The sequence below is a fragment of the Procambarus clarkii genome, chromosome 14 (genome assembly GCF_040958095.1).
Source record: "Procambarus clarkii isolate CNS0578487 chromosome 14, FALCON_Pclarkii_2.0, whole genome shotgun sequence".
Taxonomy (NCBI): domain Eukaryota; kingdom Metazoa; phylum Arthropoda; class Malacostraca; order Decapoda; family Cambaridae; genus Procambarus; species Procambarus clarkii.
In genome coordinates this window covers 7,689,600-7,833,778 of record NC_091163.1, presented here as the reverse complement: position 1 = coordinate 7,833,778, position 144,179 = coordinate 7,689,600, and the positions used below count along the sequence as shown (strand labels likewise).

Sequence of the window (144,179 nt, the reverse complement as noted above, 5' to 3'; positions counted from 1 at the left end):
AGGCGGAGGAAATAGGAGACCAGACAGTGGATACTGAATGGGAGATGAAATCCTTCACAAATATGTTAAGAATTGCATATCGTGGTTGCCCAGAGCAGGGAGAATTACGCACAACAAGGGTTTATAACTTGGAGATTGATAGATTGATGAAGATTAAGCTACCCAAGATGTGGCACGGGCATGAATAACCCGTAAGTGGTAGATATTGGACTGAATGTGATCTTTGGTCGTGAATAACAGACTGGATGTACGATACTTATACACCCAATCCTCAGGAGCGTACGGTACAAACACTCTTCTCTTCTCTTCTTCTATTGTTTCCTTTCGGCAAAATAAGTGATTCATTGTTGGTTGAATTCTTGCACTAAAAAGCTTCGGCTTACACGATTGGGGTTCGCGGTTCGAGGCTCCTAGAACCCAGATGAATGGGATTGTTGCATGCACCTGCAGGTCCTGGCGTGCTGGGAAAGGAACACACCCATTGTTGACAATTGTGTGATTACGGAGAGGATGCCACCCTGTGACTCTACACAAGCATTACTAATGTTTTACCGTGAAATATTTTAACATTCAAATCAGGTTTATGTGTAACTGATCACATAAATAAAGTTCTTGAACTTGCGTATTCACCTCAGCACTGCTCACCATCACGTGCACCTCAGTGCTCACTCATCATTCAGAGAGCGCACTCACACACAACTCATTATCTGGTGACTCCTGTAACATCCACGTCAGGAACATCACAATCTCTATTGTTATCCTGCTATTCATACTGGTGTTCCGGACCTGCATGGGAGGCGCCCAGTGTTCTCGCTGATCCCAGCTCTGGTTTGTTCGAGCAGGTGATTCATGCCTCGGGTGTACAGGCTCCTTGTAGATTGATGTTGACCAGACCACACACGAGAAGGTGAAGGGATGACGACGTTTCGGTCCGTCCTGGACCATTCTTAAGTCGATTGTGTACATACTTTAACCACGTTATTGTGACTCATCGCCAGCACAGGCTCCTTGTAGCTCTATCATACATTTTGGCCATTTACGTCGTTACAATATTGTGAGAACATCGTTGATTAGGCAGAGAGTGCCAACTATGTCATTTAGAAAGCTAAAGCTAATCTTCAGAGTTCATTAATGTCATAACTATTTCCTTACACCGCGATATATTAACAATTCTCATATTTTCTTATAGTTACAGTTTTAGTGAGGGAGCTATAGTTTTGAATAATTATACTTTCTTACAAGCAACTTTTCAAGTTGCTTGACTATCTCAGTTGCCAGATTGTTGCCTCACAAACTTTCTGCCTGTTGTTGTTGTTTAAGATTCGCTACCTGGAACAAAAAAGTTCCAAGCAGCACGGGCTATGGTGAGCCCGTAGTGGACTTTCTGGCGTTTCTGTCAACACAAACCATGATTTGTTTTATGTCATAAAATATTTTTGTTTTCAATCTAGATATTGTGATAAGGCATAATAGAATAAAGTTGAAACTTTGTTTTTGTCTTTCAATTGTAACATCCACTACGATCAACATAATTGATTTTGAGTTTTTTGAATTTGAGTTTACTAGTGCAGGCTAGTAGACTACTAGCCTCGCATCTCATGCTCTCTCCAGATTCCATATATGACTAACCATCCTGTGAGATGGGGATATTAGATGAACTCATAGCTAGCCCTGGATCTATAAGCTATAATCCTTCATATATAATAGGGTAGCAGCACACTGATGTGTACACTGATTTTTGTGTGTTAAATATGGTTTAATTATGAATTAGGCTATCACCTGCTTCTGTAGACGGCTCAGTAGGTGGGATGTATATACCCCACATATACAGGCAACTATATTTTTTTTACCAAGGGTATTTGTCAGATAGCCTATAACACTAAATTCGTGTTATAAGAACAAATCCACAAGGGCCGTGACGAGGATTCGAACCTGCGTTCGAGAGCATCCCATATAATGCATTTATCAAAAGAAGGTAATTAATGTATACCATTTTTTCATCTTTGCATCAACTCTTTCAGTATGATAATCAGAATGAAACGAATCACTCCTGCCTTACGAATAAAGTCTAAATAAGTGAAGACCTTAAACTTTCCTGAGAGAATGTCGTTTTCCTAACTAGTTAACACTACTACTTACTAGGTCATCCAAGGACCCTCTGACCTCCGGTGATGAAACTGGCGAGACGTGAACTCTGACCAAACTCCAACCCGTCCTCGACTCAAGTCCATTCCATCCAGCGCTCGACCCCACAGACGCAGTCATAAATTTTAACATGCTGTTCATTCAAAACGTTAATTTTTTCAAATATAAATAAATATTATAATATATTATCATATTGTGCATATATTGGCATAGGTTAGGTTAGGTGTTTAGGTTCTGTTGGCGATTATTTGTATTTGTAGTACGTGGGTGAAGCATTTACAGCGTTGTGGTTCGAACAAAATTCGTCAGGTGAAGCACTTGTTCCGGAAGTGTTCGAACGAAATCAGTTGTGAGTCGTGTGTAAACCGTTTTTCATTCATAAACAGTTGGGGGGGTTGGCGGGTGGATGGAATTACTTTTGGATCTTTTGTTTGGAGGACGGGCTGTTACACACGACTGGTGATCCGAAGTTTGAGTCAGTGGTTCGAACCTTCGAAGTGTGCCGCGCCTAGACTTAGACACATAACATATTAAACAAAATAGAGGCAATTTAACCCGCTAAATCAGGGATATTAAACGCATTGGCTATTGAGTGCCAGATTTCGTATGGTTCTAAATGACGCAGACCTTGGCAAGCAAGATCCTCTCTCCAGGGGGCAAGAGTGAAGTTCTAGTTTAAAAAAAAAGAAAGAAAAATAATACTATTATTTATTTCCATGTATTACTACATTCTGATGCAATAATACAAGGCGATGATATAAGGGAACAATTGACTAAGCTGTAGCTGCGGTGCCATAGGCACACTCAGAGAACACTGTATAAACATCAGAGGTCCACGGTTGTTCAACACCCTCCCAGCAAGCATAAGAAATATTGCCGGAACAACCGTGGACATCTTCAAGAGGAAACTAGATTTATTCCTCCAAGGAGTGCCGGATCAGCCGGGCTGTGGTGGGTATGTGGGCCTGCGGGCCGCTCCAAGCAACAGCCTGGTGGACCAAACTCTCACAAGTCAAGCCTGGCCTCGGGCTGGGCTTGGGGAGTAGAAGAACTCCCAGAACCCCATCAACCAGGTATCAACCAGTTATCTAGCAGCAGCCTTGAGAATAGGCTTCAGGTGTGCATCAGTATGCTAAGAGCCAAGCCCAGAGTATGTAATGTTAGTTACACAATTGAAATGTTAAGACGTGTTTCCAAACGTGGACATAATCTTTAAGGCAAAGCACTTAATCCTGAGATAACCTGATGCCACCTTGATAAAATGTCTCAACCTTATTCCATGATTTGGAGATCTTACTGTAACTTTTCTGTGTGGGAGTCAGAGTAATACTCAGATGTGTACACAGGAATCCCATTATCGTGATGTATCAATGAACAAATCCACAGGAGCCGTCATGAGGGTTCGAACCTATGCGGTGGGTGTTCCCAGACGCGCTCTAGTCAACTGTACCACGACATGGTCAAAAGAACTGCAACCTGGAGTGCTTCTGCTCCCACAACTAGAGTGCGTCTTGGGAACCCCCAGTGCATAAGTTCGAACCCTCATCAAGGCTGCTGTGCATTTGTACTAACATGTGTCCTGTAGCAGCTTGCATGACTCGCCTGCAAGTTGCAATTAAAAGAAATTTGGAGTTTCATCTCTAAGGCTTAAATGGAGTTCAAATCATTTAAGTAAATTATTGTATCTGTGAGTTCAGACAATTTAGGCGTCCTGGGATAATCAGTATTAAAGCCAGATTTTGAACGCTTTCATTATCTTTCAGTTCATAAGTCTGCATAAGACTTGGTGCTTGTGTAAAGTCTGCTGTCTTTAAGACGTCTCCCACGACAGTATCAAATGTTAATGTTTTACTGTACAACATTTCTAAGCATAATGGAAATTGAGAAGTTTATGTTGTCGTTCACAATTTAATAGTTCTCCGTCCAAGTGGTTGGGCACCATTCCTTCCCCCCCGTCCCAGCCCTAATCCTTATCCTGACCCCTTCCAAGTGCTATATAGTCGTAATGGCTTGGTGCTTTCCCCCTGATAGTTCCCTAGTTCCCTCAATCTAGAACCCACACCAGCTTTTCTGCTCAAGATATTCATCAAGATATTTCTACTCATCATTCGCGGCTCTTCATTGTAGCCAGACTCACTTGCAAACGCCCAACTTGACAATCATTTCTACCAAACTCATCAAGTATTCATCATAATTATTTTAGTAATATAAATTCCACAATCTCTTCTGTTTCCTTCACTTTCATCAACCTGTCTAAAAATTGCAAGCTGTGCAACATTACTTCCATTAATTGCAATAGAAAATACAGTAAAGGTCTTTGCTTAGCAACAATTGTCGTAATAAAATTTCCACATAACCAGAGTTTTCTCAAAGGTTCCGGTTAACGCAAGATAACGAGGAGATAAAGCATGAAAGTTATGCTCGACTGACGCAAAATCAACGTTATCACCGTTGATCCATTATTGCAATAATGAATCAGCTCTCCTAATCAATGATTGAACCAGCCCTCCTAATCAATGAATGAATCAACTCTCCTAATCAGTGAATGAACCAACTCTTCCCCCCCCCCTCCCCAGATGCCCCCTGGGGAGGAGAGAGAGAGAGAGAGAGAGAGAGAGAGAGAGAGAGAGAGAGAGAGAGAGAGAGAGAGAGAGAGAGTGTGTAAATGTTGTCATAAGTGGAACAGGAAAATCTAGAGGTCATTCTTAGTGGAAGTGGAGGAAAATGCATGATGGGGGTCATATAGATGAAGTTACTATACGCCTTAAGTTGTGTTTATTCTGCAAAATTCTATGTCGTTATAACATGGTTTCAAATAACTAGTTTCACAAGGTTGTTATTTGCTTAGCTACATGAATTATGGGGTTCTGTTGCTGAGTCTATTGTGTGCATGTGTAACCCCTTTCCACCGCCGCCCATGGGGGTGGGTATAGGGTGTATAATAAATGACTAAAGTAAGTAGTGTGGAAGTAATTAGCGGTACAATTGCTCTGCGCGTCCAGCACGTTCATGTTGGACTCGTGGATTAACAATGAGCAATAACTATGATGTTGTTATAGATTCAGCTACTCGGAACAAGTTCCAAGTAGCACGGACTATGGTGATCCCGTACTGGACTTACCTGGCGCAGGAGCGGGGCTGTGTGGGTGCAATAACCAATCAGTATTCCATTCAAATATCTCGTATGATCGTAATTCTCTCCAAGTAGCATTTCTGACATCACCAACAGCCTCGGAGATGAGGAGCTTGTAATGTTCCTTATGATTGTCTAAGCAGGGGGGAATTTTTCAGGAGGCGCTAGTTCTTGGGTTCCGCCTGGCCACGAAGATTCCTCCAGGTCCAGTAGGTGTTGAGGTGTTGACCCGTCCTCCTTGGATTCTGGTTATCTTAATAACCAGATATATAGTCAACTGTAAACCACGTCTGGCCGTACACTTCATGCTCACCTTGGGCCAAATTCATCTTTTCTCAATCTTTGACGGCTTTGTTTACAATTATTAAACAGTCAATGAGCTCCGAAGCACCAGGAGGCTGTTTATTACAATAACAACAGTTGATTGGCAAGTTTTCATGCTTGTAAACTGTTTAATAACTGTAGCCAAAGTTGTCAAAAATTGAGGAAAGATGTACACGTTCGTAAGTACTTGCGTAACTGCTTCGTGAATCTGGCCCCAGGTTCGTAAGTGCTTGCTTCGTGAATCTGGCCCCACTGTATCCTTCATACTTGCGACATCGACGTACTGGCACTATTAAAAATTCTTTGCGGATTATTCTTCTAAAAAATCACCAACGTCGACGGCCATCGCATCGAATGGAATGTCGCAGATGTGACCGTTCTCTCGAATTGTCACTTTGTAAACAACACAACTGGATTTCCTAACCAGAGACGTTCGAACTCACGTAACCTCTGGAGGTCAATATATGTGAAACGTCTATATTACGGCGTACTGGTTTCTAGCATCACGTTGCAATTTTCACGAATTGGTCGATTATGTAAACAAATGCGGCGCGTTAGGTCGGACAACGGGTCCTACCGCAAGAAGAGTGACACGTCGGCATGAATCCAACTCTGCTATCCTCCTCCTCCTCTGCCATCACACTACTCATGGGGCCCCGCCTCAACTTGCCACAAACATTATTTATCACGTTTCCTTCCCCCCCCCCCCATCCTTTTTTTTTTGTTGTTCACGCGATATCCCGCTAGGTTTCCATGAGTTTTGATTGGACGGGAACAATTTGTTATTGTCCCATTGGATCGCACGCGTCGGTTCCCGCCTCACACGTCACAGGGTTGTTGATTGAACCAATTGCCGCGTAACGTGGTGGAGGTGGGGTCCCTCGATTGTTTCAAGCGTGGTTTGGACATGTATATGAGTGGGATTGGGTGGTTATAAATAGGAGCTGCCTCGTATTGGCCAACAGGCCTTCTGCAGTTACCTTTGTTCTTATGTCACTCAGGGCACAGACAGCTTTCTCCAGTCGCTGCCCTTCATGCTAACAACAACGACATCTCACTCATCTTACTTGTCCATTGTCGTCACACTCTTGCCATGAATTGTTAATGACATTTCGTGTCACTAAGGTTGGTGCAGGTCGGCGTTCAATCCCCGACCGTCCAAGGGGTTGGGGATTGTCGTCCCTTCACCTTCTAGTGTGTGGTGTGGTCAACATAATATAGCCACGTTATTGTGACTCATCACCTGCAGTTGGGCACTATTCCTTTCCCACCGTCCCATCCCAAATCCTTATCCTGACCCCTTCCATGGGCTATATAGTCCTAATGGCTTGGCGCTTTCCCCCTGATTGTTCCTTCCCTCTCTCCTGGAAGTAGGTTATCGTGAGATGATTTCGGGGTTTAGCGCCCCGCGGCCCGGTCCTTGACCAGGCCTTCTTTTTGTTACACACTCTCAGGAAGCAGTCCGTAGCAGCTGTCTAACTCCCAGGTACCTAATTACTGCTAGGTAAACAGGGGCATCAGGGTGAAAGAAACTCTGCCCATTTGTTTCCGCCTCCACCGGGGATCGAACCCGGAACCTCGGGATTACGAATCCGAAGCGCTGTTCGCCCCCCAGCTGTCAGGGGGACAGCTGACAACTTTAACATCGTATCGGATGTGAACACAAGCCTATTGATATCTGGTGATGTCACAAACTGTTTCATACCCATTGATATCTGGTGATGTCACAAACTGTTTCATACCCATTGATATCTGGTGATGTCACAAGCCGTCTCATACCTATTAATAACTGGTAACTTTCGTCACAGACCCTCTAATACCTACTGGTATCTGATGCATTAAATATCTTGTTTTATATTCTAGTTCACTATTTCCTCCTGCCACTGTCGATGGAGGTGGCTTCCACAACTTCATCTTTCAGTCCACGCGTTGACCTCTCCACATACAAGTATATGTTGTCAAAGAATGTGCCTCTGTGAGTGTTTAGCCTCATCAAAATGTTTTTTTTATGGAGAATTAACTTAATCGTTTGGGGGGTCCACTTTTAACTATTACTCAATGTTGCTTGTGCAATATTTACATCTGAGGCCCACTTGCTATACCCCTTAGACTTCAGAGGTTCCTTCTGATATATCTCTCTGGCTCTGTTGTGAAGTCTGTCCCACTCCTTGTGAGGCCCTCAATCTGGCCCCCACCTCTTCTGCGGCTTTCATTGTAGTCTCAGTATGACCCCTCGTCCCACCACTTGAGCGAATTTCATATTGGTCTCTGCCCGTTGTCCTGGCCCCACCTGCTTCTTTGACCCTCATCCTGGTCCCACCCCCTTCGGTGGCCCCCCTTCATCTTGGGCCCAGCTATCGTCCTCATCCCACCCACTTGGATGACCAGCCCATCCCACCACCTCCTCACGGACATGCTTAGTTGGAAGAGGAAAAAAACCCTAGGCTGCTCCCTTTCCGTTCGGGTTAAATTGTAAGTGTTGCTCCTGAGGCTCGCCATGTAACTTTCTTACATGGTTCAAGGGGTGGCCCGCCCTGTTCTGGGACGATGTGGGAGTGGCTTGCGTGGGCTGAAGGGTTGAACGGGTCAAAGGGAGGCATCTAGGATATGAATTAGAGGCTGGATAAAGCCATATGGGAACCTAGTACTGCTCGTCCGTGTCTGAAACATCAGTGAAATATTGGGGAGATTTACTTTTACTTGGGAGGAAAGGGGATTAAGCTTCTGGAGGAGTTGTTGTTGCTGTTTTAGATTCAGCTTCTCTGAACAAAAAGTTCCAAGTAGCACCGGCTATGGTGAGCCCGTCGTATTCACCTGGCACAGATGTGCCGGTTGGGAAGGGTTGTTGTTGTTGTTGTTTTAGATTTAGCTACTCAGAACGAAATGTCCATGTAGCACGGGTTATGGTGAGCCCGTAATTGAGTTCGGTTATTCGCGATAATCTTGTTACTGTGATATTTGGGTCAAAGTATTAAATGGAGGTGGGGTTTCCTCCTTTTTCCCTGTTTCTTTTTCGCTTGTTTTAGTGCACTGTTGGGAGGAGAGTTTGGTGTTGTTATCTAGAACGAGGTGAAGGGAAGGGGATGGGAAGGACATGATGGATAATGATGGGAGGGAGGAAGAATAGGGAGAAGGTGCGCCCGTATAGCCTAGTGCCAAGTGTGAGGGAAGGGAGTGTCTTCTATACTCTTTAGGAGTAGATTAGTTCAGGCGTCTTGCCTTCGGGCCAGCAATATTTATCAATAAACTGCAACTCAGTATAAACTGATTAAGTGTTAGTTCAACGAATCCCTCAAGGGAGAGCAAAATCCTGTATTCTGAAATATCAAAAACAAACTGGCCGTAGGAAACACACAAGCTGTAACGTTCCCAGCAGTTCTTTTCCTGCAGGTAAGTATTGGCGGGTGCTGGCGGTGCTGCTATGATGGCAAGGTTAAGGACAGGATAGGAGCTGGGATGGGAGGACGTAGTGAAGGAATTGAAATTGAAATTGAAATAAGTTTATTGAGGTAAAATACACACAAAGGGATAGAGTAGCTTAGGCTATTTCTACCCTCCTTTCCTCGGTACCAATTATGTTAACTCCTGGTGGGACAGCTTATACTTAATCATTTGAGGCGTGAGTTGGAGATCATTTTCACATCATGTGAGACAATTGTGAGGCCCAGATTATATTCGTGATCAAATCCACAAGGACCGTGACGAGGATTCGAACCTGCGTCCGGGATTTTGGACGCAGATTTATATTCGTGATTTTGGATTTTCATAAGGCCCTCCAGGTCGAAATCTGAGGCGCCGCCTAAACAGCTGTCATCAAACAACTAGATATTGAGCGGAAATGACAGATTTTAGTGATTATATTAAAAATTAGGAATCCCAAAAACCAGAGACATAGGGGATAACCTATTGGACATCTTCACATGAGTTTATATAATATTCATCAAAGAAAAGTCTTGATTCGATGACAGCATGATTTTATAAATGAATGAATTGGAGAGAGAAAAAAAAACATGAACAGTTTGGAGTCCAGCCTCCAAGAAGAGGGAAGGAATTATCAGGGGGGAAAGCGCCAAGCCATTACGACTATATAGCACTTGGAAGGGGTCAGGATAAGGATTTGGGATGGGACAAGGGGACGAAATGGTACCCAACCACTTGTGGACGGTCGGGGATTGAACGCCGACCTGCATGAAGCGTGACCGTCGCTGCATGCAATATCTAGTTTAACCAGAGTCTTCCTGCATCAACAGTGAACAAGTACATGTCAGTTGCACAAATTTCTTGACACGAACGTGGGCAGATCCAGTCTCCACATTAATCCTCTGGCATGTTCTCCACTTCCTGCCTGGCTATTTTTATCACAGCTTTGGTAATGGAGTATTGAAGGCAGTTGCCAACAGTGACAGGGCTGAGTCCTCAAATAACAATTTTGCTGAACAGCAAAACCTAATAGACAGGATCATTTTGTGATCGTTATAAGCTGTCCTCAACAGGAAACTTGTTCCTAGTCATTGTTCTTCAGCCATATTCACACACCAATTAAGAATTTGCGAATCAATACATATTGCACATTTGAAAAGGTAATGAAGACAAGTAATTTTCTAACACTTTTCCATTAGCTTAGACCATTCATTAAAGTATACTGGCATATTAACTTGAAGAATATGATGATTTTATATTAGTTTTATTATAGTGTTAATATCAGACATCACCTGGCAGGACAAGGTGACAAACAACAACGTCTTGGGGAGAGCAAGAATCACCAGCATGTACACAATGCTGAAACAGAGACGAATGCGCTGGCTCGGGCACGTTGTGCGAATGGGCGACGGCAGGATCCCCAAGGATCTCCTGTACGGAGAGCTGATGCAGGGAAAGCGTCCAGCAGGCAAGCCCCAGCTACGGTATAAAGACGTATGCAAGAGGGACCTGAAAGCCATGGACGTCGATCTTGCTATATGGGAGACACTGGCTGCAGACCGTTCAGCCTGGAGGCAGTCTGTTCAACGAGGTCTCTCCAAGTTCGAGGAGTCACTTGCCAAGAAATCGGAGGCAAAGAGACAGAGAAGGAAAGCCGGTAGCCATGAAGACAGACCAGAATCGGACTTCGTTTGTGCTCGGTGTGGGATGGACTGCCACTCTCGGATTGGCTTCATCAGTCACACCAGACGCTGCACCAGGATTGACAACTAGGGCGCAACTCCGTAGTCTCCCGAGACTGAAGGATGCCTACTATACTAGTGTTAATGAATATCATTTGCGATATGGGAACATAAACCCGCAGAGGCAGAGGTGTGTGAGGTCGAGGCGGGTCCTGTTGGAGGAGGAGGTATTGCTAGAGGGGAGGTCCTGTTGATGGGGGAGGTCCTGCCGGAGGAGGAGGTCCTGCTGGAGGAGGAGGTCCTATAAGGACTGGTGAATACATTACCAGGAATTAACCCCACACCTCGGCAGTTCCTGTAGCCTCATGCTATAGGAACTGCCATGGCGACCAGTGATATATGCTTTATTACGAAATCAACGTTCGTCACTGCTTTTAATTGCCTGGAAGTTCCCAGAGCAGCGCTTACCATGTAAGTCTACTTAACAGAGGCCAATTTGTAATACCAACCTTACATTAATTTATCTTAGAAATCCTAAAAATATTACGTTACGAAATTAAAATATTAGACTTGGTTAAGCTGTAATAGGCTACATCAATTTGGGTTAGGCTAAGTTGGTATGACACCCAATTTATACCTTTGGTATTGATAAGATCAAGGTATAAATTCGGACGATGATAAGATAATGGACAAAGGCTCTCGGACGATGATAAGATAATTTATCAGTAAGGCAATTCTGAATTTGTAGAAAAATGTCTCGCAAAGTACTTTCCGGTTTTGCAATGTGAAATGTGACAATGGCGCACATTGCTTAGCATTAGAGCGTGTCTGAGCAGCGCTCTCTTCTGTAGAGCGCTCTTGTGCACAGTTCAAGTACAATGAACAGATCCACAAGGACCGTGACGAGGGTTCGAACCTACGTCCGAGAGCATCCCAGACGCTGCCTTGATCAACTGAGCTACGACATGGTCAAAAGAATTGAGTCGATTAAGGCAGCGTCTGGGATGCTCTCGGACGTAGGTTCGAATCCTCGTCACGGCCCTTGTGGATTTGTTCACTTGATGCATCACGCTATTGTGATTTCTGTGTGTAATTCAAGTACAAGTACGTTTATTGAGACAATAATGAGCTCCTCTACGATTGAGCTCCTCTATTCCATCTCAAAGGAATAGAGGAGCTTAACAATTGGCAGCACTGTGATGTTTGAGCACCCCCCCCCCTTTCTCTTAACCACCACCACCACAGCAAATCCATAAACCATTCCACCCATTCCGGCAGTTCAACAAACTGGTTATGTTAATCGTGAATTAAATCCACCGGGTATATCAATGGTATACAACTCCCACGAATCTCATATTACCAAACACACTAAAGAGATGCCTAGGCACACACGAGCCCCACCTGGCGGACAATGCTGCTGATTGGGGGAAGTTGCGTGCGTTTTACCTGTAATTTCTCCTCGCTTGCGTGTACCGGGAGGTGATTAGGCTTTTCCCAGTCTTAGGCAAGTCTCGCCGGTTGAGAGGCGGGATCATAGAGCCGAGAATCAACCCCTAGCACAACTAGGCGAGTCCTCGCTGGTCGTTTATGTGATGTAGTGTGTGGTTTATTGTCTGTCTGTCTGTCTCTCTCTCTGTAGTTGTTTTCTAAAGAACACTCGCAATGTTAGCTATGGCGTCTCATGGACTGGCAATATTTACAGAAGGAAGTTGCACTTTCAAATGCTTTTACACATCCTGATGTTATACTAAGAACTGTGTGTGTGTACTCACCTATTTGTACTCACCTATTTGTGCTTGCGGGGGTTGAGCTCTGGCTCTTTGGTCCCGCCTCTCAACTGTCAATCAACTGGTGTACAGGTTCCTGAGCCTACTGGGCTCTATCATATCTACATTTGAAACTGTGTATGGAGTCAGCCTCCATCACATCACTGCCTAATGCATTCCATCCGTTAACTACTCTGACACTGAAAAAGTTCCTTCTAACGTCTCTGTGGCTCATGTGGGTACTCAGTTTCCACCTGTGTCCCCTTGTTCGCGTCCCACCAGTGTTGAATAGTTTATCCTTGTTTACCCGGTCGATTCCTCTGAGGATTTTGTAGGTTGTGATTATGTCTCCCCTCACTCTTCTGTCTTCCAGTGTCGTAAGGTGCATTTCCCGCAGCCTTTCCTCGTAACTCATGCCTCTTAGTTCTGGGACTAGTCTAGTGGCATACCTTTGGACTTTTTCCAGCTTCGTCTTGTGCTTGACAAGATGTGTGTCTGTCTCTCTCTCTCTCTGTAGTTGTTTCCTAAAGACGACTTACAATGTTAGCTATGGCGTCTCATGGACTGGCAATATTTACAGAGGGAAGTTGCACTTTCAAATATCCTGATGTCGTTATACTAAGAACTGTGAGGTGTGTGTGTGTGTGTGTATTCACCTAGTTGTGTTTGCGGGGGGTTGAGCTTTGCTCTTTCGGCCCGCCTCTCAACTGTTTACTAACTACACTAATTACTATTTTTTCACACCACACACACCCCAGGAAGCAGCCTGTGACAGCTGACTAACTCCCAGGTACCTATTTACTGCTAGGTAACAGGGGCATTCAGGGTGAAAGAAACTTTGCCCATTTGTTTCTGCCTCGTGCGGGAATCGAACCCGCGCCACAGAATTACGAGTCCTGCGCGCTATCCACCAGGCTACGAGGCCCCTTTTCGTGTGTGTGTGTGTGGACTAACCTGGTAACCTAGTGGCCACGGTGGCTGAACTTCAGCTCCCGGGCTACGACGCTGTGTGGGTTCAGTATAACATAGCGGCTTGTTCAGACCTTCCCCCATGCCCAGTGAAGCAGCTTGACCCGTCGTAATAACTCGTACAATTTGCCCCAAGTATTTTGTTCTCCAACTAACGTTTTGGGTAAGGTCCATTGTGAATTGTAGGTAAATGGTTTCCTCTCCCCCTTCCCCATCCTATAGGTCGAAGTACTGGCCTTAAACAATAAATCCACAAGGGCCGTAACGAGGATTCGAACCCAAGTCCGAGATCATCCCAGACACTGCCTTAATCGATTGAGCTACGACATGGTCAAAAGAGTTGCAATCTGTTCATTGATGCATCACGTTATTGTGATTTCTGTGTGTACTGGCCTTACCTATGGGGCAACTCCCACAACAGTTGGCTAACTCCGCCAGAAGACTCAGGAGAATACTCATGTGGTGAGAGATATGTGCTCATGGAGGTACTCTCGCGGCATTAGAGTACTTGATCCTGTGACTTAAGGTGATCTCTGCAGAGTTACAGACAGCACCGCTCCTGTGCCAGGTAAGTCCACTACGGGCTCACCATAGCCCGTGCTACTTGCCCCGCTCCTGTGCCAGGTAAGTCCACAACGGGCTCACCATAACCCATGCTACTTGCCCCGCTCCTGTGCCAAGTAAGTCCACTACGGGCTCACTATAGCCGGTGCTACTTGCCCCGCTCCTGTGCCAGGTAAGTCCACTACGGGCTCACCATAGCCCGTGCTACTTGGAACGTTTTGTTCCCAGTAGCTGAATCTTATAAAACAACAAACGGTGATCTCTGGTGGTTCCACTCCAGGTGACAGATAAGCGTGTTGGGAGGATGGGGAGGAGGGGTTGATAAGATAATGGGTTGGGGGGCATGAATGGTGTTTAAGGGAGAGGGGGAGGGGGGGTAAGGGGTCCGAAGGTATAGCATCCAGGAGGCCTGGTGGAGGACCGGGCCGCGGGGACGCTAAGTCCCGAAATCATCGTAAGGTAAGGTTTGGGTAGAACTTTCACAGTGAATTATTAAGTGAGAGTACTTACCTATCTGTATGGGGACGTGAGATTACACAATTATTATTAATTAATATTAATTAATATTAAACAATAAATATTATTTAATATTACACAATATTAATTAATATTACACAATTAATACTAATATTGCTTAGTGTAAATAAATAATGTATTTAACATTTTGTCAACTAAGACAAAAAATACTAATATATATATATATATATATATATATATATATATATATATATATATATATAATAACGAATTATTTGAATCTAATTGATGTTAAAAATTTAGCAATGTGACGTCACCATTGGACGCCTGCATCTGTCATCATTATTGCCGTGACGTCACTACTTGAATTGGAAGCTCGTGATGTCAGTGGTTCGTGCCGGTCAGAGCTCATGAACTCACCCGACGGCTTCTTGCAGGCGGTCCCGGGTAAAATGGAGAGGCTTCGTGGAGCACGCGTTAGATCACCTATCAATGTGTTGAGTATATTTAGTATATTTCTGTAAGTTAATCCTGTGAGGGGTTACTGTGTATATGAATGCAGATCAAGTGTCCTCTTCGTTTGATGTTGTTTAAAGTATACTTGCTGGGTGTATATAACTAGGCTTATATACCTACTATATCACTAGGCTTGTAAGTGATATAGTAGGCTCCTTACAGGCGCCTACTATATCACTTCCAAGCGGGGGCACCTTACGGGCTCCTGGTAAAGTGGAGATGACATCACTCAATTCCCAAAAGACATGATAACCTTATGGAAGAAACTGTAGCTTACAAATTATTATCAAAGTACATGTGAGAGAGAGACAAGCTTTCTCTGCGTCTCTGTAGCGAGGGAGGGAATTATGAGGGGAAAGTACATGTTGTTGTTATAGATTCAGCTACTCGGAACAAGTTCCAAGTAGCACGGGCTATGGTGAGCCCGTAATGGACTTACCTGGCACAGGAGCGGGAAAGTACAAAGCCATTACGACTATATGGCACTGGGAAGGGGTCAGGATAAGGATTTGGGATGGGACGGGGGGGGGGGGAAGGAATGGTGCCCAACCACTTGTGGACGGTCGGGGATTGAACGCCGACATGCATGAAGCGAGACCGTCGCTCTACCGTCCAGCCCAAGTGGCTGGTCATCTGTAGTGAGGGAAATATCTCACGCTTCCCAATATTTCTAATATTCCCACACGCTAAAAAAAAAATTAGTGTTAAATGCAGGATATCTAACTTTCAGTGTTCAAAAAGTGGCAGTTAACAGTTAATCACCTGTCAGTCATCAGCACTAATTATATTTATTAATCTCATCATATTCATAATACTGTATTATAATGTGTTGTTAGATTTAATAATTGCATTGAGTAACTGGCACTTTGTTTAATAGATAGTTATGTTCCTGAAAGAATTGTCTAAAGTGTTGATCACATTAAAATATGTATTACAGTTAATATATATTGACCTACATGTGGTTTGGTAAGAACTATGTCTATATTTTTTAATATTTTGTTACACACAGAAATCATAATAGCGTGATGCATCAAATGAACAAATCAACAAGGCATTAAGGCAGCGTCTGGGATCCTCTCAGACGTAGGTTCGAATCCTCATCACGGCCCTTGTAGATTTGTTCATTTAATATTTTGTATTTTTACGCATTTGCTCTGAGTGACTGCTCTTTACCCGATAGTTTTGGTGCTGGGATTATGACCTATTAACCTCTGGAGGCCTATTAAGACCACCACAGCAGCCTAATTGCTCTAAGTGAGCAATTAGAGCAGCCTAATTGCTCTAAGTGAGCAATTACAAAGTACAGTATATACAGTACAGTGATACTGCAGGCTCCCCATACAGTTAACTTATATTTTGTAATAATTAAATGTCATTGGCTTTCTCTTCATAAAAATATTTAAAACGTTGCTTGAAACAATCATTTGCTGCTCTTAGTTGGTTTGACTAGTAGTTAATATTTAGTCACTAAGCGTTTATATAACATCTTACTATGACATTACTTTTGTTAATACATATTTAATACGAGTTACAGATACACAGATTTAATGTTAGCTCGCTGATTGGTGCTCTCTACGGCTCAGTGTTCTGTTGTTTAGAAAATTGACATTTATGCATGTTTTTTTTACTCAAAAACTCCAAGTACTCTGGAGAGTAGAGCGACGGTTTCGCTTCATGCAGGTCGGCGTTCAATCCCCGACCGTCCACAAGTTGTTGGGCACCACTCCTCCCCCCCCCCTCCCGTCCCAAATCCTTATCCTGACTCCTTCCCAGTGCTATATAGTCCTCATGGCTTAGGGCTTTCCCCTAATGAGTCCCCCCTACAAGTCTTCCTAGTAAGATTAATCTTCACACAATGATGAATCGTGGCGCCAGCGCCAAGAACAACAAGTAACAGTTTGCCAAGTGATTGGGTAACAGTCTGATGAATCTGACTCCATCTCTGTTATATCTCACCAACAGTGACTCGCCTGCCCTTCAACTAACCTAGTTACAACACAACGGGCAGCTCTACACGTATACTCAGTAGCCCGGGCAGTTTACAACGGTGGTTTACGGTTAGGGTATTCATGAGGTCTCTAATGAGGGGTCACGTGTTTCGTCTCACGGGTGTGGGAGCAGTTTCATGAAGCAACACTTGCATAATATGACAGACTTCAGGATGGGACGAATATCTTAGGTCCTCTGAGACCTCTCTGGAGAGAGAGAGAGAGATATCTTAGGTGCTCTGAGACCTCTCTGGAGAGAGAGAGAGATATCTTAGGTCCTCTGAGACCTCTCTGGAGAGAGAGAGAGAGATATCTTAGGTGCTCTGAGACCTCTCTGGAGAGAGAGAGAGATATCTTAGGTGCTCTGAGACCTCTTTGGAGAGAGAGAGAGATATCTTAGGTGCTCTGAGACCTCTCTGGAGAGAGAGAGAGAGAGATATCTTAGGTCCTCTGAGACCTCTCTGGAGAGAGAGAGAGAGAGATATCTTAGGTGCTCTGAGACCTCTCTGGAGAGAGAGAGATATCTTAGGTCCTCTGAGACCTCTCTGGAGAGAGAGAGAGAGATATCTTAGGTCCTCTGAGACCTCTCTGGAGAGAGAGAGAGAGAGATATCTTAGGTGCTCTGAAACCTCTCTGGAGAGAGAGAGAGATATCTTAGGTCCTCTGAGACCTCTCTGGAGAGAGAGAGAGAGATATCTTAGGTCCTCTGAGACCTCTCTGGAGAGAGAGAGAGAGAGATATCTTAGGTGCTCTGAAACCTCTCTGGAGAGAGAGAGAGAGAGAGAGATATCTTAGGTCCTCTGAGACCTCTCTGGAGAGAGAGAGAGATATATCTTAGGTCCTCTGAGACCTCTCTGGAGAGAGAGAGAGAGATATCTTAGGTGCTCTGAGACCTCTCTGGAGAGAGAGAGATATCTTAGGTGCTCTGAGACCTCTCTGGAGAGAGAGAGAGAGATATCTTAGGTGCTCTGAGACCTCTCTGGAGAGAGAGAGAGATATCTTAGCTCCTCTGAGACATCTCAGGAGAGAGAGAGAGAGATCTTAGGTCCTCTTAAGAGCCACTATAGTCGCGGGAGAGTGGAGGATGATTATGATAATATATGATTATATATTAATTATGTAAGGATTAATAGGCCTATTAATCTATTAATCTGTGGGGGCGCCCGACATAGGGGGCGCTTCGCAATGTGTAATGACGCTCCCATGTTAAGACAGCACAGACTTGTAAATGAGATTCCTTAAGAAATACATTGTTGTGTGTTTAATTTTGGTAATGATGTCAGTGAGAAGTGCAGTATAGTGCTTAGCTTAGCGATGTGACGTATCTTGAGATGATTTCGGGGCTTAGTGTCCTCGCGGCCCGGTCCTCGACCAGGCCTCCACCCCCAGGAAGCAGCTCGTGACACCTGACTAGCCCCCAGGTACTTATTTACTGCTAGGTTACAGGGGCATCAGGGTGAAAGAAACTCTGCCCAATGTTTCTCGCTGGCGCCCGGGATCGAACCTGGGACCACAGGATCACGCGTCCAGTGTTCTGTCCGCTCAGGAACCGGCTCCCGGACATTAAACATGATCCATGGGGTGACTAAGAGCGAGGCTGGACAACAAAGAGTTTATTTTACGGAATTAACCAAGAGTTAAACGTGTTATTTAGTGATACAAAAGTGTAGCATCGTAATATTGCCGTTTTCTATGGATCAGCTTCGATAGGTTAGGTAGGTTGCTTGGGTTCATACGTTTATGATTAGGCAAAATAGTTCGAGCACCCCTCCTGTGCCAGTTAAGTTCACTACGGGCTCACCATAGCCCGTGCTACTTGCCCCGGTCCTGTGCCAGGTAAGTCCACTACGGACTCACCATAGCCCGTGCTACTTGCCCCGCTCCTGTGCCAGGTAAGTCCACTACGGGTTCACCATAGCCCGTGCTACTTACACCGCTCCTGTGCCAGGTAAGTCCACTACGGGCTCACCATAGCCCGTGCTACTTACACCGCTCCTGTACCAGGTAAGTCCACTACGGGTTCACCATAGCCCGTGCTACTTACACCGCTCCAGTGCCAGGTAAGTCCACTACGGGCTCACCATAGCCCGTGCTACTTACACCGCTCCTGTGCCAGGTAAGTCCACTACGGGCTCACCATAGCCCGAGCTACTTGGAACTTGTTCCGAGTAGCTGAATCTATAACAACAACAGCAAAATAGTTGCATTTCTTTACGAAGAAGAAAATTTAGAAAGCAGGCTGTAAGTACTGGGAACGTGGGTGATGGAGTGACATGAATAACTAGTACGCGAAAGGAGATTCTACCTTGAGCTAAGATCAACCTTTCTGCACTTGTGAGTCTTGTAAATATTCTGGGAAAGCATTTACATTACTGAGTCAAGGTAAGCAACAGATGAGATGGTATTAGTAGAAACATCTTAGGAGAGAAATTTGAAATTGTACTTGCAATAGCTTAGTAGTCAGCGTTGATGTGGTACCTAGGGCCAGATTCACGAAGCAGTTACGCAAGCACTTACGAACCTGGGGCCAGATTCACGAAGCAGTTACGCAAGCACTTACGAACCTGGGGCCAGATTCACGAAGCAGTTAGGCAAGCACTTACGAAGCTGTACATCTTTTCTCAATCTTTGGCGGCTTTGTTTACAATTATTAAACAGTTAATGAGCTCCGAAGCACCAGGAGGCTGTTTATAACAATAACAACAGTTGATTGGCAAGTTTTCATGCTTGTAAACTGTTTAATAAATGTAACCAAAGCCGTCAAAGATTGAGGAAAGATGTACACGTTCGTAAGTACTTGCGTAACTGCTTCGTGAATCAGGGACCAGGTTCCTTGTGCAGTTATCCAAACACAAATGACCAGTCCGGGTCAGAGGTCACTTACGAGAGATCTACCTCTTACCTCGGTCAATGGCGGGTAAGTTGGTATTCACTAAATTATGTTTACGAGTTCTGGTAGCGCCACGATGTTGTCCATGAAAATAAAAACCTTTGGTTGAGGATGATTTTGTAGTGCTTCAGAACGCTTCGTAAACTGGTAAGTAAATGCCACCTCAGCAGCCATGAGCCAACCCGTCCTCGACTCAAGTCCATTCCATCCAGCGGTCGACCCCACAGACGCATTCATAATTGTTAACATGCTGTTCATTCAAACCGGAAATTTTCTCAAATATAAATTAATATTATAATGTATTGGCATATTGTGCATATTCAGGCTCTGGTTAAGTTAGGTGTTTAGGTTCTGTTGGCGATTATTTGTATTTGTAGTACGTGGGTGAAGCATTTACAGCGTTGTGGTTCGAACACAAGTCGTCAGTGAAGCACTTGTTCCGGAAGTGTTCGGACGTCATCAGTTGTGAGTCGTGTGTAAACCGTTTTTCATTCATAAACAGTTGGGGGGTTGGGGGGTTGGGGGGTTGGCGGGTGGATGGAATCAGCCCGTCCTCCAAACAAAAGACCCAAAAGTGATTCCATGCACCCGCCAACCCCCCCCCCCCCCCACCCCCAACTGTTTATGAATGAAAAACGGTTTACACACGACTCACAACTGATGACGTTCGAACACTTCCGGAACAAGTGCTTCACTGACGACTTGTGTTCGAACCACAACGCTGTAAATGCTTCACCCACTTACTACAAATACAAATAATCGCCAACAGAACCTAAACACCTAACTTAACCAGAGCCTGAATATGCACAATATGCCAATACATTATAATATTAATTTATATTTGAGAAAATTTTCGGTTTGAATGAACAGCATGTTAACAATTATGAATGCGTCTGTGGGGTCGACCGCTGGATGGAATGGACTTGAGTCGAGGACGGGTTGCTAAAAATAGTTGGGCGCATTTCTTATCACCTAATACGCCTGTTCACCAAGCAGTAAGTAGATACTCAGAAGTTATCTTGTTATGGGGTTGCATCCTGAGCGGGGTTATTAATTCCACCCTAGGAATGGAGGGAACTAACATGTATAAGTACACTGGCTGCCTGTCCCCCCTACATAATGAAATATTATTAATATATATTAGAGGAACCACATACGATTTGCAAAACACGCAACCGCATTGCAACGTCACTGAGACGTCACTGAAACGTCACTTGAAGGAGTTGATAAACCAGTCTTTCAAGCCTCACCCGCGGCCCGTTTTCCCCACATTATTCCCCGCCACACTGAAAAGTTTCTCGAACCTTTTCACTGTCACGACGTAATGATAACGTGTGCGTCACTCACTGAGTCATGTTAAGCATCGTTTGTAAAGCCAGTTCCTGGATGGGTGAGTGTGCGGAAAGCCTTGCCCTCCAGTAATGAAATATGGTTAAGCTTAACAGGAGTCTGTCTGTTTACAGTCTGTTCATTCTGTCTGTTTTACAGCCTGTCTCTCTCTCTAGACGGTTTATGTTATCTGATATGATATCCTGAAGTTATAATATAAATGTAATTATATCCTGAAACCAATCAAAGAACACGGGTACAATTCAGTGTAGTGATAAGGCAAAAAGTGACCTTCAATAAACGACCGCAAAAAGTTGCGCAACGCCGTGAATTCCTGGCAATTGTCAGGATGCTGCCATTATGTTGATCTCTCATCACCCCTATGAGACAACATATGCTCAGGATTTTGTTTAAAAGAAGCTTTTTTGTGTGTGCTTTAGCGAGTCTGTGTTATAATGGAATTCTAAGGTTTTGGGGGCCCAAGAATCTCTCTCTCTCTGTTATAACGAGTGGTCGGTATAGAGAGGTTGTAGATAACTAATCGGCACCTCCTGGCTTGGACGTTTTCAAACACCATTGTCATCAGGCAAAATTTTTTTTCTATGCAATCAACGTTTCTATGATATACAGAATCCGAAGAATGTATGATTTTTGTGCATGTTATTTAAGCACAGGTTGATGGCGTTGGTTCGATGTTATCAACGTTAATTCAGCTTAGAGTCAACGCCGGTCTTGGATATTGGACCTACTGGGAGGAAGCCAGCGGCTTGTCAAAGCTCCTATTAATGCACAATATTTTCCCCCGTTGATTTATCGAAGACTTGAGGTATTATCACTACAGTTTGTCTCTCCCTAGACGGGTGATGTTATCTGATATTATATCATATAGTTATAATGTAACTTTACTAATTACAGGCATAAACTGTCATGGTTGACATTAATCTCGTGACAGGAGTGTGTGGGTTAGGGTTATCGAGATTCCCGAAGGATTAGCGACTGGTATTTCCCAGGATGCATCTCATACCATGCAGGTCGGCGTTCAATCCCCGACCGTCCAAGTGGTTGGGCACCATTCCTTTCCCCCCGTCCCATCCCAAATAATTATCCTGATCCCTTCCCAGTGCTGTATAGTCGTAATGGCTTGGCGCTTTCCCTTGATAATTCCCTCCCAGGTCCCTATTGACTATACTAGGTGAAGGAAATTTTCTCAGTCTATAGAGAGTCTAAAGACGCGTGTTCAATCCCATTGTATTTCCTTCCTATTTTTTTAACCGTATAATGAACCTCGCGTAATTCATTTTTTCATGGCATCAGTCATGATCAAATGCTTCAAGTCTGAGAAAACTATTACTTTATGTCTGTTACCCGACTTGTGAAACCCCTAGTGAGTGATGTGGAGGAAACCCCGCCACCCGACACCTGTAACTGGTGGAATCATCAGGTGTTCTGGTCTACTGTCCACTCCACCAGTAGTGTGGAGTACTCTGTCTCTCTCTCTCTCTCTCTCTCTCTCTCTCTCTCTCTCTCTCTCTCTCTCTCTCTCTCTCTCTCTCTCTCTCTCTCTCTCACTCTGTCTCTCTCTCTCTCTCTCTCTCTCTCTCTCTCTCTCTCTCTCTCTCTCTCTCTCTCTCTCTCTCTCTCTCTCTCTCTCTCTCTCTCTCTCTCTCTCTCTCTCACTCTGTCTCTCTCTCTCTCTCTCTCTCTCTCTCTCTCTCTCTCTCTCTCTCTCTCTCTCTCTCTCTCTCTCTCTCTCTCTCTCTCTCTCTCACACACATACACACACACACACACGAATAGGATACCTAATGGGAAATGAAGTACTTCATGAAACGGACAGAGAGAAAGATCTAGGAGCTGATATCACACCAACCCTGTCTCCTGAAGCCCACATCAAAAGAATTACATCTGCGGCATACGCGAGACTGGCTAACATCAGAACAGCCTTCAGGAACCTGTGTAAGGAATCATTCAGAACTTTGTACACAGCATATGTAAGATCAATCCTGGAATATGCGGCCCCAGCATGGAGCCCGTACCTTGTCAAGCACAATCCCAGAACTAAGAGGCATGAGTTACGAGGAAAGGCTGCGGGAAATGCATCTCAGGACACTAGAAGACAGAAGAGTAAGGGGAGACATGATCAATACCTATAAAATTCTCAGAGGAATTGACAGGGTAGATAAAGATAAACTGTTTAACACTGGTGGTACGGGAACAAGGGGGACACAGGTGGAAACTGAGTACCCACATGAGCCACAGGGATGTTAGAAATAACTTTTTCAGTGTCAGAGTGGCTAACAGGTGGAATGCATTAGGCAGTGATGTGGTGGAGGCTGACTCATTATACAGTTTCAAATGTAGATATGATAGAGCCCAGTAGGCTCAGGAACCTGTACAACAGTTGATTGACGGTTGAGAGGCGGGACCAAAGAGCCAGAGCTCAACCGCCGCAAGCACCATTAGGTGAGTATACACACACACACACTATTCACTTGCAACAATCAGTCATAGTGACCGTGATGTTTGGTCCACATGTGACGTGAGTCGCCTCATGGGCGCGTGTCACCTCCAGACTGCATTTGCTGAGGCAGCGACATTGCATCACTGGAAGAGATGAAGGGAGGTGGGGTAGGGGAGGTAAGGAAGTAGGGGGAAAAAAAGATGGGAGAAGTAGGGGAGGCAAGGTGGTTGAAAGTTGATGAAAATAGACATAATATCATCAGCAGGGATGGTTGTGTTGATATATGAGGGAGGCGGTGACGGAGCATCACTTATGGAGGGGCATCTGCTCCCTCCATTAACCTTGTTGTGCTCCACATTACAGAATTATCCATTGTCAATTTGTATTTATTAGACCATGTTCTTCCGTGAAAAGTTTTCTTCGTCGGGCGGGAGGTGGGTGTGTATATGGGGGGATGTGTGGGGGGTTGAAGGGGGGGAGAAGGTTGGGGTGGTGTTGATGGAGAGTTGATTCCCTGCCGAGAAGTCGACAAGCCCAAAAATAGACGTTGCAGACGGCGCTATGGTGTCGCTGTCTAGGTGTGGAACCCCTACTTTCCTATCTCCACTTTCATTTCTTTTCGCCTACTTACTTTCTCCATCCCGAGAAGGGGAGAGTAGGAAGATATCAACGAAGAAAAAGGTAGATGACTCGTGATATCAAACCTCACAAAAGGCAAACAGAGCCTCTACGTATTTCCAGTAATTAATATCCAGAAGAAACTTTTAATTAGATGTAATTTATTAATCGTTATGAGGAAAACCTACCGGCAGCCGAGGGCGATTAGATAAGTAACCAAAGTTGTTAAGTGTCGGTCTTGTTGGGTAATATACTGGTGGTAGGCCAGACGCCTCTTTGCATATTGAGGCGTGCGTGGACCCGCGTAGCAAGCGTAAATAGGAAAGATCTGCGTGGCGTCTCGAGATGTGAGTGTTATAATGCACGTCTCTGGGGTGTGTGTGTGTACTCACCTAGTTGTGTTTGCGGGGGTTGAGCTCTGGCTCTTTGGTCCCGCCTCTCAACTGTCAATCAACTGGTGTACATAGGTTCCTTAGCCTACTGGGCTCTATCATATCTACACTTGAAACTGTATGGAGTCAGCCTCCACCACATCACTTCCTAATGCATTCCATTTGTCAACCACTCTGACACTAAAAAAGTTCTTTCTAATATCTCTGTGGCTCATTTGGGCACTCAGTGTGTGTGTGTGTACGCTGGTGGGCAGTTGCTGACTAGACAAGTATAGCCAATTGAAAGCAATAATCGTTCATTGATAACAAGCATCACTTCTTTTGAGAGAATATGCACTGATAGGCATGCTTGCACTCAGGTTCCCTTAGTTCCCTTACTCCAACAATTTAGAAAAATATTGACCTGTTCCCAGATCAACAATTTTTCAACAGTTGTTTGTTTCACAAATGGAAAGAACTGTTTATCATACATTTTAACGTGCTGAATTCAAATATAATAATTACAATTGCTGATCGTCTGTCTTTTATCTATGAGGGTAGGAACAATATATTGCTTTAATCAACAAGTGATGGATGTTCAACGTGTATCATCGGACCAGATTCACGAAGTAGTTACGCAAGTACTTACGAACCTGGAGCCAGATTCACGAAGCAGTTATACGCAAGTACTTACGAACATGTACATCTTTCCTTAATCTTTGACGGCTTTGGTTACATTTATTAAACAGTTTACAAGCATGAAAATTTGCCACTCAACTGTTGATATTGTTATGAACAGCCTCCTGGTGCTTTGATGCTCATTAACTGTTTAATAATTGTAAACAAAGCACCCAAAGATTAAGAAAAGAATTGCTTGAATTGATAACTGCAATCCACCCGTTTACATCTTGAAAAACATAAATTAATAAGGGATTAACAGGGGATTGTTTGAAGACTACGTTAGGCTTATATATGAGTGAGTTTGGGTGGATGTGAATAGGAGCTGCCTCGTATGGGTTAATAGGCCTTCTGCAGTTTCCACAATTCTTCATGGAATGTCAACTACAGCCATAGTGGGCCAGCCAGAGGCTTAGGGCCAGCGCAGGAATATCCCTGAAAAAAACTACAGCCACTACAGCTACAGCCTCATACACCATAATACAGGCGTTTCTCACTACATCTTCTGTATTTATATGTTTCATATAAATACAGTCGTTACGACATTCCTCAGACCGCAACTGTTGTAGGTTACAACCTGGGGAAGGTAAGTAATGAGCCTCGGAGGATCTAGATAAGATCCTGTCCCCCAAGTGGCGAACTGTCATACTCTGTGATACATGGTATGACAGCCCGGGGACCAGAGGACATGACAGGTAAATCGTGACGTATCAAGAGGCTACTCTATCTTAAAAGGATAGAGTAGCTTAGGATATTTCTCCTGTGATTGATGTACTGTGCCGTCAAATGCACTGGATGACCCCCACAGTATGCTAATATCTCTGTTCAGTATGCTAGTTCTCTGAAGAGAGAGAGAGAGAGTTGAGATGAGATGGGGAAATCCTACCATCTTGGAAAGTGTAGTGAGGCTGGACGTTCCCAGACACACAAACACACACGCTTTATGCAAGTGACAAGGAACAAACATTAACAAGATTGCAACACAGAATTGTGTGACTGACGCCCACATCTGAGACGTAGCTCAAGAACGGAGCCGGTCGTAGGCGAGGACACACTTACCTGTTCGCAGAAGACGCCGATGGTGGAGACGGGCGGGGAAGGTCTCCTTGAGCCAGCCAAGATGACCTCTTGGGGATGTCTTAAGGTGAGAGAAAGGCTGTTGGGCCCTAGACGGCTCTCAGCTCCGTCTGGGCTCTCTCTCACCCGCCTCTCATCTCCGTCTGGGCTCTCTCTCTCACCCCCTCAGACTCCATCCCCCCCATCTCTTCCCCCCCTTGCTTGACTCACCTTCACCTCTCACTTATCTTATGAGAAATAAACATTTTTTCAAGCGGTATTCGACGTAACCTAACCACAAACATTCCGGCCATCCGCCACACCCATTTAGAACCCACAAAATGTCCCTCAGACTCCATCCCCCCCTCTCCCCTCCCCCCCCCTTGCTTCACACCTATGTCCACCTTACCTATTAACCCTGAGTATTTTTAATACCGTGATCATATCCCTCCCATGTTCTTTATTTCCACAACAAAGATTCGGAGAAAGTTCCTTTAATCAATTCTCTAGTGTCCAGGGATTGATCCCCGCCGGAGGCGGAAACAAATGGGCAGAGTTTCTTTCACCTTGATAGCCCCTCTCTGTTCACCAAGCAGTAAAGAGGTACCTGGTAGTTAGACAGCTGCTACGGGCTGCTTCCTAGGGGCCAGAGCTCAACCCCAGCAACTAGACGAAAACTGGAGTCATGATGAGTCACCTAATTTGCATACCGTGTGCACTTTGTCGTTCAGGAAGCTGAGTCAACCTGACAACGTTTCAGGTTATCCGGAAATAGTGCATAAATTGGGTATACATATACATATTTTTAGCGACAATATGTTGGAACGTTGTGGAGATGTTTTACCATGTTTAATTTCCGATCTCAGATTTCGATTTGTTTGATTAAATCGCTTTCACAAACAGCTACACATACTGGCCTGGGGGTTATCCTGATAACTACCTTCAAAAACTGTCTAAATCTATGTTTAAATGTAAATGTAGTAAGTTTATATTGAGTGGCCAAATACAGGGCCCTGTAGCGCATTGGCTACGTCGTCGGGTCACACCCGAGGATCGCGGATTCAGTTATGGCAACAGCAGCAGCAGCAACAGTTGGTGTAGTAGATGGAAATAAAGTTACTACTATGGAGACCTAGTCGACGACCGGGCCGCGGGGACGCTAAGCCCCGATATCATCTCAAGATAACCTCATCTCAAGATAACCTCCATATATGAATCAGGTGGGTGTCCTGGCACAGCCGTCAGCCTAAAGGCGCCGGATGCCTCGTCTGGTTGGGCCTCCGTAATGAGATTAGCCATTAATGACCCTTGACCTTACAGCCAGGCACAGTTTGGAGGTTGGGGGGGGGGGGGGGGCTCATCGTGTTGGTCTCACCAAGTTGTGCTTGCGGGGGTTGAGCTCTGGCTCTTTGGTCCCGCCTCTCAACTGTCAATCAACTGGTGTACAGGTTCTTGACCATACTGAACTGTATCAAATCTACTTTTGAAACTATGTATGGAGTCAGCCTCCACCACATCACTGCCTAATGCATTCCACCTGTTAACTACTCTGACACTGAAAAAAATCTTTCTAACGTCTCTGTGGCTCATCTGGGTACTAAGTTTCCACCTGTGTCCCCTTGTTCGCGTCCCACCCGTGCTGAAGAGTTTGTCTTTGTCCACCCTGTCAATTCCCCTGAGAATTTTGTAGGTGGTTATCATGTCTCCCCTTACTCTTCTGTTTTCTAGGGACGTGAGGTTCAGCTCCTTTAGCCTTTCTTCGTAGCTCATACCTCTCAGTTCCGGGACGAGCCTGGTGGCATACCGCTGAATCTTCTCTAACTTTGTCTTGTGTTTAACTAGGTATGGACTCCAGGCTGGAGCTGCATATTCCAGGATTGGTCTGACATAAGTGGCATACAAGATTCTGAACGATTCCTTACACAAGTTTCTAAAGACAGTTCTTATGTTGGCCAATCTAGCGTATGCCGCTGATGATATCCTTTTGATGTGGGCTTCTGGGGACTTTTTTTAAGGACTCTGGTTGTCGTTGTGGTGGTTGTCAGTGGGGGGTTGTGGGGGGGGGGCGTTGTGAGGGGGTGCAGGCAGCTGGACTGTTGGAGCCGGAGTTCCGTCAGCCGGCCATGTCGCCACAACCATCCGGCTCACGGAGCCCGTACATATAAACAGACCAAATGCTTGTTTCTGTAGACCCCCCTCCCCCGCATTGACTGTTTATCTGGTGTTTGTTTTAGTTTGTTCGTTTAGTATACAACCCAGAGCCACGCCGAGAGTGGTAGTGGACCCCAAGAGCCACCCAGGATCCATTGTGTCTCGGAGAGGCTGCAGGATCCAAGTAAGTTAGGTACAACTTCTGGTTTCAACTCTTTTGACCATGTCGTAGCTCAGTCGATTAAGGCAGCGTCTGGGATGATCTCGGACGTAGGTTCGAATCCTCATCACGGCCCCTTGTGGATTTGTTCATTTGATACATCACGCTATTGTGATTTCTGTGTGTAATGTTAGTTGTGTGTTGCTGCGCTACTTGTTGCTTTCCTGTATTTCTGGAACTAGAAGCAGTTGAGAAATGACTACACAGATAATGGCATCATTTTCCCATTCCCTCATTATGTTAGATGTTAGAACAAATGTATGAACAAATGTTAGAACATTCCTTAACTACTTCACCAGGGGAAATTGTCTTTCCAAGTTGTGCTGTGAACGAGGGTACATATTAGAGTGGGTTGTGTGTACATATGTGGGTTAGGCCTGAGCATGAACCAAACGTATCGTTTTGTAGATGTGTTAAGCGTACGTTTCTTCCAATTTAGATATTTTCGTGGCTAAGGTATTTAAATAGATGAATGACCTTCTCGGCGATATATGATGCTATATAAAGTTTATTATTATCGTGAAAATGCAGTTCATAAACACCTGAACATCTTGAATACTTGAACTACTTATACTTGAACTGCTTCAAGTATATTGTGTTCAGCCAAACCTGGCCAGGTAAAGAAATAACTAGACCCATATACACATGGAGGAAAAGTGACAATGTTTTGGTCCGTCCTGGACCTTATCAGGTCGTAACTGAGCAACAATGATTTATGAAGATTAAGTCTGAAATGAGTTGACAATGGAATGAATAGCCCGTAAAAGCATCAGTGGAAGAGTAAGCCGATATAAGGGTATAGGGAAGATAAGGGGACATGAAGACTCCAATCATCCACAGATCTACACACAGCTACTGATACTGGTAATGACTTCAAACAGCCTTCACTTACGGGCTATTCATGCCCGTGCCACCTCTTGGGTGGCTTAATCTCTATCAATCAAACAGTCGTGAGGTGATGCTCTTCCAAACATATTTTTCTTCTCAACCCCCTCCCCCCGTCACCTCTTGTGTCCTCATGACTGCAACCATTTGCGATACCATCAACTTTATTCACTCCTTCAGTCTAACCACTATGTCTTGTTCACAAACGTTCCTTTAGTTTCTGCCTGCGTTGTGTTCACAAAGCCGGCATGGATTGTCACAGGACCCGTGCTCACAGGACCCATGGGCTGTCATAGGACCCATGGGCTGTCACTGAACGTGTGCAGGGAACTAAGAATCCGGTTCATGAATCATAAACGTTCGCAGAATCCACGGTAGGTCTTGCGCGCGCAGTTTTTGCCGCGGAAACTGCGAGAGAGTGACTCGGGCGAAGACCCGGGAAACGTACCAACTGGAGGAACGTATATTCCCCAGTCAGAAGCGCGCGGGGTTTCCAGACCTGGCCTCCCAGACCACACACACACACACAGGTAACACAGCCAGAACATCCTCCTCGGGCGTGTTATTATGTTTGGTATTTCTGGACGGGACGGTGGTGGTTGGTGTTCCCCCTCGCCCAGAGGAAAGAATGGTCTCTCTGGCAGCCTTGAGGCTTGGGACCACACCTGCAAGGATGCACATGGACAGAACTCCCACAGACGCGGGATAATACTACCGGAAATTAACCCTTTCTTCTGCTATTTTTCTCTACGTTCTTTTTTTTCCTCTACGTCCCTCACTCTCCTCACCTGTGCTCCTCCACATTGTATAAAGCTATTTAAAGCAATCTTCGTCCCGTTCTTAAGTTGTATTGTGAGTTTATATAATAATTTCAAGTAGGCTAGTAGCCTATATACAAATTTCAAGCCCTAAACCTTCATGATATTAGGCTATGATATCAGCTGATGGTACGTTAGCCTAACGTAGGCTACGATATCAGTCGATAAAACTCCAACAGACAATGAAATAAATAATCATGTTAAAACTGGTACAAGTTTTAAATCCTACTGCACTTGGCACGCTTTCAAACCCCGATAACATATATGATTTGTTCCCATATTTCAGCCAATTTTTAGCAATAACATGAAATTGGAAATCAAATGAACATAGCACCAGACCAAGGCCCACCTGTGGGTAATCAGACCGGGGCCCCGGCAGACAAAAAGGTTCGCTAATATTAGTTTTAAGCCCGTTCTCTCTGATTTGCCAGAAAGCAGTCCACTGCGCAGGCCCGAGAGGCAAGTTTTTGTCGGCCATGTTGGGGATGTCGTCGGGAATTTCGCTCTCGCGGTGACTTGCTCACGCAAAACATAGATTTTATACATTATATATATATATATATATATATATATATATATATATATATATATATATATATATATATATATATATATATATATATATGTCGTACCTAATAGCCAGAACTCACTTCTCAGCCTACTATGCAAGGCCCGATTTGCCTAATAAGCCAAGTTTTCCTGAATTAATATATTTTCTCTAATTTTTTTCTTATGAAATGATAAAGCTACCCATTTCATTATGTATGAGGTCAATTTTTTTTTATTGGAGTTAAAATTAACGTAGATATATGACCGAACCTAACCAACCCTACCTAACCTAACCTATCTTTATAGGTTAGGTTAGGTTAGGTATCCGAAAAAGTTAGGTTAGGTTAGGTTAGGTAGGTTAGGTAGACGAAAAACCATTAATTCATGAAAACTTGGCTTATTAGGCAAATCGGGCCTTGCATAGTAGGCTGAGAAGTGCGTTCTGGCTATTAGGTACGACATATATATATATATATATATATATATATATATATATATATATATATATATATATATATATATATATATATATCGTACCTAGTAGCCAGAACGCACTTCTCAGCCTACTACGCAAGGCCTGATTTGCCTAATAAGCCAAGTTTTCATGAATTAATGTTTTTTCGACTACCTAACCTAACCTAACCTAACTTTTTCGGCTACCTAACCTAACGTATAAAGATAGGTTAGGTTAGGTTAGGTAGGGTTGGTTAGGTTCGGTCATATATCTACGTTAATTTTAACTCCAATAAAAAAAATTGACCTCATACATAATGAAATGGGTAGCTTTATCATTTCATAAGAAAAAAATTAGAGAAAATATATTTTTTCAGGAAAACTTGGCTAATTAGGCAAATCGGGCCTTGCATAGTAGGCTGAGAAGTGCGTTCTGGCTACTAGGTACGACACATATATATATATATATATATATATATATGTCGTACCTAGTAGCCAGAACTCACTTTTTGGCCTACTATTCAAGGCCTGATTTGCCTAATAAGCCAAGTTTTCCTGAATTAATATATTTTTTCTAATTTTTTTCTTATGAAATGATAAAGCTACCCATTTCGTTATGTATGAGGTCAATTTTTTTTTATTGGAGTTAAAATTAACGTAGATATATGACCGAACCTAACCAACCCTACCTAACCTAACCTAACCTATCTTCATAGGTTAGGTTTGGTTAGGTAGCCGAAAAAGTTAGGTTAGGTTAGGTTAGGTAGGTTAGGTAGTCGAAAAACAAATAATTCATGAAAACTTGGCTTATTAGGCAAATCGGGCCTTGCATAGTAAGCTGAGAAGTGCGTTCTGGCTACTAGGTACGACATATATATATATATATATATATATATATATATATATATATATATATATATATATATATATATATATATATATATATATATATATATATATATATATATGTGAACAGTGAAAAGAAATGTACGAAAGATTGAGAAAATTCGTGTTAGAATTATTAATCTTACTTTTTCGGTCATATTTAATAATATATGTCTACAGGAAAGACTGCTACCAAAATATACTAATATATATATATATATATATATATATATATATATATATATATATATATATATATATATATATATATATATATGCAATTGACGATCACAAAACACTGATCATTTTATGCGGAAAATCCACAGAGAAATATGAAAGGAGGTGAACGTTTCGGCTTGTTAAAGCCTGTCAGTCTTGTGTTGACAAAGGCTTTAACAGGCCGAAACGTTCACCTCCTTTCATATTTCTCTGTGGATTTTCTGCATATATTATATATATATAATATATATATATATATATATATATATATATATATATATATATATATATATATATATATATATATATATATATATATATATATATATAATATATATATATCACAAAAACACTGATCCAAGTTTGCGGAAAAACCACATGTGAAAAAATAGAGAATGCTAAAGGCGTTTTCGGCTTACATCACCTTCATCAGAGCAAAGTAGAATGAAGCATTCTACTTCATTCTACTTTGCTGTGATGAAGGCAATTTAAGCCGAAAACGCGTTTAGCATTCTCTATTTTTTCACATGTGGTTTTCCAACACATAAATACATACATAGTATTCATTTTGCTATTATTAATTATGTTATTGTTACCCGTCTATTCTGTTATTATTATCCGTTTTTTGTTATTATTGGCGTCAATGCTGGTCTCGTTGTGATATAAAGTTAAACAAATCATATATAGTATAATGACATGTTGCTGACTCATTCATACAGCGATAATATTTAGTGGATAACAAAACGACAAGTGAATAACATCACTAAAAGTTAAAAATATATAATTTAGAAAAACAAATTGAATAAAGAGAGGCGCCTAAGCAGCGAGAATTACCAGTTGGTAAACTGCCACAAGTGTTCAGCGCAAGTGTGCTCTGACGTAGGTTGACTCAGACAGGAATCATTAGTCAAATAATGGTTGAGACACTTCTCTGAAGTGTACGTGTTCACTACATCTCTTATTCACGCTCCCAGAAACATGCTCACATACATGTACACCTTCTGTGTAATTCTAGACTGTCGGAGAGGAATTATCAGGAGAAAACGTCAAGTCATTATGACTATATGGCACTGGGAAGGGGGTCAGGATAAGGATTATGGATGGGGCGGGGGAAAGGAATGGTGCCTAACCACTTGGACGGTCTGGGATTGAACGCCGACCTGCATGAAGCGAGACCGTCTCTCTACCGTCCAGTCCAAGTGGTTGGGGACTGTGGGAATAGTTTTGACATACGGCGGAAGCCTGCAAGAAACTATAAGAAGACTTGAACGATCTAAAAGAATGGTCCAACGGGTGGCTACTAGAGTTAACTCAAGCAAGTGCAAAGTTATGAAGCTGTTTGCTGGGAACAAGAGACTGGTCAGAAGGTACCAAATAAAGGAGGAATTCTCTTGAAATAGAAAGGAAAGGTCTTGTAGGATAATATTGACCAAAATAAGAACTGCCTTCAGTAATCTGTCATTCAGCATCTTAACCACATATGTCAGAGCAGTTCTGGAATGTGCAGCACCAGCATGGTGAATCTGTCGCGTTAAACACAAAACGAAGCTTGAGAAATCGAAGAAGAATGTTATCAGAGTACCAGAGACGAGCTGTATACATTATGAAGAAAGATCAAAGGAATTTAACATCACGTCATTGAAGATAGAAGAATTAGGGGAGAAATTATTACCACATTTCAAAATTTTTAGGGAAATGGACAAGACAGACAATAGAGAACGTGCAGTGAATAAACAAGGGGACACTAGTGAAAATAAACCACTCATTAAGTCCTCTTTGGTACAATGGCTACGTTTTTGACTCACAATTGAGAATCCCGGGTTCGATCCCGGCACGGTTCCGTCCACCTGATGCCCCTATCATCCAGCAGTAAACAGGTACCAGAGAATTTAAGCAGCTGACTGCTTCCTGGGGGGTGGAGGCCTGGTCGAGGACCGGGCCGCGGGGACACTAAAGCCCCGAAATCAACTCAAGATAACTTCAAGATAGCTGTTGTGTTCTGGAGGTGTGCAGTTCTAGGTGGACCAGTGACCTAAAGACCCTAGTTATTGGTTAAATATTTTTATATTATTATTATTATTTACACGTTAGTTTCACAGGAAGTTAACAGCACCACACGAAGCTGTCAACACCACACACGGAGCTGTCAGCACCACACACGGAGCTGTCAGCACCACACACGGAGCTGTCAGCACCACACACGAAGCTGTCAGCACCACACACGAAGCTGTCAGCACCACACACGAAGCTGTCAACACCACACACGGAGCTGTCAGCACCACACACGGAGCTGTCAGCACCACACACGGAGCTGTCAGCACCACACACGGAGCTGTCAGCACCACACACGGAGCTGTCAGCACCACACACGGAGCTGTCAGCACCACACACGGAGCTGTCAGCACCACACACGGAGCTGTCAGCACCACACACGAAGCTGTCAGCACCACACACGAAGCTGTCAGCACCACACACGAAGCTGTCAGCACCACACACGGAGCTGTCAGCACCACACACGAAGCTGTCAGCACCACACACGGAGCTGTCAGCACCACACACGGAGCTGTCAGCACCACACACGGAGCTGTCAACACCACACACGGAGCTGTCAACACCACACACGGAGCTGTCAACACCACACACGGAGCTGTCAACACCACACACGGAGCTGTCAGCACCACACACGGAGCTGTCAACACCACACACGGAGCTGTCAACACCACACACGGAGCTGTCAGTACCACACGGAACTCTTCACAGTCTATGGCGGTTTTGTTTACACTTAACAGTGAGCTCTGAAGCACCAGGAGGCTGTTTATAACACTAACAACATTTCATTTGGAAATTTCGACGCTCGCAAACTGCCTCATAAGTGTAAACAAAGCCGCCAAAGATGGAGAAAAGATGTTCGTATTCTTAAATTCTTGCGTAAATAGTCGTTGATTTCTGCCCCAGATGGGTAGGGAACGGGGCAGGGAAAGGCGCTTTCAAGGGAAAGCGACAAGTCATTACGACTATATAGCACTGGGAAGGGGTCAGGATAAGGATTTGGGATGGGACGGGGAGGGGGGGGGGGAAGGAATGGTGCCCAACCACTTAGACGGTCGGGGATTGAACACTAATCTGCATGAAGCGAGACCGTCACTCTACCGTCCACCCCAAGTGGTAGGGTTGCCCAGAAGAGTATATCTTCTGTTTCACACAGCAAGTGTAACGTATTGTAAGTAAATTGTCAGTATAAGTATAAGTATGTATATATATATATATTAATAATAATAATGGAATATATATGTAAATAGGACGCTTATAGTGCAGAATTATTATGCAGATTCTGAGATTGGTCTGGCAGTTACCCTGCGGCTGCTTCAGTTCGACTGTTGCTGTTGGTACAAGAGTAGTGTGTACTATTAGTCCCAGAACAGAGTGAGCACTAGACTATGACGTCTTGTTGATGTGAGTTTATACACTTGTTGTGAAGCCCAAAAGGTTCTGTTGTGGATCCTCCAGGAGGCGTCACCGGGATATTCATATCAGTGGTGTTGGCCTGAGAACTGATTAAGGCGGCGACGCTGTGAGGCACACAGGTCTTGATCCGGTGAAGAACGGCGCTGCGATAGTGGACGTTGAGGCCCACAAACACCGCGGGATCGATTACCAGGTGCAGGTTGAAGATCATGTGGATGATGATGTTGGCCAGGCGCTGACCCTCGAGTAAGTGCACTATCACGTGAGGACCGTCGAGAAGCAGGTTGGCCAAGAGGATGACCTGGATGGTGAAGGAGACGTGGTCCATGGTGGCGTCCGTCGTCCGCTCTCCCGCTCGCTTCTCCCGACGAACGATCTGGTGGATAAATGACAACTACTGTTGATCAATCCACACACACTAGAAGGTGAAGGGACTATGACGTTTCGTCGTAGTCCATCCTGGACCATTCTCAAGTCGATTGTCGACTTGAGAATGGTCCAGGACGGACCTAAACGTAGTCGTCCCTTCACCTTCTAGTATGTGGTCTGGTCAACATACTTCAGCCACGTTATTGTGACTCATCGCCTACATAATGACAAATACTGTCACAGAGTATTGCTGACGAGTAGTTTAAATCCTATTAAAGTCAGACACCTTTTGCGTAGGTTGTGTTCAGAGGGACTGTAATGCTGGCTAGTTCCTGAAGCTGTCTCCAAAGGGAATATTTTGAAGACAAAATCTAACTCAGATTCTGAATATAGAATCGAAATCTAACTTACCCTAACCTAAACAGGCAGACTATTCCCCAATATTACAAAAGTTAATTAAAATTCTACCGATATTAAATAATAACTGCAGAAATCATTCACTTATGTCACATCTTCGTGAAATTACAACCAATAAAGGGTAAAAACTACGCAATCGGAAGGTGGCGCGTCAAGCGATGTTTTGTCTAACAACCACCACATTAAGGTCCACAAGGTCCACAAGGTCCACAAAGTCCAATAGGCCTAGGACACAGCCTATACTTACGGCTACAATGAGGAGTATGTAGGCCAGGAGTGTAGCAAGGAAGGTGGTGGTGTAGTTGACCCCATACCACCTGTAGACCATATCGTTCAGACTTTTCTCCCCAAATTTGACCTGCGAAACCTTTCCGTCATAGTGCACATCACCGTGGCTCTGGGGGGAGTAATTGTTATTATTAAACATTTCATTGACATAATTAATAATACAGTTTTGTGTAATCGGAGTAATTAGGTGTTTTTGCAATTAGGTGGTTTTTGTTTGCTGCTTATAATCACTGCTATACAAGACAGACGATCATTCATAAGGTCCAAATTGTAGATTCAAACATATTTTGTGAGGTCACACTGTGCTGCATTAGATATTATACATATTTTAGTCTACAAATTTGTAATTGCAACTTCCTGTTGTTCACTGCCACACAAGACAGAGATGGATTCATAACAGAGGTTGAGAATTGTTCTTTTTCTTTAAGCATCCAGCACTGTCTAAATCCTCCCTATCATTTCATCTCTAAGCTGTTAGACTCGATCTTAGGATGTTTAATTCCTTTACCATCATACTAATTTCAAGAACAAGGGTAGATTCCAGTCTCAGAGTATTGTATGTAACAACACATGAACACAATATACACATGTATATGTGTATATATGCATACTAAATATATACACATGCATACTAAACTCACAATACTCCTACTCACATCTTCGCTCCACCTCCCAAGTTGTTAATCAACCTTAAACGTTGAACATAAAATCACCAGAACTGCAGACGAGTAATGGCATGACAGGCTTAACAACGTTGTTGTTATTGTTACAGATTCAGCTACTCGGAACAAGTTCCAAGTAGCACGGGCTACGGTGAGCCCGTAACTTACCTGGCACAGGAGCGGGGCAAGTAGCACGGGCTATGGTGAGCCCGTAGTGGACTTACCTGGCACAGGAGCGGGGCAAGTAGCACGGGCTATGGTGAGCCCGTAGTGGACTTACCTGGCACAGGAGCGGTGCTGTGTGTCGGTTTGACAACGCACCAGACGTGTAAAGGCACGAAAGGCTTGACAACGTACCAGAATGACGCCCAAGAGCCAGGGTAGGACGACATAGAATGCAAGAACCGCCTCCATAATTAAGACGATACTGACTCTGGAGACCTTGTGGAAGACGTGAGGCTCCCACACCGCCACACACCTGCAACACACACACACACACATCTTTATACTCCTCAATATCTGCTCAATTAAATATAAAATACATAATGTAGCTTTAAAAATGACTTTATGGATTATTATCATTATTGCCGTTCCCACTTCTTAGAGAGGCTCCAGCTTGCATAAAATAAAGCAATATGACATATAAATCGTGATTCTTAGATGTGTTGACTTAGAAGGAATTATGGTGTGAAGGAGACTGTAATGAGATTGCTAAATAATTTGTTTAATGTACATGCGAGTCTCCAGAAGGTCTACAGTGGTTTACAATTTGCCAAGGTTAATTGTAAGACTCAGATTTGATACCTGGTTGATGGGGTTCTGGGAGTTCTTCTACTCCCCAAGCCCGGCCCGAGGCCAGGCTTGACTTGTAAGAGCTTGGTCCACTAGGCTGCCCAGCATAGAATAATTCCCAGAGACAGTATATTCTATTCCCGGTATAGAATAATTACGAGTGTTGAGGTGATATGACACCTTAGTTAATGTTTTTGTATCTGCTTTGTGGAGGAACGAAATAAACCGGTTATATGAGTGAAGAGAGAGAGAGACAGAGAGACAGAGAGAGAGAGAGGATAGCAGTGGAGCCCGCTTTCCCTGATTTTAAAGGAGTACCATATGACAAGTCTTTTACCCAAAGTAAATACATCAGAACATTAAATTTATAGAATAACTATTATTAATGTAGATGCTCCCATTTTTTTTATAAATATATATAATTAAATATAAATCATATACTACAGTGGGTAACCAACCTGAAAACAGAAATGGCTGTGAAGTTCACCCTCTCGAACTGAATAAGAAAAGTACTGAAGATGGATGTAGTGATGTAGAAGCCTTCAGGGACCCACTCGTACTGGCAGAAGGCCCTGGCGTGGTTGACGAAGGATATGGACGGGAGAGTGACCACACACACACCCAGCAAGATGCTGAAGAAGAAGCACAGAAGGAACTTGGTGGCCTTGTTAGTCCTGCCGCACTTGACCAGACACCACAGGCTCATGCTGTTACCTGTAGGAGGGAGACGACGTCAGTGGGCCAAGGTTACCTGACCTTCAGGTGATTTCGAGGCTTAGCGACCAGGGGCTAGAGTCACGAAGCAGTTACGCAAGCCCTTACGAACCTGTCCATCTTTTCTCAATCTTTGGCGGCTTTGTTTATAATTATTAAACAGTTAATGAGCTCCGAAGCACCAGGAGGCTGTTTATAACAATAACAACAGTTGATTGGCAAGTTTTCATGTTTGTAAACTGTTTAATAAATGTAACCAAAACCGTCAAAGATTGAGAAAAGATGTACACGTCCGTAAGTACTTAAGTAACTGCTTCGTGAATCTGGCCCCTGGCCTCCTGGTTGCTGGACTGGTCAGCCAGGCTGTTGGACGCGGCTGCTCGCAGCCTGCCAGTATGAATCACAGCCTGGTTGATCAGGTATCCTTTGGAGGTGAGTAAGGGAATGAGATATTGTAAATATCTGCAGAAAGTTCTAGATCAGTATGCCTGTTACTGCAGTTACACCCAGTTACACTTGACTGCAGTTACTCCCACCTGATGGCTTGCTTTACGTAGCATAACAAAAGACAAAAGCCGCATTAAAACTTCATTGTAAATAAGGGGGAACAAGAGTAAAGTCAAAATCAAAATTAAAAACAAAAGTTCAATTTAATAACACAAAATTCTCTCATATTTAACCATCGGGCCATAAACCTGATGGTTAAACGGGTTTACATAACCAGTGATGACTAAATTACCTTGTCGGTAGTTAAACAATGTGTCAGCACAAGGGGCAGGAATACCACAATTGTTTGAACATAGAATGTTGTGTTGACCAGACCACACACTAGAAAGTGAAGGGACGACGACGTTTCGATCCGTCCTGGACCATTCATTCTCAAGTCGATGATCTACCGTGTTTCCCGCGCATGTCATCTCCAGGTGGAGGCTGCCCAACGTTACTTAGCGAAGGGGGCTACACTGCGGAAGGCACATGCATCTACATGTTTTAATTCCTGGAGAGGACTTCAAACTGAATGTTTGCCAGCAAGTCTCCAGTATCTTTAGTTTTAACTGGAGACTTGCATATCCGGTCCACCTGTGAGCGACAGTCAACTCTAAGATTGACTTTATTACACACAGAAATCACAATAGCGTGATGCATCAAATGAACAAATCCACAAGGGCCGTGACGAGGGCTCGAACCTACGTCCGAGAGGATCCCAATTGATTAAGATCGAGTTTGCTCCTTGGGCAGATTATTATAACTTATGTTAATTAAACTGACATGAACCGGCACATTACCATAATTAGAATATAAGTTTTAACTTATATTTGTTATATTTGTGCTAACATAAGTTTATATATGTCTGTGTTATTATTATTATTATTATTGTGTGTTAGCCAAGTTTGTCAGTTGAGGGCTGTTGTATATTTGTCATGTTATTTGTTCATTTTGATATTAAAGTAAATTGTCATAATTGTTTGCTTCCAGTGGTACAGCCGCTGGTGTTTGGCGTCCTGTAACGCAGTGCTCCAAACTCAATGATCCAGAGTTCGAGTCGCGGGCAGTACGAGATATTTATCAACTTTTCTTACACCTAATGCATCTGTTCACCTAGAAGTGGCACCCGGGAGTTAGGCAACTATTGTGGGTCTCACCTGGAGGAGGTTAGTGTTGTTGTTGTTAAAGATTTGCGACCTGGAACAAAATTCCAAGTAGCACGGGATATGGTGAGCCCGTAGTGTTTAGGGAGGTTAGTGGGATATCCAGAAGCCTAACAAGCTTCCTGTCCCTGACAGCGTGAAGCCTAATACACCGGAATGCGTTTATCACCTCTAAGTAAGGATTTGGCTGACGTCACTTGGACGCCACATTGCACTTGTTAGTAACAGCTGTGTAAACTGTGTAAACTAATGATTGTATACTTCATAGACCTCCCTAAGGAACCTCCTATACGTTGCTGTTGTTGTTGTTATAGAGCTACTCAGAACAAGTTCCAAGTAGCACGGGGTATGGTGAGCCCGTAGTGGACCTATCCGGCACAGGAGCGGGGCTGAATCTCATGATCGATCCAGACCTCGATCATTGCTCAGTGTTACTGGTCTGGTGGCGGCAGCGCAAGGCGATTCTAGAATCTTAAATCGGTCAATCGTCTTAAGACCACGTAGCGGGGGGTCGGCTCAAATAAAAGTCTTGGGGTCCCTTGGTAGAGAGTTAAATTAGAATACGGGTACAGAGAGGGGATAGAGAGTACGAATACCCCCCCCCCCCGGGTTACATGAGAATGGTCCAGGACGGACCGAAACGTCACTTCCTTCGTTTTCAAATGTGTGGGTTAGTTGTCTAATGCTCGGCCCCGTTATTGTGACATTGTCTGCATAAATATTTAAACTGTAATTTTATTCACAAAAGATAGTGATTATTTTTTCACTCTGAGGGAAAATATATTTTTTCCTGTAAATTATTAAATATGTCACATTGTAGAGCAAAATTTATTTAAAAAAGGAGAAAAATATTGACAACTTGACTAAATGACTTGTTCAGGGTCCGCAGAAATACCCAAGACCCGGATTCACGAAGCGTTTACGCAAGTACTTACGAACCTGGGGCCAGATTCACGAAGCAGTTACGCAAGCACTTACGAACCTGGGGCCAGATTCACGAAGCAGTTACGCAAGCACTTACGAACCTGGGACCAGATTCACGAAGCAGTTACGCAAGCACTTACGAACGTATACATGTTTCCTCAATCTTTGACGGCTTTGCTTACATTTATTAAACAGTTTACAAGCATGAAAACTTGCCTATCAACTGTTGTTATTGTTATAAACAGCCTCCTGGTGCTTCGGAGCTCATTAACTGTTTAATAATTCTAAACAAAGTCGCCAAAGATTGAGAAAAGATGTACAAGTTCGTAAGTGCTTGCGTAACTACTTCGTGAATCTGGCCCCAGGCTCGTAAGTGCTTGCGTAACTGCTTCGCGAATCTGGCCCCAAACCCACATCAGATGTACCCAAACAAACAGTAATATTTTTGAATGAGTCAAGAATAATTATCTAAATTATTCTCAAAGAAAAAAAATTGCTGTTTTTATGATACTAATTCTAACAGTTATGAAATAAAAAATAGGCCACGATAAACTAATTTGATAAGAAATGATAGAAAACATGAATTATCGCAGAACGTTAATGGATGCTGATGATATATGCGCATTGTTCACTTCCTTTGTCTCTAATTAAGGGGTCAGGATAAGGATTAGGCATAGGTCGGGGGAAAGGAATGGTGCCCCACCACTTGTGGACGGTCGGGGATTGAACGCCGACCTGCATGAAGCGGGTCTGTCGCTCTACCGTCCAGCTACGACTCAAGATCCACATCCGTTTTGTACTTTATCAGGAGCTGCAGTAATGCAGGTGTGTGGGAGCGTCCTGTGCGGCCTCCCTCACCACTGTGGTAGTGTACAGCACACTGCACAGTGTGGTGTACACTACACAGTACAATGTGGTGTCTCGGAGAGGCTGCAGGATCCGTGGTAGGTCAGGATGATTTCCCGGTTGCAATTCTGTTACCATGTCGTAGCTCATTCGATTAAGGCAGTGTCTGGGATGCTCTTGGACGTAGGTTCGAATTCTCGTCACGGCCCTTGTGGATTTGTTCGTTTGATGCATCAAGCTATTGTGATTTCTGTGAGTAAGATTAACAGTCTGTGACTGTTAATTAACGGTTCTGTGACTATACTATACTTGTCCATACAGGTTCCGGGGTTCGATCCTCGGTGGAGGCAGAAACAAATGGCCAGAGTTTCTTTCACCCCTGATGCCCCTGGCCTGGTCGAGGACCGGGCCGCGGGGACGGAAAGCCCTGAAAATCATCTCGTCTCAAGATAGTACTAAGCGGGACATATACCCGAGGGAACCATATTCATATTTCATCTCCGAATACCTCCGAATTGGGGGACCTTTGACAAGCCGCCGGCTTCCTGTCTTCATCGAGGCCACATTAGTGATCCTCAGGTAAATTCAGGTAAAAATCCCATCTCCCAGAAGCCTGTCCTGTAACTGATCTTCTATTATGCATAATGCTGTCCACAACAGTCAGCAGGGTAGAGGGTGAGGGATCTGACCAACCCACCCTCTCCCTTCTGTCCCTGAAATGGGAAAGGAAAGGAACTATGAGGGGAAAGCGGCAAGCCTTTACGGCTATTTAGCACTTGGAAGGGGTCAGGATAAGGATTTGGGATGGGACGGTGGGGGGGGGGGGGAAATAGGAAATGGGAAACTTTTTTTTTCTTTGATTCATTTACATTTCAGCCTCACAAGATGAGGCGTGTGAGTACCTCATGAATTGTAATCCCTCTCAGTACTCACCCACAGCTTCAGGGCCCATCACAACACTCACCTACAGCTTCAGGGACCATCACAACACTCACCCACAGCTTCAGGGCCCATCACAACACACACCTACAGCTTCAGGGACCATCACAACACTCACCTACAGCTTCAGGGACCATCACAACACTCACCCACAGCTTCAGGGCCCATCACAACACTCACCTACAGCTTCAGGGACCATCACAACACTCACCTACAGCTTCAGGGACCATCACAACACTCACCTACAGCTTCAGGGACCATCACAACACTCACCTACAGCTTCAGGGCCCATCACAACACTCACCTACAGCTTCAGGGACCATCACAACACTCACCTACAGCTTCAGGGACCATCACAACACTCACCTACAGCTTCAGGGACCATCACAACACTCACCTACAGCTTCAGGGACCATCACAACACTCACCTACAGCTTCAGGGACCATCACAACACTCACCTACAGCTTCAGGGACCATCACAACACTCACCTACAGCTTCAGGGACCATCACAACACTCACCCACAGCTTCAGGGCCCATCACAACACTCACCCACAGCTTCAGGGCCCATCACAACACTCACCTACAGCTTCAGGGACCATCACAACACTCACCTACAGCTTCAGGGACCATCACAACACTCACCTACAGCTTCAGGGACCATCACAACACTCACCTACAGCTTCAGGGACCATCACAACACTCACTTACAGCTTCAGGGACCATCACAACACTCACCTACAGCTTCAGGGACCATCACAACACTCACCTACAGCTTCAGGGACCATCACAACACTCACCTACAGCTTCAGGGACCATCACAACACTCACCTACAGCTTCAGGGACCATCACAACACTCACCTACAGCTTCAGGGACCATCACAACACTCACCTACAGCTTCAGGGACCATCACAACACTCACCCACAGCTTCAGGGCCCATCACAACACTCACCTACAGCTTCAGGGACCATCACAACACTCACCTACAGCTCCTAGGACGCTTACAAAACACTTTCCATACGTGGAAGCGATGACCCAGCCCGGGTAGTCTTTGATGATAGTGCAGTTCACCATTCTGGCTGACGTCGAGGACCAGACCTTGTGGGACGACACTGGTCTGGTTCCTGGTCGACGCTTCGGTGTCAACCACACACACACACACACTCGCCGGGTCCTGGTCGACGCTTCTGTGTCACCCACACACACACACGCGCGCGCGCCGGGTCCTGGTCGACGCTTCGGTGTCAACCACACACATACACACTCGCTGAGTCCCGGTATAACACAGACTGATACCGGAGAACAACACCAGAGGCTGAATACTGAACATCCGGTGGGGACTTTACTCCTGTGTCTTTCAGGCATCTCATTATGACATGGTAATCAGAAGACGGCATCCGCTCGTCCCCTTCCTCTACATCAGTCTTGTGGGCAGTCTAAATATGTCATCGCGATTCATTTGTTTATTGACTCGCGCTCCTCGGTCTTTCTCCAAGCTGGGATATCCTGCGCGAGTTTCCATACATTCTGCAGCATTTTTGTGTCGTTTGGAGGGAGTGAGATCTGCCCGAACTTCCTGGTAGTATACGAACCTGGGGCCAGATTCACGAAGCAGTTACACAAGCACTTACGAACCTGGGGCCAAATTCACGAAGCAGTTACACAAGGGGCCAGATTCACGAAGCAGTTACACAAGTACTTACGAACCCTGGGGGCCAGATTCACGAAGCAGTTACACAAGCACTTACGAACCTGGGGCCAAATTCACGAAGCAGTTACACAAGCACTTACGAACCTAGGGCCAGATTCACGAAGCAGTTACACAAGCACTTACGAACCTGTGCATCTTTTCTCAGTCTGTGGCGGCTTTGTTTACAATTATTAAACAGTTAATGAGCTCCGAAGCACCAGGAGGCTGTTTATAACAATAACAACAGTTAATTGGCAAGTTTTCATGCTTGTAAACTGTTTAATAAACGTAAACAAAGCCGTCAAAGATTGAGAAAAGATGGACACGTTCGTAAGTACTTGTGTAACTGCTTCGTGAATCTGGCCCCAGGTTCGTAAGTGCTTGCGTAACTACTTCGTGAATCTGCCCCCCCCCCCCTTCCTGGCTCCCATATAGCTGACTGTACCCGTCTACCTTTTGTCTGGGAGAGGGGAAGGTAAGTCAGGTGTTTACTATGAAGGTTACTCGCGATTGCCACCAGATGGGAGCACTAGTTCACCGTCATCATCTCTGAAAAGAACTTGGCTTGAAAAACTTTATTTCACAATGAAATCACACAAAAATGTCATGTATATTTGAATAAAATATTGTCATGTGATGGGGAGTCTAGAGATACGAGTTCGATCCTAATGTAGAACCTCAATATTTTTAAAAAATTAGATTTTTTCACAAAGATGGTGTTGATAACAAATTGGCCACATTTGGACGACCACTGCAGAAATCGGCTATCTAACCATCCCATGTTTCCTGCTTGATTGATAATCTTAATTGGCAGGCGACCACACACTAGAAAGTGAAGGGACGATGATGTTTCGATCCGTCCTGGACCATTTTCATGTCGATGATCGACTTGAGAATGGTCCAGGACGGACGGAAACGTCGTCGTCCCTTCACTTTCTAGTGTGTGGTCTGGTCAACTTATATTGTGGGAACCGACCTGTGAGATTTATATTTATTTAATTTATATGAATTTATATTTACGTTAATTTATATACTTCGATAGCAATTTGTATAATGATAAGTGGACTGTATTTCTGCAATAATCTCTTAATCTCACAAATCGATCCTCTACACATTAGGGGGGGTTTATATTTATATATATGCAGCCAATCAAACTACTGTATTAACTACATACATTGAAAAGGTTCCTTATCTTATAGTACAGCAGGTTAGTCCACCAGGTATAACTAGGGTGTAGACACCAAATTATCCTCTTTGAGGTAGCTTCCATATCACCCAGTAACTGGTGCACAATCTTGCATCCTCGTCTTGACCTGTCAAAAGTGCGCTAGCTGTGAAGCCAGATACCTATATATGACAAGTATATCAGAGAAAACAGTACATGGAACATGAAGACCTGGCTTAATTACCTTTAGTTTGAGGCGATTTCGCGTTCTAACCGGGTCACCCTATATAATGACATTAATGGCCACTAATGATAGATAATGGGTTTCGGAAAGAACACTTAACTTGATTTGTTGACAGCGTGTTGACAGATGGTACACCTTTGGTATCCATAACACTACGTCCAAGTAAAATTAACAGGAGCCGAATTTGCTCCCGTGTGAGCCTCTGGTCTCTATATAAACAACAATGGCTGCCCTCCTTCCTCCACTCTGACGCCTGGCTTACATTGTCCAGATTTCAGAACGTGATAGAAGGGTCACATTTACTCTACTTTAATATTGATAATTAAGTTAATTTATATAAGATGTTTTTATGATGGTAAAGTCCAAAGACTAATGTATTTAAGAACAATTCCCAGCAGAATAGCTGGTGAATTATAATAGTATGTGGTGATGATATCCCGTTTTCTATAGACGGTAATTCCACTACAAGTTACGTTTTCTATGGGTAACTTGTTGGTAATACAGCTATTATCTGTATGATTATTAAATGGTGTCGGATTTTCCGACATAATTCCCCAGGGGGCTGCTCACGGGTCGAAGTCCTGTTTAGAACAGACGAACACCGATACTCCTCCTTCGAATTATTACATTAATTTGATGTTAGTAGTTAGTAATCACACATTTGTGTGTCTGTTCGTACAGGACGGATGTCCCGTACTAGAGTTGCAGGGGTTAGAAGTCTAATGCGATTTCATTTCCCTGTCAACTCTTGAAAGGCTAATATTCAAGCCTAATTACATATTATTTAACCCAGAAGACTGGATGTGATCAAGTACTACAGTCAAGTATGATTCAGGGACTGCAGTGAGATCAGTGACATTAGATATAACTTGAAGTTTGTTCAAGTAACTGGTCACTGATATATAAACACTGAGGCCCATGGAATACATCTTGATTAAATAATAAATGTATCAAATCAGTCATCAGATTTATTGGGGTTTTAATTTAGTTAATTGATTCAGAAGATTGAATAGCTCATCATTAAAGTAAAGTATGGTTCTGAGACTGCAGGGGGTTCAGTGACATTGGTCGCAGTGACTTGTAGCTGTTTTAGGCTACTGTTCACTGATTTGCCACTGAGGCCTCATGAACTCATCTTCAGCTTTAAATGATGATACTAACATCAACCTCTGTTACTATAGTCAGCTGTAATCTCCTTAGTATAATGCTACTGGAGAAATATAATCAGCTGACAAATTTAGATTTCTACTGGTATTGCTTATCTGCAGGCATAGGTCTCCTCAGGCTTGATACTGGGCCTGAGAGTAATTTACCTCCTGCAGAGTTTAACATGGTTATACCCTGATATTTAGTAGGGCTACCGATGAATCGATGACAATAGTCTGTCCCAACAAGGAGACCGAAGTCAGTGAGGTGATCAGACTTAATATTATCTGCCAATTTTATTCCTCTATTTCTCAGGAATTTGGCTGTTGCTCTCAGACCTTGAACTTGTAGGTCTACTGGTATTTTGTCCACCACAATGGCTTGTACTCGACAGACGTACCTGCCTAAACGTACTGATGGTTGTACCACCTGGTAGACTTGAGGTCCTGCATCTGTTACAAACCCTGAGATGTTGAATGACATCTGGGCTACAGGCCTTAATTGTAGTTCATCTGCCAACTTTTTAGTGATATATGTTCTCTGGGAACCTTGGTCAAACAACCCACGGGTATGGACCTTGGCCCTCTTATTCAGGATGGTAATTTGGGCAGTAGGCAAAGTCGTATTACCTTTAGACTTTGCCGATTGGACACTCTTTGTTTGTTGCACCTTGCAGTACTGTACTGAGGTGGGAATGCTATCTTCCACCTTGGGGTTTGGAGACGTTGTTTTGGTGTCTCTGCACAATGCTGCATGGTGCTGACCTTTGTTACACCTATTACAGGTGTGTAATTGGGTCTCACAGTCGTTGATGTTATGTTTCCTGAGGCACCTCGTGCAATGTTGCAAATCTTTGAGTCGCTCAACACGGGCGTCACTATCAGGAAAATTAGGGCAGTGGTACATTGAATGTTTCTCATTGCAGAACAAACATGTTCCATAGCTTCCAGTACCCTTTGTTGTCACGTTCTTGGGTGACACAGTAACTATAGGCTTGGAGGGTCCAACTGCATATACGCCCACACTGCCACTGTTCCACTTTGGTGTTGAATTATATTGTCTAGATTGATTTGGAGTACCTTTGGTACTCTGTAATTTACTATTATTGGTTTCTGAGGGTTTACTTGGTGGTTTTAATTTGTCATGTGTTCGTAATTGATGAACTACTGACTTTAAACCTTCAGATATTTCATTCATGGATAAGATGCTTTTATTGTAATGAGCACTCATTTGTCTCAATATGTCCCTAAGTATTTTCTCCTGGACAATTATTTTCAAGACCCACTCAGCCCCGTTTGTATCTGCTGTCAGGCTGAGGGCATTGATCAATGATTCTACCTCCAGCTTGAAGACTTGGAGTGAATCAGCTGAAGCCTCCGGTGGGGGTAAATGCAACAGCTCATGAACTAAATGTGATGTTCTTACTTCTGGATCAGCATAATTATCCTTGAGGAGTTTTACTGCCAGATCATAGCCGTCATTAGTTAATCTCAGATGGGATACTACTGTTTTAGCCTCACCTGATAATTGGCCTTGCAAATAAGAGAATTTACTACTCTTTGGTAAAGATTGTTTTGAGTCTACAAGGTCAACGAATTTGTTCCAAAATTCATCCCAATCTTCCTCATCTTTTCCTGAGAAAGTGGGTAAATTAATTGGAGGGAGTCGAACTTCTGCTTGACTCGTATTAGATGCAACTGTTGTTGTTGTTGTTGTTGCCTTGTTCTGGGCAATTAATTTGACATAAGGCTGTAACGTGGCCTGAGTGTGATCTTCATAATTCGCAAGATCAACCATAATGTCGTCTATTTCTGTTTCTGATAAATTGGTGTTGGCAAGTTCAGCCACATATGTTGCTATTTGACATTTGATTTGCTCAAATTTACCTGCAGCTGCTTGATAATAGCTTTCCAGGTCAGCATAATCAACTGTTGATTGTTGTGACAAATCTTCACATTTCTTGATCTGTCTTGTTAAGTGGCCTTTAAGACCTGCAAGGGTTCTTTTCATTCTCCCTGCATTATCCATACTGGCTAGTTGGTGAAGCCTTGTGGGACTTGTACTTGGGCTGCTCATAATACTGAACAAGCTCTAATGGTAGCCTAGGGTAAATTCTGCACTCACTAGGCAATAATCCTACCTCTACTAGAGGTTAGCACTTAAAATTAATACACATTATATATATACAATCATACACACTAATGATTTGAGTGATAAACCAGTGTCACTGGAAGTACCTTTAGGTTAGCTCTTCTATATCACCCTAGGATGGTAGAGACACTAATTAATCACTCAAAGGTGTAATGATCATAAGTAATTTATTATATATACAACTCAACTCGAGTTGATAAAAATTACACCCAAAATAGGGTCTGGACCATTCATTAATGGTGTTAGGTTGTTCAATATAGTACAACTGACTATTGTAATAATGGGACTAGGATGAACAATAATAGTTCAACTAGTCAATGGTTAATATCCTACCCTGTTGTGGGTTGGCACTTAGTAAATATTATACTGTGATCACTAGTGCAATATATATTAAATAATTCTCTATTTTGGAGAAATAATGTACACAATTATTGATAATAGCCTCTTAATTACCTCTATGAAACTTCTAATATTATCTAGAAGTATTAAATATTATTAGTGACCTCGCGAAATAAACTCCACAAAATTCGTAGATAATCTCTCGCGAAATGTAACACCACGAAATCCGTGAACAATCTCGCGACACAGTCACTAGTTTGGCTGGCTTCAATATTAGCGCTGTCATTTCACGAAATAACACGCCACCAAATATGTGTGGGTGTGCATGAAACCGCTGACGAAGCTGAACTCGGCTGAGGGAGGCTCCTGAGCTCCCTCGAGGCTACGCTGCCGTCTTGACTGGCTTTGTTTAAATAACACTGCACTAGTATATTTAATGAATCCACTGGTTAACTGGTTCATCCGGTACTAAGATGACCAAATGTGGGTTCAAAGGACCAAATATTCCGGTTCCGAAGGACCAAATAATGTGGGAACCGACCTGTGAGATTTATATTTATTTAATTTATATGAATTTATATTTACGTTAATTTATATACTTCGATAGCAATTTGTATAATGATAAGTGGACTGTATTTCTGCAATAATCTCTTAATCTCACAAATCGATCCTCTACACATTAGGGGGGGTTTATATTTATATATATGCAGCCAATCAAACTACTGTATTAACTACATACATTGAAAAGGTTCCTTATCTTATAGTACAGCAGGTTAGTCCACCAGGTATAACTAGGGTGTAGACACCAAATTATCCTCTTTGAGGTAGCTTCCATATCACCCAGTAACTGGTGCACAATCTTGCATCCTCGTCTTGACCTGTCAAAAGTGCGCTAGCTGTGAAGCCAGATACCTATATATGACAAGTATATCAGAGAAAACAGTACATGGAACATGAAGACCTGGCTTAATTACCTTTAGTTTGAGGCGATTTCGCGTTCTAACCGGGTCACCCTATATAATGACATTAATGGCCACTAATGATAGATAATGGGTTTCGGAAAGAACACTTAACTTGATTTGTTGACAGCGTGTTGACAGATGGTACACCTTTGGTATCCATAACACTACGTCCAAGTAAAATTAACAGGAGCCGAATTTGCTCCCGTGTGAGCCTCTGGTCTCTATATAAACAACAATGGCTGCCCTCCTTCCTCCACTCTGACGCCTGGCTTACATTGTCCAGATTTCAGAACGTGATAGAAGGGTCACATTTACTCTACTTTAATATTGATAATTAAGTTAATTTATATAAGATGTTTTTATGATGGTAAAGTCCAAAGACTAATGTATTTAAGAACAATTCCCAGCAGAATAGCTGGTGAATTATAATAGTATGTGGTGATGATATCCCGTTTTCTATAGACGGTAATTCCACTACAAGTTACGTTTTCTATGGGTAACGTTGGTAATACAGCTATTATCTGTATGATTATTAAATGGTGTCGGATTTTCCGACATATATATGTTCCTGCTTGTATGTGTTCAAGGTGATGTTTTTCGAGGTCAATACGCTGGCGGGTTAAGGCCAAGCCAGCCGTCAAAATGTTGCCACATGAATAGGTCATCTCACACGACAACAACTACAGTCTCATGTGAGTAACTCACATATATCCTGGACACGTGTCACAAGCAGCTGTCCTCAACACTGCGAGTCAATGGGAAGACCTGCCGGCTACTCTGAACCCTGCCTCATGCGAAGCGACGTGAATGAAACGTTTAAGGGAATAGAGGAAAAGAGGGAAGAAAAGAGGGAAGTACCCAGGATGGACGCCCCAGCTGGGAGCATTCTTGCTCATGGCTGGTTTTTTGTGGCTTTGAGGAAAATAAATATTTCCTGTGACTTTACATAGTTGCAGGAGGCAGACTTCTCAAGGGTCACATTTGATCTACTTTCTGTGACTCCTTGGAAATCGTCTCGAGCTGTGTTTTATAACTGAGTGATTGTACCTTAAGTTTCACATTGTATATGTCTTGCCCTCGTCTTAGACGGTAGCCTGTACTTGGCTTTATCGAAGCTCCCTCCTACCTACGAACAAGGTTAAGTACTGGCCTTTTCCCAGGATGCAACCCACAACAGTTGTCTAACTCTCGAGTATCTTATTTATTTATTTATTTAATTATATACAAGAAGGTACATTGGGTTTATGAGAGTACAGAACATTGAAGTTATACAATCTTGTAAAGCCAGTAGCGCGAATAAGGCGTTTCGGGCAGGTCCTTAACCTAACAAATAATTTTAAGAAGATAATTTCTAGCAAAATTTGAAAATATTTACAGGTGCATTGTAAGAAAGTATAAAAAATATATTGTAACAAAGTATAAAGATGCATTGTAAGAAGATATAAAAAATACATTATATAAGAAATTTAACAGCATTGATAGGTACATTAGAGTCAATTTAAGGGTTATCCCATTATCCCCTTTTTGTACTTAAGACTTGCAACGTCACCAATGTTATCAATTTATATTGTAGTTATTATGTTCAACTCGAATTCTGCTACAATGTACCTTTTTTCATACTGTTTACTTTTGTTAATTAGATTAAGGACCTGCCCGAAACGCCTTATGCGTGCTAATGGCTTTGCAAGCATTTAATGCTCAAGCACCAATGTTATGTACTCTCACTACCCAATGTACCTTGTATATAAATAAATAAATATAAGATACGTGTGTGTGTGTGCGTTTGTTTATTTTCCCTTATTCACTATCATTAAATCAACGCTGTCTGTGACATTTACATACCACAGAGTCTATCACAGATTAAGAAAGTCATTAGAAACAGAGCAATGCAAAAGATGTACTGTGACCACAACACAGCAGTTGCAACATTAGGATCTGCGGGTTGGTACAAGAATTCAACCAACTACGAACCACTTAGTTGGATGAAAGGGAGCAGTAGAGCAACAGAAGTACACTTACATCGCATCAGGCTTAGATACCCATGTGCATGGGAAATAGGCTTACAGGTTCCGGAAGATGAGAGGAAATGTCTGCACTGTGGAGAAATGCCCGACAGACCACTGACCATTATCTTACACAGTGCACAGTTACAAACCCATTAAGATTTCAACTTAGATTCAACAGAGCAGAAGAAGTTGTTAAACACATATGACATAATCTTACTGAAGCGACCATACGAGTCATAAATACTCATACTCCGCCCAAGTAAAACAGAAACAAGCAACATTTAGTGGGCCAGCCAGAGGCTTAGGGCCCGCGCAGGAATATCCCTGAAAAAAAAAACGCTCTTTGTGCTAGATGGAAAGTGCTATATTTTATTGTTGTTAAACATTTTGGTCCCTGAGGCCATTTTGGGCCTCTATAACCCTTTCCACCACCGCCCACAGGATGGTTATGGGGTGCATAAACTGAGTGTCCAATATTTATATTCATACAGAAAATCTATACGTAGATGACTCCAGCAGATGGGTGGAAGTACACGTTGTAAAGTTGTACTTGACCATCTGTGGGAGAAGATACAGGACATGAGAACATGTCTTATATCATGTCTTCACACGCCTTCACATGGCGTGTGAAGGCGTGTGTTATCCTGGTCTCACTGACTTCCTCTCAGCTCACTCGAGTCAACAGGATATATATTGTGATCAACAGGAACTTTCTCCCATATAATTCATGTGTGTGTCGCACTGATTTTGTTCATCTTAACTATCGGACATTTTAAGATGTTCAGGCAGCCATTGTGTATGTTCGACTAGTAAATAGTTGTGTGCATTGTTTATTGGTATAATTATACGTGTTGGATACAGTACGAGCAGGGAGGTGATTGGTTCATCCTGCATCCAAATTGTACAGCGTCCTATATATATATGTAGTCTGTCCTGAATATGTATAGTTTTTGCTTATGTTAAGTTGGCTTTAGTTATCCAGACAACACCTGCATTAGTTCCTTGAAAGCATTTTTGATGTGTGTTTTAAAGTTTTTGTGACGACTGTTCGGGTTCTAAGGCCGGGATGACTGTGTACCGAGACGACTGTGTACCGGGGCGACTGAGTACCGGGACGACTATGAACCGAGACGACTGTGTACCGGCTCGACTGTGTTCCAGGACGACTGTGTACCGGGAACGACTGTGTACTGGGACGACTGCGTACCAGCACGACTGTGTACCGGGAACGACTGTGTACCGGGACGACTTACAGTGAAACAAGACGTGTCGCTGTTATTATTTACGGTGTGTTGTCCCTCGTAGTGGGCTAGGGTTATGATACTGCTTGTATACTGGTTTTTCCATTGCCGGGGATATCTCTGGTTTATGGAGGTCGCTATAGGGCCTAGGCCAACCACTGACTTTCCCCAGGAAGTGACCTACACTATACTTGTACAAATACCGGAAAACTTCGACGTGAACAGGTGAAAGGATGGATCCAAGCATGGAGATCTCACCTTGAAAAGAACGTATCTGCCTCGGAGAAAGCTCAACACAGAGCTGCAAATATCATTCCAGAACTAAGTTGACTCTCATACCAGGAACGGTTGAGGGCTTCAGGGCTATAACACTACAAATCAGACATGATGGGGCTGATATCATCAAAACCTTTAAAATGCTGAACAAATTAAAGTTAAACACGCACAAGTGGCAACAGCTTCAAGCTCATCAAGCCATAATGTTGGACAGTCAACAAGAGATGCCTTTTCACCGACAGGGTTATAAACCCATAGAACCGCCTACCCGCTGAAACTGTTAATGCATTACTTCAGTTCAAAATCCAGTTAGAATTTTTTTTAGGAACAATAGGGTGGACCTTTGACAAGCCGCCTGTTTGCTGTCCCCTGTCGAGGTCACCAGATTATGACCCTCGGATAAATTCAGGTAAAAAGTATGCCTTGGTCGTGAAACTAGTTCAGTACTAAAACTCTCAGTGTATATATATACCGGGAACCGTGCTACACTTTTTGGTTTACATATTTTGATTGTAACTGTCATACGGTTGTCGATTTTAGTTTCTTTATAGACACGCGTCGAAGCTAAAGATTTTATTTAAGTTAATCATAGAGAGTATTTAATTTTCTTTGAAAACAATTTGTAGAAAACGTTAGTGTTTTTAGCAATAACCATTCTATACTTTACCTTATAGCTAATTTAATAATAATTCATTGTCAGGGGACAAAAAGCCAGTGTATATGATATATATACACTGTGGGCAGTGGGTATACAGACAGTGCAGGGCTTCACTTTACCATCACATAGTCTTAGTAACAATAGGAAGGAATTATGAAGGAACTACCGAAATTAGCTCGATGTTATTAGAGCGGGTTTGGAGTGGTTTAAGCCGGGATAGTCCCAGAAACTGTTCATATATAATGGTATATAATGGTGAGGGTGTACAAATTCCCATAACTTCATGGCATTAGTTATGAGTGCTGCTTCTAATTGTCTTGTAGTCATTCTGATTTTGTGATATAAATTGTGACTACGTCTTACCTCTCCAATGGTAAACTTGGCTTTGTTTCTCAATATATCATCTTTAAATTGTAAGATAAATGTCACTCACTCTATGTCTAAAATGTAAGATTGATTTTTATTGTTATGCACTTGGTACCGGATTCATCAAACAGTATACGCAACTGCTGACGAACATTACCTTTAGGTTACCTGGAGGTGATTTCGGGGCTTGGCGTCCCCGCGGCCCGGTCTTCGGCCAGGCCTCCACCGGGGATCGAATCCGAAACCACAGGACTACGAATCCCGAGCGCTGTCTACTCAGCTGTCAGGCCCCATGTTGTTACAAATAAAGTTTGTGACTGATGTTAACAAAGTCTACGTACTACGTTATTATTGTGACTCTTATGTAATCAATGTACTGAGGTTTTATGTAATAAAGTTTCCCAATTATAAATGTTAAATCATTTATGAATATAGATCTGATTTGGTTTGACTAACGACTGACACCTTCACGGGGCTATTCATGCCCGTGCCACCTACTAGGTGGCTTAATCTTCATCAATCAATTGACTGACAGCTGAATAACCAGCTGGCAACTGTCTAGGCTGTTGTGGTCAGCAGCTGAGAGTCCTGCTGACCACTCTGGTCGGCCTCACCGTTCCTGTACATCATTGTCTTGACTCTTGTGTTCCGTCCGCTACGGTGTCATGGTAAGCACACTGTAGTTCCAGGCTCCTCCTGCATGCAAACTATGCTAAGAGGTGCTCCTCGATGGCTGTCTTCATATCTATTACTTCTTGTTGAATCGTTGGAGTTGTACTCGAGATTTGTGGCTGCACTTAACTTCGATCGCACCTGGCGGCTTCCATATAAGCATCAGTCATGCAACAGGTCTTCAGAGCACCGCTCCTGTGCCAGGTAAGTCCACTACGGGCTCACCATAGCCCGTGCTACTTGGAACTTTGTTTTTCCGAGCAGCTGAATCTAAACAACAACAACAACAGCGTCTGAGGATAAGTTTATAACGAGGCAGCAGCCTTGAAACGAAGCCTGTTGTTGAAACGCTCTTATATATTTGTTTAATTTTAATATTTTTTATATTATTTAATTTAATAATATTAATATTTATTATTAAATATTTATTAATATTAATATTTTATTTATCTATTATATATCTGTTTAATTTAATATTTTAATACGATTTCTAAATCAGTGTCGTGGAAATCACATTGTTTGGAAAATGTGGTTAATTTCGGGCCTGAATCATTAACTAATGGAATGTGCAGTTAATGCGTTGAGAGAATGAATATTTTCACCTATGAACGCCATAAGCAGTAAACCTGAGACGATAAAACGTCATTCCTTCAGGTGAGGACATGACACCTGCCCAGGTGTCTCGACACACTGGGGGTCCAGCGGTGATTTATAGTATAATGAGCACCTGTGGCTCTGGTTTAATGGTTTGTCTGTGTTTCGTGTGTCATTAGCGTAATTGAGGCGGTGGTGGTGGTCCCCCTCCCTAAAGCAGTGTTAAGCTGCTGACCTTAGCGCTTAGCGTCCTCGGTCCGCCGCTCGCTGTAAGCTGGTAATTCCACGGTCTTATCGCCTCGCTTGCCTTCTCACTAATTTCTTACGGATTGTTTTATTTCGTTTTATTAAAGAGCTGGGTGGGGAGCGACTGGTGGTGGGGGGGGGGAGGGTATCGTTACATAGACCACCAGTTTGTACACAGGACATGTGCTGTAATTGGCTGCACTGTACTTCGGTGTGTTGTATTTTACAGTAGTAGGCTCTCTATAGGTGCATTGTCTCTGTGGTAGGTATAGAGTACCTGCCACTTGTCACTCTGACAAGATATGACGGTAGTTCAGGCTTCTTCATTAGGTCTAATGAAACACAAGAGGCAGCTGTCTCCCATATGACGGCACAGTACGGCAGTCAGGTCAAGCTCGTGTTGGTTGGGAGCAACAAGTATCGTTATGAGATAATCTCCCATGGTATGACCTGCTGGGTATTGATCTTTCCCCCCCCCCACAGTAACCCCAGACACTCCCCTCTACCCCTCTCAACTCCCACATTGTCAAATGCCTCACAATTATCACTTGGGTAAATTCACTATCATTTTTTCCGACTGCTTGCTCTTTTTTTGCTCTTTGTAACTGATGTCCGGTAATTACTGGAGGTATGTGGGAAGGGTCGTGGTGTAATGAATGTTACCTGCGTGGTAGTGGGCTGTTCTTGGCACCTGAGACGCCAGGAAGAGGGACAGGGAAAGAAATGGAAGAGACGGGAGAGGGAAGGAACCCGGGTACAGGCGGGTAACCTGTCTAGTATTCTATACAGCATAATGTTCAAAACTAAACATTTGCAGAGATTGTAACAATTGTTGATATCTAAAGGCAAGCATAATAGTGGTTTGGTGAACGGTGTTGCAACAATTCATACACTTGGAAGTATGGTTGTATGGCTGATTGCTAATGGTGTATTTTTAAGTGTGAGAGAGTACCAGTCCCTGGTATTGTTGTTGTTGTTGTTATAAATTCACCTACTCGGAACAAGTTCCAAGTAGCACGGGCTATGATGAGCCCGTAATGGACTTACCTGGCACAGGAGCGGTGCTGCCTGGTATTGTCTTGAGGCTATAGGTCCCACCACGATGAGGTGATAGGAAGGGTAAGGATGGGAGACCAACTGAGGAATGCATGAAACAGAGACCAGCTGAGGGAGGCATGCCAGGATAACAGGTGTGGTAAGTGCTTCGCTGACGGCAGGTGTGGGAGGCACTCTTGACAGGCACTCGTAAAAGTCGTAACCAATTCATATCGTGCAGAATAAAAGACATAAAATCCCCTCCGAGCTACGTAGGAGTCTTTTCTTTGTTACATATGTTGTCTATTGAAAATACTTGTAGTAAAAACTTTTATATTTCTCTAACACATATTTAAAACATTTTTAGTTTTCAAAAACACCAGGAAACTTAGTTTTTTAGTTATCTACAAAATGTGTGAAAATGTCTACACGGGAATTTGCGAGGCTACTTATAAGTTCTAATATAGAATAATGGTGTCGTAAATTACAGGTAAGTGGTGTGTATAGTGACACGAATTTTGAGCTGTGTGTTTCGGGCAATGAATTGGGCCTCTCTGGGAAACGATGCAGTAGTTGTATCGCTTTACAAATTGGACTACATAACGTGAACGGGAAAGGGGAATGAGGAACAATAGCATTGACAACAATAGCAGCAGCAGCAACAAAAACAGTGGCAACAATAGCAGCAACAAAAACAGAGGCGACAAAAGCAGCAGCAGGTGGAAATGGTAAATGCGAGGTTCTCGTTGTGTTTGTAATGGTGAATGTCTCCGTGTATCACTTAAGACTGAGCAGCAAGTCGTGGCACACCCGCTGTGAATTGATAGTTATTGTCATATGATTTAAATGATTCCAAATTGTCTTGCTAGAGGTCGAAGTTAAAGCTTGTGTCAGCCAGATGTGGCAGCGCTGATGTTGATGTCCGCCTCCATAATATCTTTTGCAGCGTAAATCAATTGCATTTTTCCTCTGAGGTGAGGGTGCGAAGTTCCCCTGAATTCACCTGGCGGACCCTGTCAGGCGTTAGACAATCTTTGGCTAATTTGACTTCAGACAGATAATTATCTATCGGAACAATGTCCATTGACTAGCAGTTAGATAGGCTCCTGATAGCTAGATATCTTATAGATGTCCACAGTTAGATAGGCTTCCAACAACTCGGATTGAAGAGTGTGATGACCAAACCCAACCTGTCCTCACACTAGGCTGGTTAAAGCAGCGGTCGTCCTCCCCAGACGCATTCATCAATTTTAACATACTGTGTATTAAAAATTGGCTTGTTATCATATATAAATTATTATTATACACAAAAATTCTATATGTAGTTAGGGGTAGGTGTTAGGTGTTTAGGTTCTGTTGGCGAGTATTTGTATTTGCAAGCCTTTCTCAGACCAAGTCCATTCCATCCAGCGGTCGACCCCAAAGACTCATTCATCTATTTTAACATTCAGTTTATCCAAAACAGCTTTTCTCAAATATAAATTAATATTATTATATATTAGCATATTGTGTATATATATAGGCATAGGTTAGATTAGGTATCTAGTTTCTGTTGGCGATTATTTGTATTTGTAGTACGTGGGTGAAGCATTTACAGCGTTGTGGTTCGAACACAAGTCGTCAGCGAAGCACTTGTTCCGGAAGTGTTCGGACGTCATATATTAATAATAACATTAATTTATATGTGAGTACAAACCAATTTATTAATACGCGGTTGTTAAAATTGATGAATGCGTTAGGGGAGGACGGCCGCTGCTTTAAACAGCCTAGTGTGAGGACGGGTTGAATCGTGTATGAGTGTGTCGTATCATGTCATGTTTAAAGTCGTAGTAAGTCTTGAGTTTCCCTTGCATTAATTTTCCTTGTTCCGCGTAAATGGTTGTGTGTTCTTTTGATTTTAATAAATTCCAGAAATAATCTAATCCCTTCCCAGTGTGTTGCGAGAAGAGGGCGCCACAGTGGCCCGTTAGTGGCGTGTAGCGGCAATTAGCGTGACCAGAAGGTGGAATCTTGTGAAAAAAGAGGTAAATAACGAGGTTATGCTAGGTGACTCCTGGTCGATACCTTACACATGTGGCCATCAGGGCAAGCCTAGGCTGGCGGCGCCTCGTTCTCCCAGTTGTAGAGAAATAAAAGGCGCTCAGTTGGTGAATGAAATAGAAATGGTGCTCGGTTATCAAGGGAATGTAATAGATTGGTAGTCAGTGTGTGTAGAGGATGATGTGTTATGAAGTAATTACACGACAGGTGAGTGTGCAGGGGTCAGATTCACGAAGCAGTTAAGCAAGCATTTGCGAACCTGTACATCTTTTTCTCAATCTTCGGCGGCTTTGTTTACAATTATTAAACAGTTAATGAGCTCCGAAGCACCAGGAGGCTGTTTATAACAATAACAACAGTAATTAGGCAGTTTTCATGCTTGTAAACTGTTTAATAAAAGTAACCAAAGCCGTCAAAGATTAAGGAAAGATGTATACGTTCGTAAGTACTTGCGTAACTGCTTCGTGAATCTGACCCTTGATGCGCATCAGGCAATGTAAAGGAGGCAGTAGTTATACATTAATTTATTTGTGCTTGCATAGTAGATATTGTTAGCTCTTGAGACCCGCCTTTCTTACTTTCGGTTGTCTAATGCACTGTACTGTTGGGCAGTCTGTATGGGCTGCCATTTTATATATATATTATATATATTTTTTTAATATTGGTACCACCACTGCTGCAATTGTAGGGGTCCATAGCCACAGCGAAGAGAATAAAGGGTATTCAAAGACTTTGCAGACTGAGTTCCTGCTACCCCTACTTTTTATTTTATGCTGTCTAATATATCTTCTAGAATATCCTTACAAACAGGATTTTCTTAATTAAATATTTTTTTCGTGGAATATATATCGTGGAATGATTAAGTTTTTTTATAGAATAAATGTATATCCTTTATATACATGATAGGACAGATAGGTACTTTTTTAATCAAAACTAACTTAGATATCTGATTTAACCTTAATTGGCGATTTTTCTTGCTGCCGCCTAGCGGGTAAAACTAGGCTACCGGAGTTAGAACTTGTATCGAAATTTAATATTTGAAAAAAATCAAAATCGCTCTGGCTATTAAGCAAAACAGGCCTTGCATACCAAACCAAGTAGCGCAGACCCCTACACCAACTGGAGACCCTGGTATTAATTACATACACCTCACTTGGAGTACAAGGAATGTACTAGAAAAGTGTACCGCGCTTCTTTGGTACATTCACTGGCAGCTTACTTTAGTTCTGCCCACAGCACCGCTCCTGTGCCAGGTAAGTCCAGTACGGGCTCACCATAGCCCGTGCTACTTGCCCCGCTCCTGTGCCAGGTAAGTCCACTACGGGCTCACCATAGCCCGTGCTACTTGCCCCGCTCCTGTGCCAGATAAGTCCACTACGGGCTCACCATAGCCCGTGCTACTTGGAACTTGTTCCGAGTAGCTGAATCTATAACAACATTTAGTTCTGGACAATGTTCAGGACTATGGTATATTTGCTGGTCGTTAGTAAGATATTATGTTGGCCTTAAAAAGTTTTCCGAGTGTGTTAGATCTTAAACATGCTACCAAATAGCTCTTAACAGTGTGGCAGTGATGTACACCACACCCCATGATATAGACATGATGCGTATGTACCGTATGCTAATTGTCATGTATTTCCTAACTAGACCAAGAGCTCACGTCAGACACGCGCACTGGCAGTAAACAGAGCCACCCAACCTTCGTATCAAGCAATCTCGAGAACAAAACATAACTTGCATGCTTTGCAGCACTGTTTTTATCCTCGGCGATTACACGCTACGAAGATCCTGACACACTGCTTGTGACGACGTTAATCTCTTGGACACAAAGGCGAGCCACGGATCGCAAGGAACCATAAATCCTATTACGAAACTTCTTGTGTAGTGTTGACCAGACCACACACTAGAAGGTGAAGAGACGACGACATTTCGGTCCGTCCTGGACCATTCTCACCAACTTGAGAATGGTCCAGGACGAACCGAAACGTCGTCGTCCCTTCACTTTCTAGTGTGTGGTCTGGTCAACATACTTCAGCCACGTTATTGTGACTCATCGTCTGCTTGTGTAGTGTTAGTGTTACAGAAGAGCCAAGGGCGTCTTTACTGCAAGTAGCAAGGACAACATTTGGAAAAAACATCAAACCCGCCCTCTTACAAATTACTTTGCTTTTCACTTGTGTGCGCTACGGCCAAATATTCAGAGATGGTAAATCGTGCCTCACAGGTTTAACAGAATTCTGTGACCAAGTAACAAAAAATAGGCGAGAAAGAGAAGGGTGGGCAAACTGCATTTTCTTGGACTGTCGGGAACACGAACAAGGGGACACAGGTAGAAACTTAGTACCCACATGAGCCACAGAGACATTAGAAAGAACTTTTTTCAGTGTCAGAGTAGTTAACAAATAGAATGCATTAGGCAGTGATGTGGTGGAGGCTGACTCCATACACAGTTTCAAGTGTAGATATGATAGAGCCCAGTAGGCTCAGGAACCTGTACACCAATTGATTGACAGTTGAGAGGCGGGACCAAAGAGCCAGAGCTCAACCCCCGCAAGCACAACTAGGTGAGTACACACACACACACGTGTACCTGGATAAGATAGCAACATTGCCTCCACCCACCATCAGGAGCCCAAAGCTACTGCATTATACAGATGTCATGAGCGCTATCAACCCCCACCATCTCCACCACTCTCCCATTTCCATACTCTGATGATGGTGTCGTGTCCCGCTCTTCCCAAGTGTCATGGAGTGAAGCACCTGACACGGCGCTTAATGTTTGTCACCGGTCCCAGCGTCATCACGTGACTGTCACGTCATTAACACAACCTTCCCACGGGGCGTCGCCATTTTTGTTTAGGGATATTCCCTAAATAGCCTCCGCCTCTGTCTGGCCCAGTAAGTTATTCATTTCTGTCTTACTCAGGCGGTGGACGAGTATTTAACCCGTATCTTGGCTTCATAAAGGTTATATAAAATGTGTTTATCAACTTCTTCTGCCCTGTTAGAGCGCTCTTGAAATCTTAATTGGTTTGTAAATCTGGACTGTGTTAGATAATGTTCCAGTGGTTCGTCAGGCATATCTCCACAATGCTCACATCTCTCTCTTTTTCTGGAACCTGCAAGCTTGTGTTCCGTGCACAAGGGTATCCAAGCCTGATGCGATGTTTTTCTACTATTTTTCTATTGTTCCCTTTCATCAAAATAATTACTTCGTAGTTGGTTGAAATCTTGTACCAACCCGCAGATCCTGATGTTGCAGCTGCTGGATTATGGTTGCTGTACATCTTCTGCATTGCTCTATATATATTCTTTCAATCTGTGCTAGACTCTTATGGTATGGAAATGTTGATATGACTCGTGCCAGTAACATGACCTCCGTCCCCAGTGACCTCAGGAAATCCCCAGGAATCCGGATACCAGAAACACTGTAAATCCAGTAACTGCCATGAACATGCAGTTCTTAAATTAAATAGGTTTCTGAGGCTTCTACATTCCCCAGGCGAGGAAGTAGGAGGCAATTTTCACATCATTAATGTTCAAGCTGGCGGAATGAAACGAGTTCTCTGGATACTGAGATCGAAGTGCTATGTAAGGTTGAGGGTCCGTGGGTCTGGCCCGAGATTGTGACCGAAGTTGACGTGGATTTTGTGGCCTATGTCGCTAATGGCTTATTGGTATATCACTGTATTGTGCCATAGTTTGTTTTCGTCATTTGCTGTTGTTTAGAAGAGTGAGCAACAGCTGAAGTTATGCAGGCGACGAGTCACAATAACGTGGCTGAAGTATGTGGACCAGACCACTCACTAGATGGTGAAGGTTCGACGGCGTTTTGGTCCGTCCTGGACCATTCTCAAGTCGATTGTCACACATTCTCAAGTCACAATCGACCTGAGAATGGTCCAGGACGGACCGAAACGTCGTCGTCGTCCCTTCACCTTTTAGTGTGTGGTCTGGTCAACAGCTGAAGTTGTCCGCCATTAGGCTTCATGGTCCCCTCTCTCGCACTATCCTGCCCACACGCTTTATTCACCATCTTTCTTATCCCCTCCTTCCTCTACATATGATTCATCTCCCTCTCCTCCGGTTTCACAGCGTGGCCAGATACAAGCAGTCAAACCCACACATAAAATGGATTTGACAACGTTTTGGTCCATCCCGAACCCTGACCAGGAGCTGGGTCATGTACAGGAACACTGCTTCGTCAAGACTAGCATGCTTTGGTTCAGATTTTTGCCTTCGTTGACCGGAAAATTTGGAGAAAATATTCTGGCTTCATATAAAAAAATTGGTTGGAAAAAAGATGGTATTAAAGATACTGTCTATAAATTGTGGGCGACTTGGCTAATAAGGGAATACTGGCGTGTTACACACACACACACAGACCAGGAAAGTGAGAAATCAGCGGTACAAATTGCTTCACTAGGTATTTAATTAAATCACAATGATAGTAATAAAGGAGCCAATTATAAGATTAACAACCTAATATACCTTTATAGTTGTAAAGTGTTCTCACGCCAGTACTAGTTCGTTTTGTGGGCCCCTGGACTCTCGCGCACGCGCACACGCACACGCACACGCAGGGCGCTGGTAGCTGAGTAGACAGCGCGCGGGACTCGTAATCCTGTGGCCCGGGTTCGATTCCCGGCGCCGGCGAGGAACAATGGGCAGAGTTTCTTTCACCCTGATGCCCCTGTTGCCTAGCAGTAAATAGGTACCCGGGAGTTAGACAGCTGTCACGGGCTGCTTCCTGGTGTGTGTGTGTGGTGTGGGGGGGAAAAAAGTAGTTAGTAAACAGTTGAGAGGCGGGCCGTAAGAGCAAAGCTCAACCCCCGCAAACACAACTAGGTAAACACACACACACATACCTGGGAGTTAGATAGCTGCAACGGGTTGCTTCCTGTGTGTGTGTGTGTGTATGTTTGAGAAATATATATAGTAGATATAATTACAATTACATAAAAAGGACAAATAAATTGGTTTGAAAGGCGGGGGTCCAAGAGCTAATAGCTCGATTCTGCAGATACAAATAGTAAATACTCATTGAAATATACCTGGCATTGGAATAGGGAACGACCGAAACACAGGTGAGAAACAAGATGATCTAATTAAGGAGATGATCATAGGCTTGTGGAGGCAATTCAGAGAAGAACTGCGGCAACTGAAGGAGACTGTAACCAACCTGCAGGATGAGCTGAAGGCAGCAAAGGAGGAGATACAAAGCCTAAAAGAGTGTTGTACATGCTGCTATGGCGGTATGTCCACTCACAAGATGAGTGGCGCTGCCCGATAAACTCGCCCCTTAGGGCAAATTTTTTTTTAAAAAGCCTAAAGGAGAATCCTACTCGGCACCAGTTACGAACCATCCCTCAGGAAGCCGGGAATGTATCTGCAGAAGGAACATCTACAGTACAACCGTCATTTGCAGATATAATTAGAAAGAGCTCTGAAACTATGGCTGCAATAAAGGAAATTGCCATGAAAGTAGCTACTTCTCGGGAATAATCACCAATGCGGTGTTTCCCCAGAACTACACTGTGATAAGGAAAGAGAGGGAAGGATGGGGAGGAGGCGGAGTGACCCTACTGATGAGAAAGGAATGGAGTTTCAAGAAGTTGGTTATCCTAGGCTGTAAGGGGCTCAGAGACTACATAACAGGCACCATGATGATGGGAGGACCGAGAGTATTGTTGTTTTAACATTCAGCTACTTGGAAGACAATGTTCCAAGTAGCACGGGCTATGGTGAGCCCGTAGTGGACTTAACTGGCACAGGAGCGGGGCTAGAACTGACCAAGAGTCAGTAGCAGTGATATATATAACCCTCCACCAAACGGGTGAGTGAGGGTGACGTGGGCCAGGGAGGTCAGTGTGGTGGCGGCGGCCTGACACGACACATGTGACTTCAGCGCGCTGACACACCTGCTCCAGAGGCACCATGACGGTCACCACACATCTGTTGGCCGCTGTGATGCCACTTGTCCTGCTAGGTAAGCAGCGTTAGGGTAGGGTGGTGGGGCTGAAGCCTTGGGGTTTCGTTTCATGCAGGTCGACGTTCAATCCCCGACCGTCCACAAAAGGTTGGGTACCATTCCTTCCCCCCCCCCCCGTCCCATCCCAAATCCTTATTCTGACCCCTTCCAAGTGCTATATAATCGTAATGGCTTGGCGCTTTTCCCCTGATAATTACCTTCTTGTGTATTTATGTAATTTAGAAGGATTTTGTTTATTAAATACTTTCTTAATCTATCTCACACCCAAATTATGAATCGATAATTATTGATAAATTTCTCGAAATTGCTGTATATTTTGCTATAGCTTTATAAGAACAATATTTTTTATAGAAGCAATATATTCTCTCTCTCTCTCTCTCATATATATATACATACACCTCTGGGGTACCAACTCTGGTGCAATTGTAGGGACCCACAGCCTCGAAGAAGAAAATAAAGTGTTCAGAGAAGACCTTATGGATTTTCTCACTGAACACTTTAATCTGTTCTTCTCCTACCACCCCTATTATTTTTTTATAACAAAGTTGGACCAACAAAAGTCGTTGTTGTTGTTGTTAAAGATTCGCTACTTGGAACAAACAGTTCCAAGTAGCACGGGCTATGGTGAGCCCGTAGGTACTTGCTACAAAAGTCGTGTTGTTGTTCACTACAGGTACAGTGGCTTCTGGAAGCCTGCCTGACGACCTACAATGGGAAGTTCACCCTCCATACGTGAGTATAACACAAGAAGCTTACTTCCTTAAGTCTACTCTGCCGACGTCCTTCTCTCCTTCACATATCTATTTTATCTTCCAAAAGATGTGCTGTCACCTTTCCAACCTGGAAATATCGGTTACCTCGCCTCAAAATTGCATGTAGCCTATCTGTCGTGTTCCATACAACTTATATTGACTTATTAACTACGTGCATAAGTGATATACTAAACATAATAGATACCCTTAAAAAGATTCATAGAAAACACCGACCTTACCTAACCTTGTTAGTATCTTAAGATAAGCATCTTATTGCTTCGTAATTACAATTATTACTTAACCTATACCTATTATAGGTTAGGTAATAATTGTAATTACGAAGCAATAAGATGCTTATCTTAAGATACTAACAAGGTTAGGTAAGGTCGGTGTTTTCTATGAATCTTTTTAAGGGTATCTATTATGTTAAGTATGTCACCTATGCACATATTTAATAAGTCAATATTGACTTATTAAATTTGCGAGAACGGGTTGAACTTAGATATAGCCTATCTATCGTGTACCTTCCATTCTAGAAATATATTGCAATTATAAGGGATCGACTTGTGAATTGTCGGTGAATAAAATTAATATTTGTTATTATTCACATTGATACTCCACTATCTCTCAACCACCTTCTGCTAAACCATCAAATTTGAATTTGAATCCATACTGGCCGCCCTGGCGGCAAGACTATCAATATGACATCTAATCCTGTTTGTTACATGTGTGTGTGTGTGTGTGTGATAATCGCCGAGCAGGTGGCTGTAGGGGAGAAGGTGGTCATCAGCTACTCCTTGTACACCGCCACCCCGCCCTTCTCCCTAACCGTCTCCGTCGACCATCATCAGACAGAGGCGCTAGCCTTCAAGGGTGAGTATAAGGACTCCGGCCCCATGAAACTGGGAACAATATGAAGGGGGGATAGTGTAGGAAAGTATGTTTTCAAGCTATCTAGATTCAGTGCTTGAAACTTGAGTAAAATCCTAGTATACTATGAAGTATTATTACTGGAGAACAATAGTTGCTGTTTATGACTGGGTGCTTCTGGAAGAAACCCCTGTCGGATCCTGCGGATTCCCAGATTCACGAAGCAGTTACGCAAGTACTTGCGAACGTGTACATCTTTCCTCAATATTTGACAGCTTTGGTTACATTTATTTAACAGTTTAGAGGAATGAAAACTTGCCAATCAACTTTTGTTATTGTTATAAACACCTCCTGGTGCTTCGGAGCTCATTAATTGTTTAATAATTGTAAACAAAGTCGACAAAGATTGAGAAAAGATGTACAGTTCGTAAGTGCTTGCGTAACTGCTTCGTGAATCTGGCCCCAGGTGACAGCTCATTCCTGGTGGCTTGTTCGGTCTTCCCTCGACCCTGTCTAATGCTTCCCTATAACCCTGTAATATTTCCATAGCTCAAATAATTATGTATTAGCAAAAAGACCTACCATTAATGTATGATGATTAACTGTAAATACATAGCTATTGAAATGGAACATTCTATGTAACTAGCTGACATTATAAGGTGTGAAGGATAGATGTAATTCTTACTGTAATAATCTCCGTTGAGGTCTGATAAAGACGTTTTGTGACCTTTTGTGAGAAAATTCCTATTTTGAATTAAGAGCATGTTAAAATTGATGAATGTGTCTTTGGGGTCGACCGCTGGATGGAATGAACATTGAGGACGGGTTAGTGTATTAGTTTGGTGACTTCTGGTTGCCGCCGCTTCTAGCAGGGGCCAGGTTCTAGCTCTGGTCCCCGGCAGGCCAAACAGATCTCCACGGCTTATGCGACCTAATAGCTGGGCTAGATAGCCTCATGGAGACACTAGGACGCGCCAGAAATTAGCGTTTGATTACATTCAAAGCTTTTTTTTTTAAGTAATTGCCGAATGGCTTTCTCTTTGTCGCCAGCGGCTCCGGTGTTCGGCATGACAGTGTACACCATGAACACAACGGGCCCACACCTGGTGACCCTGGGTGTGACGTGGGAGGGCCAGCACGCAGCCCTCACCCACGTTGTGTGGGTGTACTTCCCCCTCGCTGACCACCACGCCATCTTCACCACGCCCGCCCTTACACACACGCCCCCTGGTAATGAAATATGTCTCTCTTCAACTGAATTTATTTCCGTGTAGACTATATTGCAATTTTTTTCCATAACTTGATACATCCCTGAGAGTTTCGTAACAATTTCGATGTGGATACTTTGTATATTTATATTAGAATTGTGCAGCTAGGGGACAAACCAAAGATCACCTTAGCTAACCACACAACAAAAGACGGGAAAAAATCTCAGAACAATAACAAACTCTGTTTTCAGACAACACACAGCTGTTTAAATCCCTAAACATGCTAAACATAAGCTCACTACACATTCTCTTGTGCCATTTACATTTACAAATCCTTGTTCTTAAATGCAAATCCTGATCTGAAACTTTTCCTTGACACATGTAATAGAACCCATCAGCACCACACCAGAAATAAATAATTTTTGATATCGCCAGAGTCAAAGTAAATCTCTGTGAACACTCTATGCAAATAATGGGACCTGGTCTATGGAACTCCCTATTGAATTAAAAAGCTGTCCAACCTATGCAATATTCAAAAGTAAAACCAAAAAGTACCTAATTTCATCATAGTTTCCAACCTAGTGCTTCAAAGTCGCACTGTAACTTGTGCTACCCAGCACTCCCCCAATGTATGCGCCTAAGTTATGCAACTTCACCATTGTACTCACTCGTATTAACTTATATCTTGGTTATTGTATTGAACGCAAGTTGTACTACAATGTACCTATTAGTAATCCTCAAATTATGCTACAGTGTACCTGTTGATAATCCTTAAATTTTGCTACAATGTACTGTTACGGTAATTTCCTGCTTAGCAGTAGATCCTGCCTGTCCCTTTACTACCTACTTATCTGCATGCTCCAACATCAATGACAGCAACATTACGTGCCCAAAACGTATGACACACCTCCTCCCCCCCACCCCCACCCTTCAGTACCAGTGACACCTGCTGTCTCCGTGGGGGACCAGACGCCACCAGCTAACGATCGTTTACCTGCCGGCTGATTGCTAAACCCCAGAACTCGCGCCAACTATGACGTCATGCCCCATATAAAAGGGCTTGCCAGCGTACAGTTAAACACCATCTGGTCACCATTTGGTCCGGGAGACATCTCCCGTCACGTAGGGTGCAGTCGCGCCTCCACAGGTCTCCAGTATCAGCTCTTGATACTGGTAATGGCTCAAAAGGGCCACCACTTACGGGATATTCATGCCCGTGCCACCTTTTGGGTGGCTTAATCTTTATCAATCATCCAGTTAAACACGGGAGACATCTCCCGTCACGCAGGGTGCAGTCGCACCTCCACAGATCGCCAGTATCAGCTCATGATACTGCTAATGGCTCAAAAGGGCCACCATTTACGAGCTATTCATGCCCGTGCCACCTTTTGAATGGCTTAATCTTCATCAATCAATCAATCCAGCTCAATAGACTCCCATTCGAGTGCTCACAGCTGTAACATCTACTCTCGCCCTCCGGGTGACGGTAGACGCACACAACATTTTGTATAAAGTATTACCTGCACCATTATTATTTAACGTAAATTTCACATGTATATATTTCTCTTTTGTTGGTGTGTAAGCCAAGTGGATAAGGGGTTTTGTTTTCATTAATTGTTACTTGTCATTTTGTGTAAAATAGTGTGTGGTTTGTCATCATATCTTCAACCCCGTTGTTGTGACTCATCGTCTGCATTTGGCTAACATCTTATCACACAAGACAATAATTACTCTGGTCGTACACGTGTTCATTTAGGTGATATACATCACCTGTTGAATTTTTAAAACTATAAATAAGAGTTGTTATAGTTTATTAAAACTAAGCTTCATATAAGGACCTTTTTTCAGCGTAATTTGTTTCTTTCGTTTGTCTACAGGTACTATTATTGCTAACATTAGCATCATCTCCCAAGGGGAGCTGCCAACCCTGCTGATGGGGTCAATCGACTGGGGAGATGGTCAGCCCAATTCGGTAGTGAATTTAACTGACATCACTCAGCCTGGGTCCAAAGGCCACGTTGGCCGTTCCTACAGTCACAACTATACAAGAAATGGAAATTTCATGGTTCTGCTTTCTCTTGCTAACCCCATTTCGAACACGCAACTCTCCAGCTCGGTAGGTGTATAGTCACTACTGCAGTACCGGCTATGTCGAAGAGTCATTAAGGTTGAAATAGGGACAAATACCACTTGAAGTCAACAGGGCAGTGATGGACTTGCTTGTAATTAATTTGAGTAAGCACCCCATAACCCATCGTGGTAGTGGCAGTAAATAAGGTTTTGAATTATGGGGTTCAGTCCCTGAACCCATTATGTGCCTCTGTAACCCTTTCCACTTCCGCCCACAAGATGGGTATGGGGTGCATAATAAATGAACTTAACTAACTACTCACATGGCCTGAAGAACTGAAACCGAATATTCCTTTAGATAGGCAAGTTACAGCATTGATGAGCGTGTTATGAAATTTGTTGGCTTGTACATTAACAGCTTATTAGCAGTTCTGAATAGTTTAGGATAATTAGCATTGTTAGTCTCATCACGGTTTCATGAACTGAATTCTAATGCGTTGTAGCCTAAATAATTTACACTTGCGGTGTACTAAGTTTATTGCTTCACATTTGTGATAGTTATTCTGCATAGTTAATCAGGTTGTGATCAAATTACTTGGCTGTCCGCATTAGTTGATCATGCAATACATGGATCTGAAGGTTCCTCGACTCTTTGTATAGTTTTATTTTTGGAAATCGTGAATTACATTTCTAACAGTTGTGTATGACATGTTTCTCTTCAGGTGAGAGTAGTTGAGCACATCACACTACGCAAGGTCTTGGTTCATTACCTAAATAAGGATGACATTCCAGCATGGCCCTCCACTGTCTTCAAGACGAATGCAATGCTTAACTTCACAGCTGTTGTTGAAAGTGGCATTGCAACCCGCTTTAAGCTTCTTGTGAATGGAGAGAAGAAAACGAGTGATAACCCATACATCATGTACACCTTCCAGCGGGTAAGTTAACCCCACACATGCAAGCATGGTTGGAATAAGTTAAGAAGGTGGTGGTCAAAACTGTCAGTAGTTTCAAAGCCTTATGTATAACAAAGAGTGTTGGGAAGACGGGACGCCACGAGCGTAACTCTCAAGTTCAAGTATGTTTATTGAGATAAGCAATAAATACATCTCAAAGGGATAGAGTAGCTTAGGCTATTTCTACCCCCCTCAGCGTAACTCTCATCCTGTAACTACACTTAGTTCATTTATTATGCACCCCATACCCAAATTACACTTAGCTAGGCAATTACATGTATTTTGTTAACCTCACTGCAGGGTCATTTAGTATTGTAAATAATAATAATATTAATATTAATTATTTATTTAGGAAAAGTACATGCATAGTTGCAGAGTTACAATACATACATTCTGTTTGATTTACAGATAGAGGCAGTACATAAAATACCTACAGCCACTAGTACGCATAACGTTTCGGGCAAACAGATCATCTGTTTCCTATCAACAATTTCATATTTAAATACATAAATATTTTCACAACGCTCCCATGCCCGCAATTATTACAAAAGAATAAACAAAGAATAATACTGTACAGGCAATAAAAAATATGAGGTGGTCACCCCCGTCGTCTTGTGCCAGCTAATGGCCGCCTCAAGGTGGTCGGTGTATACTAACCACTGAACGACCTCGTCTCACGCAGACGACGACGAGATCACCACCTTCCAAGGTTGTGACCTCGTCGTGGAAGGGACCATCTTCCCCTCACTGTCAAAACTGGGACTCTGCGAACTGTTATTGTCCCAGAGTTTAAGGTACAAAAGGTCCCGAGTTAAGGTCCTGTACAAGAATGTTACAGGTCCGTGACCTCAGTGGTGCCGTATGTGCTCCACTGATTCCCTGAAGGGGAAATGCAAAGCCTGAAGGTTTAGCGTCGTCTGTGTCTGCAAACTATCTTGTTTTAAAGCAAATAAACACTTTTTCTACCCACAGATGTGGTCAGACATTTACAATGCTAAGCAGCATACATATACATTTTCTTCTGTCCTCTATGGACAGGGTTTGACATCTGTTAAACATATATTTCAGTGAGTTATTGAATAATCAATTACAGAAGGTGGTTGTAGTGCTTTTAAAATGGTAATCTTGGTTGGCAGGTGTTTGGGTATTCCCAGGAGACCTTTATGGAGGCATCCACCTGCCTCCACCCCGACACAGGATGGGTGGCCAAAGTCGACACCTCTTCTAAACTCGTACCATAATGGGCAAAATAGTTTCCAACTTGGTGCTTCACATTCGCACTGTATAGTGTGCTTCCCATTCTCCCAAAATAAATGCCCAAGCCATATAACATCACCGTTGCAATTGCTGCCATCATCTTATGTTATGGCTGTTATGTTGAACACAAATTTTACTACAATGTGCCTAGAAATAATCCTCAAATTATGCTATACTGTACCTGTTGATAATCCTCATTAGTTACTAAAATGGACCTACTAATTTTCTTCAAATTTTCTCACAATGTACCTGGTTAACTTTTTTCAATTTTGCTACAAATTAACTTCTTAAAATTATCTGTTAGATAAAGGTCCTGCCCAAAATGCTATGCGTCTCAGTGGCTTTACAAGAATGTAAAATCATCATTGCTATGTACTCTTATAAACCCATTGTACCTTACACACAGAAATCACACTAGCGTGATGCATTAAATGAACAAATCCACAAAGGCCGTGATGAAGGATCGAACCTACGTCTGAAAGGATCCCAGACGCGCCTTAATCGACCAGGCCACGACATGGCCCCTTGTGGATTTGATCATTTGATGCATTTCGCTATTGTGAATTCTGTGTGCAATGAAGTAAAGGCGAAGAGGTTGAACAGCTTATTGACATAGCCCGAGTGCATGGGGTAATTGTGTAAAACAATAGTTTGTGTCTCGGAGAGACTGCAGGATTTGTGTTGAGGTCAGTGGCACTCCTGGTTGCAATTCTTTTAACCATGTCGTGGCCTAGTCGATTAAGGTGTATCTGCATGGGATCCTCTCGGATGTAGGTTCGAACCCTCATTATTTCATGTTTACAAGTCAACCAATCCTTGTAAAAATTTATTGTATGTATGTACCTTACCTAAATAAAATTGTATTGTATTGTATTATGGCCCTTGTGGATTTGTCCGTTGTACCTTCTTGTATATAAATAAATAAATAACATTTTATGTAGAGATTATAGAAGTGGGAATGAGTCTCAAAGATAATTGAACACATGTATTGTGGAGGGATTGTTTAGTCATGATTGTCATGTAGTTATTATTTAAATAACATCGTGGAAGTGCAAAGACAGGATAGAAAAATGGAGTAAATGGCTTTTTTATTGAGGAAGATACAGTAATTTACCTGATAGGCTAGCCCCAGTATCCCTGTTGTAAATGATTGGCTATTTTGTCTAGGCTTTATCCATGTGGCATTTGTCGATGTATTTTTTTTTTTTTTTTTTTTAGCACATTGAGGAAGACATGCATGATGTAGAGGAGACTGATTAACAATGAGTAGGCCTACTCCATAATAGACTTGTTGGCATGTGATGAAGCATTTTTACACTGTTGTTTAACTTCAATATTTTATCTCCAGGCTGGGATGTTTAACGTGAGCATGACCGCATCAGGAGAAGCAGGAGCATCCCATACAGTGGTAGTGAAAGTAAAGGTGGAACAACCATTAAAGGAACACAGTGTTCAGCTGCGTCTACCAGACAAAGTGGTTTGGCCACCAGGTTTGTGTTTAAATATTGCCTTCTTAAAGAATTATTTATTTTGCATGATTAATGTATAATAATCATCCAAATTGCCGACCTTTTAAAATATCTTCTGTTTGGATCATATGATATAAAGTACCAAGACAATGCTACAGTTTGAAATAAACCTTTAAAAAAATTTCATGAGTGGGAAGGAGGCTTTCTTTAAACAATTGCTTTTCTGTCCGTCGGAGCTGCTAGATAAGATGGCCTTTGATTAATTTTAGGAGATTTATAATTGTAGTGAAATGGCAACAATTTTATTTGTTGGAATAAAGCCATACATCTAATGAAGCAGAAATCCTAGCACTACTGCAGGTTATGCAATTTGTGGATCTGTTTGAGTAGGATCCCACTGTGTGTATGAAAATATTTTTACAAACTGTGTTAAAAACATGGGATTTACCAGTGATCAAGAAAATTATTACAATATACTGTAATACGTTTAAGATTTTCTGATATTTTTTTTACTTTAGCCAAGACAACTGCAGTTATCAATGTGACATCACGGGAGGAGCTGCCTACTCATGTGAGTGGTACAGTGAGCTGGGGCGATGGTAAGACTGTGACAGAGGTGAACATGACTGATGACACGCCACCAGGCTCCTCGGGATCAGCGACACGTCTGCTCACCCAAGAGTACCAGCAACCAGGGCACTATCTTGTCATGGTACACCTCTCAAACTCTGTGTCACAGGTCAACATTTCCAAGATGGTAAGCAGTACACATGTGTATAATTTTAATATACAGTACATATATGGCTTGCATATAATATTTTGTCAGCATATGGAGGTTGGAAAGCAAGTACAGTACCTATATTTATCTATTCAACATTGTCAATATATGTCTCCCATTGTGCTTTTAGAAATTAGCAATATTAAGGATAAACAAATGATTTGATGTGTGTGCAATTTTTGGAGAGCAGTCCATATGAAGTAATGCACAGTACTTTTATAGAACGTAATGAAAATTGTCTGAATAATGAACCCCCTTCTAGCCTAAGGATTGTTGATATATTGGATACAGGCCATGTTTGGATGCAGAATACAAGAAATTCTCACTCTACTGTAAAGTTCCAGATATGACATTCCACATTAGGGTTGCTATAATACAGTAGTTAATACAGCCGGCTCACAAATGAAATATCGCAGGTTCAGTTCTTACAGTAAGACATGAACATTTCATCTCACCCGAGAGGTAGGTAACTGTTGTGAGTTGCATCATGGAGAAAGACAGTAGTTGGCTTAGGAAGACCTCAATATGCCTAACAGACTTTTGTCTCTAACAATGTGAATCCATTACAATATACAGTATATCAAAGTACTGTTGGGCAGTGCCCCATGGGCCTGTGTTCAGTATACCCACAATCGTAGGCTAGGAGGGAGGGTTCATTATTCAGATAATTTTAGAATTACTGTTGAGGGTGCACTGGGCTTTCTCTGATAGTCCAATTCTCATCACTGCATATAAGCAATACGAGGATTAATTGCTCATAAGCACAATACTTCAGGTACTAGTGTTGGCACAGCTCTCACTTGACAAGATTGTTGTGGTGTACCAGAATGAATCTGATGCCCCAGCAAAGACTACAGACATCTTCAAGACAGATGTACCTCTTGTTTTAACTGCTGTGGAGAAAGGTGGAGTTTCATCTAACTTTACTCTAATAGTGAATGGAAAAAATATAACAAGCAAGTCTCCATCCTTCGTCTACACTTTCACAACAGTGAGTAATTTCTTACTACCTTTTATATGTATATATGTGTGTGAACATATAGCATTAATGTTTTAACATTCTTGTAAGGCCACTAACACACACAGCGTTTCAGGCAGGTCCTTTACAGCCATGTTTCTTGCTTTGTCAAATGCTTTCATATGTGGACTTTGTCCTTACTTATTTCTATGTTAGACAGCTGCTATGGGCTGCTTCCTGGGAATGTGTATGTGACAATTATGATTAAGGACTTGCCCAAAATGCCATGCATGCTAGTGGCTGTACAAGAATTTAAGAACTTTTGTATATTTGAAGAACAAAAAAAAATGATTAAGTCCCTAAGATTTTTTTACTTTACAATTCAGTAAACTTTGTCAAGGTTAACTGGAAATCTTTATTTTTTTTTTCTGAATTTTTGACTGGACAAAATATGGTTCTAGGCTGGAGAACACATCATCAGCATGAAGAGTTGTGGCGAGGCTGGCACATCTCTAGCAGTGACGAAAACACTGCAGGTAGCGAGACCAGTGAAAGAAGACAATTTGCTGCTGCTTGTTCCGAAGCTTGTTGTGTGGCCTCCAGGCAAGTTACTCTTCTGCATAAAGTTCAGGATTTTTTATATTATGCCTCTTATTATTGACCATTTAACCTTATTATCCAACTGCAGATTTTTTAAATATTTATCCATGTATTTAAAGGTTTCATCCACTGTCCTTGTTAATTTAGAAATTAACTTCCCCAAAACTTTATACTTTCACAATCATTTGTGCCTTCTTTTGTATAATAAACACGTAGGATCTGTTTACAAGCATTAATGGTCACTCGTATATACCCAACCTATTCAAACTTTCCAAACCATTTCATTCTATGAGCAAAATGTAAAGATAAATGCAACTACCCAGTAGCTATTTCCAAATCTTTAATGCAATTTGATATCAAATGTTTTCGTGGTTAATAACAATATTGTATAATTTTTGTCAGTGTTTAAATAACTACTGGTATATTTTTCCAAGCAATAAACATAGGTCTGTAGTACAGAAAAATGTAATTGTATTTATATAAATATATTGTACATATACTATATTTGATACGTGATAAAGTGGACTTGATAGCAAATCTTTTATTATGAAGAAAATTATATTTATTTAGGTTATTAATGCAATATTAAATACCAGCTGCTAAAAATATATAAATTTCTTTACTTGTCCTTTCTTCACATCAGTCTGCTTTATACTTCTAGGATCAGCACATAATATTAATGTTTTTTCAACCTTGCATTATCGGCAAAACATTTGCCAAAACTGTCATTATTGTGTTTTGGATTTAAGAAGCCGTTTCTTTTAAACGTGTTTTAATATACTTACCATAATTATTGGAACAAACAAAAAAAACTACACAACTCTCATTTCAGGTGAAGCAAATGTGACAATAAAAGTCATATCAAATGAGGAGCTTCCCACTAATGTAACGGGTTTTGTCAACTGGAATGATGGTGAGCCAGACACTGCAGTGGACCTAACTAAGGAAACCTCTCCAGGAACTCATGGTTTGGTGACAAGAGATTTGTTACACACATATAGCCAACCAGGAAACTACCTGGTTTCCCTTTTTCTTCAGAACTTGGTGTCGCAAGCAAATGTAACGACTACGGTGAGTTGGATAACATTTCATTTTCGTCTTTCACCTTGGAATTTAACTGCTTGTAGTTTGTAACTGAAATTTAATATTTATAGACAGAGGTTCCACTTTTCTTTTAAAGTAGCAGGTTACAATGATAAATAACTTTTGCAGTGGTAAAAAGGTAACAAGTCATCAGGAGAATTGTAGGTAACCATTGGTTATTTTTCAAGTTAAAGTAGGTTATGAGGATGAGTAGTTACTGTAGGGTATCAGAATGGGTAGGCAATGTTAATAGTATAGGATAGTACAGTATTCTTAGGTTATATATTTTAAGTGTCATTTCCTTTAAATTATATGCTATGTTTATGCAATCTAATGTACAAGGTACGTACAGCTCCTGGTGTTGGACCACTTGACGTTGGGTGGGATACTTGTAGAGTATGAAGATAGCAGTGAATCGTCAGGAAGTTATGATGGAGTATTTAAGACCCACGTCCCATTAAACATCACGGCCCTCATCAAGACCGGATTTGCGGAGGAGTTCATACTCACTGTAAATAATGAAGTACTTACCAGTAGTACTCCAACATTTATTTACACCTTTCAAAAAGTAAGCTTCTTTGTCAAATTATTTTTAAAACTAAGAAATATTTGTCTTTGTTTTTTAATAGCCAAATGGCAATTCACTTTATGAGAAAATTGCTGGACATTCTGTGGCATTGGAATGGCAGTGACTAACCTTTAATATTTGATGGCAGGAAACCATTATTAGATATAACATTAATTGGTAAAATATAAGGGGTCCAAGATTAGCTGTCTTGGCAGGCATCCTTGTGTTTAACTGGGAGAATAACAGAGAGTGAGAAGGCTTGGATAGTTTTCAGGAAATAACTTTTGAAAAATTAGGTATTGCAGACAGATTCATTTAAATTGCATCATACACTGGTTACACATTTTGATTATGTTGCCTCTAACTTTGAAGTCATCAGATTAGTACACTGAAGAAATAGAAAGTTTTAAATACTGTAATCCTATTTCTGGATCCTTGGTAACTTACCAGGCTACTAATTGGTTGAGCAAAGCCTAAAGGAGATGTATCGGGCCAACTAATATGGTCATAGATGCCTGGCATATTGGTTTGGACCCTTGACTGCCAGTACACAAGCTCTGGTTGCCATTATGACCCTTTCCTGTTGAATATATGGTACTGTACATACACAGTATAAGTACACTGTAAACATTCTTTTAGGCTGGTGAATATGAAGTCACAATGAGGACATTAGGAGATGTGGGGACTTCGAACACCATGTTCACTCGCGTTATAGTGGCTAGACCTCTGACAGAGGAAAATGCTGTAATAGAAGCACCCGAGTATGTTGTGGCACCTCCTGGTATGTACTTGACGTTATTATGTTGCATGAATTGCTGTAGTTAAAAATGTAAATAAATAAATGTATGTATACATGTTTGAAGCAGGTGAAGAAAATTAAGGAATATTCCCATAACATTGCAAAATAACCAGGAAGAACATTGATAAATTAAGGGAATCTAAATGCACTGGTGTGGCTGAAATTCAGTACAAAATCGCAATGCTTTTGACATTACTCGTGATCAATAGGAGCCACTGGCTCTGTTATTGTCAAAGCTACTAGAGAAATGGTAGTCCTCGGGTAAAAATATATAATAATATGTATACAGTAGTTTTAGTTTAGTTCATTTATTATGCACCCCATACCCATCTTGTGGACGGTAGTGGACAAATTAAAATACAGTATATGTTCGAATGAATGTGTGTACAAAGGACATAAGAGTAATGTCCAATTTGGGAACAGGAGTTGAACAAATGGATGAAGCCACTATTATGCAAAGCATTTCAAGCAAATCTTAAAATAATTTGGAAACATATAATAACAGTATGAAGGGGAAATTAATATTAAATACTCTCTTAATACTAAAAGAGAAGTAAGCTAACAAAAAATTTTAAAGTTGAAGAAAACCGACAGATGAATTCAATGAAAAAGGTACAGTAATACTTGATGACAGGCGACTGTCGGTAGTTCTAGCAGCAGTACAGTACAGTAGTTTATTTATGTCTTTATTTATTTATTTATATTTATAAAGAGTTGTTACATCCTTGTAAAGCCACTAAAAGGCATAGCATTTTGGGCAAGTCCTTTAATCCTAATTTTTCCCAGGAATACGACCTGCCAAATCATTTGACAACCAGGTACCCATTCACTGCTGGGTGAACAGAGACTACAGTTAAGGACTGGTGCCCAGTAAATCCTCCCCGGCCAGGATACACACCCAGGCCAAAGCGTTCACAAAGCGCTTGGCGAGTGCATTACCACTGTGCCACGGGGACTGCAGTGGTTGCATTAATAACACGACAGATATACTAAAGAGTAATTTAGAGAAGCAACTGGAACATAACATAAATTTAAATTATATTTTATTACTCATTTTTTTTTACATGAAATTAAAGTATGCAATTCAGTATAGCAGACACTTTAAATATGTGAATCAGTTTTGTATTTTAGAAAAGTATTTCTTAAAATGATATTGAACATTGTGCTATACTATATTTTAGTATTTTTTCAGGTGAAACTAATGTAACCCTAATGCTGATATCTATGGAGGAGGTCCCAACTAATGTGACGGGTTGGATCAGTTGGGGGGATGGGGAAGCTGTTGAGGAAGTAAATCTTGTGGGTGAGACGCCAGCAGGAGCTAGAGGCCCCGTGTCACGGGTCCTGAAGCACACCTACTTGGAGCCTGATCACTATGTGCTCAGTTGGTACATGAAGAACCCAGTGTCTCAAGTTAACCTGTCTCATTTGGTAAGAAATGTGATTGCTGTTAATTGCCGTTTCAGTTTTATATTATATTTTCAATAAAATTTTGCTAAATTCTTTTAACATTTTAGTTGATGTCGATTGTGAAACAAAATTTATTAAAGAAAGGTTTAAAATACTCGTACAGTACTGTATTTACATCTAGGCAACTGTTTCTTCCCCAAGGTAAGATTCTGCTATGTCAATGACAGGATTAATAAACGGTTGGGCATGGCCATGTAAGGTGTCATGGAGGCACTGGAGGAAAGCTTAATCCATCCCAGAATAACTGTCGGAGTACTTCCATAAAGTCTCAAAAGCCATACTGAGGCTACACAACTGTTGCTGGTCCATTTTTTATCTAAGTGTTTGCAAATAGTGTTGGTCATCCTGGCACAGCACTTTGAGGATTGCCTTAACTATGCATGGTGTATCTTGCCAATAGTTGATTTTCCTTGATGGGTATTTATTTTGTGTCATGCTCTTGCTGAGCACATTGTATTTTTCACTTTCCCTATGTAACATGACATGTCTGTCTGATCAATCATCCGGTCACTTGTGATGCCCACTAAGGATCAGGCAAGGCTTGACTGATGTCAAGCCCAATCCCATTATGATTTAAATTATAAAGTAATTTTCTTTTATAATTTCATGTAAAAAAATCTTTAAAATTAAAAAGATACATATAAAATATTTTGAGTGATCATTTTCAGGTGCCTGTGATACACCAGCTGGAGCTCAGTGAATTAGTCATAACTCTTGAGGCTGGGGATAACACCTTGACAAGACCTGAACACTTCTACTTTCTGGAGGACACAGTTAGCATCCGTCTGGGAAGCATCATTGGACAAGCAGATCGCTATATCCTCTCGGTCAGTGGCCAACAAGACCAGGTACAGACAACGCCCATCTTCAACCTAACGTTTGACAGAGTAAGTATAAAGGTTTAACAAGTAATAAATTCAAGTGCAGTAAGATTTGATTTTAACCAGGCTAGAAAGGTAGAACACTTGATGAGCTATTATAATAGTGTATTGTATAATGGTTGTTGTTGTCCTATTATTAATAATTGTTATTGATCATCACAGGAGAGTGACTATGAAGTTACTGTAGTTGCAGAGGGCATGGGAGGAACCTCAAATATAGTGTCTGGTTGGGTGAGGGTTCGTGCCAAACTACATGGTCTTGAGGTAGAGGTGTCCGATACAGAAATTCGAGCTGGTATGGAGGTTACCTTTAGGATACGAGCCCCACTATTTCTCGGTGCATGCCTGACTGTGGACCTTGGAGATGGCCACTTTGTGGGATGGAAACGAGCTGATAAATGTGAAGGTCAAAAGACTGGTCATGAAGAATGGGAGGAAGTACAACTATCAGAATTAATGACTCTAACTCATACATACTTATCACGAGGGATATACAACTCGACAGTTAAGCTGTTTTCCATTATGGGGGAATTACAAGAGACGATCAAATTGACTGTTCTTGAGAGCCTTCCATGTGACAAATTACACGTCTGGATCCAGAAGAATGGCACTTTAGAAGCCCCCTTCAACATGACACGTGCACAAAAGGTGTGGATCCGAAGCTTTGCTGAAATTAATTGCACTGTCCCGGAAATAGAGATGGATATTGGTACGTATTAATAGTATTGTTCATAATAAGTTTGACATCATACTCGTATGTCTTTATTCAACTTGTACATCATGTCTTGTTTAATAATTACCTTAATTGATTTTATAATTAATGGCAAATAATTTGCATTGTTTTAACTATAGTGCTGCGGGATGGTTACAGGGTGAAATTATATATATAAACACTAATTACTCTTTTGATATTTGCTTCTTAAACTTATACTTAAACTTATCATCTGCTTCCAGGCTGGAGGATAGTACATGTGAACGATAGTAAGGAAGTGGATCTCTTGTCTGTCGGCACAACCAAAAGTGTATTGTATCTACCAGTGCGGACCCTTCACTATGGCCTCTATCGTGCTATAGTGTCTTATAATATCTCTATGATAAGTAAGTTATTGTATATTTGTCGTTATGCTTTCTTTGATATCTTGATTTCTTTCTTTGATAAAAATGTGTAATCAGGCACCACTAGGTGTAGTCGAGCCATAGTCCTTAACACTTAAGAATTGTGCATTGTAGTGACCCAGGTTTGAGAGAATTGTGCACTCCAAGTGTTAAGGGAAAGTAAAAATGACTATTTCTGAAATTTCTTTTTGATAATTTGGTAAATGTTTAGATGCATATGAACATTAAAGCAATGCAAGCTGTATTCAAAACAAGGTATTGCATGTACTGTATCTATCAATTAGTGTAATATATTTGTTTATAAATGAGTAATGATGATTCATTAGTCATTACAGTGTGTATAATGAATGCATATTGGTAACAGCTTGGGAAATTTTGTCCTGTTAGAGCCAGAAGGTGTAGCTGTTTGGACAGTTCTATCCAGGGAGTCTGTGATTGAAGTAGGAAAAAGCATCCTGATGGTTGTAATGGTGAAAGGAGGCGCTCCCAGGGTTCGCCGAGGTACTCTGCAGACACTTAGCCTTGTACCTGGCCAGGTCTCGTATGACCCAGACTATCCTGAGATACCGGTTTGTATTACCCTAGAGTGCCTCGTATACCCTACTTAACACTTGCTCTTCACCTTCACTCTTGTCCTGTTACTCATTTCAGACAATATTTCCTTTAACTGCTATAGTGAGTCACAAGGATAGTTAAGAAAATTTCTGTTATGTAAACTGTAATCTGTTGTAAAGGTTTAGTACCTGTCTTGTATTAGTGTTTCTCTGGATGCTGCAACTTTATACAAAGAAATGACTTGCCAGACTTCCCTCTGAATGCATATAATCAATGGTAAAAGTTTAATGCATTTTTTAAATGGGCAAAATCTGTCAGTACTTGAACGAATCATATGTACATTTGTTTTTACAAGCGATCTCTGAATTGTTTCAAGTGAAGGTTAAACATGTATACAGTATTAATGAGCTTGGGTGGATATAAATAGGAGCTGTCTTGTAGACTTTCTGTAGGTCCCTTTAGTCTTATGTTCTAATATTCTTATAATATTCAAGGTTATTTGGTCAGGTTGTCAGATTTGTGGGACTACAACAGACTTGGGACACAATGGAAAATGAACACTCAAATGAGCCAGCTCCCACAAATAAATGTAAAGGTTATAGAGAAAATGCACAATGTATAGGGAACCATTACACATGTGAACTAATAGCTGAAAAACACAGCTAGATGAGCACAATTAGAAGAGCACTCGCATTTATATATTCATGTTGTATATTATTTTGTCTAAGGTTTGTGCTTGTGAATCAAACATTTTTCTTGTATAGCTGGTTAGTTATGTGTGGTCATGTCGTTTGGTGGATGAAGAGTTACCCGAGAGGAGTGTAATCTCGGATCCCCCGGCCAGCAGAGATTCGTATGATGGAAAGAAGGACCAGGGTGGATGCTGGGGCCAGGGACCCGCATGGATGACTACTACCGACCCCATGTTCAATATTGACGTCGATATTTTTCGAAATCCTCATAAGACGTACAGCCTTCAAATTATAGTGAGTCTTTGTATCATTGTGTGAAATTGGTCACCATTATAAGAATTGTTTTAATAATGAATATTGTAATTAATAAGTGTATAAAATTCTGTGGCAAATGTATACATTGTGTTCAATATACAATATGGTATACTTTTTGGTGTATTTAGTACAGTATTAATGAATCTTATTTTCCAGTTATAAATAAGGCATATCAAAAAGTAAAGTAAAATCAATAGACTTGTATAAATGCCTCATTATTATTAACTACACTCATTCAGTGAATTGTCAAATGAGGCCTTTGGCTTTACTCATTTAAACATTCTTCTCCCAAAGCAACTAATACATGATTGATAATAATTCTTCTGACTGTGACACTTTCCTTCATTTAATTTACAACATGTTTTTTGCTCGTCATCTCTGTATTCCTTCAAACACCCAATTGGCTTCATTCTTGACTCGCAGTCAGGTGTTCTGGATTAGATTCCTTGGTAGGACAGAAGTGAATGGGCATATTTTCTTTCACTTAATGGCTCTGTTTACCTAGCAGTAAATTGGCAGAGGTGATGTGATCACTATGTACAAAATAGTAGCAGGGATCATAACTACAGTGTCAGGAACAAGAGAACATGGGTTCAAACTAAAGAAACAGAGCTGCTGAAAACATCGGAAAGTTCACTTACACTTACAGTGGTAGACGGTTGGAACAAGTGAGAAGGTGGAGACCAAAACTGTCAATAGTTTCAAAGTGTCGTATGATAGAGAGCTGGGAGAATGGGACACCATGAGCATAGCTCTCATCCTATAGCTACACCTTGTTAATTACACGTACATTGTATGTGTAATTACACATACATATAGGCTTCCTGACAAAGAATCGTTGTTCTTCACTTTGCCTCGTAAATAGTGCCTACCCGTAGTTCTCCAGTGACCTGGTACTGTGTTAAAGAATGTACAGTACATTGTCGTCTTAGTCTTGGGTATTCGCTAACCATTACCCCATAGTCTTGCACAAATGGATTTATCACTACAGTATGTATACTTTAAGTTGATATACAGCACCATTATCTTTCCTCAAACGCGTGAATTTGTATATACAGTACATACTCGTAATATTTCTGTTGAAATCTGCAATTTATCTAGATCTTTTTCCGATGCAGCATAATCATTTGAATTTATTTTATGCCTTATTTTTGTCATCTTCAAATTTGATGATATTACTGTTAACTCCAATAGCTACATTATTAAGAGAAATTAAAATTAATAACACCCAACACAAAACCTTTAGATACACTGCTAGTGACATTCCCTCACTCTGAGTCGACACTATCCATGCTAGCTCTGCTTCCTGTCATGCAACCAGCTTAGATCTTGCATTAGGAAGCATCCAAGTGGAAGCGCTCTCAAAAATATTAATAATTCGTAGAGTAGTAGTAATGATAATAGATAAGAAGCAATAATGACGATAATACAAATTATTTTTCTTTTACATTAAGAATACATAAAAGTCTGACGCTAGCACAATTGTTATCAGATGTGATTAGTTTGGTTAGAATTGGAAAGGTGATAAATTCAATCTTCATTTATCACGGCTGTATATCTATTATGAGGCATGTCTGGGGATATACCCTCATTTGGTCAAACCATATTGCTTTATTACTTTTTTTTATATCATTAATCCTAGGGTTAGATAAAGAGGCCAGCCACATGCTCAGGCTGTTAGTTTCATTTATTCGCAGGCACGTAGCCGTGACGGACGAGAGAATACAGCAGCACTGGAGGTGGAAGTTGTAGAGGGCAACCCGCCAACGCTTGCATCGGGCTGTGATCCTCCGTGGTTCTGCAGACAAATTACAGGTGCTCAGCTTGTCAACCCAGCCAAGCTCATTATTAAAAGTGGTTGTGAGTTGAAGGTGAGTAAATTTAAAATTTAAAGTAAGGGGGGGATAATAAATATATACGTGTTAAAAATGTGCTGCCCATAAAGTAATTTATTTGCACGTTTTAACTATTGTCATGACTAAGCCATTGACCTTGGAACAATATCTTAGCCAGGAGAAGAGCCTGTTGGTGAAGATGGCTGTGGAGAAGTTCCCCTGCAATACTCCTGGAAGATCTTTGGTGTCGAGTCTTCTGGTGGGGGCACAAAGTTACTCGATATTACTGGTGTGGCTATAGGTACGTGAGAACAGTTTGAAATAATCAATAATATTTATGAGAGGGGCCTGTCAGTAGCTAACCTTAGCCAGATGCTGGTCCAACAAAGCCTATGGGAGATACACCAGGTCTCTTAAACCTACCCCTTGCCCTCTGATGTGCCAGGACCACAATCTTTGCTCTGAGTGAAAGAGGTGCTTTGGGATCATGGATCATTCAAGAATTAAGAAAAAAAATAATCAGAAACATAATTGTAACAAATGTTTTCGGCTTGTAGAAAATTTGGTACCCAGAGGTGACGAGGCAGAGATCATTGCCATGGTGTAAACATCCTTCCTGTGATGTGCCTGACTACCACTAGATGGCAGCCCAGGTCACCCAAAGTCCCAGTTAATCTGTCTTCTCACTCACCTGGTCACAGCATAGGGGTGCATGGAACTTCTGAAGATGCCCAACCTCTGCTTAATACTTAAGCTAAATGGTATTTGCTATTCCTGGAACATTAGTTCCACCAAGTGTAATTTGCTTTCTAATTGTTTCCTTTCTTCTTTGTTTCTCAGACACAGTGTCTTAAATTTATATTTCACTCCAACTCTGGTTCTGGGTTTGGGTACTGAAGTGGCTGCAGAGCTGTAGTAGTCATCTGGGCTAGGGTTGCTGGAAGCCTCCATGACACTGCTCCATCTGGGAATTTGATAAATCCTTTGGAGCAAACTCTCTTCCACCATTTCCTTGTTTTCTTGTGATAATCCTGTGAATTTGCATTCTGGGATTCAGGCTTTTCTTGTTGACACCCTTGGTCTAAGGATATCTGGGGTCTTGAGGTCTTCGGTGGAATTGTTCCTCTTTCCCTCGTGTGTCTCGGAGACCATCTCGGCTCTGCAATTCTCCTCTGCTCTGCAATGTCATTGCCGATTTTTTAACAAGGGCGTGCTCATGACGACTCTATCCTGCTTCTTCCCTATCCCTAAGCAAAATGTACTGGAGTCGCTCTTTATCCTGGATGTGTCTGTTCTGAGAAGGCTCATCCCACATCCTAGATAACCACATTGTCTCAATTTTGCTAAGTAGTTTTGAGTTGCTCTTGACTTGTTTCTTTGGATATTAGAACTGTCTAGATGGGCATGTTCCTAACCACCACGAGTTCAGGAATTGGGTGGGATTCAGAGTGGCACCTCTAAAATCACTTCCAGTTGCTTGTTCTGTTGTGCTTCTTTTATGATTTGTTGCATTTCTTTCTCAATTTTGGGTTGATGTATGATCCCCAATGTATTGGCACATAATAGGAGCCTTATAGCTAGGTTTTGGCTGCCACTTGGCTAGGGTGGCTCTCAGAGACTTGGTGCATCTTCCTAAGGCTTGGATGGATTAGCTTTGGAGACACTGAGGGCCCTCAAGAAAAGGGTATTTAATTACATTCTGCTTGATTTTTTAATTTTTTTACAGTAATATATTTTGGAAATGGTTTCTGTGATCAAAATTTATTTGATCAAGAATTCCTTTTAGTTTGGAATTTATGAAAAGTGCATAATATTAACAAAAATTTAAGACAATTCTGACTAAAATTGGCAAGCAAAAAACATTTATTTTTATTGCAGAAATTGTTAAATACTGTGTAAGACTTTTTGCTTTACTGGAAAAAATAATTGTTCCTGTTAATATGGCTGAATATATTGTTGTTACCATTTATTGTCAACTTATTATTCATCTATTATTTTAAGCTATGCCGCTATGCTCGAAACTCGGCATATAATTGGAGGCTTCATAAAATATATACAAATACTGTTCCTACTTAGTAACCACTGTAAACTGATCCCTTTGTATATATTATAAATAAGGTATAATTAGATCCAGTCCTTTACAGTAAAATGGTTATTATGACTGCTTCTTGTGTGTGCAAGTGTTTGAGGGCAAACTTGACATTTTGTATACGAATTATCAAATTTAGTTGGTAGATTGAGTGATGCCCAATGAAGTTATTGAATGATATTGGTTATTGGTGGAAGAATGGCAGGGCCAGAGATCGTGGACAAGAACATTCACTTCTGCCAATGATGAGACAGTGCACTTTAGTAATATTTATAGTGTTAATGTTTATGAAATGTTTGTATTTATTGTCAGGAGAACATCATTATAAATTGGCTCTTCTGGATGAATTTTGGGAGAAATATGGCTCATTGTACAACCTATTTGATGTAGTAGTCACCGCTCACCGTGCAGAGGAAACGTCTGAAGGTTTGTAGAAATGTATATTTGATAAACTACTTTCATATGCCGGTAGTACAGTCAGGTTTGTTCTTGATGAACAATCAAGAATTCCGGGTTTGAATCCCAGGCGGGACAGAAATGGTAGGGCACATTTCCTTTCACCTAATGCCGCTGTTCACCTAGCAACACGCAGGTATTCAGGAGTTAGTCAGCTTGTTGTGGGGCTGCATCCTGGGCAGGGTCAGTAATTTGACCTTAGGGTGGGGGGGGGGAGACCTCGATAAAAGCCTAACATGTATGAATACACTCTGGCTTCCTGTCCCCCGACACAGTAAATTATATGACTTGTTGTTTGCTGTATACAGCCACTGATCTATTACACTCTGCAACAAACTTTTTGTTCCTGGGTAGGAAGTGTTATTTCCCAGTTGCTTATGCCTTAAAATTATAGAAAAGGGCTATTATTACCCACAAACTTTACTTTTGAAATTGATCTATTTCCAATAAGAAAATGTGAATTTGCATATTTTTGTTTTCATGGGCGTTCCTTGCTGTCCCAAAGGCAAAGATAGCAGGGGGGAAACTTGGCCAAACTGCCTTGGAGATGCATATAGAATGTCACCATTTCTAAGTGATGACCTCTCAACTGTACTAATCATAATTCAAAGGCATCCATCAAGGTCATAATGCTGTTGTAATCCTCTCTTGAGGTGCATCAAGTGAGCCAGGTAGATGAGAATGGGTACTTGTTCCTGTTATGGAGTTAATCCAAGTTTACTCAGCACTAACTGCATTGTTCCAGAAAATAGGTAAATTTCCAAATATTACTGTCTTAGCCAGAAAGACAAATGTTTGTGGGCAATAATGGCTATTTTTTATTCTTTTTTTAGGCATAAGCAATTAGAAGGTAACACTACCCAGGGGATACAAAATATTTATTAGTGTTACCTGTTTCGGAGATCCGTCACAGTTGAGACAAATAATGTGCGAGACAAATGGCCATTTGCAAACAACCTTATGAACCTTTGAAATGGGTCATGAGAGCATAGTGAAGTCTTGGTTGTCTAAATTGGACAAATTGGATTGCATTCATGGGAACTCTGCTCAGAAATTTTGCCATATATTTTCTTCAAAAGATGTAGAGTCCAATTATTTTCTGAATTACAGTATGTGTTGCTAAAAATGAAGATTAATTTAAAATAATTGTTTGTAGGACCAATTTTGTGTAAAATTTCACTCGCTTAAATATTTAAGGTTTAAATTTCCTTAGTATGCAGTGATTATCTAATTTTATATTCATATATGAAGTTCAATATAAATCTTACCAATATTTTCTTATCAAAATAACAAATATTACCATATTGCTTTCTTCTTTTACTGCGCAATCTGTCCAACTCAGGTCTTGCTCTCCAGCGTATTCAAATTAACAAAGCGCCAATAGGAGGGACTTGCCGTGCAAAGATACTGGAGTTGACAAATGAGGATGATGTACTGGAGGAGAGTGAGAGGGAGGTTGTCCCTACTTTGTCCGTCACTGCCGTCGTTGACACAGTCTTGTGTAACTGTAGTGACTGGCAGGACCCAGAAGGTTTTGAGATACCCAAATATTCCTTCTTTGGTAAGTTGGTTTGCATTTTTTTAGTGAATGTTTGTGTGTGTGGAGGCATGTACTGTACACGTGGTAAATGAATACAGTTAAAAATTAATCGGTTACAGTATTGAGATTTGGAAAACCTAAATGTTCCAAAAAAAGATTGTGGAAAATTTACTGCTTGTGAAATAAAAGGTTCATATGGTTGTTTCAGCACTGAACATGAAGTAAAATGACAAGGTGATATTGGTAATCTATGCAGGCAAGGAGTCACAATAACGTGGCTGAAAAATGTTGACCAAATAGCACACTAGAAAGTGAAGGGATGACGATGTTTCGGTCCATCCTGGACCATTCTCAAGTCGATTGTGAATGGTCCAGGATGGACTGAAACATTGTCGTCCCTTCACTTTCTAGTGTGTGGTTTGGTCAACATTATTTTGCATCTTTCATTCATGCAAGATAAAATGCTATTCATCTTCAAGGTAAGAAAATGATAGAATAATATACATTTTTCATACAAAATGATATATACAGTACATTAGAATATATATATATATATATATATTACAGTTTACTATTGTTTTTGTGGGGAGCTCCTTTGGCACCCTGAAGCTATCGGGCTAATATGCGATGTATTAGACTAGGGCATTAATCAATAGAGTTCAGCCTACCGGGGGAAGGGGGGGGAATGGAGTGTGACGTTTGCTTGTTTCCTTGGAAATTGAGGGAGTTCTACCTCTCTGTTCAGCTTTCAGTTGTAATTTTATTGCCATGTGGGGTCTGTTCTGTTATGCCTACCTTTCTTGGTGCCTAATCTTGGTCGATGGCAGATAAGGTTAACCCCCAACCACGAGGGTTAACCATTGCTCCCTGCACCTCTCCGAGAGGGCCATGTTCTGGCTAGTGGTCCCTGGTAGGCAGAACTCTATAGACTAATGCCCTGGTCTAATGATTCACATATTAGCCCAATAACTCCAGGGAGCTTCAGGGGCTCTCGCAGATAATGGTGTTTCATTATATTCAACGCTGGTTTTTTTTGTATTATGTTTCCTCCTGTTTACATAAAAAAAGTGTGCTGTAGATTAAACTTACTTAATTCTTTCAATAGCGCTGACAGACCAAGGCGAGAAGATGATACTGACATTTGGACTTAATAATGGTGGGCAAATGGTGCTGCCATATGCTAACTTGACATTATGGGCAGCAATCAGTGACAACATGGATGCCGAAACACATTTCCTTATTGCCAACATTGACCCACTTCTTCCTTCCAAGACAGCCTTTGAAGAGTACATGGCCAGGTAACCATATTAGTATTTGTTTAATTGGTTTTATTAATCCTTTTACATGTTGACTAGGAATGTTGCAGACATAATGCCCCTAGGAAATCGACATTAAAAAGTATTTGCGAGTCATCTGACCATTTGTGGAGTTCATGTACATCTCTTTGTAAGGTCTCAATATCACCTTCATTCCCCACTTTACAATAGATCTTAGTGTCATCTGCAAATTTGATGATAATGTTTGTAATATTCTCATCTGTCATTGATGTATATGACAAAAAAGGGTTGGCCCTAAAATGGACCCCTGTGGCACCCCCCACTTAGCACATTTCCCTAGTCAGATTCATTTCCATATAGCACGATCCTTTGTTTTCTATGCTTTAACCATTTTTTTTTATCCATTCCAGTATTGTAAGATGACTTACAATCATCTGACTAATATATATATACTTTTTTGGTGTTGCTAGAAATCTTCTGACAAAGGCTGTAGGTGCACGTGACCAGACCAAAGTGGACATGTTACTACGTGCAGAGAAATCTTTGAAAGGCATCACTCTTCCAGATGAAACAGATTATAATGGTAAGAAAATGAAAGGGTAGTCCTATATTTATTTTTGTTATCCATAAGAAATAGTGTGAAACATTTTACATTTAGTAAGTTCCTTCTCCTTTACCAGGTCTCTTGGTTGATGCAAACACATTCTTGAACTTTACTGAAATGCTTAGTCAGTATTCGCTGCATTCGCTAGGTTGATATCATCTGTCGAGAGCTGTACTTCTAGTTCCATCCCACAAAATGCCTCTGCTACACAAAATCCTCCATCTTAACAGAATTTACTCTTGTGAAAAAGATGTGTAATAGATACATATCTTGAGTTTTATATACTGCAATGATATTAGAATATGTTCTACTTTACCTTTAAGCAATGATCATCGTCTCGATGATCCTCGGTCCCAGTAGTACAGTCGGGTTAATTCTCAACGCACAACCGAGAATTCCGGGTTTGAATCCCGGGCGGGACAGAAATGGTTGGGCACATTTCCGTTCACCTAATGTCCTTGTTCACCTAGCAGTAAGTAGGTACTCGGAAGATAGTCAGCTTGTTGTTGGGTTGCATCCTTGACGGTGTTAGTAATTCATCCTTGGGGGGGACCTCGATATAAGCCTAACAGGTATGAATACACTCTGGCTTCCTGTCCCCTGATGCAATGAATCATTATTATGATCTAAACACATTAAAGGGATATGAATTTTGATTAATATAAATTGTATAAGTTTATTAATTCAACATTTATAAAGTAAATCTTATACAGTATAAATACCTTGAAATTCAATATTTGGTAAATCTAACGGTATTCATTTAACTGTGGTAAGTATAACGAGGGTAACTGTAAGCTTAGGTAATTTTACACCAAGAGGATGAATGTAAAAGATGTAAATGTAAAATGTGAATGAATGTAAAACAGAGTGTGTGTAATGGGAGAAATATTTAGATACAGTATACAATATTTGCCTCGCACTTCCTTATTTTGTTGTGCCTGTGCTCTCTATTTTGATTTTTCTTCCAAATTTGCATCAATCTCTGATCCCCAAGGTCACTTTCTCATAGTGAACCAGACTCTGATTTTGGCTTCCAGTAGGCGATGGATAGGTCTTGGAGACCTGGCATGATATTGAAATTGCTTAGTTAAGAGTTGCTGGTACCAGAACTAAGCTTAGAAAGCTACGAGGGGCCTTCAGAAACACACGTTTCATTACCTTCAACACTTGGTTTTCAGAAAAAACTAAAGGTTCTGAAGAAGATGGAGACATAACCCTTGAAAAAAATAAGAATATGCTAGGAGCTGCTGATAAGTTTTCAGCAACATCCATGGATGAAGTTATCCAGGTACAGTATATCCAGTATCATTGTTAATTTACAGTATTTATATGATTACAAATACATTGGTGCACTTGTACACAATGCTAATACTTAAGGTACTAGTTTATTTGTAGGAGAAAGGTAGCCTATAAAGTATAATAGCCTGAATTATAATACTTGAGCATCATACAAATTTTAATTAATAATTTTGCTCTTCTTTCGGTACTAGGTAAATAATATCCTCCGAGCAGTAGCCTATCCGTTGCCAAAGGAGAACCAGGCATCAGCGGTAGAGATGCTAGTGACCCTGTCAATGTCGGCTGACAAAGAAGCTCCGCTCTCCCAGCAGAAGGACTTTGTTGCTGGAGCTCTGGCTACTACAGCCAACCTGATGAAGGTAATGAAGAGCTAATACATTTATTAGTTGGAGTATTTTATAATCTACTTATTCTTTTATTTATTTCCTTGAATTATCTATGCTTAGAATGCTTAAAGACAAGCCTGGAATTCCTAGGAACATGAACTGTATAACCCTAAATAAAATCTGAAATGTATTTCTAGTTACGTATATACACTGGGTTAATGTCGAGAAAAACGCCCGACTTCAATACTCGCACAAGAAATATTCTTAATATAGATGGAGTCCCTTGCACAGTTAAATATTCTTTGCATCCTTTAAAATCTTGTTTAAACAGAATGTTGCTCTTCCCTCGTGGAGACTGGTCAATAAGTATGAAGGGACAAATGGTAGAGAACCCAGTGTTTTGGGGTTTGCCACCTGGCGGCAGTTGGGGGTAGCAGACACATGGGAAAAACTGGTAGCTAATGTTACTTGATGGGTGCTGTTATACAAAGCATTGCTTGGAAGCTATTGAAGTATTCAAGATTAAACTTTCTGTAGTCACTTAGGGCTGGATTGAGACCTTCTCCAATGATTTCGAACACCAGTGCATCCTGACACCTTTAATAAGATCCCTTTTGTGGCAGTGCAGAATAGGGCCCTGTCATGATCCTGTCCTATGGAATCAGATCGGATTTTGCCTTACGGAACATCACGGTCAAATAGCAAAGTAACCCAATAAATTTAGTATAAATTTCAAGTCAATTTGATAAACACGCTTTTTCCTTTATGAAATCCATTTAGAATGGTCCATGACGGACCGAAATATCGTTGTCGCTTCACTTTCTAGTGTGTGGTTTGGTCAACATATTTCAGCCACGTTATTCTGACTCCTCATCTGCAAATCCATTTAGGTTTAATCTTCCTTTAATAATTGCTTTTGTGTTCTACATATTCTTGTTTTATACACTGTACAGTATATTAAATGGAAAAGAATGTAAAATCTAAGATTTGATATCTTTTAGGGTATTAATAAAAGTATGAAGTCAAATGTTTCTGAAGCGACCAATGAAGTTGGCCGGGAAATGTCAGGGATAACTAGAGCAAGAAGGAAAAGAATGGCTGTCAACGAGTCTCTAAGCTTGGAAGAGGAAGACAATCCTCCGTATGAACCCTCGGAAGATGATCGTGATGCTAATGACAAGGTTAGACCATTGTTCTTTTGATGTTATATCCTTGTACTTATTTATTCTTAAATACCTGCAAGACTTTATAGTGGATTGTATAGCAGTGGTGATGTTAAGTTCTTGCAAAGCCACTATCTCATTCAGCATTGTGAAGTTATTTGTTTTAATTTTTTTTCTAATTGTTATTTGATAGAAATTTAGAGTTCTTTTCAGTGTCAAAACAATTTTTCACAAATAACGAAAGCAATTTTTACAATTACATTTTGTTCTATAAACTAGTGTCAGGAAATTAAGCAAACGGTACTTAATTAAGAAAGTACAGTATGACAAAGTTGTTTTGCATACTTATTTGTTAGACAATTTTTGCACAGCACACAGATGAAAAGTGATGTATTATAAAGAACTTGCGTTTGCTTTACTTGTCACTGTTAAGGAAATGCAATATAATGGTTTAGCCGAGGCTCTCGTCAAAAATTGCTTACTGAAAGCATTTGTAGGAGTTTCCTTAACTTTGGTACGTTCATCACTTTATATTTTAGAAATTGTACCTGTTTGTCTGCCTGGTGCTCTGCATGTGCATTCTTCAGAATATCATATTTACCTGAATTTGCCCAAGGACCAACATCTCTCAATTAGGACATGAAACAAGCAACTCGTCAATGGTTCTCCAATATTATATCTGCCATATTTATTATGTCATGAGTTTTGTAGCAGTCTACTTCCTTGGCTTACAATTGAGGCTCTCGGGTTTGATCTCTTGGTGGGGCAGAGATAGTTGGGCACATTTCCTTTTACCTGATGCCACAGTTCACCCAGCAGTAAATAGATACTCAGGAGTTGGGCAGCTGTTATGGGTTGCATCCTGATAGAGGTCATCAGTAGTTGTTGGTTTAGGGGGACCTTGATAAACCTAACGGGCTTCCTGTCCCCAACTATGAGGAACTATTTTGTTCTAGAAAATGACTTCTTAAATGTTATTACATGTATCAGGTGGAGAAAATGTTGGAGATAGTTGGGTCATCCCAGGGAGCACTGCTTCAGGCATCTGTTGTAGGGGAGGAGCCGGCCAAGATTGATGCAGGGGATCAAGTCAACATGGCTGTTGGTATGTGCTCTATTTCCTCCTATCGCATCATGAATAATGACTTATTGTGCTTATAATCTTTGCGTGTAGTTTTTGTAAAAGGTTTGATAATTTGTTTCCAATTTGTAGGATTCTTTGATGCTGCGGAGCTAGGAGGAAAAGTTGTAGAGGTTGGTGGAGCTGTGTATGTGTTCCCTAACTACTGTGCCATCACTAGGCAGGAACCTACTTGTCTCACTAACAAATCCATTACAATAGGTGTCCAAGTAAGTGCAGAATCATATTTTTGCTAGTGCATGTACAGAATGACCACATCCACTGAAAGTTGGATGTGGGGTAATTATAATGTGTGTGCAGTATACAGAATGAAAGCAGATAATGTTTTAATTATCTAACTAGATAAAGGTTACTTTGCTAAATAATTAACGAAAAATAGTTAAAGATTAATATTTTTATTGACTCAAGTTTTCTAATTTGGATGCTTTCCAAGTTATGTACCCATATGATCTGCCCAGACTAAAAGATGCACCAGAAACAGTGTATACACCAAAACACACTACAAAATAGAGCCTGGAATGTTTTGTAGCCATGGGGACCATATGGGTACACGACTTGGGAAGCAACTGAAGAACATCTCGCAAAGTGGTATACAGCACAGTAATCTCAACACTTAATTCTTTACTGAATGACATAGCAGTTGATCTATAATAGAGAGATTGGAAAGATCTTTTGTGAATTTTCTGTAGCTATCCTGGGCTCTCCTCCATGTCTATAGCACCAGAGTGATCAAACAGGGCACCAACTTTCTTGTTCTTGTCCAATGTGACCTCCAGTAGTGTGGCTATGAGGGAGCATAAGAGTAATTTGCTTAGAAAATGAGATTTTTCATATTTACTCAAATCCATTACTTTTCCTTTTCTATACTTTACTTTCCTATAGATGGCAAAATGGAAAGGTCAGGTTCATGGGTATGGAGGAGGTCGGGACCAGCTTAGTGACGACTCTGCTACAGTACAATTGTCGCTGGTGGATGCTACATCAACACCTATCCCAGTAAACAACTCTCTTGAAGATTTCATTATGTATATTCCAAGGTCACAAGAAACTGTTTCAGAACCAACACTTATAGGTATTGTACTTCACTTGAATATGTTTTACATAATTTTGCTCTTACAGTATTGTAAAGCCAGCTGATTCGTGCATTGTGTGAAAATTGTCAAAATCAGATGAAAACTAATGAATGCTACCCAGAAAAAACAATTTTGACATTTGAATTTTCCTGCTAAAGATGTAGGGTCAGAAATTCTCAACATTATCTGTTTTATTTATATAACTTTGTAAATACTTTCCAATGGCTTGTATTTAATCTGTTTTATTTCATAGCAAGAAACCATTTTTTCCACAGAACCACGGGTGTCCTCCAAAATGGGTCTGAGCATCCACAACATAATTGTCCCAGCTCCTCGGGTGGCTGTGACTCTGTTGGTTCGACCAGAAAATGATTCTGATGGCGATGACTGGGTTCTTGCATGGTCCTCCTCGACTCTCAACAGTTCCCTGGAATATGCAGATAATCTAGTCTCCTTCAGCGATCTGACGTATCATCCTGGTACGGGTATTTTTAGTCTGTTGTTTCCAAGTTACTGACAGTTGTGGTTATACTATAATTATTTCACTGGTATGTTAATGGTGACTTAAAGTTGTAGATTTGAACTGTAATTGGTAATTCTAAGGAGAGCCTCCCTCAGTTGCTCACTTTAATCAGAGACAAAATTCACCCAGGACACTGCTCATACACCAGGTCCTAAGATACATGGAATCCCATCATGACTAGTAACATTTCAAATGTTCATCATGTAGCCCCATGTAGAGGAGCTGTGAAGAGCAGAGCTCAGTCTCGGCATCAAGGAATACCACTCGCTATGTCACCAAAGAACAGATTAGTATTCCCAACCCCTTCTCCAGTCAGTAATTGCCAATGCAAGGATGACTAATTAAAGCTCTGCAAACTACCTACAGAACAAAAACAGGAATGATTGAGGGTCACAGGAATAACACTGCAAACCAGATGTGACAGGACTGATCTCGCTGAACCTCTTAAAATACTGAACAATTTGGAGGATATTGATCCGGAAAACTTCTTTAAAAAGTTGGATGTAACACAAACAACACCTGCCGGTGTTGTTCAGCAGGCCGGGGTGAGGGGTGGGTCCTCTCCATTTGCTTCCAGTTCAAAGATGTTTGAGAGTTTCATAGTGTGTGGGTGGAGATACAGTACTTCAGGTTTGTTTGGGACATCTCTGAGGACTGCCCCTTCCACTTCAGTGACAGAGGTACTTGAGCCCCTCCTTCCCACTGAGAATCCACTGCCTTCTGTTTTTCAGGAGGGATTTTCAGCTAAAATTCCTTCTCTGTATAAATCTCTTTTTCTCTATATCTGGTGTATATCTTGGCTCTGCCCCAGTGTCCCGTTACAGGGGTGTCCGGGGCTTGGGCCATACCCCCCGCGTTCAGTAACTAGGCGACTTTTCACCCTGCTTGGTCATTGGTTTCCATTGAAGGAGAGGTTTTCAGTTAACAGGTAAATTTATCTCATGCAAAGTAAAATATTATATAAATAAATTTTTTGTAAATTAAAATAAAATATTGCATTTCATAAATTGATAAATGACATAAATTGATCATTGACATTCCTCTAATCTTCAGATAGTGGGTTCTATGAGCTGTTTCTAGACTCTGAAACCATCAGTAATGTGACTGGGATGTATTCTGTTGGTATTGGACGCTATAATATGACAATTCCACAGGTAAGATTGGGTAGAAAAATTATAATTTTAGTGTAAAATCCATGTGACATGGTTATGCATTTATAGTTTGTGATTTTGTGAAAACTATTTTCATTATTCTCATTCAATAATATACAGGTAATCTTTATGAATATGTGCGGTAATATGATACAATAGCTTACCAAACTAAATTATTATAGAGGTTTTGCTACGAACACATTTTCTTTAGAGTAAATATACACTTAATGGTTGTTTTAGTAGGCAGCTTGCAGTCCATAAATTTACAACAAACACAGCATAGTATTACATAGTAACAAATTTATGTTGTTCACATGTTATATCACTTAAATAATTGATTTTGTCAGGGGACAGGCAGCCAGTGTATATATACATGTTAACTTGTATTGAGGTACTGTACCACCCCTCCTTTCTCCTCCCCTCCTCTCCCCCCTCCTCCCCCTTCCTCACAAGGTCGCACTACTGAACTTTCCCAGGGGTGGTCGCACTACTGAACTTTCCCAGGGGTGCAGTTCCCAACAAGTTGACTAACTCCCAGGTACTTGTTTACTGCTAGGTGAACAGATGCAGTAGGTGATAGGAAACGCGCCCAACTGTTTCTGTCCTGCTTGGGATTCTAATCCGTAATTCCCAATTGTGAGTCGAGAACAAACCCGCCTATACTGTCATGCAGACAAGGCATGACAGGGTGGATCTAATAGAAACCTTAAAATACTAAACAATTTGGACGATGTTTATCCGGATACTTTCATCAAAAGGTCAGGTGTAACACGAACAAGAAGCAAGGGGTTAAAGCTCAACAAGCCACAATGTAGGACAGAAAACAGGAGATGCTTTTTCACCCATAGGGTTGTAAATCTGTGGAACTGCCTTCCCGCTGAAGCCGTAAATGCCAAAACTCTGCTGGGTTTTAAAATACAGATAGAAAAGATCATCCGGGCAAATGGGGGGGGGGGGACCTTTGACAAACCGCTAGCTTCCTGTGCTCGTCAAGGCCACTAATATTAGTGGCCCTCGGGTAAATTCGGGTAAATACTACTGGACGTTAAGCATCAAAGCATCGGTAACATTTGTGATATATATATATATATTGTATAACTATAACTAAAAACAGCATGCATATGTGCATGATCGTACTGCCAGCCAGTGATCATAATATAAAGTTTCCACTCAAATATGATAATCAAAATATGTAGTGTATAAATGATATGAAAACTGGTCAGTTTCCTTAGTGCCAAATGCTTTATTTACCAAAATTTTCTTTTCATTTATGTCAATGCTGGTGCATACTATAAGACTGAGTTTGATTTGGTTATATTAATTTGGAAAAACAATTGAAAAATCATGTAGTAAAGGTGCCTGTTTCTTTCTTTCATGGTTTCTTTCACCTTTTAATTTGATGATGGAAGGAAATGTGAATTTCAGTATTAGCATAACAAAACAATAAACCTATGAAATGGTGTTACAGTAATCACATTAGATACTTTAGAAATTTTAGTTTTTGCTGATGGCATTGATTACCTACAACTGGTATACAGATATTTGTTTGCTATTACTGTTATGTACTTGCATTTACAAAGTACAATACTGTACTTGCAGCCCCAAGAGCACCCGTGCTTTGAGGATCCACCAAACAACACTGTCCTGTTGAGCTATGACACCAGTTTCAATTCTACCTATTTCTTCAGCACATTCACATCCTCTTGCCTCTTCTTCAATAAAGAACTTCTGACATGGAGCAGTGATGGATGTAAGGTAGGTTATAATGGACAAGCTTGCCAAGCCCCTGGTTGAATTACTGAATGTAATATTTGCGTGTATGCTTCATTGGCTTCCCAGTCTATTGAGTTCAAGTTGAAGTTACAAAGTACTAACAATTATAATTTATCTTTATCTGCTCTTACTATAGTCTCTCTCTCATGATTATTATGAAATCCTCTTATTTATCATCCAGCGCCTCCTTTGTCCATGTGTTGCTTGCTGGAGGACTGTGCGTATGTAATTACCTAAGTGTAGTTACAGGTAGAGAGCTACGCTCGTGGTGTCCCGTCTTCCCACCACTCTGTCATATAACGCTTTGAAACTACAGTACTAACAGTTTTGGCCAACACCACCTTCTCACTTAACTTGTTCCAACAATCTTCTGCTCTGTTTGCTAAAGTGAATTTTCTTATTTTTCTTCGGTAGTGTTTAATTAGCTTAAATCTATGACCTCTTGTTCTTGAAGTTCCAGGTCTAGAATCCTTCCCTATAAATTTTTTTTATTCCCATTACTAATTTGTACATGATGATCATATTGCCTCTTTTTTCTTCTATCTTCTAGTTTTAGCATATTTAATGCCTACAACCTCTCTCATAGCTTTTGCATTTCATGTAAGGGCACGAGATTGGAAGCCATACTCTAGAGTACAACTAACAAAACCCATTCTTACTTTCTTATAAATAATGGGAGGGATATATACATACTGTATATACCCAACAAAACACTTTAAACCGACATCACTAAATCTTATTTTACAGGGGACAAGAAATACACCTTGGGGTACAATTCCACAACTGGGTTTTATTGAGCAACACAGCATTATTTTACATTGAATAAGTATGGGGTGCACTGTTATGTTACAGGATTATTGAGATAAAGAGGGATACTTTTTCAGCAAATATAAGCATTAGGGATGCACTGACTATTGAATCAACACAAACTGGGACTTAGGATCACTATGCTATTCTATACTTCCTTGGTGAGCTATAAAGGTAACATGGGCTTTAACCATACACAAAATTCTGGCACTTCAACACTTTACAAATAGGGACCAAGGTTAAAGGTTAATGGGGGTATAGACCATGTGTCACAGAAATCTGAGTGAATGAATCATGATAGCTTCAGGAAGCTACAAGGAACTCCCATAGAAAAATTTCAAAATGTCCTGCAAATAAATTGTGTAGGACATCAAATTGTGTAGCTATCATATTCTGCGAGATAGCTTCAGAGAGCCATTGAGGCCCTACCAGAAAGAGGCTTTTCATTACATTCATCAATGGTGTTTTTATAAGATAACCCGTTTTTCTTATCTTGCCACAGGTAATTGGGGCAAATTCCACGGTGACGGTGTGCGCTTGTAACCATCTGTCGTCGTTTGGATCCGGATTCTTCATTATGCCGAACACTATAGACTTCTCCTATGTCTTTGCTAATGCTGGATTTGCAGACAATCTTACTATCTATCTTGTACTCATCATATCCTTGGGACTCTATTTCATTATCCTGATATATGCTAGGATAATGGTAAGTTGCTTTGTGGGTTGTTTGTTATTGATGTTTTTACTTTAAATGGCTGTACTGTAGCTTAAATTTACATGCCAACAGTGAACAGGTTCATAACCAGAGAAGTTCATGGGGCTCTGGTCAATGCCCCTTAGTTTTTAAACATGATGAAATGTTCCTTTTATCATTCAGGAAAGGTAATTAATCTTAATTATAAGATTAAAATGTAGAAAGCCCATCTGAGTGTGTATTGCACTGGAGCCTCTGGTGGCCCTTTAGACTCCTGGGTTCTGGTAAAGTTGTATAGTCTCTGAGTATAGTTGTATAGTATAGCATATATGGTATAGTATAGTATAGCCCTTCCCTCTCCCCCTCCCGGGGATGGAAGAGCTGCACGGAGAAGCTGTTTTGTGATCGTTGTTGCATACTATGTATAAATATATGTAGACAGTGCTAAAAGCAAAATTCTGTACTTCTGTGAGTTGTCCCCATTAGTCACACTATAAGGCAAGATCCTCCTGGCCTACGAATGTGATAACTGTCAGGCAAGTCAACTTTCCATGCCATTTCAATGATGAACCTATCAAATTGACACATTTGGCTCACAATGGTGCTAGGAAGGCACTGAAGAATACTCAATCCAGTCTTGTCTGACTGGTCACATTCTTAGTCTAAAGAGAAAGCAAATCTTACCTTGAGGAGTCATTCCAAATGACTTTGCTCAGAAAGGTGCTTTCCATACTCACTCAAAGCCTTATTTTGTCAAATCTTCATATTCCAGGACAAAAAAGATGTCGAGAAAGTTGGAGCAACACCTTTGCCCGACAACAAACCCAATGACCACTACCTTTACAACATAATGGTACACACCGGCCAGCTTCCCAATTCTGGAACCAAATCTAAGGTTAGAAACTGAAAACTGTATTGGTGATGCATTAGCTTATGAAATTGTGTATAGGAACACCAAGTTTAGAATAAATTGGTTGAAAATTACAGTTTAGTTTAATGGGCAAAAAGTCATCTTGTATGAGCTCACCATCTTGCTAAATATATTGGGGTTGACATTAACTCTCATTTGTTAAACTGAAGTTGCACAAAATATAAATTGTGGCTTAGTTATTGCCTCACCTTTATTGTCTGAACTACTTTCATTTCTTTATAAGCAGCTGTCCCTGTTTATCTTTATCTCTGTTGGGTTAAACAGAGTTAACCCAAATCCTTAACTCTACAGTTAAGGATTTGTGCCCAGTAAATCCTCCCCGGCCAGGATATGAACCCAGGACAAAGCGCTTGCGAAATGCCAGGTGAGCATCTTACCACTGTGCCATGGAGACTGTTTAGTTGATCGGCAAAAAGAGAGACCCATTGTGAGTGGAGAATCAAACCACACCCGGTGACAAAACCATGCAGATAAAAATCGGTCAATCAAAGAGGTTTTCAAGTTCCTGATGAGAAAGGAGGCGTTACCTGAAGGCACATTAGTAATGGGAAGTAAACCAAAAACTGAGGAAATCACTCGGTCACAGGTGAAACAAAACAAGCATGTACTAGCTGATTCCAGAAAAGCTCACTGAAGCACCAGTGCTGAGAATGAATGTCACCTTGATTGTCATGATCCTCATCCAGAGTAAACGGTGGATCTTGCCCCCTAGGGATATCCAAGTCGCATTGCTCAGAATGGTGCTCTTCATACATATACATACAGTATTCAGAGCTTTATTTTTTATACATTTTGATTGTAAATGCACCAGATATAACTTTTTTTTTAATTTGTCAGGTACATTTTCTGCTGGTTGGTGATTGGGATGAAACCGATGTAAGAACTCTTAATGATGAACAACGGCCATTGTTGACAAGAGGTGCTTCAGACCATTTCATTATGGCTGCTGAAAGGTATGTTTGCTTTTGTTCAGGATACTTTCTTTAGTAACTCTTATGATGCTTAGGTGCTGGCATTACCAGTTCTTCAGATTGCACCAAGCCTTTTAGACCTGTGCAGACTTGCTGGGAACCAAAGACAGAATTTGATTCTTTCAATGAAGCATGGGGGAGACCGGAAATCAGAGAATGAGAAAATAAAAGACAGCTAACTAGAAAATCCAGATGAAACAAAACAAATCACTGCTTGAAAGAAAGAAATAAGATAAGGAAAACAACTCGAATAATGGTTGGCAGTGAGTGAACATCTCTAGCTTAAACTCGCATGGCCGCCAATTAGACTTGGTGGATCGGGACTTCAGTTGGCCTAAAGTCTCGATCTGCTACTGCATTACCCAAGAGCTACCAGAACCGAACCACAAATTACCGTAGGGAAACACGGAAGGAGAGGGCAGAATTAAAAAGTAAACGAGGGACCAGCTTGAAAGGATGTCAGTGCAGTGAGTGTACAAATGTTGGTTTGTACAAATGTGTACAAATTTGGTGGTTCATTTTCACAAAGTCACTAACATACAGCATTTCAGGCTACCTTGTGATTACCTTGCGATGATTTCGCACTTTCATTTCGCACTTGGAGGCCTCGACCAGGCCTCCTGGTCGAGGCTGTAGATAAACCAGACCTAGCAGAAGTAACATGCTATGAAGGCAACACACAAGTGAGTGAGGGTAATGACAGTGGTACAGAGATCCTGTGTAGCCTGAATCTTTGAGTGGCAGTTGGGTGAATTGGCAAAAAATCATTTGCTTGGTATGTACTATAACTTGTTTCTATTTTTTTTTTTTATTGTTATGAATACTGATTCATTTTGTTTCACCTGTGATTCTCTGAACAGTTTCATGGTTTATGGGGAAAGTTTTGATTCCCAAGCTTCCATTGCCTTTGAAGAAAATAAATTTTGATCTTGTTTTCAGTAGGCCTATGCAAGTTGCAGAGGTCTCATATTTTGAGAGGTTCTGTGGTTCAGAGCCTAATGCACTGGGAAGCTGCTAATACCTAGAGTGGTATTTCATTACATTCGATACTAAACAAAATTTAAAGATGTGTTTTCTGTTCTTGTAGTTGGGTGTCTGGCTGTAAATGTTCTATGCTGTTCACTGGCTATGAAAAGTATTGATTTTATCGATTTCTTGGTTCATGCAGATCACTTGGCCCACTGCATTACCTGCGAATCTGGCATGACAATAGTGGTAAAGGCAAGGATGCTTCCTGGTTCTTCTCCTACATGGTGGTGCGAGATATCCAAACTGGAGAAGAGTTTCAGTTCATATCCAATGAATGGCTTGCTGTAGAAGAGGGAGATGGCCAAGTAAGTTAGAAAAGTGTAGTGTGCAGCACTTTGGTACAAGCCATGTTAGATAAAAAAATAATGGAATTTGAAATGTATCTTTTAAGGCACAGTGTAGCACATTTTTTGTTTTACAAGGTTATAAAGTTTAAACAATAGATCCAGAAACAGTTCTTGACAAGAGATCAAATGAAGATTTATGTTTGTACTGTGTATGCTATCATTTAGCTCAATTTGAAAGTTTATAAAGAAAGTAGTGTTTCTAATTTCCTTGGTTATTATTTTATTCATGGTATTTATATTTAATATAAATTATGACTAAACAAATGTAAATAATTCAGGCAGTTGCATTGTGAAATTAATTTATAATATAATGCATTTGTATTTTGTTTGTTAATCTGTTAAATGGCTAGTAATTACTGTAATGGATTACTGTATAGTGTTATATCATTACAATTCATTTAGTCTGATCCATTGTTATAGATTGACCGTCTTGTGGCTGTGGCAGGAGAGCAACAACTCAAGGAGTATTCACATGTTTTTGGCAAAACAGTGCAGAAGAACCTTGCCGATGACCACTTGTGGTTTAGCGTCTTCTTACGGCCACCTCGGTCACGGTTTACAAGGGTCCAGAGGCTCTCATCTTGCATGGCTCTTCTCTATTTATCCATGCTGGTCAATGCAATGTTTTATCAAAAGGTTAGGATAAATTTAGTTTTAAATGCATCATAGCTTATAAAACTATAAAATCAGTAGGCCTAAAGTCATCACTGTTATTTCTAGAATTATACAGTCAACAGTTTTTCTTAGTAGGCAGTGGATCACCACTATATAAGTTATAGTTGGTCAGGGGACCAGGATGCAGTGTTAGCCGATCTTTAGTGAGTATAGTATTCTGCTCAATGATGCTTTAGGTTATATTTTGGTTTTGTTTTGTTTAGCAGTCAATTATTTTAAGTATGAAATTTATTGTCCTTTACACAAGGTTTTACACGATATATTTTTCTGTACTGTGTGCGCTCGGTAATCTGAATCATAAGTTCCACTCCCATTCGAGTTGACCATTAAATCGAGTTAGCCAAATTTCTTGCCAAAAATTTCCAAAGATGAATAAATTTGCATTTTTTTTGACAACCTAATTACTCTCACAACTTACCCGATTACTCCTACATTTATTCAATTATATTATTATAATAGTAATTATTATAATTACTCCTGACATTTATCCTCCGATTTTCCGCATTTACCTGCTTACTCCCACTGTTAATCTGTTTACCTGTGGATGCTGAATGCAAATTCATTAGATTCATTCACATTGCCTAATTATTTGGGTTACCAAAATTCAGATTACCCAGCCCTTACAGTATTATTTGATGCACAAGCGACCCAAATGTTTTGAGAGGTTAATCGTATCGTCATAATTTAAGGAGCGTATGGTATGCGACATACATTTATTTTTGGGTAGAAGCATTTTCATAACAAAGGTTTTGAGTACGTATTCTGCTTAGTATGAAAAAGTACATAATTAAATCTTAATAAGATTACTTAATGTATATACATATATATATTACTTAATGTATCTTAATGTTTGTACAGTAATTGTTTATAGGTTTGATATACAATAGATGTTATGTATTCTCGTATTGTCCGTAAGAAGTTAATCACTGAATCATTATTTCTGATGCTTTATGCACTTACAAAAAGGGCGGGAAGCTACTGACTTTGTTAGATGTAATCAAAACATAATTCTGCATTGTTCTCATTTTTCCTCAGGTACCTGATACACCTGGTACTGGGGGCCTTAACCTGGGGATATTTACCATCTCTGCAGAGGCTCTGGGTGTGGGGTTCTTGAGCAACTTCATCGTCTTTCCTCCCTCCTTCTGTATTGTCTTCTTCTTTAGGAAATCTAGACCCAGAAAGCCCAAAACATCTCGTTTGAAGGTTGCCCTTGGTAAACAAAATGCAAGTGTACATGGTAAGTGATATACGACCTCTGGAAGTGTACAAGTTAGTTAATGCTTCTTAAACTAGTAGTTAAACTTAGGCTCATAACTGAATTACTGGTAACCCAGATTTTTCTTACACACCCAAACTAAACTTTAACTAACTAAAATTTAAGTTTATCATTCCATGTAACCTTTTAATCTGAATCCTCATTAGGGTTTATAGTTAAATTGTAAAATACAAGTTATGTGGATTTATTTGGACTACTGAGATGTGGGTTACTGGAAATGGAATTACTGAGCTATTATAGTAGCAAGTGAATAAAATGTAAAAGCATTGTTCAGTATCCCTGACAATTACTTGTATAAAGTACAAATCAAAATCATTTAGAAAATGTGGTATAGTTAGATAAATTTATAAATGGTAATCTAGACTGCTGACATATATCAACATAGGAGACGGATAACCTTACATAGAATGCCTCTATAGCCACTGCTCTTAATGTGACGACAGGTGATGAGGCAGCATCTGGGGTGCCCAAGACGTCTCTCTCTGGTGCCAGTGCCAAGGACCTGCCTATCACCCCAGCCATGCTAGAAAACAAGAAAAATCCTGACACAGAGGCTACAAAAATTGTAAAAAAAAAATTGGTTTTATAATACTGTTTTGATTTGGAAAAAATATTGTACATAAACATATGTGAATCCAATGAAAGTCTAGCATATATTAGCACTGTAAAATTCACAGCTGTATCGGAGCTTTTTAAATTTACACACATGAAAGTTTGCTAACTTTTCCTTAATTGAAAAGCCTAATCTAAATGTTCAAATAATTTAATCTTAAAGGAATTGTATACAGTATTTTAAATTTCTTGATGTAAATGTAAAAGTATCATGTATAAATTCTTCCATCAGCGTTTCATGTGTTTATGCTACAGAAGAGGAAGAAAAAGGTGTCTCTGCCATGGTGGTGCGTAATCATCGCTTGGGTGTTGTGTGCCACGAGCATTACCGTTGCCGTCTTTTTCCTCTGGGCGTATGGCATCCAGTTTGGAAATGAGAAAGCAACCAAGTGGCTTACAGCTCTAATATCATCAATATGTTCCTCAATACTTTTCACTCAACCTATTAAGGTAATGGATCTTCATACATTTTATCCATTTAATTTCATTTTAAGCTAATACTTACTTGCTGGTGACTTAATAATTGGTATCTGGTGACTTTTAATGAATAATCTTGCACATTAACAGCTCAAGGCTACTAATGTGCTGGAGATTTTAAAGCTGGAGAATTTTTGACCTGGAGAGCATGCAAAGATCTTTACAACCTAAATCCACTCGGTAAAACATCTAAATTATTGGAACCACTTAAAATAGTGTTGCCGCTCGATCGTCTGAAACGCCGCGTGCACTGGGGCTAGTTTTTTTCTTGCTTGCTGGGAGCGCGAAAGTGTTAAAATGTTAAAATCTGTACTCTTGGGAATACAGGCAGGAGAGATGCATAATAATTTACTGAAAATATTAGGACTGGTTCCAAATCTACACATGGAAGAAACTCAACACAAGAACAGGAGGTATGATATAAAGTGCAAAATAGCCCTGTTGAAAAGCAGATGTGCAATAGGTACTAAAAGAGGCAATTAAAAATTCTTTATGTTGACCAAACCACACACTAGAAGAGGAAGAGACAACAATCGCCTTAATAATGGTCCAGGACGGACCGAAATGTCGTCGTCTCTTCATCTTTTGGTGTGCAGTTTCGTCAACATTTCTTCAGTCACGTTATTGTGATTCTTCATCTGCCTAAATTTTTTAAACATCAAGGGCCCAAGGCTTATGAAGACTCTTCCTCTAAACGTAAGGGGCATTTTATGGAGACTTCCTCTAAACATATGAGGCATAACTAGCCAACTTCTCAGGATTGAAGAGAGACCTTGATAAACACCTTCAAAGAATACCTGATCAACCAGGCTGTGACGCATATATCAGACTGATAGCTGCATCTAACAGTCTTGTTGACCAGACTACCAACCTGGTTAGGTCAGAGACTGGGCCATGGGGACATTGATCCCTGGAATCAACACAAGGTAACCACAAAGTAACTACTGTACAAGGTTACTAAGTAGGTAGCCAGGGCAATGGCTTGTATGGTTTTCAGATTTTGTCTTATTTTAACAACTAGAAGTTAATGGTGTTGATAAGCATATAAATGTAACAAAGCACGCACATTTCTCTTCAGAACTTTTCTCTTTTTTTTTCTAGATTTACTTGATGGCAATGTTACTGTCATGGATCTTGAGGAGACCATTGGATGAGTTTGAAGACTATGATGATGATGAAGAGGAGTTTGAGTTGGGCAATGATGAGGAGCTTCTTCATGGTCCACCCACCTCACAAGGTGATCAACCATGGAAAATGTTTTCACCACTACCTGTACAACAAATTGTTTGGCTTACTACAATACATTGAATTCAGAGTTATATTGGCGGCATTTTCTGAGGGAAGCCCCTACGGCTCCACGGAGCTTACCGGGCTGATATGTATGTATTAGACCATGACATCAGTCAATGGAGTTCTTGCCTACCGGGAAGTTCTGCCTTCCTTTTTGGTTTTAGGTAGAAATTTTTACCATGTTGGGTTTGTTTTGTTATGCCTACCTTTCTGGGTGCCAAATCCCAGTTGATGGCAGACATGGAATGCTTCCAAACACATGGGATTTCCATAGGCCATTGCTCCTTGTGCCTCTCTGAGAGGACCAGGTTGTAGCTCATGGTCCCTGGTAGGTAAGAACTCCATCAACTGATGCTACGGTCTAATACTGTGCATACATATCAGCCCATTAAGCTCTGGGGAACCTCCGAGGCTCGCCCAGAAAATAGCGTTTCATTACATCCAATGCTTTTTTTTTTGTCCTTTTATTTCCTGCTCCTCTTCGAGCTTGTGAATTCTAACAATAAAATTCTAATTAAACAAGTTTTTTTAACTCTAGTAATCACTGCTTGTGTTTCCCATCTACCAGGTAACTCTCGGCGTTCACATGCCCAGGTGGGTGCAGGTTTGTCTGAAGAGGAGCTGGCAGCTTGTAAGGACCGTCGCAAACGTGAGCTGGCTATGCAGGAGCTGATGCTGGAGATTCTTGTTTACCTTATCTTCCTGACCATCATCCTCTGCATCAGTTATGGCTCCAGAGACCCTAACATCTTCCTCATGAGGAACAACGTTGCTAATACATTTGTTCACTACTCAACATCTGAGTGTCCAGCTTTTGCTAAGGTATATTTGTTGTCTGGTGCTGTCATATTTGACAATAATTCTGCATAGGTCACATGTACAGACTAACATCTTGTTGTAAGACAGTGGCCGTAATTTCTGGTATACATGTGTGATCCATATACCGCAATAACTTGTGTATTAGTGCATATTAACCAAGTAGGATCAGAAATTTAAACAAATATTGAATAAAAGAGCAAAAGACATTCTTTACAGTGATCCAAGTGTTCCTAACTGGGGGTGTGAGAATACTGTGATGAAAAGTGGTTCATCTTAGGGAAGTAGTGGAAAACACTGTTAGTAATCCCTAGGATAATATGTTCATTCATAATTTCAAGGGGAAAGGGGTGCGAGAATGCCTCAGCAGTTTGGAATGGGTGAGAACAGGGGAAAAAAAAAAGGTTAAGAATTGCTGATGATTTTTCAATAAACATTGTTCTGTACAGCACTCAACTGAGGCATATGCGTGAAACTTTGTAAGAATATATAGTGTCAAAAAGAATTTAATAACTAGAAAATATTCAGTGAAAAGATAGTTATATTTTTCTTATTGTTTTGATGGGTACAATGAGATTTGAAGGTGCAAAACCATGAGACTAATATAGTATGTCAAATAATTTAAAATCAGTGTCATAGTGTGGATGTTGGTTTTGGATAATTTTTGAATTACTTGCAGCTGCAAAATTTGTGGTCAAGTCAGTACTGCAAAAGGTTAGTGTATGGTTGATACCATTAGTAGTATTTCCACAAGATTTAATTGATTTTCTTTGAAACTGTAAACATTAATTGTATTTATATTAACTCCTAAATTACTGTACTGAAAATTCTCTATGAACTTTACACCTGAATCAATAGTTTTATGAACTTTATTAAAAATTTAATTATATTTCTAGTAACATAAAAATTGCTTAAAATTTTCAGTGTACAGTAGAGTATATCTTAAATAATTTTTAAGCATTTAAGACTTTCTCAAAACACCATGTGTGTTACAAGGTTTCAAAGAATGTGATTTCTATACCAACATTGTTGTACGACTCCTCATTATTTGTTAAAAAAAGAAATGCTTAGAATGTAATCAAACTCCTCTTTCCGAGTGAGCTTTGGTGGCTCCCTATAGCTAGCATCATAAAAAATGCATCAGCCCTAGAAGTCTTTCGTAGCTGAACAGAGACCAGGAGACCAAAACCTGCCTCTATATTATTAGAGACAGGTTATTATTATTAGTTCGCAAACTATATTATTAGGTCACAAATAATATATAGTCATACTATATATTATTTGTGAACTTTGCAGTTGTCCGTTTTCCTTCGCTCCTTTCTGGGGATTTTGCTTTATTGAGGTTGATCCCCAGTTCCTACACCTCTGTGAGGAAGCTAAGGTTTGTCTCTTGGTCTCTAGTAGGTTATTACAGATTCCTAAGGCTGATTCGACTTTCTGGGGTTATCGAAGCACAGCCAGCTACAGGAAATTGCCGTTTGCGCCCTCCAGAAAATAATATAGTATGACTGCAAGTAATTTGATTAAAAAAAAAAGATACCATTTCATTGTTAACATTTACCCTTTTTGATACCCTGTGTTTGCTTATTTTCTTGTAGGCTAAATTTAAGGATCAATTCTGGTGCTGGTCCAAAGAGATACTGGTACCCAACCTGCTCAACACAACACTGTACAATGGTAAACACCGCCCGCAAGAAATGTGTGGAACGCTTCTTGACCGAATCACCTTCCTCCTTGGCCATGCCATTATTAGGCAAATAAGAATGCAGCCTGGTAAGCTGAATTCATTTCCTAGTAATAAAATATTTTTTAATTTATCCTTTTTAAAATTTGATTTATATTGTTTATTCATATATGTACAAAAAAGGTACATTGGGTTGTCAGTACAGATTTTTGTGTTTGAAGCAAGCATTAAAGCTAACACAACTTGCAGCAAATCTTATATTAAAAAAATTTACACTCAATCTTAAATAAATAAAACTAGTTTCCAAGGTATATACAGTATTTTGTATGCAGCATATCAAATATTATTATGTGTATTAAGAAATAAATTTAACATAACTGGAACCAGTGACCAAGGAACTCCCAGCCACACGCACTTTACCACTTGATAATTGATTCAAGTCATGCCATTGGTCCAATTGATTTTCTCATTGATATAGGTCATGTTAGTGTTATTTTTTGTGTGTTAATTGGAGTACAACATTGTGTATTACATTAAATTAATTAAATTAAATTTTGTATTCGGTAAAAGTACATGCATAGATGAGTGACAAACATAAGGTTGGATTTATAGATAGAGCTAGTACATACAAAACCTAAAGCCACTAATATGCATAGCGTTTCAGGCAAGGTGTGTGTGTGTGGGGGGGAGGGGGGAACACTTAGACTAAAACTTAATAATATTTGGAATTGAAGTATAAATTGAGTTGAATTAGCATATACTGTACTGTGCTTTGTATATAAGATGTACAGTAGTATGTTGTTTACGTTATATATTTAGATTTTCTAATATACCGATGCTCTCATCAGGTGATCCTTCAGAGCATCCAGCCCTACACGATAGAGCTGAAGACAAGCAAAACTTTGGGCGGAGCTGGAACATTTCGGGTCCTGTAGATTCAAACTACCAGTACAAATCTGCACTGAAGATTCATGGATTTCCCTATGATGGAATTCTGTCCTCGTAAAGATTTTTAATATTTATTCAGTGTTCATTTAAAGTTAATTTCATGAAGTGTTGATATACCCTGCAGGGTACTGACTGTACCCTGCACATACCCTGAGGTATTCTACCTCTGGCTCGCTGTTCCTTAAATGAACAGCAATTATTTAAGCATTACATAAAAATTATAATTTTCTCCAACAGCTCCCTATTTCTTTCGATTTGGCATAAGTTTTCTGCCACATATAAACCAAAATTTTATTACATACATCTGATTGAATTCCACAGTGCATACAGTAATTCCAACTGTAGTGTTCGAAGCAGGGATGGGCTAAGAAAAAAAGGTCCAAATTAAGTACAAATACTTCAGTCCAGTAAAAGTATAATACTTGTACAAATATATAAATTGATAAGCTCTCAATTATTAAATACAGATGGTTTCTGATTGTTAGGACTGAAGGCCTGTTAGTCTTATTGAGGGGTGTCAAGCACAATAGTTTCCCAACTCCTGGGTATCTGACAACCACTAGGTGAATAGAGGCAGCCAGGTGTAAGAAAACAAGCCCAGGAATTGAACTCTGGTACAGTTGTTGCCTCAAAAATAAAATGGTGTTAAGTTTTAAAAGTTCAAATATAATTGAACAACAAATATAAAGCATTAAATACACATGCTTTACAAATATATATCTTACTTTTTGAGTAATGCTGTCAATCGTTGAGTTTTGTAATTCAGCTGCTGGATATTCCACGAGTGGTTTGGACCCTTCCCCCTATAGGTTTCTTGTGTTCTTCATAGAATAAGCAAGTGGCTTTTTAATTGTGTAAGTGGTTGCAAACAATTCATATTAAGTTAAGGGACAGTAATCACAAGGAAATCTGATTTAATATTGCATGAAAAAGTTGTGCAAGAAAAAGCTGTTAGGGCATTAGATTTCTGTAAAGCTGATTTGGAGGGATTGAAGCGATACTAGTGTAGCTACTAATTATAGACTCTTTCCCAATGTCCCTCTGGATCACTTAATATAGTTCTTGGTGATTCGTGTACCTTTGAACTGTTTCAAAGTTGTCCCTGTTTCAAATGTGAACCTTCAAATGACTTGCCTTGTCAGTTTGCTTTTGTATTGGAATCCTAAGTGATGTTTAGGTTCTGTTAAATATCCAGTAACATAGATGTGCTAAATAGTTTTCCCAGCTTGGTGACTTCTCTTGATAATTACTTAATTGATGGTAGCTTAGGCAGACCAGAACATGCAAGGAGAACTGTCTTGGGATGTGATGCGACTCCAGTGGTAGGTGATTTGACACTGGATTATATTGTAGATAAAAATTATAATGGATTAAACTAAATTCTAATCGAAACTACAGTACAGCAAATGTAATCATCAAATATTTATACAAATACACAACTTTGTGTTTCCCAATAAAATACAGTATTTCTTAAATACCAATACTGATACACTTGTATTTGTAGCACAAGTACAAATAATTATTTGGCCCATCTCTGTTTTCATGGACATCAGATGTGGATTGTTAACTGCTGAGTAGAGATGTGTATAACTGCAGACCTATGTCCGCCAAACACACACCGAAACTACAACGTTGGTACAACGTTCGAACAAGTTTTAACTCCTAACCAGTTATAACAACTAATATAGCAAGTTGTAGCAACGTTCTAATACGTCATAAACACGTTAAGCCAAGATGTAAGAACTTTATTACAAGTTGTAACAAGCAGACAATAGAGACAGTTACGGTTTGTGTTTCCAGGGTGGTTATTGCATCCGTTTTTTGTTCTCTGCAGATATGGTGGTGGCGGTTACCTTGTGGAACTGAAAGGTGGACAATCTAAGGTCATGAGAATTTTAAACTCCCTCGAGGCCCAGAATTGGGTGGATGAACATACTAAAGCTCTCTTCGTTGAATTTGCCGTCTTCAATCCACAGGTTCAGATACCATCTTTTTGTCCTTACAGCTGTACCATACAGTGCAACTCTGCTCGAATGGCTCATTTTATTATGGTTCTCAAACTAGAAAGTTGAGATCTTCAAAAAGCTGAGACTGTTCGAGCAGACACACTGATTTTATTTACTGTACTTACTTATCCTTGCTAAAAATAATGAATGCTGAATAATAATTGTCTTTATCTAATGTAATACTGTATGGGTAACATGGTGTTTTCTTCTCTTACAGGTAAATCTGTTTGCTGTGGCAATGTTCATATTTGAATTCATCCCTGGTGGAGGGATTCTCACTAAGTACGAGTTCCAAGGGCTGAGACTCTTACGTTACCACACCCCTGGTGGGGTATTTATCCTTGCCTCGGAGATTGCCTACATCCTTTTTACCTTTTTTTACACACGGCGCGAGTACAAGTCTTTGAAGAAACTTGGCTGTTCGTATTTCAAGTCTATTTGGAATCTCTTTGAAATATGGGTGATTGCTCTGTCATATACAGCAATTATATTTTACTTGCTAAAAACGTCACTGACATATTACACATTAGACAAGTTCACAGCAACCAAAGGGAAAACATATATACGAATGCAGCCACTAGCATTTTTAGACGATGTTCTTGGGTATGTTATTGCTTTTCAAGTTTTTATAGGCACTTTAAAGCTGCTTAAGCTGTTAAGATTTAATAAACGTATTGGCATGCTCTCGGCCACACTCAAGCATGCTTCTGGGGATATTTTGGGTTTTGGGCTTTTTTTTTCTGTTTTGTTTATAAGTTTTGTTTCTTTCTTTTATTTAAACACTTTAACTACTTTAAAAGATTTTTCTACATTTGTGAAAGCTGCTGAAGCATGCTTCTTTTTAATTACTAAGAAATTTGAAGAAATTCGATCTGGGGCTCCAGTCATTGGTCCGGTATTTTATTTCATTTTTGCCTTTATAATGTATTGGATTGTGTTCCAGCTTCTCATTGCTATAATCTGTCATTCCTTTGCCAAAGTAAGCCAAGATATATCCTCCCAGCCCAATGACTATGAGGTTGTGGACTACATCATATCCCGAATGTCGGCATATTTGTCATCCCTACGCCCTAACAGTGTTCAGAGAGTGAACATTCCCCCGCCGAAGCCTCCAGATATACAGTCTCAGCTGTGGCATATCAATGCCTCACTGGATCGTTCTTTGGCTGCATTAGACCGTGCTCTACCCGTGAAAAAAGGGAGAGGAATGTGATTGTAGAATTCTTTAATAATGATATATTTCTAATGGGTCAAAAAATGTCAACTTATTTTCAGGAAATATGTAGTTGTAAAAATTGCTTGAAAAGTAGCCACATGAGGATAAGAATTGTGCATGTACTGTAGTAACTAATAGTCATGGTAGTGCTGTTGAGATAACTGTCCACATTCCTTATTAGAGTTTGACTTGAAACACTCCACTAACATCTAAATGTCGTAGATCCTAGATTATTGTCACAAAACAGTAAAGTAAGTAATAAAACCTTGATATCTCGCTTTCTTTAGTATACTTGAATCATGGCTTGCTCATCTCTAAATAAGGGAAGCTTCAATAATCTAGATTCATTTGAGTTTCATTTGGGATTTTTTAATCATTTTGATCATTTAATTGAAAATGCAAAGGTAGATGTAGTCTTTAACTTTAAAGTAAACATTATTTGTAGCAACTTACATAAAGTATTTGTACAAAGCACAAGCACTCAATGTTACAAATATCTAAAGTTTGTGTATTTATGGATACATAAAACCCCCTACATCCTATATCATTAGTAATCTCGCCATCTTTTATGTTTCCTTATTTATTCTTCTTTCTCTTTATTTCCTTTTCTCTTCTCTTCTTCTCTCATTTCGTCACTTTTATCTCCCAGGTGCTCATATCTCTGTTACTTACCACACTTATTCTTCTTTTTGTTTATCTTCTCTGTTCACCTTTTCTTCATTGCTCACTCTCTATTCTACTGTAATCTCATTCTGTTCCCCTCGTATATCTCTCTCTCTCGTTCGTTTGTTTCATTGCCACTTTACATTTTCTTCCCGGCTTGGTGCCTTCTTTTGATAATTACTTCTTTGCCACTTGGTGGTCTTACTGTAATACTCATCTCACAAGTTATATAGCAGTGCCTAACTATGTTCCGTATAATAAACTATTGATAACCTTAGTTGTGTATATTTTCCTCTCCATTACTAAAGTTCTGTGTAATGTTTGTACACTGTTGAATATGTAGTTGTACAGGAAATAAAGTTCCAATAAAGTTAGCTAACCTTCACATTACTTGTACTGTGGCACATACTAATCAGAAATTTATTAACTGTAAAATTATTTTAGTATTTAGCACAGTTGCAAGTTGGAGCTGGGCAATATTGTTTGGTCATTTTTCTCGGCTATCACATTGTTTTCCTTGCGGTTTGTTGCATCAATTGATTGGAACCGTGAAAATTCAGAATTTTGAATTATTTGAAAATTTTGGTCCTGTGCCATGGGAATATATGGAACAAAATGCCGGGTAACATACTAGATGTGAGATTGCTGGATTGTTTGAAGCAAATGTAAGACACACATGGACGATTTGGTAAAAAGTCTAAGCTGCCTTTCTTGAACCAATTGGCCTTTTGCAGTTTCGTTTGTTCTTAAGAGAGACTGGAGAGTGCTCAGTCCATCTCAGAATGGCTAATAAATGTGGTTTCGTAAAAACTCAAAGCCTCTCCGATTGATCGCTAACAAAGAAAGCTTGCTAACGGCTTGTTTGCTTGTCTGGCTGTTTAAACCACCTACCAGTTCTGTATAGAAAACTATCACCCGAGGACCACGTAAAGAACATTGTGCAATGAACGTATGCTCATCGCACAATGAACATACAATGAGCAAGACCCATATCTTGAGAAGCACATAAACAAAATGGTAAAGGTGGAAAAACATACAAGAAAATGGCATCTGGAAATGAAAGACAAGAGCTACGAGGAGAGGCTGGAGGTGTTAAATTTGCCAAAGCTAGACGATGGAAGAAAGAGGTGATATGATCACTACTTTCAAAATAGTAATGAGAATCCACAAAATTGATAGTTCTTGGGACCTGAAACTTCAAGAACTTGAAGTTGTAGATTTAAATTAAGGAAAAAAACACCGAAACAGTGGTAGATGGAACAAATTATTTGAGGCAGTGGTGGGTGCCAAAACCGTTAGTATAGTGTAATATCAAAGGGTCATATGACAGTACTGGAAAGACTGGACATCAAAAGTATAGCTCTCATCCTGTAACTACACTTGGGTAGTTAAAATTAGGCAATTACCATGTGGCAGCATAACAAACGTGTACCTCTAGGTTTCAAGACTCAAAATCAATTCAAAGAACTGTGTTCGTGGAATATTCCATACTCTGATTTCCAGTGTCATTCATAATACCATTCGTAGCTGTTGGAGAGAGGTGATTAACTACAGTATTTTGAACAATATATTACTTACACAGTAATTAAATGGAACCTTACCCCTTGGCCTACCTTCAACTGTCTGCACTGCATTATTCCACTTAGTTTGTGGACCTCCTAGTGAGTCTGATTTTCAGTGATTTTAAGCCACTTATCACACAATAGAATCCTTAGTGAATCTGATGTCTTTGATGTTGCATTTCTTGTAATTTTTACTCTCATATTGTCATCTTGAGTGATAGGGCCTATTGTGAAAGATGGTGCTTAATGGTCTTCTTGGCTTGGTGTCTTTTTATTATTACTTAAGCAGTAGCGCACGTGAAGACGCTGCCGCTAAGGAAGCTATACACACTTGTCCCATCTCCCGTAAAGGTATTCCTTATTCCGACCTTTACCCGGTTATTCATTCCTCCATCCTTGCTTGTTGGCAAGGTGTTAGTCTTCTGTTATTGGTAACAAACTGCGTGCTCTTAAGAGTAGTGTGTCCCCATGGCCTTGCTCCTAACACTGTAATTGGCGGTGGGAAACAGCTCTGGCAAGGTTGCGTATTGGCCATACCCGCTTAACTTACGGTCACTTAATGGAGTGCAGCCCTGCTCCTTATTGTTCAAATTGCATTGTCCCTCTTACAGTCGTGCATATCCTTGTTGAATGTCCTGACTTCCAGGACGACCGTGTGTCTTGCTTCCTAACCGTCCTTCGCGGTCACTTGTCCGTCGATAGAATCCTTGGTGAATCGGATACTTTTGATATCGCTCGACGTATTCGCTTTTGTTCTCTTACTGGCATCCTTAGTAATATTTAGCGCCTTTTAAACCTCATTCAACTTTGATGGTGTTGGATTCGCGTATGTGTCCCACTTTACCACAAATATATTGGATAAAATCCCTTTCACTCCATATCTATTGAAGTGAAATTATTGTTGGAGAGGACGAATTAACAATTTACCATATCATATTTCATTTACTTTTGCCAGACAACCTGTGATAATTAAAATTGTTCCTGTCAGTGAAAGGTTTCCCCGCCCGGTGAGATTACATAAATATTGTTTTCACTACATTTCCGTTTGCTTTTATAAGGACGAAACGCGCTGCCGGTGTAAATAAAAGCAAACAATGCCTCTCATCTGCCATTGTTTTTTAGAATGCCATTCATCGTTGTGTTGATTTCAATTTAGCAAACTCTGAAATCCAATCAGCGGCGGCGGTGGGCAACTCTGGACCCCCTGATGGAATACGCATTTTATCTCTCATTTCTTTCTTTCTTTTACTTTGCTTTGTGTGAGTAAACTCCGTCTTGTAGGGTAACGGTTTGCTCACTTTTAGTGGCAATGATTCAGCTTCAGTTTGGGTTATAACATTGTATGATGGTGTACGGTGAAGAAAGGAACAGTAACTCTGAGATGTTCTATTTTGAGTATGTAAATGTCATAGTTAACGAAATGTAAGGTGAGGCAAGTGTGAGACGAGAGCGCTATATCTTAATAGGTTGTATTGCACACAATCGGTGTATGAGGACAGGTAAGGAAGGGCACTATCAGGAGAAAGCGCCAAGCCATTGCGACTATATAGCACTGGGAAGGGGTCAGGATAAGGACGGGGGGGGGGGGGGGGGGAAGGAATGGTGCCCATGTCACTTGGACGGTCGGGGATTGAACGCCGACCTGCATGAAGCGAGACCGTTGCTCTACCGTCCAGCCCAAGTGGTTAGGCTGGACAGGTAAGGAAAGTGGAGAGGAATGCTTAATGTGTGTTGTTCACTTGATCACTGCATCACAAGCAGGTGCAGCGTACCCCGTGCCTGTCATGACAGCGTGGTGACCGCATGTTCCTCACAGAATACCTTGCTGCAGGGAAAACATGTCTACCAACGACTACCTCCTGGGTTTGAACCCTACGCGTGGGAGACGTTTGGGTACCATTCCAACCGTTCTGGTTGCATGTGTATCTAGCAGTAATTAAGGACCTGGGATTGTAAGACGATTGACTGATCGTGTTCTAGGGAAAGCATAACGCTGAATAATGTAACCGGTTTTAGCACCTGGTTTAAGGCCCTAAACCTCCACATAAAGAGTGAGTGAGGAGTAAGATGGCCAGGTGAACTACACCGGGCTACAAGTAAACCCAAGATAATGAGGTAACCTAGTTAAAACACATACAGAAACTGCTTCACGCTCAACAATTCGTATAACCTTGCATTACTGTCCTTATGGCAGGTGAGACTTTGGGTGAGAATAGGGTGGCGGCGTCGGGCGGCACAAGCCTATCATCAGTCTCCACGAGTTTGTAATTTGGGAGTGGGGCGCGCAGGTCAGTTGTGAGGCTTCCCGCGCTCTTGTGGGGCCTCGCCTTCCATGATTACTTCCCCCCTCCCTTCGTCTCCCCCCACAATGCTGCGGCCTCACGCTGTGGCCGCCTCTAGGGGCCTGACCGTAAGGCTGAGGAGCTGCACAGTATCATGTGCGACCCTTGGTGAGGTGGGAGGAACACTGAGGACTCCACTGTCTTGAATATGTTTGCTTAATTTCCACTCCCAGAGGGGGAATATCCCACCTATGTTATCTCGTCATGATGGAGAGATGGTTGAGTTGATTTAGAGCACGACCAGAAGCAAGTTGCTCTTGTAATTTTTTTTATTAAAGCAGGATATGTTCGCGGTTAGTTATAAAAGCAGGGTGTTGGATTTGGCGGTTAACTACGATTTTGGAGTGTTAGTGTGATTGGATCGCGTTAAGAGTGCTGTTATAACTGGCGTCACTCTTGGTGTAGTACCAGCGTGCTGGTCGACACTCTGAAGCTTCGGGAGGACCTTCGGGGGGTAGAAATAGCCTTAGCTACTCTATCCCTTTGAGATGTATTTACTGCTTATCTCAATAAACATACTTGAACTTGAACTTGGGAGGACCTTCTCTATGCTATACACAAACACACATGCACACTCACTCACTCACTCACTCACTCACTCACTCTCACACACACAGGAATCTGTAAACCAGTTGTTTGACAGTTGAGAGGCGGGACCAAAGAGCCAAAGCTTAACCCCTGCAAATACAACCAGGTGAGTACACACACACACACACACACACACACACACACACACACACACACACACACACACACACACACACACACACACACACACACACACACACACACTCTCACCCTCTCTCTCTCTCTCTCTCTCTCTCTCTCTCTCTCTCTCTCTCTCTCTCTCTCTCTCTCTCTCTCTCTCTCTCTTGCATCCAGAATCAACACCAAGAGGCTGACGTCAGCATCAACCTAATATGGGGGAACGGTCAGAGAGTCAGCAGCTGGAGTGACGCCATCATCGCTCAGTCCCGGCTGGACGACGCTCCTCCTCATTACACACACACATACATATATATATATATATATATATATATATATATATATATATATATATATATATATATATATATATATATATATATATTAATATATATATATATATATATATAATATATATATATATATTAATATATATATATATATAATATATATATATATAAATATATATACAACTTGCATCCGCTGTACCATACCAACTCTGCCTGCAATAGTGTTGAGTATAGGGGAGGTTAGAGTCCCCTAAATGTTCCCTACACCCCGCTACACACCTGGTCCATAGGCACACACCTGCCTCAGCAAGGGCGGTAAACAGAGGTGTCAGATATACCAACTCTGCTACAGACAGACAGACAGACATCTACACCACTGCTCATCTCCCAACGAAGCCCTACCAGCACCTGGGTGCTCTCCAGCCCACAAGTAAATCAATTTCAAGCGAGTATTTTGCTCGTTTGGTCAACCCTATGTTTTGTTGTGTGTGAAGTTAAAACATATACAGAGCTGTGAGTTTGGTGGGAGGACTTGCACTCAGTCCTGTCTTGTGATTTGTTCTGTCCTGTCCTGCTCTGTCCTGCCCTGTCCTGTCCTGCCCTGTCCTGCCCTGCCTTGTCCTGTCCTGCTCTGTCCTGCTCTGTCCTGTCCTGCTCTGCCCTGTCCTGCTCTGTCCTGCCCTGCTCTGTCCTGTCCTGCCCTGTCCTGCCCTGCTCTGTCCTGTCCTGCCCTGTCCTGCCCTGCTCTGTCCTGCCCTGCCCTGTCCTGTCCTGCTCTGTCCTGCTCTGTCCTGTCCTGTCCTGCTCTGGCCTGCCATCCTGTCCTCAGATTTCTTTATGCCCTCTCGATGGGAATTAAATCTGATGCATGAGTTTCCTGTTGATTGTTTTTCTCTTAGTGATTGTTGTTCCTTCTCACGTGGTGATTGTTGTTCCTTCTCACGTGGTGATTGTTGTTCCTTCTCACGTGGTGATTGTTGTTCCTTCTCACGTGGTGATTGTTGTTCCTTCTCACGTGGTGATTGTTGTTCCTTCTCACGTGGTGATTGTTGTTCCTTCTCACGTGGTGATTGTTGTTCCTTCTCACGTGGTGATTGTTGTTCCTTCTCACGTGGTGATTGTTGTTCCTTCTCACGTGGTGATTGTAATTCTTTAATCGGTGATATTTGTAATTATCTGTATTTTTTTTGTTTATAAAATATTTCTGAAGCAAATTAAAATTCGAGCTTGAAAAGATGTTGTGGAACTTTGAAATGAAAGTAATTTTAATTAAATGGAAAAAAACGTTTAAAATATGTATGCGTAAGACAATTTATTGTCCGGAGCAGGATAGTAAATAGGGAGTTTTTTCAGGAACTCTTGAATACTCTCTCTCTCTCGCTCTCTCTCGCTCTCTCTCGCTCTCTCTCGCTCTCTCTCGCTCTCTCTCGCTCTCTCTCGCTCTCTCTCGCTCTCTCTCGCTCTCTCTCGCTCTCTCTCGCTCTCTCTCGCTCTCTCTCGCTCTCTCTCGCTCTCTCTCGCTCTCTCTCGCTCTCTCTCGCTCTCTCTCGCTCTCTCTCGCTCTCTGTCTGTCTGTCTGTCTGTCTGTCTCTCGTTCGTTCGTTATGTGGCGAGTCGACAGTTAAACGCGACTCATAAACTCCGTAGACTTAATATGTTGACAAGACCAATACATTTTACATGTGATATATCACGTCATTGGGATTTCTGTGTGTATAAGACAATTACATTTTTAAGTTTGCCTTGCACACTACATCACCGAATGCCCAGTTATCAGACCATTCAGACCCGTTGGCATGAGGTACCTGGAGCTTTGCAATTACTTTATTCACTCTCGTGTTCTTGAAGATATCCTCACAGTGTACCCAAAATTTGTCAGTGCAGGTTACTGAACATATGACCCTGTATGACTAACCATCCTGCGAGATGGGGACATTTAGTATCACTGCTGCCTTATTCACTCTTATGTTGATATCCTCATAATGCACCCGGAGTCTGTCAGTGTAGACTACTGATCACATGCCTCTGTATGACTAACCATCCTGTGTGATGGGGATTTTTAGCAGCACGTAGCTAGTTTTGTGACACACTGTACTCCCCTTCATATAGTCTAGGGTAGCCAGTTCTTGACACACACTGTACTTCCCTTCATATAGTCTAGGGCAGCTAGTTCTTGACACACACTGTACTTCCCTTCACATAGTCTAGGGCAGCTAGTTCTTGACACACACTGTACTTCCCTTCATATAGTCTAGGGCAGATGCACCTAAATGTGTTAATAAAAAAAATACATGTTTAGGTCTGCTCTTCAAGCCTTTGAAAACGTCTGGAAAAGAGAGAGGAAGAGTCTCATATTAGTAGTTATAAATAACCTGTTGCTCGGTGACCAGAATAAATGGTTTAGAATATATCTTGTATGATGTCTCTCACATATTACTGATCATACTGACACACAGTGCAGCCAAATGAACACAATAAGGATGAAGTTGAGCTAGACCTCCAAGCATTCAGGTCTGATAGGCGAAAGATTATAGACTCTTGACGCTCTGAAAGATTTAGGATAAAAAATTATGATTTGTTTACATCAATAGGTGTCTGTCGCGCTCTCTCTCTCTCTCATTCACAGCCATTTTTTTTTTTATCGAGGACCATACATATTATTTGATAATAGTAAGTTAGATTAGCATAGTCTTCCTGTAGCTAACATCGCTCTTGAGGCAGTCAGTCCTCTCCAACATCACTAAACTAATGGACTAAATTGTCCGAACCGAACTGAACCGGGGATCCACGGATAGAAAACGGGACGTCTCGTCATGTTTGCGAGTCGGTAGGGTGTTTAATCCATCTGTTTTGGCCGTGAACATGTTCAACGTCAAAATGCGAGGACAGGTTGCTTGGTGACCTCAGTTAGCGTCCCTCGTGAGGTTGTGGGGCCTGCAATTGTTTTTTGCCTGTTTTTTTGTAGAGGTTTTTTTGTATAGTTATTTTGTTAGATTAGATTTTGTTTGGTTTAGTTAGAGTGCCAGCCAACGACGGCACTCTCCCCAAAATATGTCGTATGTACATAGCATTTGAAAGCCCGGAAGGGAAGGGAACTATCAGGGGGGAAAGCGCCAAGCCATTATGACTATATAGCACTGGGAAGGGGTCAGGATAAGGATTTGGGATGGGACGGTGGGAAAGGAATGGTGCCCAACCACTTATGGACGGTCGGGAATTGAAAGCCCGGAAGAGTACAGGAAATTACAGAGGAATAGATTGATGACGAAGTCTGTAGCTCTCCAGGTAGAAGAGAGCGCAGGTAAAGTCTTTTCACTGAGTGGGTTTACAGAACAGCTGCCTCCTGTGGGCCAATTGGTCTTCTGCAATTTCCTATATGCCTGTGTTCTTGTAGAGAAGGCATGTGAGAAACATTGCAAGATGAATATTGCATTTATGGACTTGGGAAAAAGAACTGATAGTTACAAGAAGATTGTTCTTATTTATGAGCATGTATGGAGCTAGCTGATGCGATGTTAACTGTTGTTAATAGTATATATGTAGGGGAAGCAGTGCCTGTGTGTGTGTGTGTAGCAGTGTGAGTGTAGCAGTGTGAGTGTAGCAGTGTGAGTGTGAGTGTGTGTAGCAGTGTGTGTGAGTGTGTGTGTGTGTAGCAGTGTGTGTGAGTGTGTGTAGGTTTGTGTGTGTGTGTAAGTGTAGCAGTTCACATGTAAGTGTTCATGGCGTAATAAGTGCCGTGGATGACATATTAACATATATGTGAGTGTTGTGTGTCGTCATCCAGGATACTCAACACTGAGGGGTGTGGCTGAGGCAGGTGAAGGTAAACCTTCAGAGATGGGGGGGTAAACTTATCACCTACATATACGCCTCAAATGAGTAACTGGATCAGGTCAAATTTGAGTATGCAGATGCTTGAGTAAGTCGAGTTCTTTTAGCTGAATTCAGTAATTACGTAGTGTAATTATACAGGTTGTTGTGTGAGAAGACAATTAGAAGATTGTGTAGACAAGAGTAAAGTTGTGTAGGAAGTGTCAAGGATGAAGTGGTTAGTCTAAATACCCAGGATGTGGGAGGGATTAAAGAGTAATTTGTATAATCCAAGTTGAAAGTCGAGTCACTAAGCCAAGGAGTTGATAGAATGAAGGTCCTGGTTAGGATTAGCGAGAGAGGAGTAGATGCAGCCAGATGTCTGCATGGAGGAGTAATGCTGCCGACCCTGTTGTTCTGTACCCAGAGGAGGGGGAGCAATGAACGTGAAAACTCAGGAATTAGAGCCGGTTAACTGAGAATATGAGAGTAGTTAGTGTGTGTGTGGTGTGGTTAGTGTGTGTGTGGTGTTAGTGTATGTGTAGTGTTAGTGTAGTGTTAGGAGAGCAGATGGAGTAAGGTATAACAGTATTATGGAGAGAGAGAGAGAGAGAGAGAGAGAGAGAGAGAGAGAGAGAGAGAGAGATAGATAGATAGATGTTAGGTGTAAATGTCAATAAACCGTAAGATTGATGAGTGAACCGAGATGGTTTGGCCTTGTTGAACGAATGGATGACGGTAGACTCGTTAAAAAGAGAATACTTATGTTAATTTCGAAGTAGAAGAAGCGGTATGAGAGGAAGCTGTGAGTGAGGAAGTTGAGTGAGTGAGTGAGGTGGACAACATGCTGGTTGATATACTAGAGGACACGCTGGTGGAAGCGGTTTGCGTGAATGGAATCAATGTATACGGTATACTGTATATGAGAATTCACGAGAAACACACTATATCTGGCCGTGTGAAGTAGTGTGTTCCTCCTATGGTTGACTGGTGGAGTATGGTGGCGGTGGATGTTTATCCTTGACGATGCATATTGTATAATGAATGGTCGAGTTATATATTCATAGATTAGTGTATGACCAGCCTGGCTCCTCGAGCTGGTGAAGAACGGTAATGTTGTATGTGTATCAGTTGAGAACAAGGTGATTAACCAGGGAATTAGTGTTGCTAAGACCGGCCTGTGTCCATACACAACAGATACATATTTACCGGGACAAGGAAAGAAAATACACATGCATAACTTTATTCATAGAATTACACTTCTTTGGTATATAACATGCAGCATTTATTATGAAAAAAGATCGTTGTTCTAGCCCATATTCACAGTCCTGAGTATTAGAACGTTTATGCGTAGGCCGGCAGCCTCGTCCCCTCCCGCGCGCCGCCCTTCTCCCCTCATGGCGGGGTCTGTGTACACTTCAGCTAGTCCCCTTACCACCAACTTTCACATCCTCCAAGTTCGTGACAACACTCTACTACTCAGAGTGAATGTAAGGTGGGGACAATGACAAGAACCAAGTCTTTTTTTGCTATTATTTACACTACCGAGCCGCCAGCCTGAACGTCAGACTGGCGCTCCTCTCTGATTGGCCAGGAGTTCGAGGAAAGAGCCAGTAGCCTGCGTGGTTGCCAAGCCTGGCCGCCATTCCTGAATCCAATTTATTGATTTTCCGCTCCGAGAGTCACCTAGGGTTTGATGTGCACTGGTATTAGTCTTAGTGTGGGGTAGACAACATTCAGCTTTGCTACTGAAGCAAGACAAGAACGCCAAGATGTTGAGACTACATACGAAGGTGGAAACGACAAGACCGTGGTCTGAGTTGCCGTCGGCAGGTCCATCTTGGATGAGTCGAGTCAGACCTCGCTTGTGTTCACCTGGAGATGCCAGGAGGATAGCAGGCGTCTGAGGTCTTTGATTCTCCCCTTTCATCACCAAGGGTATTGGGTGTATTTACTACACCCTCTACCATCACAGGGATTGTGGTGTAGGATGTTGTTGTGAGCCTTTGGTATTAGGTTGTTCAGTAGAGGAAATTGTGGTATTACCGGTGGTTGTGTCGATTGTAGTAGTGACTGTGGTACACAAGCAGGTAGTAGGAAGTGTTGTGGTAGTTGGGGTCTCTAACCTACACTAGTCTCACCTACCGTAGACCAGCCCGTCACTGACTGAGCCAGGTTCACCTACACACGATCTCTCTCTTGGGTAGTCAAGTTCCTCGTAAGTGACCAGACTTTATTTCATTGTTACTGCCAGACCAGGTACTGAAACGAGCTGATTCTAGAGAAGGACGTGATTCTGTGACATCTTTGTTTACATAGAATGAGAAACTGATTGAGACAGACAAAAGCGCTGATAATTTAAAAAACGGTGAGGAATTGATTGATTGAAATGGAAAGATTAACAGAATAGTTTAAAGAAGGGAGGAGGAGGAAAAGGCACTGATTATAACTTAGATATACAGGGAGAGATTAACTGGCCTTAACAGATTCGGAAAATCTTAGTTTAATTTATGAAGAGTATATAATGAGTGAATTCGACATATAGGTGACAACATGAGCAAGTGCCTCCATGAGGGCCCCGCTCACACAGGCACAATCGAAAGATCACCTCCCACACGCCGCCAACGTTCTTCTATATCCCTGGTATTTACAACCCCATGAGCACCAGGACCCGTGGCTCAGTTTACCAGGGGGTGTAGTTGCCCTGGCCTGCCTGGTGAAGCGCTTGGAAGCGGCATAAATGATTTAACCAGCTGAAAAATAAGCGTAAACGTTCCATGTCTACTTTTTAAAGATGTGTGGCCAGTACCCCGACGGCCTGCTACCCTGCAAGCGGGTAATTGAATTGAACTATCAGAGGAGAGCGCCAAGCCATTATGACTATATAGCACTGGGAAGGGGTTAGGATAAGGATTTTGGATGGGACGGGGGAAGGAATGGTGCCCAACCACAGGTAAACTAACTGGAAGCAGGATGATGAAGGTGTGCTGAGTGGTTACAACGGAAACAACGGGAGAGGGGAAGAAGCTGTTGTTGTTGGTAGCTGGTATTGGGAGCGTCCTTCAGGTGGTACCTTAGGGTATTATTCTGGTAGGAACTGTTCAAGATTTCTACAGTTATGGAAATAGTGTTTAGTCAGCTTTTCGTAGCAGAGGGTAGTGTTCAAAGGTCTCAGAATACATTGACAGCGTGGATGACGTCGCAGCAGAGCAATTAGCATTCATAACACCTCGGTAGCGGAGAGCAGGGTTCATATTCCCTTTGATGCACCTTAGCAACATAGCGATGAAAATGTCCCAAACAGCTGGTGGTATCACTCCAATGTCCAGTGAAATGTAAAAAAAAAAATGAGAAAAGCGTCGTATAGTCCCTTAAACAGTCGCTAGTGAGGCTGCTGCCCAAGAGGACCCGAAGAGTGGAAGATGGCGTCCAGAGGTCCCACAGATCCCACAGAGGTGCCACAGGTTCCACAGATCCCACAGGTGCCACAGATCCCACAGGTTCCACAGATCCCACAGGTCCCACAGAGGTGCCACAGATCCCACTGTGGCACAGAGTGACGCCGGAAGCCTCAAGCAGACGGGACGTGACGCAGACAGGTGGAGAGTTGAGGGGGTCGTCAGCAGCCTCAAGAGGTCTGCGAATGGACTCTCATGTGACGGTTGAGGTTTCCAGACTGACTGAAGCGGAGTAAACAGAGTTTGCACTGGTAGGGTTTCTCGCCGGAGTGAATCCTCAAGTGTTTGGTGAGCGTGGACGAGTCGCTGAAGGCTTTTTTGCACATCCTGCAGCGGTAGGGTCGCTCGCCCGAGTGTGTGCGCATGTGCGTGGTGACGGAGGATGACTGGGAGAACTTGCGGTCGCAGATGGGGCAGCGGAATGGCTTCTCGCCGCTGTGAGTTCTCACGTGCGCCGTCAGGTTGGCTGCCTGGCTGAACGATTTGTTGCAGTCGTTGCACCTGCAAGATATAACAATTAAACCTCTACATAAACCACCAGCATCTTACATGAATATCGAACAACTTTTGCCCAGGACGTTTCAGAACCTGACCTGCCCAGTTGAACATGTCCGGAGCCAAAATGTCCGGCCAACGCATTGTATAAAGCGAGATATGCAATACAGTGTTTTACCAGGCTAAGTGATTACACTAATATAAGGACCACAATATTATATGAAGACCAGACCACACACTAGAATGTGAAGGGACGACGACGTTTCGGTCCGTCCTGGACCATTCTCAAGTCGATTGTGATGAGGAAGTAGAGACAGGCAATAAATGAGTCACGTTATTGTGACTCATCGCCTGCACAATATTATATAATATAATATCACAATCGACTTGAGAATGGTCCAGGACGGACCGAAACGTCGAAACATTTCTAGTGTGGTTTGGTCAACATATAATACCAACTTGCTCCATGAAATGCGAACAATAGCTCTCAATAAAAAAGATTCATTTTTGTCATAAATGTTCCCCAGAATATTCTAAATAATCGCTGATAATCAATACACAGGAGAGAGAGAGAGAGTATAAAATAATTACGGTATTTTTGGATGTGGTACAATACGCTGATGAGTGGTACAATAAAGATGGTACATAAGGTACACTGTATCTTACTTGGCGGTACAGTAGAGAGGACTCCAGGGTACAGACGAAACATTGATTACAGGAATTTAAAAATGTAAATTATATAATCTGCCCGACATTTTCAGTGTAACTGAATGCAAGGTGGTTAAATACAGCAAGGCTTATTATAGCCAATAGGTTTAATACAGCATAAAGATTTAATACAGCAAGGTTAAATAAGGCAAGTAAGTTGATAATACAACAATAAGGTTTAATACAGCAAGATGGCTCAATGCAGCAAGGAGGTTTAACGCAACAAAAAGTTTAATCAAACAAAATGATTTAATACAATAAGAAAGCTTATTATTGGAAGGTTTAATACAGCAAAAGGGTTTAATATAACAAGATTTAAAATACTTTTAATACAGCAAGATGGTTTAATAAAGCAAGATGACTTAATGCAACAAGAAACTTTAGTACAACAGCAAGGTTTAAAACAGTAAGATGTTTTAATACAACTAAATTGTTTAGTTCAGCAAGAAAATTTAATACAGAAAGACGGTTTAATACGGAAATAAGGTCTAATACAAGATACTGTATCTAATACAAGATAAAGTAAAAAGGTATAACACAGCATGACCGTTTAATACAAGAAGGTTTAATACAACAACTTTATACAAGAAGGTTTAATATAAGTAATTTTAAATGCAGAAAGATTGTGTAATACAAGAAGGTATAATATGGTTTAACACAGCAGGTGATTTAATACCGCAAAATGGTTTAATACACCAAGTAGTTTAATGCAGCAAGATGGTTTAATACAACAGAAATATAGTGCAGGAAGATAGTTAAATACAGCATGGGTATCGAGTTTTATACAACTGAAAATTCTGAAAATATGCAAGTTGGTAGAAAGTTTCACAATGTATTGGCAAGCAAAATCATTTTCCAGATGCCTAACTTAATACACGCGAGTTAAGCCTTTACGAAAGTCTCGGCGCAAAATCCCTAGATTACCACAGAGAACGACCTTCCCTACAGGGATCACTATTATATCTTTGTCAGCCACACCTACCTGTAGGGTTTCTCTCCGCTGTGAGTCCTAAGATGCGTCTTGAGGGTGGAAGGTCTGGCGTAGGTCTTGCCACAGATCCTACAGAGGTTAGGCTTGAGTCCGTCCGTCAGGAGAGGCTTGGAGATGTCGAGGGTGGTGTTGCAGGAGAGGCCGGACATGGTCATGACGCCACCGACGGAGGGGCGCCGACGCAGGGCGGACAGCGTCGGCGACAGCTGCCCGCCTGTAGGGGGATACAAAGAGACTGCGAGGCGTCACTCTCTGCCTCATCGCCGGTTGGTCTAATAATTCATTGGCATTTGTGTTTTCTGATGCATTCTAATGCAGTGAGGTGTGTTCTAATGCATTCTAATGCGGTGAGTTGTGTGTTCTAATGCAGTGAGTTGTGTGTTCTAATGCAGCGAGTTGTGTTCTAATGCATTCTAATACAGTAATTTGTGTTGGAAATATTGTTCCTTAACGGTGGAATTATTTTAGTCGGAGAATAGGTTAGGAGCCTATTTAGAAGAACCAAATTAGAAGAGCTTATTAGTTAGAGATCTGGTTTAGCAGTCTGAAGGTCTGGAAATAGTGTTAAGAACGCAATACCAGTCAGAGGTGGCATTGTGCCCAGGAGGGCAGGTAAACAATCAATGTATATTGAGGGCAATTTGGTATCTCTGGCAACCGGGACAAACATTGCAAGGGCAATGCAATATTCTCTACTAAGAACAGGATGTACCTTTATACCCAGCATAATATATTTGCTAGAAAAATAATGAAACTATTCAGTTTTCCCGAGATGATAAGAGGTAAGAAAGATGAACATCTTATATGTATATTAGACAAGTAGCCTAGGACTATTAAAAGTAATACTGCATGATGTCTGTGTATGTTGTTGTTGTTAAAGATTCGCTACCAGGAACAAAAAGTTTCAAGTAGCACGGGCTATGGTGAGCCCGTAGGATGTCTGTGTAATAGAGCAGGTACTAGGGGCATTATAGAGGTAGAGCAACATGTCAGAGAGACTCACATTGTGTGGTGGGGGTGGTATTGTGGTAGGAGGGGACGCAGGGCGACCCAGGACGAGGACGGAGGGGCGGCGACCGCAGACAAAGGTCCCTATCGAAGGTCGGCATCGCTGGATGGTCAGGTCGAAGGTCACCGCTCCACGAGTACGACCCCACGCCGTACCCTTGGCTGCACGACCCGCTGAAATACGCGCGCACGTGTGAGACAGAGTGATACAGATACACACACAGACTCACACAACCTGAAATGGTATTTCTGAACATATTTTCTTTTCGTAATTTAATTGGGGGGACAAAAATAGGACCTTGACCCTCCTATTGTGACTGGTGTGAACTGAGAGTCTCGGTGTATTAACTGAGAGTCTCGGTGTATTAACTGAGTCTCGGTGTATTAACTGAGAGTCTCGGTGTATTAACTGAGAGTCTCGGTGTATTAACTGAGAGTCTCGGTGTATTAACTGAGTCTCGGTGTATTAACTGAGAGTCTCGGTGTATTAACTGAGAGTCTCGGTGTATTAACTGAGAGTCTCAGTGTCATGTGAAGGTACAAACGACAAAATCCTGATTAAGTCTTTCACTAGGCTTCTCGCACCTTGTCCGCGTCAGATGCTATTGTTGGTGTTCCCCTCAGGGATGTGATGAGGCTTTATATATATATATATATATATATATATATATATATATATATATATATATATATATATATATATATATATATAGTATATATATATATAGTATATATATATATAGTATATATATATAGTATATATATATATATATAGTATATATATAGTATATATATATATAGTATATATATATATAGTATATATATATATAGTATATATATATATAGTATATATATATATATAGTATATATATATAGTATATATATATATATATATATATATATATATATATATATATATATATATATATATATATATATATATATATATAATATAATGTGTGTGTACCTAGAACCTCGGCTTAGTATGCAAGACTGGTTCTCCACCTAAGGGTGATATAGACACCCTCGTAGTGCTTCCTCAGCTCGTAAACTCTTTTAATAAAGGCAAACTAAGCCTCTATGATTGTCCATGATTGAGGGAAGATGTACTGGTTTCGTAGGACACGGAAATGTTTGGTGAATCCTAGTCCCTTTGTTCGTAAGGGTGATCATTTGTGGAAAATTCTGCGAGCAGATGAATATTATTGTTTTATTGAGACTATGGCCGTATAATTATTGACTTAATGTCTATATAATAACTAGCGGTATCTTGGGTCATTAATGTTATTTACACGTCAACATTCATTGTTTTCATTAAGTGTTGGTGTTTCAAGTCATATAGTGTATTCGTGATTGATTTGTTAGTGCTTGGGGACACGGGTAGTGTCCGATGGGGACATGTACTCACCTGTAGGACCTGTAGGAATACCCACTCACCTGTAGGACCTGTAGGAATACCCACTCACCTGTAGGACCTGTAGGACTACCCACTCACCTGTAGGACATGCAGGACTACCCACTCACCTGTAGGACATGCAGGACTACCCACTCACCTGTAGGACCTGTAGGACCTGTAGGACTACCCACTCACCTGTAGGACCTGTAGGACTACCCACTCACCTGTAGGACATGCAGGACTACCCACTCACCTGTAGGACATGGGTAGAGGACTGACTAGGCCAGGGGCGGAGTGCTGCGGGTACCCTACACTCCCGACGGGAGAGACTGATGAGGTCTGTGGACCGGAACAGCTGGTCGCCCACTGGAAGAGAGACACAACATATACAACGTTCATTACTGGAAGAGCAGTGTTTAGTGTGCTTCAGATGGACCTCCAGCAGGTAGGGTTATCTGCGGTACTCAGGGGCCACATTCACGAAAGCACTTACGAACCTGTCCATCTTTTCTCAATCTTTGGCGGCTTTGTTTACAATTATTAAACAGTTAATGAGCTCCGAAGCACCAGGAGGCTGTTTATAACAATAACAACAGTTGATTGGCAAGTTTTCATGCTTGTAAACTGTTTAATAAATGTAACCAAAGCCGTCAAAGATTGAGGAAAGATGTACACGTTCGTAAGTGCTTGCTTAACTGCTTTCGTGAATCTGGCCCCCTGGATATAACTAGGATCCCCCTGGAGTACTAGATAATAGGGGTATCCCTTAGTCTACGACGCTAATTCTCCGGGCTCCAGGATTAGCCTAGAAAGTAGGTTACTTTTAAATGTAGATTAACCTCAAGTCATAAAATGTCAGTCTAGGGGGTTCAAGGTCAGTTTAAGGCTTCGTGATAAGTCTGGGACAGTCAGTGTCAGTCTAGGGCAGGAATGGGCAACGTGTAGCCTTATGCAATTTAAAAAAAAATACAAATTTTGTATAAAAATACATTGTTTTTAAATACGTTTTAATATCTCGTTGTATATTATCATAATTTTCACATTTATTACTACAAATTTTACATAAAAAATAACTATGTAAAAATCTGAAAAACACAAAAATACATTAAAATATAATACATGCCTATTTGTACATAATTTACATATTAAAATTGGCACGTGTGGTGTGACAATGTCTTCCCGTGTTCGGATTTATATGCAATCAATGCATTTATTCCTACACTAATCTTAGGCTTGTTATGCATTCACTAATCTAGGCATAACAATGAGAGATTCACTGATTTTGAGAAGCAAGCTTCCCTTAATTGATCCAAGGCACCAAAAAAAAAAAAGCTGCAAATGGAGTTAATTGAGATCGCTGAAGGTAATAATTTGAAGTTTCTGATTGAAATAGAGAAGAAACTTAGTGATCTATGGATTCGCGCGGGAGAATAGCCTAGCCTACAGGAACACGCATGACAGAGACTGTTTTGCTTTTGTGACTCCTAACTCAAGTAAACACTTCCTTAAGGTGACAAATCTGGAGGAGCAGCTTAAGCTGCGGGCCTCCATGTTTGAACCACATGCCCCAAATGTCTCCTCGCTGAAAGGTAATCTTAAAAATAAAATATAAGATCAGTGAAGTTTTCAAATTTTCACAAATTTTCCTTCCCTCTTTTTTTTTAAATTCTATACATTCGTTAGATTTTCACCAAAGGTTTGCATTTTGCAGTATATCTGATAGAATTGTGTTGACCGCGGCCTTATAGAAGAGCAGTTAACTACTATGTGGCCTTGAAGCATAAAAAGGGGTTCCCCACCTCTGATCTAGGGCTTCATGACACACACACACACACACACACACACACACACACACACACACACACACACACACACACACACACACACACACACACACACACACACACACACACACACACAGTCTAGTGCATGATAAGTCTAACCCACACCCTAGACTTTAACAAGACACAGCCCACCAATACTCACTACAAACACCTCCATCACACACACACACCTTTAACTAATCACACAGGAGCACACACGCCCTCAAAAAATAATAAAAGTTAGCATTCTACCCAGATAAAAAAAAATTGCTGTAAAAATGATTAATTAATTACCAGAGCAAGTGAAGGACGTTAAATGGCTGCCAAAAAAAGGCGGAGCGTTAAATGCAGACTGGGGGAGGATTTGGCGCCAGCGAGGGCTGCAGGATATAAAGGCCGACCCCGGGTAAAGGCCGCCCAGTCAATGCCCAGGATATGAAGGGTGGGACGTATTGAAGCACCACAAGAGCCTTGCCAGGCACCTCACTATGCTCACCTTAATGTGGTGAAGGGTTCGCACCGTACCTTATGGTGAAGGGTGACGTGATAATGAGGCACACGGTTATAGTGAAGCAGGAGGGGATAGTGAAGCACATTGGTACTAACGCACCCCCTCTATAGTGAAGCATACGTTGATAGTGAGAGCACGTGGACATAATGATACACACAAGGCTAAAGATAGAGTTATACTTTAGACTAACCAGTGGTCCCCACCTGATGCTGTAAGGACTGCTCCGGGGAGTAGCCCATGTTGACGTTGGAGACGCCCATAGTCATGTTCATGGAGACATTGACACTCATGGCGGGAAATACGTGATGGGCGCCGGGGGCGGAGTAGGCAGCGTCCTGGTAGCCTCCTGTCGTGTAGCAGCCGCCTGTGCCCATGCCCCCCATCATGCTGGGTAGTGTCTGGTGCCCCACACACAGGTAGATGCAGGGGTAGATTCGTGGGTAGCCAGGTAGAACCACAAACAAAGCGCCGAGGGTCATCGAGGGAGTAAAATGTACAAAGTTAGTGGCCGGAGGTATTATTAATCTCCAATAGTTTAGTTAGATTGCTGATGGTTAGTTATTAGTTCATTAACTAGGAATTGAAAGCATTTTACCATGTTATGGGATCTCTCTGTTATCTCTATATATTAGTGGTTAGAATTATTGCAAAGATTATTGTTTAGCTAATCAAAAGGATTATGATTTTTCATCTCAAGTGATATTTTGGCTCTGATGACATCAATTTAGTTCTTAATATTTAGTCTATGTGAACTACAAGTCACAAGCCTAATGGACTCGACTTTAATATATGAACGTACTCAAAATAACTGATATCTACTTATCATAGATTTACCCTATGAAGTGCTAAAGCATTAGATTGTACTCTACTGTCTACTGTTAATGGGTCCGGCAGGATAGCACCCAGCGTGCTATCTTGCTATCTGGTAGCGGCATGCACAGGGAGGTAAAGTGGTGACAAGTTGGCAACACAGCTGGCCTCCACAGGGAGGTAATGACAGGTTGGCATCACAGCTGGCCTCCACAGGGTGGTAATGACAGGGTTGACAACACAGCTGGCCTCCACAGGGTGGTAATGACAGGGTTAACAACACAGCTGGCCTCCACAGGGAGATAATGACAGGGTTAACAACACAGTTGGCCTCCACAGGGAGGTAATGACAGGGTTGACAACACAGCTGGCCTCCACAGGGAGGTAATGACAGGGTTGACAATACAGCTGGCCTCCACAGGGTGGTAATGACAGGGTTGACAACACAGCTGGCCTCCACAGGGTGGTACTGACAGGTTGACATCACAGCTGGCCTCCACAGGGTGGTAATGACAGGGTTGACAACACAGCTGGCCTCCACAGGGTGGTAATGACAGGGTTGACAACACAGCTGGCCTCCACAGGGTGGTAATGACAGGTTGGCATCACAGCTGGCCTCCGCAGGGTGGTAATGACAGGTTAACAACACAGCTGGCCTCCACAGGGTGGTACTGACAGGTTAACAACACAGCTGGCCTCCACAGGGAGGTAATGACAGGGTTGACATCACAGCTGGCCTCCACAGGGAGGTAATGACAGGTTAACATCACAGCTGGCCTCCACAGGGTGGTAATGACAGGTTGGCAACACAGCTGGCCTCCACAGGGTGGTAATGACAGGTTAACATCACAGCTGGCCTCCACAGGGTGGTACTGACAGGTTAACAACACAGCTGGCCTCCACAGGGTGGTACTGACAGGTTAACAACACAGCTGGCCTCCACAGGGAGGTAATGACAGGGTTGACATCACAGCTGGCCTCCACAGGGAGGTAATGACAGGTTAACATCACAGCTGGCCTCCACAGGGTGGTAATGACAGGTTGGCAACACAGCTGGCCTCCACAGGGTGGTAATGACAGGTTAACATCACAGCTGGCCTCCACAGGGTGGTAATGACAGGTTAACAACACAGCTGGCCTCCACAGGGAGGTAATGACAGGTTAACATCACAGCTGGCCTCCACAGGGTGGTAATGACAGTTGACAACACAGCTGGCCTCCACAGGGAGGTAATGACAGGGTTGACATCACAGCTGGCCTCCACAGGGAGGTAATGACAGGTTAACATCACAGCTGGCCTCCACAGGGTGGTAATGACAGTTGACAACACAGCTGGCCTCCACAGGGTGGTAATGACAGTTAACAACACAGCTGGCCTCCACAGGGTGGTAATGACAGTTAACAACACAGCTGGCCTCCACAGGGTGGTAATGACAGTTAACAACACAGCTGGCCTCCACAGGGTGGTAATGACAGTTAACAACACAGCTGGCCTCCACAGGGTGGTAATGACAGTTAACAACACAGCTGGCCTCCACAGGGTGGTAATGACAGTTAACAACACAGCTGGCCTCCACAGGGTGGTAAAGACAGTTAACAACACAGCTGGCCTCCACAGGGTGGTAAAGACAGTTAACAACACAGCTGGCCTCCACAGAACTGCTCCCTCACACTAATAATTATGTCATTTTTATATTCCCTTCGCTACTTCCCACAACTTTTGTTTTTATTGTTTAATTTGAGTGAATTACAAAGATTGTTTCCTGTGCTTTGCTTGCCACATCATTGCTCATGTCTGTTTCAAATTCAAATTAAAAGCAATCAAAATTTTTCAAATTCAAATTTTCAAATTTTTCAAATTCAAAATTTTACAAATTCAAAGTCAGTTATAGATCTCTCCATAACAGTTTGTTCTTAAGTTACTAATTTGGTCAGTTCAGAGTTCAGCTTCAGCTAATCACATCGTATGCAGCAAGTGCATTAAAGGTTTGATAACTTCTTTGCTAAACTAAATTTCTTTTGCTCGTCAGACTATGTGGGTGAGAATTAAGTCGTTAGTGTTAGTGTAGGATATCTGGAGGTTATCTTGAAATGATTTTGGGGCTTAGTGTCCCCGCGGCCCGGTCCTCGACCAGGCCTCTACCCCCAGGAAGCAGCCCGTGACAGCTGACTAACACCCAGGTACCTATTAACTGCTAGGTAACAGGGGCATCAGGGTGAAGGAAACTCTGCCCATTGTTTCTCGCTGGCGCCCGGGATCGAACCCGGGACCACAGGATCACGCGTCCAGTGTTCTGTCCGCTCAGCCACCGGTAGTAGCAGGAGTTTGGCGCCTATTCAGAGCCGCCATGTTTGTTTGTTTCACATTGTTTCTGCTCCACCTGTCCTCCTACAAAGAACGTCACTTTTCGCTCGTAGGCGTTACATAAGGCCAAAAATTGTCGTACTAGAAAATAGTAGCGTAGTGATTTGTATTAATGAGGTGATGCACAGGGCTCCACATGTGATAACACTAATGTTACGATGCCATCACCAATACCCATGACAACCATACACTCACGGCAGCCATACACTTAAAGGCGGAACCAAAGAGCCAGAGCTCAACCCCCGCAAGCATAATTAGGTGAGTACATACACGGACGGGGACACGTACACAGAACACTTCATGTAAACACAGGCGTTTCGTCACGTGTTCCGAATTATGTAATGTTCAAACTTACAGGTGACGTTACGCAGTTACGGGCTATATGTAAACATGTCAACTATCTCTATATCAAGATATCAGCATCACGTGGGGTGTGTACAGTTGCCTCTAGCTTTGGAAATTAGTTGTACTACGTCATAGAACCACAAGCATAACTTGTTCTTCAGTAATGCGGGTGACTTAATATGGCAACAGCGTCAGCTGAGCGGCCAGCGTCCGCAATGTTTACAAACACCACCACGTGGTGAGGTGACGTCACTACAAGGGTTGTATACCTGTTACTGGTGTGTGTATATACGAGTTACTGGTGTGTATATACGGGTTACTGGTGTGTATATACGGGTTACTGGTGTGTATATACGGGTTACTGGTGAAGGAGGTTACCTCAACTACAGTCTTTACATGGTACTAGTTCAGTAAAACTTCTTTACATGATAACTTCAGGCATTACGAGTGAAAGGTTTGTCTAACTATAGAGAGCTTCAACCTAGGTACAGGTGGAGTGCGTGACAGAGCTCTACCTTGAGTCAAACCAAGGAGTGACTTGCTGAGACACTCCTGCTACAGGAGTGACTTGCTGAGACACTCCTGCTACAGGAGTGCCTTGCTGAGACACTCCTGCTACAGGAGTGCCTTGCTGAGACACTCCTGCTACAGGAGTGCCTAAACAGCCAAGTGCCAGGCACGCTATCTTGGGTTTACAGAGACGCGAGAGTAGAGCGGTGTTGCTACATATAGCAGCGACGTGTGAGAGGTCTGGTAGCGAGGCTACTGACGGAGGCGGCTATGGCAGCTGGCTGTCACCACCTTACCTGCGTCGGCTGGTATGAGTATGGCGATAGTGGCGGCGGCGGCGGCAGGAGCGGCCCGCCCACTGAGCCGCCCATAGGACTAGAGTACCCCGCCGACCCCATGGGGGGCAGCGGGCCCCCGAGGGACCCCAAACTGCCCCCGAAGCTGCCGAGCGTCGCCCCGAAGCTGAGCCCTCCGGACACTCCTAGGGAACAGGAGAGAGAGGAGTGGGGCGGGGAGGTGGCGCCCACCTCGTCTGGCAGCCCAACGGACTCATCCAGGGCTGAGGGCGGGATGTGGGCGGCGTGGGGGGACGGGGCGGGCAGGATAAGGAGAGGTTCAGAGAGGCTCGTATCCTGGCAAGGGGAAGGGGCGGCCAGGGGCGCCAGGGGCATGTAGGTCGGGGTATCTGTGTAGGATGGGTAGGAGGATGGGGAGTAGGGCGGGGGCGGGTGGAAGGGCGGGAGGGGCGGGAGTGTGGGCGGGGTGAGGGGCGGCGGAGAGTCACCCACCTGGTGCGGGTGGACCACTGCGTGCTTCAGCGACAGCAACACGTCCGCCATGTGGTCCCCTTTCTCCTTCCCCAGCATGCTGCTCACCTCCCTGCTGGGGGAGAGGTCATGTTGGGTCACCTGGGGTGCTTGGGGAGAGGTCATGTTGGGTCACCTGGGGTGCTGGGGGAGACGTCATGTTGGGTCACCTGGGGTGCTGGGGGAGAGGTCACCTGGGGTACTGGGGCAGGTCACCTGGGGTACTGGGGAGGTCACCTGGGGTACTAGGGGAGAGGCCACCTGGGGTACTGGGGGAGGCAGGTCATAATGGGTCACCTGGGGGATATAATTGATGTTAGTAGTATTATCAGGTTAAAATATTGACCATTAACGACATCACTAGATTTATATAGTAGGTTAGGCCTGTAAATGAGTCCTAATAATAAGATAGATGCCTAAAGCTGTTAACCATGCAGCGGGGGTCAGCTAGGGGGTATAAATATCGTCAGTATTTACCTTATAACTGGGTCATTTAGGACATAGGTCAGTTTGGGTTATTTCGTCATGACTGAGAATGAATGGGGTTATCTAATACATAGTTAAGGGCAGACTTTATCATGGCTGAGCTCATCTGTGATCATTTAGGTCATACGTGAGCTCAATTGGGATATCCAGGTTGTAAACAAAGGCATGTGGAACAATGTCATCATCCTTGTCATGAAGCTGTTAATTGTGGTTGTTAATTTAAGGACTTCAAAGGTTGAGATCATTAAGGGTCATTTAGAGCATAAGATCATTTGGGACTCTATCTACTGATTGAGGTCATTTGGGCCCCCAATTAAGGCCATTTAAGATACAATTTAGATTATTTGGGTTATAATTCTCTCTCTCTCTCTCTCTCTCTCTCTCTCTCTCTCTCTCTCTCTCTCTCTCTCTCTCTCTCTCTCTCTCTCTCTCTCTCTCTCTCTCTCTCTCTGTCTCTCTCTCTCTGTCTCTCTCTCTCTCTCTCTCTCTGTCTCTCTCTCTGTCTCTCTCTCTCTCTCTCTCTCTCTCTCTCTCTCTCTCTCTCTCTCTCTCTCTCTCTCTGTCTCTCTCTCTGTCTCTCTCTCTCTCTCTCTCTGTCTCTCTCTCTGTCTCTCTCTCTCTCTCTCTCTCTCTCTCTCTCTCTCTCTCTCTCTCTCTCTCTCTCTCTCTCTCTCTCTCTCTCTCTCTCTCTCTCTCTCTCGCAAGCCATCAGGAGAATAATAAAATATCCATATAATTAGTAGTAGTTACTGAAGCCTTAATTACAATTACTTTCTAAATACTAAAAGGTGATATTAGGGGTTAATTACTAAACACAGGTTGTGTTACAAGTATCTGTTGGCTGGTTACTGTTGGTGTTACTGTTACAAGCACCTGTTGTGTGGTCACTGTTGTTGTCTATGCCACAAGTGACATGTTTCTAAAGTTACTTTCCATAGTTCAGTCTTATATGAGAGTTATGAGAGTTTATAAGCCAAGAGCGAAAGTATGAAAATCTTATTCCCAAAAATATATATATATATATATTTTTTTTTCCACACCATAACATAACACACCATAACAAAATATAATCAATCCATTAGTCATTTAACACTTATTATGTGAAACAAAATAAGATGTATTTTTCCTTAATAGTCTGAATGTTTAGAATATTCATAGCTACTCATGTGTGTGTGTGTGTGTGTGTGTGTGTGTGTGTGTGTGTGTGTGTGTGTGTGTGTGTGTGTGTATAATATATATATACTACAATGACTAACAACCAGAAAAGTCTACGTGTTTTCTATTGTTGTACTAAAGGGCATTAGGCTGCAACCTTTAATCTCGATCATATACACTACCAATAGTACACATTGTGTACTTGTACTCAAGAGTCTATATATGTACTGGAGGATATGTTGTCAGTGAGAGTAGCAACATAGTAGCACACCCCTCAACATGGCGCTCTATGCAGGGGGGTATATGGAGCCTACATATTGTCTCAGGATCGATGGCAGGTTTGCAAGGATTTACGAAGCCAATAATATACGAATTACAGGTGAGAGTGAGAGCAAAGAGCCTCACCTACCACTACCCACCACCACAACTCCTACAACCACTGCTTCAGTGGCTACCACTACTTACCACCACGACTACAACCACTGTTCCAGTGGGTGCTACCGCTTAACTTCCCACAAGATAAAAAAAACTACATAACTAACACACACGAATCCCAATTGCGTGGATTCCTCACCAACTACCACTACAGGAGGTTCCACCTTCTCTCAAGCGATTAGCCCCACTACAGCACCCGTGACCAAGTTCTATACCGGAAGCTTTACTTTAGCACTGGTTACCGACGGCGGAAAACTTCTTACTTGTAGGGGGCGTGTGGGGAGAGAGTGACGAAGTTGGGCAGCGGCTCCAAGTCAAAGAGCGCCGGGAAGGAGCTCATACTGGAGTGAGTCTGGAGCGTAGCAGTGTACAGGTTATCGCTGGAGGCCTCTGGAGGCGTCCTGGTTGGCGGGAAGTCATCTGTGTGGACGTAGGTTGGGAGTGGCGATCGAGGCGGCGGATATGCTGGCGGCGGGTGCTGCGGCGGGCTGGAGGCCGCTAATGGCCGCAGGGAGGTGAGTGTAGGCGCCTGGCCGCATGCGGGCGACAGGGGCCTCCAGCAATCGGTGTAGGCCGGGTTGTTAGGCACGTAACAAGTGTCCATCGTGGGGGGTCGGC

At 41.7% G+C, this 144,179-nt stretch overlaps 4 protein-coding genes across 5 annotated transcripts in view; 1 reads left to right on the top strand and 3 right to left on the bottom strand.

Moving 5' to 3' along the window:
- Nucleotides 1–20,041, bottom strand: part of LOC123771935 (molt-inhibiting hormone-like) — a 30,787-nt gene extending 10,746 nt beyond the window's left edge. The window contains exon 1 of the mRNA XM_045764761.2: nt 19,887–20,041. The gene's annotated coding sequence lies outside the window, so the exon portion shown is untranslated. The remainder of the gene's footprint in view (nt 1–19,886) is intronic.
- Nucleotides 20,042–33,249: 13,208 nt separating this feature from the next.
- Nucleotides 33,250–45,063, bottom strand: LOC123771940 (uncharacterized). The gene is made up of 5 exons (XM_045764777.2): nt 44,619–45,063; nt 39,019–39,274; nt 38,126–38,246; nt 37,066–37,215; nt 33,250–36,408 (listed from the first exon to the last, which is right to left on the bottom strand). The coding sequence occupies exons 1-5, from the start codon at nt 44,998–45,000 to the stop codon at nt 35,998–36,000; spliced, it is 1,320 nt and encodes a 439-aa protein (XP_045620733.2). The 5' UTR covers nt 45,001–45,063; the 3' UTR covers nt 33,250–35,997.
- Nucleotides 45,064–66,326: 21,263 nt separating this feature from the next.
- LOC123770009 (polycystin-1) lies at nt 66,327–117,827 on the top strand. 2 transcript variants are annotated; one of them, XM_045761565.2, is made up of 48 exons: nt 66,327–66,455; nt 67,132–67,190; nt 67,972–68,083; nt 69,131–69,310; nt 71,166–71,404; nt 72,081–72,296; nt 74,920–75,061; nt 75,559–75,797; nt 76,594–76,809; nt 77,238–77,379; nt 78,209–78,447; nt 78,812–79,027; nt 79,667–79,808; nt 81,019–81,257; nt 81,965–82,183; nt 82,340–82,886; nt 83,132–83,275; nt 83,681–83,862; nt 84,613–84,834; nt 86,553–86,726; nt 86,865–86,991; nt 89,092–89,205; nt 90,578–90,796; nt 91,881–92,073; nt 92,523–92,635; nt 93,835–93,944; nt 94,147–94,314; nt 95,283–95,462; nt 96,435–96,549; nt 96,658–96,794; nt 97,468–97,657; nt 97,934–98,137; nt 99,235–99,335; nt 100,932–101,087; nt 102,415–102,618; nt 103,379–103,501; nt 104,375–104,490; nt 105,677–105,842; nt 106,305–106,520; nt 107,595–107,799; nt 108,282–108,403; nt 108,706–108,900; nt 110,029–110,164; nt 110,786–111,039; nt 112,632–112,806; nt 113,566–113,719; nt 115,500–115,641; nt 115,889–117,827. In XM_045761565.2, exons 1-48 carry the CDS (start codon nt 66,404–66,406, stop codon nt 116,882–116,884), a joined length of 9,252 nt encoding a protein of 3,083 aa, XP_045617521.2. In that variant the 5' UTR covers nt 66,327–66,403; the 3' UTR covers nt 116,885–117,827. The 2 variants fall into 2 exon arrangements, with proteins under 2 accessions (XP_045617521.2, XP_069180425.1); XM_069324324.1 differs by lacking the exons at nt 66,327–66,455; nt 67,132–67,190; nt 67,972–68,083; ... (1 more) ...; nt 71,166–71,404; nt 72,081–72,296 and adding an exon at nt 72,942–73,108.
- A 9,661-nt stretch (nt 117,828–127,488) lies between these two features.
- Nucleotides 127,489–144,179, bottom strand: part of LOC123769789 (protein glass) — a 16,801-nt gene continuing 110 nt past the window's right edge. Inside the window, exons 1-7 of the mRNA XM_045761050.2 lie at nt 143,825–144,179; nt 141,468–141,561; nt 136,853–137,047; nt 134,569–134,681; nt 132,915–133,093; nt 131,903–132,146; nt 127,489–130,218 (exon numbers count right to left, since the gene is read on the bottom strand). The exon at nt 143,825–144,179 is cut by the window's right edge and continues 110 nt beyond it. Coding sequence (XP_045617006.1) covers nt 129,888–130,218; nt 131,903–132,146; nt 132,915–133,093; nt 134,569–134,681; nt 136,853–137,047; nt 141,468–141,561; nt 143,825–144,165 — 1,497 coding nt within the window. The 5' untranslated portion in view covers nt 144,166–144,179 and the 3' untranslated portion in view covers nt 127,489–129,887. The remainder of the gene's footprint in view (nt 130,219–131,902; nt 132,147–132,914; nt 133,094–134,568; nt 134,682–136,852; nt 137,048–141,467; nt 141,562–143,824) is intronic.

Bases quoted from the DNA above. Each gene is read 5' to 3' on its own strand.
- LOC123771940 (XM_045764777.2), bottom strand. From the start codon at position 45,000: ATGCCTGAAAGACACAGGAGTAAAGTCCCCACCGGATGTTCAGTATTC. The intron at 39,275-44,618 runs GTGAGTGTTGTG...TCCCTCCTACAG, and splicing joins AAGCGTCCTAGGAGCTGTAG to GTAACAGCATGAGCCTGTGG. The intron at 37,216-38,125 runs GTACGTTGTCAA...TACTCCCCCCAG, and splicing joins GGCTCTTGGGCGTCATTCTG to AGCCACGGTGATGTGCACTA.
- LOC123770009 (XM_045761565.2), top strand. From the start codon at position 66,404: ATGACGGTCACCACACATCTGTTGGCCGCTGTGATGCCACTTGTCCTG. The intron at 67,191-67,971 runs GTGAGTATAACA...ATCGCCGAGCAG, and splicing joins GGGAAGTTCACCCTCCATAC to GTGGCTGTAGGGGAGAAGGT. The intron at 81,258-81,964 runs GTAAGAAATGTG...GATCATTTTCAG, and splicing joins AAGTTAACCTGTCTCATTTG to GTGCCTGTGATACACCAGCT.